General features: G+C 45.5%; 2 protein-coding genes, 1 non-coding gene and 1 pseudogene across 7 annotated transcripts; 2 read left to right on the top strand and 2 right to left on the bottom strand.

Moving 5' to 3' along the window:
• The first annotated feature begins 32533 nt into the window (after positions 1–32533).
• On the top strand, positions 32534–33588 carry CLDN23 (claudin 23). The gene has a single exon (XM_032329222.1). It carries the CDS (start codon positions 32619–32621, stop codon positions 33492–33494), a length of 876 nt encoding a protein of 291 aa, XP_032185113.1. The 5' UTR covers positions 32534–32618; the 3' UTR covers positions 33495–33588.
• Positions 33589–38038: 4450 nt separating this feature from the next.
• LOC116581867 (prolow-density lipoprotein receptor-related protein 1-like) lies at positions 38039–80738 on the bottom strand. 5 transcript variants are annotated; one of them, XR_004282275.1, is made up of 34 exons: positions 80644–80738; positions 77860–77973; positions 76334–76453; positions 75692–75931; positions 74540–74653; positions 73181–73300; positions 72121–72246; positions 71221–71424; positions 70352–70520; positions 69875–70043; positions 68731–68956; positions 68109–68234; positions 65934–66158; positions 60850–61161; positions 59945–60157; positions 58565–58759; positions 57809–58024; positions 56016–56254; positions 54525–54654; positions 54135–54319; positions 53174–53360; positions 52399–52617; positions 51851–52034; positions 50548–50749; positions 50297–50461; positions 49709–49909; positions 48168–48717; positions 47640–47765; positions 46403–46513; positions 45234–45470; positions 43177–43654; positions 41797–41905; positions 39315–41062; positions 38039–38231 (listed from the first exon to the last, which is right to left on the bottom strand). XR_004282275.1 is itself a non-coding variant. In XM_032329156.1 (33 exons), exons 1-33 carry the CDS (start codon positions 80717–80719, stop codon positions 41036–41038), a joined length of 6315 nt encoding a protein of 2104 aa, XP_032185047.1. In that variant the 5' UTR covers positions 80720–80738; the 3' UTR covers positions 38605–41035. The 5 variants fall into 5 exon arrangements, 4 of the variants coding, with proteins under 4 accessions (XP_032185047.1, XP_032185046.1, XP_032185048.1 ...); XM_032329156.1 differs by lacking the exon at positions 38039–38231 and having other exon boundaries at positions 38605–41062; XM_032329155.1 differs by lacking the exons at positions 38039–38231; positions 39315–41062 and having other exon boundaries at positions 41334–41905.
• Positions 80739–84421: 3683 nt separating this feature from the next.
• Positions 84422–84835, top strand: LOC116582048 (annotated as a pseudogene).
• A 33513-nt stretch (positions 84836–118348) lies between these two features.
• On the bottom strand, positions 118349–118455 carry LOC116582066. The gene has a single exon (XR_004282365.1). It is a non-coding gene; the product is annotated as a U6 spliceosomal RNA (small nuclear RNA).
• Positions 118456–122915: the final 4460 nt, after the last annotated feature.

Consider the following 122915-nt stretch of genomic DNA (forward strand, 5'->3'; position numbering starts at 1 on the left):
CTGTGACATAGGAAGAGGGGCCCAGGCAGAGCCTGGTGGACTCCCCAAGGTGAGGAGATGCAGGTGGGAGGCCAGGGAGACCAGGCGACTGGAGTGCACAGATAGAGCACCAGATCAGAGATCGTGACACCAAGAGAGCATGCTGGTGATCTGGAGGGGGTCCTCTTGAGCTTTCAGCAGAGTTCTCATCCTTACACCCATGTGAACCTATTACCTAATGCCCAAGGAAGAAACAATTTGATAGGATCAGGTAAAAGCACCCAGCACTCTCACAGGGCCAAGAACATAGCCCATTCTTACAGTCAGCCTGGAAAAAATTCAGATTTAGCAGGACACTGGACAGAATACTCATGAAGGTTGTGCCTCAGCAGTGGCAAATATTTATACCCAAACCAAACACTGACCCAGATCCACCTCATAAATCAGAAAATAGATCTGAAGAGCTCAAACTATTTCCAAGTAATTTAATGGCATCCCAAAGCAAAGCTTTTCTATAGCCATAAGAATGGCTATAGAAAAACAAAATCTCTTATATCCAACAAGGTAATAACACAATGACTGGCATCCAATCAAGGATTGCCAGACATTCAAAGTATAAGGAATATGTAACCCATAGCGAGGAGAACAATCGGTCAATCAAAACTGACTCAGAACTGAAATAGATATTAGGATATTAGCTATTAGACAAGAATATTAAACTGTTGTTATAACCGTATTTCAGATACTAAGAAGGTTAAGTATAAACATAAGAAGGTTTCCAGATAAGCATACCCAAATTGAACTTCTAAAGATGAGGACTGAAACATCTGAAATGAAAAAGAAACAGAAGGGATTAATAGTGGATTAGACTTCGCATAAGAAGACATTCATAAATTTGAGGGGCACCTGAGTGGCTCAGTCAGGTAAACATCCAACTCTGGATCTCAACTCAGGTCTTGATCACATGGTTGTGAATTCAAGCCCTGCACTGAAAAAAGAAAGAAGGAAGAAGAGAAGGAAGGAGGGAAGGGACAGAAGGAAGGAAAGAGGCAAGGGATGGATGGAGGGAGGGAGGAAGGAAAGAAAGAAAGAGAGGAAGAAAGAATGGGGATGTCAGTAAACTTGAAAATGTGACAATAGAAACTATGCAAAATGAAACCCAAAGAGAAAAAAAAAAATCTGGAAAAAATGGAGGGTATCACGTGGCCTAATGTATGAGTAAGTGGAGTTGCCAAAAGAGAGATGATGAAACAAATATTTGAAGAAAAATAAGTCCAAAAATATTCCTAATTTAATTAAAATTATAAACTCACAGATCCCACTTCAACCAATCCCCAAGCAAAATAAGCATGAAGAAAATTACATCAAGATCTGCCATAATCAAATTGCTGAAGAAACCAATGATAAATGGAAAATTTAAAGGCATCTAGAGAAAGGGATAAGATTATTACACAAAGAGACACAAAGATAAGGGTGGGAGCCGAGTTTTATCAGAAACAATGTAGACGAGAAGATATCTTTAAAATATTGAAAGACAAAACTGCCAAAAAAAAGTTTATGCCCAGGGACACCTGGGTGGCTCAGTCAGTTAAGCGTCTGCCTTTGGCCCAGGTCATGATCCTGGGGTCCTGGGATTGAATCCCACATTGGGCTCCCTGCTTGGTGAGGGGCCTGCTTCTCCCTCTACCTGCTGTTCCCTTTGCTTGTGCTCTCTCGCTCTCATTCTCTCTCTCTGACAAATAAATAAATAAAATATATATTTTTTAAAGTTTATGCCCAGCAAGAGCATCTCTCAAAAATGAAGGTAAAATAAAGATGTTTTTAGACAGACAAAAACTGAAAGAATTTACCAGCAAACCCACACTACAGGAAATTGTAAAGAAAAGTCTTTTGGGCAGAAGCAAAAGAAGACCAGATGAAATCAGTACAGATCTACATAAATGAACAAAAAGCTCCAGAGATGATTAATATTTTTTTCTGATTAAATCTTTTTATATGATTATTATTTGTTTAAACAAAAATTCAAACAATGTATTATGGGGTTTATAATATATGTATAGGTAAAATATGTGAGAGCAATAGCATAATAACCAGGAGAGGGAGGTGGAAATTTTCTATTCTAAGGTTTTTACATGCATGAAGTGGTAGATAATCATTTAAAGAAAGACAGTGATAAGTCAGAGCTGTGTACTATCTTATACACTGTATACACCATATTTTAGCAGCCATTAAAATAACAAAGCAAATACTTATAGTTAAGAAGCCAACAAAGGAGGGTAGATGGAAGCACAAAGAAATCAGTTAATCCAAAAGATGGCCAAAAATAGGACAAAGTGGATGAAGAAGACATGGAACATATAAAAACAAATAAGATAATAAACTAAACCTAACTATATCAATAATCACATTAAATGTAAATTATCTAAACAACTCTAATTAAAAGACAGAGATTGATACATTGAATGAAAAAAACCAAGTTGCAAATGAATGTTATCCATAAGAAATGTGCTTTAAGTATGAAGTATTAAGTGTGAAGACACAGGTCAAAAGTGAAAAGATATGAGATGATACGCTATGCTAATACAAGTCAAATGAGATCTGGAGTGGTGCTATAAATGACAGAAGCACATAATAATAGAACTACAACTACACGAAACATAAACTGACAGAAGTACAAAGAGAAATAAACCCAAAATTATAGTCATAAATTTCAATAATTATCTCTCAATAATTGATAGCACAAGTAAAAAGAAAACCAGTAAGCATATAGAAGACTTAAAAGTCCTTCTTAACTAATTTGATATTATTGACATTTATAAAACACTCCACCTAAGAATAGCAAGATCCACATTATTTTTAATTACCAGATCATTTACCAAAATAGACCATATTCTGGACTATAAAACAAATTACAGTAAATTTTTAAATGTTCAAGTTATATAAAATATATAAATGTTCCAGTTATATAAAGAATATAAAGTATTCTCCAGTCACAGTGGAATTAAATTAAAAATAACCTGTGGAAATAATCTCTGGAAAATCACAAATTTTTGCCAAATGGAAATGAAATAGTACACTGATAAATACTAAGTGAATTAAAGAAGAAATAAAAAAGATATTAGAAAATATTTTCAGTGAAATGAAATAAAAAATTTGTGAAATGCTCTTAAAGCAGTTCTTGAGGGAAATTGATGGTACTAAATGCTATATAGTTAAATCAATTACCTCAACTGCTACCTTAAAAAAACTAGAAAAAAGAAGACCAAATTAAATGCAAATTTATATGAGTCTTTTGAGTTTGCTTAACACTTAAGGATTTTTTATGATAGCTTCTTTAAAGTCCTTATCAGAAAATTCCAATATTATATCATCTTATCATTGGTGTCTGTTGATTGTCTTTTCCCATGAGTGGAGGTTTCTGTAGTTCTTTATATGACAAGTAATTTGGGTTCATGTCCTGGACATTTTGACTATTATGCTATAAGACTATCTTATTTATATCTGCTAGTTTCATAGTACTTAGAATTCTGGGTTCCTCCCCAATCTGCCTGCTGATTCATTTTTCAGAGCTCTCAAAGCGCTGTTCTTGCATTCTGTCCAAGTTTTATAATTGAGCTCAATAGGAAATAGATGTGTGTTAATTTCACATGATCCACAGACTTCTAAGATTAGTCCCAAGATCCTTGCCCCTCGTGTAGATGCCCTTCATAATGCCTCCCATCCCCTTCAGTGTGAGCAGAATTCATAAATATGATGCAATATCACTCCCATGGTTATGTGACTTTATTTTTTTTTTAATTTTTTTGGCATAGTCCTATAGTTCTTTGTATTTTTTTAAGTAAGCTCTAGGCCCAGCTTGGGGCTTGACCTCACAACCCCAAGATCAAGAGTTTCATGCTCTACCAACTGAGCTAGGCAAGCTCCCAGATTATGTTATTTTATATAGCACTAGGGATCTTACAAATGTAATTAAGGTCCCTAATCAGTTGACTTTGAATTAATCAAAAGAGGTGATTAGATCAAGATGTTCCTGATCTAATTCGATGAGCCCTTAAAAGCTGTCGAAGAGGTTCAAAGCCAGAAAGGCTCTCTGGCTAACCTTGAAGATGCAGCTAGAATGCAGCTGAATTCGGCAAAGCTGCAAGGAAATGAATCCTGCCGGCAGCATCTGAGCTGAAAAGAAGCTCTCAAGCCTCAGATGAGACCACAACCCCCACTGTCACTTTTTTTTTTTTTTTTTAAGATTTTTAGTTATTTATTTGATAGACAGAGATCACAAGTAGGCAGAGAGGCAGGCTTGGCTCGGGGGGTGGGGGGTGGAATGCTCCCCACTAAGCAGAGAGCCTGATGCGGGGCTCGATCCCAGGACCCTGAGATCATGACCTGAGCAGAGGCTTAACCCACCGAGCTACCCAGGCACCCCCAGGTGTCATTTTAATTACAGACTTGTAAGATCCTGTGAGCAGAGGGCTCAGGTGAGCCCTGCCTGGGCTTCTGACTTAGAAGAAACTGGGAAATTAACCCAGTCAGCAGTGTTGCTTTGAGTCTCTGTGTCGGTGATAATCTGTTCCACTACAAAAATCTAACGTACTTTTTCCTACCTGCAGCAGTGTTGGAAACAACGTGCCTGTTCTCTATGAGCAAATGTTATTCCAAAAGCGTTGATTATTTCTCAATATGTTTTTAGCTAAGTTCTTTGTTGGGTTTTCTTCCTCTGAATTCCCAGGATAGTATTAGAGAACTATCTCAATATTTCAGATCTGCTCCTTATCAACTTTCTGGCAGAGTTCATTGTAGCAATTGATCTGTGTGTGACCGTAATCTGCTTTGTTCCTTTTCTTCCCTTTGCTCCTCTTGGCTCATCAAGCTCAATGAGTTTTAGGGAAGAAAAGCTAATCTTACTAGATTATTGTATTAATTATTATTACATGAATCACCCAACAAGGACGAATAGCAAGACTGTCATAATTAGTAAACTAGAAGTAGCCATTTCCAGTCACCCATCAGCCGAGTTATCATGCCAAGTTAAGATCACCATGAACTGACCAGTTTTTTTCCCCCTAAATTTAACAGTTGTCAAAAAAAAAAAAAAAGCATGATCTCCCGGTGATAGACGAGAGAGGAGTCATACCCACCTAATCCACATATGGGGGGACATGAGACACATAGAAACAAGACAGCGTTATCTTTTGGGACATTCCTTGAGAAAAAAATCTCTAATCAAATATTTGGGAAATACTAAATACAAACAGGCACCTCTTCTAGATCCACAACACTTAGTAGAGACAATCCAAGACCTGATTAACTTGGTCAATGCCAGCATTTCCCAAATTTATGAATAATGTACTCTGTCCAGGTTTTATAGTTGAGTTCAGTGGGAGGCAAACAGAGGTGTGCGTTTAATTCACATGCTAGGTAGGATCGTTTCTTTGGCGCACCGATTATTCCCTAGAAACTCAAATGTTTTTGCATGGAAAATATTTTGGGAAATGTGGACCTACAGATTTAAATTGATTGTGTTCTTTTATCCTGTCCCCTTTTTCTGATGATATTCCTCTCTAGGTCAAGTGTTGATAACATATGAATTGGCGGGAAAAATTCTTAGCGTAACTATTCTCAAATAGAAATAGCTCTCCCAACCTCACTTCAAGCTGCGGTAAAGTACTGATGCTCCAGAAATAAAATGCATCCTCACGGGATGCCTGGGTGGATCGGTTGTTAAGCATCTGCCTTCAGCTCAGGTCATGATCCCAGGGCCCTAGGTTGAGCCCCACTTTGGGCTCCCTGCTCAGAGGGGAGCCTGCTTCTCCCTCTGCCTTCCTCTCCCCCTGCTTGGGGTCATGATCTCTCTCTCTCTCTCTGACAAATAAATAAATAAAATCTCGAATTAAAAAAAAAAAAAGTCGGTTAAAATGCATTCTGTGAAACTCAAAACCGTCCCACCAAATCATTCACCAGACATTTGCTAGGAACAGACTTTGTGCTAGGCTCAGTGCATTCCTAGCACACCAGCAGGAGCCTGGTTTTGCAGGTTCTCAAAGGTGTGGCCCCAACTCCCAGAACCCCCAGAGGCTCAGGGTGGGGTAGATAATGAGCAGCCTAGCTGGAAAGTGACATTCAGCCCCAGTACGGAGACCCTCACAGGAGGTGGTGGGGGTGAGAGCTTCCCTGACTCTCAAGCAGGACCTTGGATGGGACTGGGTTGGGTAGAGAACCAACCCCCAAAAAAGCAAAGCCAATTTACAGCACACATGAGGTTAAATCAACCCCTGAAGGAAATTTCTTCAAATTAAAAGACACACACACACACACACACACACACAACTAGGAAAGAGAGGAATGTCAGGGGAAGAAGGAGTTCCTTTGCATTTTGCATTGATTCTAAGATGTGTGTGTTTGTTTCTTTGTTAACAACTCTAAACTCTGAAATCGGAATATGTCTTCTGACACAGAGCATCTTACAATCGCGTCCTCCAGGCGTCGTCAAGGCGACCCAGGTGTCCTTGCCCGCGTGTGCCAGGTCGTTCACCACTGATGTTGTTGTCATCACTTCAGCGGGATGCGGGGTCTTGTTGGTCCTACACGTGCAGGGTTTAACTGCCATGTCAATTGTCTTTAGAAAAACGGACTGAAAGGAGAACTTAGGTGTATTCAAAAAAGCAGGGAGATACACATCTGGTATTTGTGACGTGAACCTTCATTAGAGGAGACGGGCTTGCGATTCCATTGTTTCCTGCGAAACAAACCACGTGCTTTCCCTGAGCTGCTCAAGTTGTGGTCCCCAGCCTGGGGACCGGGGTGCTGCTGAGCGTGAGCCCTGCACGCTGCCATGGCTGTGGGTTCCAGGCTGTGGACCATCCTCCCACTAATCACAAAAATGGCATTTGACTCCTTATCTTTTCAAGTGATGTTTACATCCATTATTTTGTATTTTTTTTCTTTGACAACTCTTATTGTGTCTTATCATCTCCTTGAGTCTGACAGCCATCCCTGGCGCGTGGCAGCGTGAGCCGGGAGTGGGAACTTTGGGTGATATTTGTCCTTTCCAGGGTAGAGGTGAAGAAAATGGGTCCAAAATGGCCCTGTTGGTGAATAGCGGAATTGCGATTAGAGCCTCAGGCTTCTGAAAGTTGTAACTGGAAAGCAGGTGTTGTTGGCATTCTGTGCAAGACAGATCAGCTCGGGAAGTTCAAGTGAGTCGCCCACGCATGAAACTGTCACCGTTGGGGTATCGGGCAGTTTCTTCTATTCCCGACTCCTTGGCAAAATCTGCCTAGTTGTTCATGATTTGAAGAGCGTCCTGTTATGGCTATAAAGAGCTGAATGGTCATGTTAACTTCACCGAAGAGCATGGGTATTATTTGAAAATACTGAAGTTAGTCACCAGGGAGCTGTAGCCCTCACGTGTATCTTTGAGAGCACTTCAGGCAAGGAGTGTCACTGGGGCACAGCCCACACCCGCCACACCTTTGATCCACAGCTTTGATGCCAAAGCCCCCTCTCCTCCCGTCTGATCCCAGAGTACAGCCGAGCAAGGCAGGGTCCCTGAGCCAGGGCGTCCCTGCCCAATGTAAAAATCCTTCGATGATCAGGCTTTGTGCTGGGACTCCCCAACAGCCTGGCCAACACTTTCTCAGGGAGGCGATGTGGACTGAGGGTCCCTCCTTGTTTCAGAATAATTTTTGTTATCTACCAAAGTTTCACCTTACTAGGACTTTGTTAGAAATGGTGTTGAACTTGTAAATCAGTTTGGAGATAGTCACATCTTTCCCGTATTTGTTCTTCCAATCTATGAATCCGGTATATCTCTCCTTTTATTTATACCTTCTTTGCTTTTTTTTTTTTTTTTAAGTAGTTTGCACACCCAGTGTGGTGCCCAACATGGGGTTTGAACTCCTGACCATGAGATCAAGAGTTGCCTGCTCAACCAGTTGAACCATCCAGGCACCCCTACTTTCTTTGCTTTTTTATTAGCACTTGTTGTTTTTAGCATACAAGTCTTGTACACGTTTTGCTAGATTTCCACCTATTTTTCTGTCTCTTTTTTTAGCAAACGATAAATAACATTGTGTTCTTAATATCAGTGTTCACCTGTTCATGTTTAGTACACAGAAATACTTTTATATTGTGATCTTCTATCTTGCAACCTTGCCAAATGCACTCATTAGTTGTAGGAGTATTTTGTAGATATGGGGAGATATTCTGTGCTAGGCTTTCTAGCAGTCTTTGAATCAGGGTCATGAAAACCAACATTCTTGTTTTGTTGTCTGTTTCTTCCTGGTTTTCCAAATTTTATCATTTTACTATTTCTTTTATGTCTGGAGAACTTCTTTTAGCCATTCTTTGAGGGGAAGTCTGAATTTATTTTACAAAAATCAGAGCAGAGCCTTGGCCATTTCTTCATCGGTTGTCGGTAGCTCCCTCCCTCCTGGAACAGCAGGGCTGACTAGTTGGAGGCAATGTTCCAATCCATGAGTCTCCCCAAACTGCAGACGTTTTGAGGTCCTTGATGTAAGGCTTTCTAATTCTTCACAGAAATCTTCCCTACCCCTAACACTTCTGCCCTTCCTGCAACTGCCAAGCCAGAAAATTTCTTGCAACTCCCTGAACACCTATGGTGGAATGGAGGAGAGAAAGATTACTGCAGAATCTCAGCTCAGATTACCCCACTGCGGGCGTCCTGGGTGCCAAGCCCAGCGGCAAACGGCCCCTCTCGAATCCCCTCTGAAAGCTGGTTGTTGCCCAAAGACATCAGATCCTAATCTCTGGAGCCCACAGAATTCCCTTATATGGCAAGGCTTTGTAGATGCAGTTAAGGATCTTGAGATGGAGAGATGACCTCGGATTATCTGGGTAGGTCTTACATACAAACACACGTTTCCTTATTAGAGGCGGAGGCAGATTCCGCATGCAGAGGAGGAAAAGATAATGTGACCATGAGGCAGAGACTATAGCAGTGTGGCCAAAGGCCACAGAACACCTTAGAATGGAGGACAATCCTACCAGACTTCAGCGTCTGAACGCAAGAGAATCAGCCTCTGTGGGAGCTTGTTGGGGGAGCTACAGGGAACTAATAAACCCTTCCTTTACTTACTGTGCAGAGGCTAGACGTCAAGTTTTTGTTTTGTTTTGTTAAGAATTTTATCTATTTATTTGAGAGAGAGAGCAGGGGGAGGGGCAGAGAGGGAGAAGCAGACTCTGTGCCCTAGCCTAGATCCCCATGCAGGGCTTGATCCCTCAACCCTGAGATCAGGACCTGAGCTGAAATCAAGAGTCAGACACCAACTGAGCCACCCAGGTGCCCCTAGAAGTCAAGTTGTGAATATAAAGGGAGCTATTGTCAGCTGAAGAAGGAATGATGAGGGGAGGCATTTGGTGATGTCTCTCACCAAATTTCCCCCTAATACTCTACTTCTAAGGTGCACTATAGCAGTAGAGAAGAAGAGAAAGCTAAGGCATTCTGGGGCACCTTATCCTGAAAAGTAAGTAGGGTTTTGTTCTTATCTTAACAGAGGAGTTAGTGGTGGCTCAGAGAGTTTAAGTCGTGTAAGCACCAAGAGTGACAAAGCCGGTGAAAGATTGGTCCTGATATTTACATTCCGCGCTTCGCCCCCAGCCATTTCTCAAGGATGATACTCTGTCTCTTTTAAGGAAGCCACAGCAAACTGATAGGGACCCTACTGGTAAGTCTCTACCCATTTGCTTCAACCCTCTCTCCCTGCCCCTAATTTGGGGACAAAAGACTGCATCTCGAGCCGGTGTATTTTACTCCGTGATATTTGCTGCCACCTGCTGACCAAGAGAAGAATGGCACAGAGTAAAGAAGTTTTTGTGAAAAAGACCCCTGCGCAGCCCTGCCAAGGCACTCTGTGGCCCGGGGTGGTGGTCGGACGCCAAGTCTCAGAGTGTCTGGGCCCTGCGCAGCGTGTAATTAATACGTGCAAGGCAAGTACTGAACTCACGGAGTCACCGTGGACAGATCCCCGCAATTCCTTGCCTCTGCTTTCCTGCGACAACCATATGAGACACACTCGAGTTATCCTAACTAAACTCTTACTGACACAGGTATGTTCAGATAAATAACCACCATAAACACGAACACACAAAGCCATTCCATTTACAACTGGGTCTAGAGACGAAGACCAGGGCTGGGCTTTTGAGACAATAAAATACCACTAGGGGGAGCCAGAAGACCAGAAGAAGCTTTTCCTGGGCCTTGACAAGTATTTCCCCAAGCCTGGGCAGTTTTAATTCTGGTGGGATCTGTGAACAAGGTTCTAGGGAACCCATGTCCATCCTCATTTACATGTTCCCCGCATCAGCATCGTTTTATGCACAACTTACTCTTCCACCAAAACCACCCCACTGCGTGTGGATGGGACCTCCGAGTACCAGGCCTTGCCTCCCTCCTGGTTACCCTCACCTTGTACATCTCTCTCTAATTCAGCCCTAAAATCAGCAGATCATGCTATCAAAACACCAAAATGTTCTACCTCGCAGACGCAACTTGTTCCTCAACTCTACTGACCATAACAAACAGACAAACAAAAGCAAGGAAAGAAACTAATTTTTATTGAGGACCTGTTGTATTTCTGGTATTTCCACGTGCCATCCACAGACGAATGGATAAACTAAATGAGCTGTATACATATAAGAATACTATTCACAAAAAGGAATGAAATTTTAGGGGCACCTGGGTGGCTCAGTACTTGAAGCGTCGAACTTCAGCTCAGGTCATGATCTCAGGGTGCTGGGATCAAGTCCTGTGTCGGGCTCCCTGTTCACAGAGGGGCCTGCTTCTCCTCTGCCTCTGCCTGCTGTTCTGGCTACTTGTGCTCTCTCTCTCTCTTCCTGAGATAACAGACTGAGTCATTGGCATATGCGTGAGATGGCCTGATGGTCTAGGCAGGGAGGGGAGAAGAGAAGTTTGTCCCTGAGCAGGGTTCTGGAGCACCCTCACACTTAGAAACCCACAAAGAGAAGGAAACTACAGAGACATGAAAAAAGGACTGTGTCGTGAGAGGAATTCCAGACAGCTGGAAGTCTTGGCAGCCTGGAGAAACGTGTTGTCAGAAGGACAGAGGGCTCAGCTCTGAAATGCTGCTCTGAGGATAGAAGACTGAACTGGAGATAGCAGATGGAAGTCACTGGTGAACTTCACAGAAGCCATTCTTGTAGAATTCCAGGGACAGAGGACTGACTGGAGTGGGGTGGGGAGGACAGGGATGAGAGAGCAGGTGCAGCAGCAACTCCTTTGAGACTTACTCTGGTGGGTAGCCAAGTCCTGGGCCAGTCTCTGAAAGGAGATGTAGGAATCGGAGATGAAAGACAGCATGGTAATTGCACTACTGGGTATTTACCCCAAAGATACAGATGTAGTGAAAAGAAGGGCCATCTGTACTCCAGTGTTTATAGCAGCAATAACCACAGTCACCAAACTGTGGAAAGAACCAAGATGCCCTTCAATGGACGAATGGATAAGGAAGATACGGTCCATATACACTATGGAATATTATGCCTCCATCAGAAAGGATGAATACCCAACTTTTGTAGCAACATGGACGGGACTGGAAGAGATTATGCTGAGTGAAATAAGTCAAGCAGAGAGAGTCAATTATCATATGGTTTCGCTTACTTGTGGAGCATAAGGACTAGCATGGAGGACATTGGGAGATGAAGAGGAGAAGTGAAGTGGAGGAAATCAGAGGGGGAGATGAAGCATGAGAGACAAACTGAGGGTTTTGGAGGGTAGGGGATGGGGGGGACAGGTGAGCCTGATGGTGGGTATTGTGGAGGGCACGTAGTGCATGGAGCACTGGGTGTGGTGCATAAACAAGGAATTTTGAAACACTGAAAAGAAATTTTAAAAAATGAAAAAAAAAAGAAAAGAAAAGAAAAGAAAGACCGCGTGGTGCACTATACTATCTCCATTCTTCTCATCAAGTTATACTACAGATATACTGTCTTCATTTCAGGCATGAGAAAACTGAAAGAAAAGTTCATTTCCCACCCACCAAAATTTTAAAACTAACACTCAGCAAATGCCACTGTTATAAAAGACCCGAATTATTTCCACGAACCCCTGTCACATCCCATCAAAACAGAAATAAGCAAAGGTTAAGAACTTCTGTTTTCCTGCTCAACACAAGGACCCAGTTGAATACCAGGGAGCACAAATGGCTATATTTTTTTAATCTTCCTGTTATTTGTTGACTTGAAATCATTCATTAAATACAGAAAGGTTTTGTCACATTTTAATCACTCTCCGGTGTTTGCCTTGATCAAGCCTGAATTTGGTTTGCAAGCTGGCAGTTCCCCTCCTCACTTCACATTTCCAATCCGTTTCTGCCGAATACACGGAGGGTTCAGAAACGTCACAGTTAACGTCGTCTATAAAAGCGTAAAATGAGTTGGTGTGAGCTCAGGGTTTTGCCCCATGCACCGCAGGCTGCCAGAAAATGCAAGCCTCTCTTGTTTCGTCATGAAAGATACATGATCTCCATTTTATACTCAGCAGAAGAGTTGCTGAACTTGGCCAACGTCTTGAAGTGTACCCATAATGCAGAATTCCACTTCCAGAATTATAAAGCTTTCATGCATCCCACTGTTTCAAGGCTCAATGAATGGGAAAGGACATGCTAGCATTCTGAGCTTCCCGATGCTTCAAGGAGACATTCAGAGAAGGACAGAGTTCATTTCCTCTCTTCGCACCGCAACCCTGCAGAGCACAGAGAGACGACCCAGTGTCTATGACTTCCCTCTATATGGGAAGATGGGAAAAGAATATTGAGAAAGGGAACAGAATATTGAGAAAGTAGATAAGTACGAACTATGGGTATAAAGATAAAAACAGAATGTGGAAGATAAGAAAACTGACAGCTCTATACTCTTCAAAAAATATATATATATATATAGTGATGTTAGTAACTTTTATTTTCAAATGGGTTGACTTATGTTCTATTCAATTACATGCTAAATATTAGAACAGACCATTTCAGCCTTTAAAAATGCATAATTTTTATACAGAAAGCGACACTAAAAATCTAGGGGACTAGAAGTTGACAGCAAAAATCACCCAAACAGGGGAAAAGAGTCTGAAAATGTTGGCATACCCAAGGAGACATTGAGCTAGCTTAAGCAAAAAGCATCACATTTCCCCCATGGATCCCCCTGAACCCCATCAGATCTCTGAGTCATCTATGGAATCTTTTTTTTTAATTCCTTTTTATTCCTTTTTTACTTTTTAAATTTTAATTCTAATACAGTTAACATACAGTGTTATTAGTTTCAAGTGTACACAATAGTGATCCAACAATGCTCTACGTTACTCAGTGCTCGTCATGATAAGTGTGCTCTTAATCTCCTTCCCTTATTTAATCCATCCCCCTCACCCACCTCCTCTCTGGTAACTAGCAGTTTGCTTTCTATAGTTAAGAGTCTGTTTCTTGGTTTGTCTCTTTTTTTCTTCATTTGGTTTCTTAAATTCCACGTATGAGGGAGAGCGTATGGTATTTGTCTTTCTCTGACTGACTTATTTCCCTTAGTATTATACTCTCTGGATCCACCCATGTCCCTGCAAATGGCACAGTTTTATTCTTTTTTTATGGCTGAATAATATTCCATTGTGTATGTATCTCTTCTTCTGTAGGTGCTACATATTCACCTACCAATGGCCATGAGTTTGCATTTCCATCAAGAGTGCAAGAGGCTTTTTTTGTCTCCACATCCTCACCAACACTTGGGGTTTCTTGGTTTGGTGGAGGGGTGGGGTGGTTGGTTTTTTATTTTAGCCATTCTGACAAGCGTGAGGGGATAGCTCATTGTGGTTTTGGTTTGCATTTCCCTGAGATGAGAGATGTTAAGCATATAGAACCTATTTTTTTTTAATTCCAAAGTATCCAAAGGCAAATTCACCCACTCACATCCACAAGCCCTAGCCCTCTTCTTTCCCCAGCACCCAAGAGTTAGGAGCCCCCACCTTAACTCCTGGTTGTGGTTTTCACCATTCATCCAGACACCAGGCTAAACACCACCCCGACCCTTCCCTCCCCATGTTAATTTTGCCTTTCTCTTCTCCAGTAGGATCGCTTCTGTCCAAGTCTGCCATCTGACACCTGACAGTCTCCCTGACTCCTACTTTTCTCTGTTCTGCTGGAGAGGTGACCCCGCAGAACAGGGCACTGCCTTGCTTTACAACCGGGGCACTTCCTTCGTCTGCAGGTTGAGGGCGCTCCTGAGCACAGCAGGTTCTTTCAGAGCGCGCCTTAGCCGTCTCCTGGTGCTGCCGGGGCTGCTGCTGCCCATGACATCGCCCACGCACACATTTACACTAACACACACATTTGCGGATTCTCAAGAACCCCTCCTTGGTTTTGCTCCTACCGGTTCCCCTGCCTGATCCCGTTTCCCCTTTATCAGCCTGGTGAAGTCGCATCTTCAAAGCACCAGTTCACCCAGCGTCCTCTAGCTGGCTTTCCTCAAACCAGCCCTTGGCCCATCCCAGCCAGGCTGGCGGCTCGCCGCCCTGTCTGAGAGCCGGGCATTGTTCCTCCTGAGGACTCCGCAGAATCAATGTGGGCACCTAGGTTGGTGGGGGCGGGGCGGGGGTGAAGGTACTCAAGAAAATCAAAGCAACAAGGGGACATCAGTTCTAAATAACAAATATGCAGGCACACTAAACGAAAAGGAAAGGGTCGCTAAAATGAGAAGAATGAAGCAGGAGTGACAATGTATCCATACTTTTAACTCACAAAATGAGACAAGATGATTTCAGGTCCTTCTTTATTTTCAAGTGGCTCAATGTGACATTTTGTCCAAGGTGTACTTTAAGCACTGGAATAGTCCAATGCGGCCTCTTAAAAAAAAGGGGGGGGCATTTATTTCCCCATTCACCAGCAACAAGTAATTTGTCAGGTGCTCAGAAAAGAATCTGATTTCCTTAATAGTGTCAACAGTGCAACTTGTGAATGAGGATGTGAGTAAGGCAAGATAAAAACAATGCTTGAAATATTTTTTCCCTTTTATCTACAGGGATAAACAGATTAGCTAGACAACAGACTAGAATTTTAAAACTCCCAGGAAATGCATTTCCTTAGTTACATAACGAGACAATGAGAAACACTTGAGTCTGGGCCACATTCCAAAAAATGATCCTCCGATACACCGCATCAGGAAGTTCAAGGGCATGGTCTGATGACAGAGGGGAGTGTGCTGAAGCAGATCAGGGTGAATTCATAAGGTCTCCTCTTCCGTCTTCTGCCCAGAAGGAAACCAACCATTCTTGTCAGAAATGCAGATTATCTCCAAAAGCCAAGAGTCACGTTGGGGATTATGTTCACCTGTCCTTGGGAATTATGTTCACCTGTCCGTTAGGATAAAACTAAGCAGCAGTATCATATTGAAAAGAAAACAGCAGAAAGGAGAGAAAGTGTGAATCCTGAATCCCCTAGTAAAATATTACAAGAGTTGTCCTTTTAACCTAACAGACCTCAGCTGGAGCTTCTCGTCCAAAGGATGGTGAGGAGTTAGATTGGGGGAAAGTCAGTCCGAAATGGATTGGAAGATGGGGCGCCTGGGTGGCTCCGTCGGGTAAGTGTCTGAATCTTGATCTCAGCTCAGGTCTTGATCTCAAGGTTATAAGTTCAGGCCCTGGGTTGGGCTCCATGGGGAGCCTACTTAAAATAAATGAATCAAGTAAATAAAAACAAAACAAAATGGATCAGAAGAAAGGGGTCTACCATAGGCAAAAGTCAAACCAAATCTAGTCTTACTACCTGGCTGAAGAGTGTTCACCATTTCTGAAAACAGGCTTGCGCTTAGACATTTCTGGTCTTTGGTCCCTCTGTCTCTGCCTGGAATGTCCTTTTCCAGCCTTCTCTGACTCATCCGTCTTATTAACCCTTTATGACCCGGAGCAGAGACACTCCTATGACCCTTCCATGCTTTCTCCGTGTCCCCAGAAATGGCACTCTTTGCAGACCTTTCTTATAGTGTTTCTCTTTCTGTCTCCATAACTGTTTGTGGGTCTCTCTGTCCCTCTAAACTGAGCCATTGTGGTCCGTTACCAGGAATGAAGGCTCCGTAAGCTCAGTGTGAACTCACAAATGTGTGGTGGGAGAATAAATTAATGCACTAATAGAAACTAAATTTCTGGCCCCAAGCCTGCTGACGTCACCCCTCATTTGCCTCCCTAATCCTAGCTTCCAGGACCCCTCTGTCATAAGGAGATACAATGAAATGATTTCTAACGTGACTACCACTCTCGGATTCTATGCGCATGTCCTTTGATATCCGTGAATGATTGCTGCGTAATAAACCACCCCAAGCATGAATGATTTACCCTTTATTCTTTCTCTGCAGTTGCATTGGCTGCGCTCTTTCACACCAAAGCATTCAGCAGGCTGGATGGAAGCATGAAGCGGGACTCACATGTCCAGGGTCTTGGTGCAAGCTGGGGGCGTTGGTTCCCTCCCAAGCCTCTCAGCCGCCATCCACTTACTTGAACCCGCTCCTCTGAACACGCGCTGATCAAGCCTCTCTTATGCCCTCCATGAGGGTGTCCATGGGCCTGGGCAAGTCACATGACCAAGCAAGTCACATGACCAAACAAGTCACATGACATGAACGGGCACTTGCTCTTCCCCGTTTGTGGACAAAGTGGCAAAACTTTGTAGTCACCTTTTTTGGTTGTTTTTTTTTAGAGTCTTTATTTTTAAGTAATCTCTACACCCAATGTGGGGCTCGAATTTACAACCTGGAGATCAAGAGTCACAGGCTCCACCCACTGAGCCAGCCAGGCACCCCTGTATATTATTTTTAACCCACTACAACATCGCAGAAATACTCATAAGTTAATTTTGTTGTCCCCACTGTTGCAAATGGAGAATAGGACCTTTTTACTTTGCTTTCCTTTCTTTTCTTTTTTTGCGGGGGGAGGTGGGTTGGGACAGCAAAGCAAGTTTTATTGAGCGATAGCAAAGTGATAGTACAAAGCTCCCAAGGACAGAGGGGACCCAAGAGGTTTGCCCCCGCAGTTTCTAAGTGTAAGGGTTTTATGGGTTTGTTGGTGGGCTGTCTTCATCTGATCACCCTCCTCCCTGTGCCTGTCATCTAGTCAGGTTTTTGTCACCAACCTATTCTGTGGGATAGGGTGGATGGCTCCTTCCAGGGTGGTGTAAAATCCTTTTCAGGGTAGTTTCCTCTTCAGAGGATATATAGCGGGTTAGGGCATTTAGGAGACAAGACCCAAAACACAGTGCAAGATTGAGGATAGCCAGGGGTCCTGCAAGAGTTAGAGGCCATTTTAGTGAACTCCCCACCTACTGCGGGGAGGAGAGGGCTGGCCCAAAGGAATGCAATAAGGATTATGATTTTGATGGATATAGGGAAAGTTACATTTAAGAAGACTTCTCTGTATCTTGTCACTTGAAGACTAGTTTGAAGTCCTCTTTAGGTTCAGAGGCATTTTGGTTCCTTGTCGTTAGGCGCCATTGGGGATCAGGGTTTGACTCTGGAATGGTGGGTCCAGGCTTCAAATGTAGGCACTTTGACACTGTTGGACTGACTAAAATCCCCTTTGCTGGCTTTCCCAGACCAGCTTACACAAGTGTTTGCTGATTATCCCACTTGCTGTTGCGCTGGCCCCCAGGCCAAGGCCATTCCCTTTAAAGCTGGGACACTGAGCAAGGCCCTCTTGAGATTTTTAAAAGCTTTTTGTGACTCTGGATCCCACATTACTAGATAGGTACTGGCTGTCAGGGTGTCCTTGATCAACCGATAGAGGGTCCTTGCTCTTTCTCCAAATCCCAGGATCCACGAGCGATGGTGTCCTGTTAAACCCAAAAAAACCTTTCCGACAAGGGGAAGTTGTGGGGTCCTTAAGGAGTATGGGAACAAGCACTGACCCACTTCGGCCTGATCTGCCCAGACCTGGGATTGAGTATCAGCCTCTACTAAGGGGAAGCCCTTGCTAGTCTGCCCAGGGACTACCAATAAGAGAGTGAAGAGCTCTACCCCAGAGAGGGGTGGGGTTCTCAGCATTAGGAAAGGTTAAGAGATAATTAGATCTCCCCAGATGCATCCCAAAAGACGAGAAGAAAAATGTGACTATTGGGTCCCACAGTGACACCCTTAAAGACAACGCTGCAGATGGACAGCTGGCCCGGGGTAGAGCAGAACAGAAAAGGTGGTTCTAGTATCAAGAAGGAAATGGACCGGTTTTCCTTCTATGTCCAGAATTACCTGCCACCCCCAGTTCCCTGGGGTGAGCTGTTTCAAAGAGGCCATCACATAGAGCCCCGGACCCCATCAGTCCCAATCGGGGGCGCTGGCCACCTGAACCTTCACAGCTTGAGGTCCCCGAGGGCATTCAGATTTCCAGTGTCCCCCTCCTCAAGCGGGGCAAGGGTTACCGGGCCTTGGCTTTTGCCGTTGGGGGCATTCTCATTTCGGGTGTCCTGGGTGGCCACAGAGATGCATTTAGTGGCCGAGCCTGGGGAGGCGGAGCTGATGACGGTTTGCAAGACCACAAGTAAGCCTCAGCTTCTGGTCCTCACTCTCCTCTTGGTCCCAACTGCAGAAAACCCGCTGGCAGCTCGTTAGAGCTCTTCTAGGGTCCCCTTGGGGCAAAACAGCCAACTTTTGCAGTTTTCTTCCAAATACCTGGGGCCCATTGGGTGTTAGAGAATGATCTTGACCTTGGAAGAACCGGGGAGGTAGCTGTGGGTTAATGAGAGCCTCTCTCAATCTTTCTAAGAAAACTGTTGACTTGTCTTCCTGAATTTGTGTGGACAGTTAGCATCTTTACCAACAGACCCAATATCCTTTAACAGCACAAACCAGGGGCGCCTGGGTGGCTCAGTGGGTTAAAGCCTCTGCCTTCGGCTTAGGTCATGGTCCAGGGTCCCGGGATTGAGTCCCACATCGGGCTCTCTGCTCAGTGGGGAGCATGCTTCCTCCTCTCTCTCTCTCTCTTCCTGCCCCTCCCCCTACTTGAGATCTCTGTCTGTCAAAAAAATAAATAAGATCTTTTTAAAAATAATAAATAAATAAATAAATAAAAGCACAAACCTCTGTCTTGTTATCAGTGCTTTTCCCACTTACTCCTATTTGGAAAAGACCTGAATGTAATCCCATTGACAACCAAGCAAAACTTTCTTAACAACTACCCAAGAAAACATGGAGCTAGCCAAGATTAACTGCCATTTTTTAAAAAGATTTTATTTATTTGACACAGAGAGAGCACAAGCAGGGGGCAGCGGCAGAGGGAGAGAGAGAAGCAGGCTCTCCGTTGAGCAAGGAGCCCGATGCAGGGCTGGACGCCATGACCCCAGGATCATGACCTGAGCTGAAGGCCGAGGATTAACGACTGAGCCACCCAGGCGCCCCACTTAACTGCCATTTTAGCTCGAGTTTATTTGACCTTCAGCTAACCTAGGTAGAATCATTCCTGGTTCGAACCCTAATCAGCTTGGACAGATGAACGGACACTTCGGTTTTTTCCACCAAAGTGGAACTATGCAGTCCGTGTTGGGCTGGAGAAGACAGGGAACTTCCCCAAAACAAAGGGAGTTTCAGGAGTTTTGTGGGGTTTTTTGTTTTTGTTTTTGTTCTTTTCTGTTTGTTTGTTTTTGCTTCCTTCTTCCAACACATCTACGCTCAGATTTAGGTTCTTATCTCATTTCATGGCTTAACCAACATGGAAAATCAACTCTGAATTTATTGGGAATTTACCACTTTTCTGTTGGCTCCTGACTTAAGTACATACTCTTTACCACTGAGGGAAACCTCTCTTTTTTATTTCACTAAGGGTGTTTGTTGGTATTTGTTTTAGTTATAGTAATACATACTGAATGTGAACAACAAGAGTGTCTTTTAGGATGATTATTTCTTTGGGTTCATTAATACGATGGATTGTATTAGTAGATTTCTTGCTGTTGAGCGCTCATTCCTTTTTTTTTTTTTGAAGGCCAAGCAAAGCTTTATTTCGCGCCAAGCATCAAGAATCAGACGGACCATCATTCCTTTTCTTATATGGGGCCTCCGTCCGGGCCCCTCGCCCTTGGCCTCCAGGGATGTGGGCAGGGCTGGGAGGGGCGACTGTTCTGCCTCTGGAGGGACTGTGGGGTAAACTCAGCCTTCCTCAGCTGTTAACGGCCACATCTGTGCTGCCCCAAAGCACAGGGTACGTTCTGAGCTGCCTCGAGCCTTAACTGTAAAGCACATTAGATTTTGAATGCTTAGCACAAAACAAAGTAGACCCTCATTAATAATGTTATATTGGTAACATTATAATGTTATCATATGATCTCCCTAATATGAAGAAGTTGAAAGGCAAAGTGGGGTGTTTGGGGGTAGGGAAGGAAAAAATGAAACAAGATGGGATAGGGAGGGAGACAAACCATAAGAGACTCTTAGTCTCACAAAACAAACGGAGGGTTTGGAGGGTGAGGGGGGAGGTGTATGGAGAGGGTAGTTGGGTTATGGACATTGGGAAAGGTATGTGATATGTTGAGTGCTGTGAAGTGTGTAAACCTGGTGATTCACAGACCTGTACTCCTGGGGCTAATAATACATTATATGCTAATAAAAAATTAAAAATTAAAAAAATAATGTTATATTGAGTACATGTTGAAATGATACTATTTTGAATATATTGGGTTAAATAAAACATGGTATTAAGATTAATTTCACTTGTTTCTGTTTACTTGTTTTTAATGTGGCTGCTAGAACATTTAAAATTACTTTAACATGTTTAGATACCTTTATACATATATAGTCACATATACCTCTCTTATACCACACCAATCCAGATGAAGGCTACTCTTCGGTTACAAATATTTCTAAAAGATTTCGATAGTCTTATTCAAAGATAATTGGACATACCTGTGATAAATGGTTGCAGGAGTGGTCCCAATTTGTTCTCCTCTCCACGCCCTCGATAATCTCTTCCCACGCTCACTCTGGCCTTGGCAGTGTGACTTGGCAAGAGTGAGTAGAGCTTTGCCGAGAGCTGGTGCATTAAGGGCCACCCTCTCTTGCTGCTGGAACCCTGGAGCCGGACATGGCGTATCTCTGGGAGCCTCCCAGGGACCCAAAGACCCTAAGAAGAGGCCATGCTGTGTGGGCATCCCAGCTGTGACCGCAGAGCCTAGACCCCAGCCCCAACGTTTGCAGCAAGATGGGCAAAAGGACCACCCAGCCAAGCCACAGAATCAAAAGAAATAATAAACTGTTGTTTCACGCACTAGAATTTTGGATATAATTTTTATGCAGCAAAGGCCAACCGATTCAATACTTTCAGTCTTGAAGATGGAACTCATGCTGTAGGTATCAGTGTAATTATATGTAAGTGGAAACCACATTATCAGATTCTCAGAAGTATCTTATGATGGGTTTTAAAGTAGCCAAATCGGTCACCATGATGTCATCTCTTACCAGTGTCCTCCCTTACTTTTACCTGCCTTATCATGTGGTTCAAAATTCACGTACTTTATGATCTCTCTCTCAAGAAACTTCCTCTTCTTCTAACCATTTATAGATAAGCACCCTTGCCTCCAGGAGGTGACTTTTATTGCCCCTGCAATAAGCGACTTTTTACAGATGATGTGACTAACAAGTAGCCCAGCCAGGATTTCTGAATTCTAGGTCATTCCTTCTCTTGGGAGACTTCCCGCTGACTCACCCTCAGAAGCCAGACTCCTCCCACCAGGATCAGCCGGTGTTCCCCCAGCAAAAGAGAGAGTGCATTTCCCTTTAATTAAATCTGTTATTTACGGCAGAGCCAGCGCCCAAGCAACCTCAGGACTAGAATTGTTTGTGAATGGCGCTCTAGTAAAATCAACTGCCCAAGAAATTTAAAACATATTTATTAGATTTTTAAAAGTACTTTACTTATTTAATTATTTATGAGAGAGACAACACAAGCCGGGGGAAGGGGCAAAGGGAAAGGGAGAAGCTCGTTCCGTACGGAACAGGGAGCCCGACATGGGGCTGGATCCCAGGACCCTAGGATGATACCTGAGCTGAAGGCAGATGCTAAACCGACTGAGCCAACAGGCTCAGCCCCTGAAAATATATTTAAATCAAAACCACGAATAGCATGTGGCTGGGGTCTGATAATAGCATAGGGTACCCGCTGGCTATCCTTCTAGGTGTCAAGCAGAAAGTTTCCAGTTCTGATGTGGTCTCTTTCTTTTGCTCCACCTTCCTCGTTATACCGATGATATTTTGTATATCCTCAGCAAAGTGTTACTCCAATCTAGAACTTACATTTGTAGAGAAAAAAAAAAAGAATTTACATTTGTATTGTCCAATTATACATAAGCATTCTACTTTCAGACATGTTCTGCTACATTTTCAGTGACTGAGAGAAAATATTTTTAATCCGCTTTAGAGTTTTGTATCAACACTGGCCCGAGCCAACTTCTAAGATTTTTATGCTTCTCCTTCTGCGAAACGAACTGAACTTTTAAAGTCTGTGGGTTTTCGACACTTGAATTTGCTTTACAGAATGACTGACTAAAAAACTAAAGATCAATGAAGCAGGAGATAAGGGTGGTCGCTAATGGTGCCTGGGTTTGGAGATCAGATGCACTGGTTTAATGGCCTTGGTCACGTGCTGGCTCTTGATTTTACGGAACCCTGGATCTACCTAAACGTTCCCTTTTATTTCAAGTCCCACCAAAAAGTCAACCTGAGCACCTGCTCTCTGCTATGCCCTTGACACTTATAGCTTCCCATCTTTATTATATTTTGGAAACCCTGCAAAGGCTAATTCGTTCATCTCTACATCTGGTTGAGTAGAAACTAACTGCTCCGCTTTGTAAGTTAAGATTCTGGGAACTGAACCCGCCCAGAGGCAAACAAAGCAGCAGGGCTAGTCTTACGCTCACATCAATCAGTCAAAGCAGGACCCAAGTACCTTCCCTCCACAGGTCAGAAAGTCTCTTCCCTCTACACCTCTGAATCCACGTGAGGACGATGAGGAGGCTGGAGCACCTTCTCACGGTCCTGCCTGCCCCCCCGCGTGTGTTTCCGTGCACACACCCTGCGGGGCTCGCCTGTTTCTCTGTGGCTGGTTTTCGTCTGGGTCTTTCTGGTGTGGAGCAGGGTCAGGAGCTGGAGGGCGCCTGGCCAGTCGTCAACATCATGTGCGGATATTGATCCAGTGGAACCGAAAACCTGATAAAATGCCTGACGGATGGCATCAAGCTTCGCAAACAACTGACGAGTTCTACGAGTTGAACAGGTTCCTCCTGGAATTGCTTCTACATCACGGAGGTGGAGAAGAAGGCTGGGCTGGGGAGAAAGGGGTCTTTCTCGAAAGCTTCTGCTGAGAAACGGTGCTATGGTAGGGCATTCGTCTGCTAGCTAGCAGACTAACCAAATCCCGCACCAGCCGGGCCGGAGAAATAAGACCTGTCTGCAGGTTTCCCGGTGATGTGCTTGAGAAATCACTCTCCGGTGGCAGGAGAATAAAACCCCTCTGTCTCTCATCCTCAGGTTGTTTCCGTAAAACTCCCCCCAACCTCCATCTGTTGATGGGAAACAGAACTGTGAACAGAACAAGACAGGGCAGAGAACTTTCCAGCACAGTCTACACTGCTTTCTCCTCTTAGCGATGAGGGGCAAGGGTGGAAAATCTACAACCATCCAGACAAGGGGGGTTATCCTTGCTCTGGAAATAAGGAGGACAGTGTGTTTTCTTATACTCCTTTTCCATTACCAAGTCCAAAGGATCCATGAGACAAAACAACTGCTTGCTACATTTATTACCCTTTACTTTGCCCTGATAAATCCTATGGATTTAGTTCCCTTTAGTTCCCTTTAGAGGCACAATACTTTTTATCTTTAGACTAAAATTTCCCCTTTAATCTCACTTAAACTCCCTAATTGAAGCCTATGGACTTGCCCGTTACTGGGTTCAGTGCATTTCCCACACATATTCAGACGTAGCACAATATGGTAAACACAACATTGGGTCATTCAGAGAATTGTATTACGTGCTTAGCAACCGCAAGAAAGTGTATTCAGAGTTCCGGGAAGAAAAAGAGAAAAAAAAAGAGAAAATGTTTCTTAATATTCATGAGTTTAAGCATTCACCACAATTATGAACATGGTATGATTTTTTTTTAAAGATTGTATTTATTTATTTGACAGACAGAGATCACAAGTTGGCAGAGAGGCAGGCAGAGAGATAGGAGGAAGCAGGCTCCCTGCTGAGCAGAGAGCCCGATGTGGGGCTCGATCCCAGGACCCTGAGATCATGACCTGAGCCGAAGGCAGATGCTTAACCCATTGAGCCACCCAGGCACCCCAAGAATACTATTCTCAAACTGAAAACTATCTCAATGACCTAGAGAAACCCACCCATGGCTGGGCAGCAGTTTTTGCTCTGCGGTAGGCAGGAATAGACTGGGCTGGAGAGAAGTGGGCTATGATGGAAAGCAGCCGGAGACTCCTCTCCCCGCCCACACTGTGCAGCCCAATGATTGCACAGCAGCAGCCCGAGGCTAAGGCAAGAAGGGTTTAAGATTTTATTTATTTGAGAGAGAGAGAGAGAGAGAGAGAGAGAGAGAGAGAATGAGCCAGGGGGAGGGGCAGAAGCAGACTTCTCACTGAGCCTGACTCGGGACTCCATTTCAGGACCCTGGGATCATGACCTGAACTGAAGGCAAACGCTTAACGGACTGAGCCTCCCAGGTGCCCAGGTTTGAAGCCTCTAGAAGATAAAAGCTAAGCAAGTTTTTGGGTTTTTTTTGTTGTTGTTGTTGTCTTTGTTTGTTTGTTTATTTTAATGGCATGATCCCTTCTGATACGTCTGAGAGGGATGGCAAATAGGATCTTACTTTGGATAGGCAACCACCATACAGAACGAGATGGAATAAATTAGAAGCCATATGCCATCGTATGCACAAAAGCCAAAAGGTGGAAACAAACCAAGTGCCCCCCGACAGATGACCGGATAAGCAAAATGAGGTAACACATACGATGAAATCTTTTTCAGCTTTAAAAAAAGAAAGAAAATTCTGACAGGTGCTACCACAGGGACGAACCTGGAGGATATTACGGTAGGAGAAGTCAGCCATGAAAAGACAAATAGTGTATAATTCCACTTACATAAGTTGCACAGAGTAGTCAAATTCAGATTTTTTTTTTTTTTTTTTTTTAAGATGTATGGTGTGTGGTGCCTGGGTGGCTCAGTCAGTTAAGTGTCTCACACTTGATTTCGGCTGAGGTTATGAACTCTGGGTGGTGTCAGGCTCTTCACTCTGTGAGGAGTCTCTTTCTGTCCCTCTGTCCCTCCCCACCTATAAAATAAATAAACAAATCTTTTTTTTTTTTTTTAAGATTTTATGTATCTATTTGAGAGTGAGAGAGAGTAAGCACGTGCAGGGTGAGAGGGAGCAGCAGACCCCCCACTGAGGAGGGAGCCTGATGCAGGACTTGATCCTGCTTAACTGACTGAGCCACCCAGGTGCCACATAAATGAATCTTTTAAAAAATAAAGTGATGATTGGGGCGCCTGGGTGGCTCAGTGGGTTAAGCCGCTGGCTTCGGCTCGGGTCATGATCTCAGGGTCCTGGGATCGAGCCCCGCATCGGGCTCTCTGCTCGGTGGGAGGCCTGCTTCCTCCTCTCTCTCTGCCTGCCTCTCCGACTACTTGTGATCTCTCTCTGTCAAATAAATAGGTAAAATCTAAAATAAATAAATAAACAAACAAATAAATAAATAAATAAAGTGATGTATGCTATAACTTCATTATGTGTATTGTGTGGAAATTTTACAAAACTTCTTTAATCAACTTAGTACATATTTACATACTGCAATGATTGAGTAACTACTATGAGCTAGGAATAGTCTAGGTGCCAAAATACAGCCACAAACAGGACCAGCAAGGTCCCTAGTGCTTGGAATTTAACAATGCAGTGGGAGAAATGGACCATAAATAGGTCAATACATAATTAATAAAATAATTTTTGGTAGCAATAAGTTTCATAAAGGAAATAAATTAGGGGATGTGATACTGAGCTGACTGAGTGTTCCTTTAAATTAGATATCAAAAGTTTTTTTTATAATAATAAAAAAAGTTATTTTTTTAAATAATATAAAGGCTAGCAAAAGGGCTGTCAGGCTATTTGCCAACGAGGAAAGCTAATGCTATATTGAAGGGACTTAGTTCTAGCTTTAATGCTATTTTAAAATAGAGAAGGAGGGCTGCCTGGGTGGCTCAGTGGGTTAAGCCTCTGCCTTTGGCTCAGGTCATGATCCCAGGGTCCTGGGATTGAGCCCCTAATCGGGCTCTCTGCTCAGCGGGGAGCCTGCCCCCCCCAACCCCCAACTGCCTGCCTCTCTGCTTACTTGTGATCTCTGTCAAATAAATAAATAAGATCTTTAAAAATAAAATAGAGAAGGAAACAAAGAATGGTCGTAGTTTAATTTTTTATAATTTATTTTTTATTCCATAACCTACTGAATTTGCCATTGAAAGCCTAGCGACAGTGTTTAGGGCCTTCTCTGTGGGGAGTAAAATGTGAGGACCTTGAGGAAGGACACGGAGGTCACCTCACAAGAGCGCACTGATGGGGTGGGTCCCTCTGCCCCCCCCCCCCGAGTTTGTCACGTGACTTCCAGGATGACCTCACTGCAGAAGATTGGAACTATGTGCTCAGTGTTATCCGTGACCAGCCTGTGAGGGCTAACAGTGGACCCAGACTTCGTCCCTTTAGAATTAGTGGCTGGGAGCTCACGCTTCATCTGGAAACCCAGGGCACAGTGAATAGATTCTTGTCTTACCATAGGGCCTGTCTTCAGAAAAGAAAGCTAGTCTAGGGCCCTGGGATCAGCTTTCACGGACAGGTACGATCTCAGCAACAATTCCTTCCTGCTGCACTGGGATTTGTGCTGTTTCTCACTGAGCCTTACAATGAACTTGGAAGTCCGTGGAACAGGGACAGGGTGATGCAGGTCTGCGGTCAGACGCTACAGAGTGCAATCTTCTCTTTCTCTCACCACTGAGAAAGTGACATCCCTCCTCCCCAGGGCTACCCTGCTCCGTCAGAAACACCCGGAGCTGGCCTGTATTTCACTGGTTTCCATGCCGAGAAAAGCAAGCGCTCATATAACCACCAAACAAACCCGTTCACGGAGATGCGGTAACCACCGGGTTTGGCCAGGCGGTCATCTGGGAGACAAGCCTGTGGGTACCGTGTGCAAGAATGCGGGGCAGAAGGAGACAGTCGGGTTGCTAAGTGGCTACTGTGGTCAGGCCCTAAGATGGATTTCGGGCCAGAGCAGAACAAGACAAACATCACCCCTGCCCTCGAAGGCTTTACAACCTCCCCGGACAACCAGGTGGTTCAAGTAATGAGGAACTGCGGCCGGTGCTGCCGTGGAAGAGAGTGTGCGGCAGGACCCAGGGGGAACCGTGAGCTCAGTCCCGGAGACGGAGAAGCCTCCCAGAGTAAAGAGTATTTAAAGCAAAGATCTGAAGGGTGCCTTGGGGACCAGAAAAGGAAGGCAGGATTCCAGAAAAAGAGACAGCATATCAAAGATCTAGGGATGAAAGGGGGGGAAAATGAGAAAAAAATCCAGGTTTTTGGGGTAATGGTGTGAAAAAGAGGCGGTGGAGGGGAGGTGGGCAGGAGTGGGTCGCTGGGGCCGGGCTGTAGGCAGCCTGAAAAGAGATGAGTCTAAGAGCGCCTGGGTGGCTTGGTTCAGTGTCTGACTCTTGATTTCAGCTCAGGTCATGATCTCAGGGTCTTGAGATGGAGTCCCAAGTCAGGAGGCTCACTGGGCGTGGAGCCCGTCTCATCTCTCTCCACCCTGCCCCCTGCACGTGCTCTCTTTCTCAAATAAAGAAAGAAATAAATAAATAATTTATTATTATTTTTTTTCAATTTTAAGGCAGAGGTTAATGTAAGCCCAAGAGTCAGTTTCAGTTTTACAACGTCAGTTCTGAGGGCCTGGGTGGCTAAGAGAAAGGGACAGAGAAAGTGTGGGTGTAGGAAGTCACTTCGAAACCAGTCCAGGGGGAAGATGAGAGGATGTCTTGGGCTGAGGGAGAGGCGAAAGGGAAGAAGGAGACAGTGCAGCGGCAGGAGACAGATTGAGGAGACAGAACAGAGAGGGTTCCTGTCCTCCGTCCAGGTCACACGGCCTGGGCTTCCTTCATTCCACGCAGGAATCCACGTGGGGAGAGGACTCAGATCCTGTAAAGTCTTCCCCAAGTCTCTCTGGGTTCTAAACCACAGTAAATTAGAGATAATCTGTGAAACGCTGTCCCTGAAAGCAAAAATGTCCTCTTAGAGCTGAGGGGGGTTTCAATTGTTTTTGGCTACGCTGGCTTTGTGTTCCAGACTTCCCTAAACCTAAGAATCCCCCGAGGGCTTGCAAACCCACAGATTCCATCTCACTACCCTGGGGAATCCCATTCAGTGGGAATCTGTGTTTTCCCTAAGTGTTGGTCCCAGGTGATCTTGAGTTCAGACAAATGAGGGGGCTGCTGGCCCCGGGGAAAGCATGCTGATGGTCTCTTGGTGATTTATATTGTGTGATTGATTGTACTCCTACAAAGTTCTAGAAAATGCAAACCAATCTATACTGACAGAAAGCAGATCAGTGATTGCCTGGGGATGGGGGGACGGTGGCAGGGGGAGAAGAGAGTGAGCATTACCCAGGGTAGAAAGAAACTTCTGTAGGTGATGGGTGTGGTTACCATCCTGACTGTGGTGATCACTTCGCAGGTGTTATGTATATATCAAAACTTAGAATACGTGATGTGTGCACTGCGTTGTATGTCATTTATACCTCATTAAAAATATAAAGGTCAGTAACTTCCAATATGCAGTCTTAGAGTGTCTTAGATCAAATTTCAGAACACATTCATCAACAACATATTAGCAAGCAGGGGCAAAAACAGTCTTTTGATCGGTTTCGTTAGTTTGATGAAGTCTCTGTTCTCTCTGTCCATTGAGGGGCTCCAAGAGCATCTGTCAGGAAAGTTCCCTGAAGGCAATATTCTAGAGCAGGATTAGCTAACCCTCTGGCTGGGGTCAAGAGAGATGGGCTTCTCTGAGGCTGCCGCTACACATAGGGTCATTTATAAATCACGGCTGGGGCTGTATTCTTGTGGGTATTGGGTATCTAGATTCTAACACTCTGTTCCTGGAGGGCCCAGAATGCCTTGCTCCTATTTCTAGCCAATTCACAAATCTCAGACAGGAATGAGTGCACCAGTGAAAGAGCATTAGTAACCAGTACTTGCTATGCCCGAGTTTTTGCGACCAAGAGATCACCAAGGAGCCAAGCACCGATGCAATCACACAAGGGTTTATTTGACAAGCTTAAGCCTGGGCCCAAGTATACCCGACACAGTGGAGTAGGGACTTGGACCCCAAGCCAGATTATAGTCAGAGTTTTTATTTTATTTTTTTTAAAGATTTTATTTATTTATTTGACAGGCAGAGATTACAAGTAGGCTGAGAGGCAGGCAGAGAAAGAGAAGGAGGAAGCAGGCTTCCTGCTGAGCAGAGAGCCCGATGCGGGGCTCGATGCGGGGCTCGATGCGGGGCTCGATGCGGGGCTCGATCCCAGGACCCTGGGATCATGACCTGAGCTGAAGGCAGAGGCTTTAACCCACTGAGCCACCCAGGCGCCCAGGCGCCCCTATAGTCAGAGTTTTTAAAGGCAGAGTAGGGGTGGACTCGGTGGTGGGTGAGGATGAAGGGGGTGTTCAGAAGGGCTGTCAGGGTAAAGAAGACTGTTAGGATATTGAAGTCCTGTTTACTATCAAGTTAAGGCCGTTTTTCCCTTCAGTGAGCCTTCAGTGAGGCACTAGCATGAAGACAATTGGGAGTTTCCTGGTAGAATGGCACATTCTTGTGATCAAGCTTCCTTGTTAGTGAGAAGAAATTTAACTTTATTTAGGGCTTGAGGAACTGAGTTATTTGCCTCTGGAAATTGTGCTATTGTTAGATAGCTTCTTTGTTTGTAGATCTTTAGGTCATTTGTAAACCAAGGGAGACTCCTGCTTTGCAGGATTGTGATCTCTGCAAGTTAACTATTTGTTTTCCTTTTAGGGCAGTTAGAGGTGGCTGAGGAATGTCACACATACTGCCGAGGGGAGGGGAGCGGGTGGAGAGGGGGTGCCAGGTGCCAGCTTTTGCTTTGCCAAGATGGCTGTACTTATGTCAGGGCTAGACTCGAGGTGGGTACAGCTCTGTTTTTCTTGGCCTCCACATACTGTGTTCATTATCAAAGTCACTGGTACTGATTGAAGACAAAGATGGCTGAAATTTGTAGATTCTGCTGAGGGAGTGAGACTTTTTTTTTTTTTTTTAAGATTTTATTTATTTATTTGACACAGAGAGAGAGAGATCACAAGCAGGCAGAGAGAGGGAGAAGCAGGCTCCCCACTGAGCAGAGAACCCGACTCGGGGCTCGATCCCAAGACCTGAGACCATGACCTGAGCCGCAGGCAGGGGCTTAACCCACTGAGCCATCCAGGTGCCCCAAGGAGCATGACTTTTTGACTCAGGCTCTGACATGTCATCTACTTAAACATACAGTAACTCAAAAGGGGGAGCAATCAAAGCGTGCATCAAAGGATGAATGGATAAACAAAGCAAGGACATTCTGATACATAGTAGAACACAGAGGAACCTTGGTAATATTATCTAAGTGAAATAAGCCTCATAAATACTATATGATTTCACTTAGATGAAGTATCTCAAGGACCCAAATTCACAGAGACAGAAAGGGGGATGGTGGTCGCCAGGGGCTGGAAGCATGAGGAGTGGTGGCAGAATGGGGAGTTATTGGTCAATGGGTTGAGTGTCAGTTTACGAAGATACAAAACTTTGAGAGCTGGACATCGGTGATGGTAGCACAACAGCAGGAATGTGCTTAATGCCAATGGGCTGTATACTTAAAAGTGGCTGAGATGGTAAATTCCATGCCATGTGTATTTTACAATAATTTAAGAAAAAAGTTTTTAATGACAAAGGTATTCCTTTGATTCCTAGACCTAGTTATTATTCACTCTAGAATGTTTAAAATTATTTCAAATCAACACTTAACTTTGGTTTTAGAAATATTTTTTCATTTTAACCAATTATAAAGATAATACACCTCCACTGTAAGAACTATGGAAAATGAGAAAAATATCTTTAAGAATGATTTTTAGAAAAATGTAAAATCATGACTCTCACACAAGTATAAAATGAACACATGCCAAAGATTTTATTTAACTCGTTATTAACAAGGGAAGGAATATGATGTTAGGACCAGTTCAAAGAAGAATGCACATTTACAGATATACAGCTGAGAAATTTACAAATCAATGTCGAATTGGTCAGTATCCATTGGGCAATCATCATTTCGGTTCTACTGACACAAGCTCATTTGCATTTCTTTTTTTCTTTTTAAGATTTATTTATTTCTTTTAGAGAGAAAGGGAGGAGAATGTAAGGGGAAAGGGCAGAGGGGGAGAGAGAGAAAGAGAGAGACAGACCCAAGCAGACACCCCGCAGAGCGCAGAGCCCCGGGCTGGGCTTGATCCCGCAACAGGACATCAGACCCCAGCGGGACTCGTGAGTCAGAGGTCCAACCCACTAAGCCACCCAGGCGCCCCCTCATCTGTATCTTTATGAACAAAAGTCACCGGCAGTACCATAGGCTTTCAACAACTGACAGAGGTATAAAGCAGCTCAAGGACGAGAAACGGACACAGGACCCTGTATGGTTAGACACAACTGAAAAGTGTGCCGCACAGGACGCCCAGTAACACTCCTCCTTTTTTTGGCCTCTTCAAACTTTTCCATGGGAATAATAATAATAATAATAATAATTAGAATCCTCTGAAACCCTTCATCCCAGAAAAATACTCCCTTTGATTCTTTTGAGCGGGACTGAAACTGCAGGGTGGGGCTTTTACTCAGCACGCTGAACACGGTTTCTTAGGCCACCGAAGCGCCGCATCCCGGGACGCGCCGCCGGACGGGGACCCTCGGCGCACACCTGCCCGACGCATCCCCGGCGGCCCACGGAGGGGCGCTGGCGCCGCCCGCTCGGCCGCGGGTGGCCGAAAGTCAACAGCCCAGAACTGCGAGCGGACGTCCGACCCGCCGGGAGTGGAGCGGGGAGAGGCGGGCTCCGCCGGGCGGACGGGCGGGGGCCGCAGCGACCGCGGCGAACCCGGGTCCGCGGCGCGGGAGGGCGGTGGCGCGGCCCCCGAGCCAGGTGCGGCCGTGCGGGCGGCGCCGCCCCCTCCCTCCTCCCTCCTCCCCCCGCCCAGGGCCGGCCGGGCCGCGGGGCCGCGCGACGAGCAGGGGCGGGGCGACCTTTGCTCGGTCCCGGAGAGCCCGGCGGCGCGGCGGGGTGTGGACGCGACCCGGAGCCCGCCGCGCGCGAGCTGCCCCCTCCGCCTTCGGCTCGCACCCCCCTCCCCTCCCACCCGGGCGGGCTGAGCCCCGCCGGCCGCCCCCGGGCGCCCGCACCTCCGGCCGCAGTCTCGGCCAGACGCGCCAGCCAACGGGTTTCGATTGGGGCCGGCGGCCTCGTGGGACGCGCGGAGGGAGCGGCCGAGAGGGGACGGTTCGGTCGACTCGGGCGCGGGCGGCAGGTGCGCGGCCGCCGGGATGCGGACGCCGGCGGTGATGACGCTGGGCATGGTGCTGGCGCCCTGCGGGCTGCTGCTCAACCTGACGGCCACGCTGGCGCCCGGCTGGCGGCTGGTGAAGGGCTTCCTCAACCAGCCGGTGGACGTGGAGCTGTACCAGGGCCTGTGGGACATGTGCCGCGAGCAGAGCAGCCGCGAGCGCCAGTGCGGCCAGCCGGACCCGTGGGGCTACTTCGACGCCGAGCCGGTGCGCGTGGCGCGGGCCCTCATGGTCACGTCGCTGGCCACCACGGCCCTGGGCCTGCTGCTGGCGTCGCTGGGCGTGCGCTGCTGGCAGGAGGAGCCGCGCTTCGCGCTGGCCGGCCTCTCGGGCGCGGTGCTCTTCGCCGCCGGCCTGCTCAGCCTCATCCCGGTCTCCTGGTACAACCACTTCTTGGCGGACCGCAGCGTCCTGCCCGCCGACCCCAGCCCGGTCACGCTGCACGTCAGCTACAGCCTGGTGCTGGGCTACCTGGGCAGCTGCTTGCTGCTGCTGGGCGGCTTCTCGCTGGCGCTCAGCTTCGCGCCCTGGTGCGAGGAGCGCTGCCGCCGCCGCCGCAAGGAGCCCGCGGGCGGCCCGCGCCGGCCCAGCATCAGCACGGTGCACGTCGACTGGCCCGAGCCCGCGCTGCCGCCCGCCATCAAGTACTACAGCGACGGCCAGCACCGGCCGCGGCCGGCCAACCCCGGCGCCGCCCGCCAGCCCAAGGCCGGCTTCCCCATGCCGCGGCCGCAGCCCGGCGCCTACACCAACCAGATAGACGTGCTCCGCGGGGAGGACGCCCGCTCCCCCCGCGACTCCTCGGGCAGCACCGGGTCCTGCCACGCCTCGCTGCCCTGCGACTCCGACCTGTAGACGGCGCCCCCCTCCTCTCCCAGGCCTGCTCTGGGCCGGTGCTGCGGGGACGAAGGACTCGCCCCCACCACGTCCAGCCTTGAACTTGCCCGGTACCTTGCGGCTGGAAACACCTGACTCGGCGTCCGAAACCCCGGACAGGTTCCTGGAACTGGTTTGGAAGGTGATCTTCCTTTCTTGTGACTCAAGCGATTAGGTCAGCTTGGCTTTGCTTTTCTTTCTGTAAAATTTAGTTTTCCTCTCCAGAGGGATGAGGATCTTCTTACGGAGTGACGGGATTTTCATACTTGAAGCTGAAGGAGATCTGGAAAGGGCGCCTTTGCATCGTGTTGACACAGGACCATGACAAAAAGCCAAAATCAGCAAAGAGAGGCTCAAAAGCCATGTTAACACCTTGAAACAGTATCCGGAAATGCCAGTGAACCTTACATCAATATAATTTTTTTTTCCCCGTTGTATAACTTATTCTCCTGCAGACTCTCAAGAGACCAATATACTGGCTATGTTTGATTGAAGCTCTTAAAATAAACTTGGAGCCATGCAAGCACCAGGGGCTCTTGTGGCTTTTATGGAATAACTTGATTAACTCTTATTTACATTTCTTCAGGTGTACATAGCATTTGTCTTTATTACTTATTTTTGGTGTGAAAGTTGAGGTCACTGCAGTTTCTCTCCTAGAAGCCAGGTGGGATTGAACGGACTTACTGCTCCATTCCTGGGCTACCTCACACTGGACATAGGGGACCATAAATTACATACAGAATGGAACCTGTTTTAATCATAGTAGGTAAAGAACATGGGCATATATCTCTTATTTATAAATAAAAGCTGAACACAAGCATTTCAGTAGACACACAAAAGCTTTTTTGTCTCCAATACAAACTTGTGGAGTTTGCTCATCATTACTAACGATTTCCTGGCTGCTTGGGCACTGTTTCTGAAATCTAGCACTCAGATCTTTGCCCCTCTTGGCATAAGATTACTAAACGGAGCCAACGGGCCCCACTTAAATCCCTGATCGCTTTATTTTCAAGTTGGTGCTGTTTTCTGAGCAAAGACACTTCTATTGTTTGAAAAAACTAGAAGCACCAGTTTCCAACATGAAGGGAGACTAGAAATCCTTTCCTCTTGTAAACAGTGGTGCCTAAAATCACAGGTAGGCAGCTCTGCATTCCACGAAAGGGACTAAATCTCAGGCAGGGCCCACTCTAATTTCAAGTAGTTGATTTTAAGGGCGCCTTTCACTGAGTTGAATTTCATCTTTAAAACCAGCCGGTGGGGGGAACCTGGGTGGCTCAGTTGGTTAAGCCTCTGTCTTCAGCTCTGGATCATGATCCCAGGGTCCTTCCTGGGATCGAGCCCCACATCAGGCTCTCTGCTCAGCGGGGAGCCTGCTTCCCCCCCCCCGCCCCCCCCCGCCTGCCTCTCTGCCTACTTGTGCTCTCTCTCTGTCAAAATAAACAAATTTTAAAAATCTTAAAAAAAAAAAAAAAAAAAGGCCGGTGGCAGCCCATTCAGTTGTAGGAACGTTCAGTTCAGCAAGCACTGATAACAGCGAGCTAAAGCAGAACGAAACAGCACATTCTACTCATTAGCAGTGGAAGGGATAGTACAGATACACTTATATTTTGCATCTTTTGGGGACCAAACCTTAAAGTGCAGGCTATCTCTTTCAAATGCAAATTCTCATTGAGTAGGTGGAGCAGAGGTCAGAAAGGGACTTTTCCTACCAGCTCCCAGGAGGAAGCCACACCTGGGATGCCTGCGGTCCCCCCACTTGGGGCTGCGAGGCTTTCCTGCGAGGGTGCTTCACCCAAATTGCAACCCCAACTGGCGGCAGAGAATCAGACCTCTGAGAGCTCGCTGCTCCAGGGAACAGAGCCCGAGGGAGAAGAAGCAAGCTGCTTTCTCAGGGAACACCTCCAAAGGCAGGCATGAGGGCTCTGGGAAGTCAGGACCTAGGCGGTTAAGAACAAAGATACAGAGTTCCTACCAAGTGCCGAATCTACTCATCTTGCCTGCATAATAATTCCAGATATTTCTCAGGGAGGCCTGCGTAAAAACAAAACTAGGGCTTTGTACGTTTTCACTTTTCCTCCCCGCCCAGCTATTCTGCAGCTTATATCCAGGACACACCCCCTCTGCTGATTAAGGATTTGTTGTCAGCAATGAGGGCTCTGTTTTGGCCCTAGCAACAGAAATGAAACCGAAACTCCCTTTAAAAAAAAAAAAATGCAAACTGCTTTTTGCTGTGAAAAAAGTCAAGACAGCATGGAAAGGCACTCCTGAGTCAGGCTGGGATCTGTTGTGGGCACACGGGTCATTCTGTGCCACAGCAGCACCCAGAGACAATGGCTCTGACACTCAAGACCCTGGACCAGGCAGGAGCTGCTGCTGTGGGCGTGAACTTGGCCTAAACTGAAAACCCATGAGCCAGGCAACCTCCCCACAGGGAAGACACTGCTGGGGAACAGCACTGCCCCCTTGCCTCATACCCACCCCCACCACCCTCCTTGCGCCATCACGACCTGTTCTTCATGAACCTGATCACATACGAAGTAAGTGTCCCCAATTAATGGGCGAAGTCTTCTCGAGATTACTCAGCTTGTGCCTGCCTGCAGGGACCGAGGAATGTGTGAACGTAGAGCAGACACTGTTCACAGGGCTCCTGCTCTGCCTGTTGGCCAGGCTGGCTCTGACCTAGCAGCATGCCTTCTGTGAGGAGGGGTGAAGATCTCAGCACAGCAGCTGTTCAACATTTGCAGATGCTGTAGGAGGCGCTATCAAGATGCTTCTAGACCATGCTCTTCTTCATTGCATAGACCATCCAACCCGTAGGTGCGGGGGCACCTGTCGTTTCGTCGGCACATCTGTGGGCACCTTGGAAGACCACTCCAGGCTTTGCCTTTGGGGAACTTACACAATCTAGCAAAGCCTGAGAGACACGCACTAGGAAAATGAGGAGAAACAGACCAGCGACAAGGGCTTGAGGAGAGGGTGGTATTTTAGGGAAGGTGGTCAGGAAGGAGGTGATGCTTGAGCAGAGAATGGAAAGAAGAGAGAAGGGCACATTCCAGGCCGAGAACAGTGAGGGCACAGTGGGCGTGGCACCAGTGTGTTTTGCTTCCATTTGGCTCTAGAACTGGCTGCTAAGGACAGGAAGAAGCTGGCGGTGTCTTTGAGGGAGGCTGGGAAAATCTTGCCCTCTGCCCTTTGTCAGGCTAAGAGCTTGAGGAGGGAATACAGTCTGGTCTGGCACAAACTCAGTCAATCATGTCTTTAAAAGCCCTGGGATCTTCCTTAGGTGTTATCCTTTCTCGGCTTCAACTCCATTCATGGCTTGGCCAGGGCCTATGTTATCACCATCCCCCCCCACACCCTAAATGGCTACTTTCCCACAACAGCTTCGAGGGGTCCTGTTGGACATATCACTCACATGTTCAAGCATGTCATTTTCTTGATGTACTTTCCTGTTTTACCTCTAAATTGAAAGTAAGGGTATGATGGTTTCTATGTATATTTGTAGTCCCAGAACTGGTGTTAACACTTGTTTGGGAACTGTTAGAAATTTAATAAGTTACCTCTAAAATCTGTTTCTGTACCCTAAGTGCCTCTTTGCCTTATACACAACTTGTCTTGTACAGAGTCATTTGTGACCCGAGGCCACAGGCCCACAGGGTGTGGAGGGGCATGGACGCTGGCGGGGAATGGGTCACGGGACCAACTTTGCGAACTGGGTTACCATTGGCTTGCAAGGACCAGGCCAACACAACCGGTGCCTCCTCTGGTCCCAACATGTCATGGATGAGATTTTCTCAATGTGAGGGGAACAAAATAAGGGACAACATCACAACTTCAAATACAAACTTGTGTGAGGGGCCAGGGAGGGGAAAAAAACACAAACTTGTGTGCAATTCTCATCCAATCTTCCCCGCGACCCCCGCGTACATTCCGCTCTCTCCTCACTGCACGCAGTTCAATGACCCCCTCCAGCAAATCTCCATTACAGAGGACCGAACACTGGAAAACAAGGGCCTTTGTTGGAATCAAGGAAAACACAAGACAAGGCTTTTGGGGTGGAGGGCGTGGGGGAGACAATGCTGACGAGAGGGCTTGCTTCTCCCGGGTTCACATGTGGAGAGGAGGGCTTGAAACAAACAGTCCAGACAGCTCGACCACCTTCCCTCAGGTCCCACTGGGCTGACGAGCACCTCCTCCCTCTGACAGGCAGGTGGGCGGAGCCGTGCTCACAAACCAGCCTGAGGTCCTCACAGCCTTTCCAAATGCGCTGTCTTGAGAGTGAAGCTTAAGAATTAGGTGAGGTTGGCGCGCCTGGGTGGCTCAGTGGGTTAAGCCGCTGCCTTCGGCTCAGGTCATGATCTCAGGGTCCTGGGATCGAGTCCCGCATCCGGCTCTCTGCTCAGCAGGGAGCCTGCTTCCCTCTCTCTTTCTCTGCCTGCCTCTCCATCTACCTGTGATTTCGCTCTGTCAAATAAATAAATAAATAAAATCTTTAAAAAAAAAAAAAAAAGAATTAGGTGAGGCTGAGAGGAGAGAAGTAAATGTGAATGGTGAAGGCCGAGGAAGCAGATTGATCTATAAATCTGGTAAATGATGGCAACAAACTCCATGTTCTAGTTCCTGGTTTCTCTGGATTTCAAAAGCCTTCCAGCGGTTAAAATAGTAGGAACCTGCTGCATCGCTTCCAACATCAATGATCTCTCCCCCATTGGTTTCCTAAAACAAGTAAGTAGCAAGAGTTTAACTGAATTGCTAGCTAGAGACCTAAAAGGTCAAGTTTTCCACAGGGCTCTCTGAACCTATCGCAAGAAACTATGAGCTTTTCTAAAGCTCCTTGTCCCTCTCCAGAAGGAAACCCAAAGCTACCACCAGGTTACAGATGTTGAGTTTCTACAAAGAAATTTAAATTTGGGGGCACCTGGGTGTCTCAGTGGGTTAAGCCTCTGCCTTCAGCTCAAGTCATGGTCCCAGGGTCCTGGGATCGAGCCCTGTATCAGGCTCTCTGCTCGGCGGGGAGCCTGCTTCCTCCTCTCTCTCTGCCTGCCTCTCTGCCTACTTGTGATCTTTGTCAAATAAATGAAATCTTAAAAAAAAAAAAAAGGAAATTTAAATTTCACATCTGCTATGGAGTTTACTACTTCATCTATTTAGGTGGAGAGAAATTAAGAAATTAACACCTAATACTGAGATCATCACAAAAGAAGGTTCTTACAGTTAATATGCCTTTGCTCCAAACAGCTAAGTTTAGGTAACTGACATATGAAAGCCAGTGTTGGGCATAGCAGTGGTTAGGGATTGTTAATCCTATGAATAGGTACTTAACATTTATACTTAGTCTGTCAGTGAAGGAGTTCAGAGTGTCCTGTAAATTCTTGAACTGAGGATGCATAACGATGCACTAAACTGCATTCAAGCGGGATACTACTTAGGCACGGTTCATAGGAGACCAGACAGGAGAAGACATGACTAAGCCCGGGCAGGAGGTAGAGGTAAGGGTTACCTGCGTGACACACAGACTGGGCTGCTGTCAGCCACCCTTTCACCTGGAAAAGGAAATGGTGGAGCGGTTGGGGTCTAGACAGGAGGCGGAGCTTGTGGAATAGAAGGCGGGGCCTGTGGAGTTGAAGGCACAGCCTGTGGAAGTCCAAGGTCAAGGGAGCTGGCTAGAACTCTAGTCTTGGAAGTCTGCTGGACGCTTAGGGTCTGCAGGAGGTGAGGGCGACAGCTAAAGTGTGTCCAGACAAAGTGATAATGCCGCTGCATGTCATTCATGCACGTTTTCCAGCGTTTTTTACTCACTTTTCCACAGATGGAGGCAGAGCCTTGCCAAGGGCCAACTTGGCAGGGAGACGGTTCTTGGAAGCGGTGGCAAGAGAAACCGAAGAATCACTCTGTGGCAAGGGGGTCTCGTGCGCTTCAGTGCGGAAATGGTTTCTCTCAAGTACAGCTAAGCGCCCCCAGGAAACTGAATGCTGCTGCGGGTGTCTCCCAGCCTCGGGAAGGATGGAACCCCCAGCTTTTGTTTTTCCTGTCAAGTTGATCTGTACTTGGAAATTTTTATACTTGACTGCAAAGCACAGTCAATTTTATATTCCATACCCACAGCTATAAGCTTAGGACCGCTCTTACGCCCTGAAGCCTACACAAACGCATGCTACAAGAAACGAACTTTATAAATAGCCTAGACAAACAGCCAAGCAAGGAAAGACTTCCAAGACAAGTCATGACTATCATTTGGACTTGGGTTCTCAGCCTCTGGTACTACGCACTAAGCAGTGCACATATTTTTATATCTTCATGTGATGATTCATTGGCTGATGTAGGTTCTCTTAACCCTCTTGTTATCATTGGAGAAACAGTTTCATGATTAAGTGATCAGCCCAAGGTTGCCACTGAATGTTGACAATGCTCCTGTTACCCATCTCCCATCACAGATTCAGTGCCCTTGATTCCTTACGTAAGAGTGCAAAGGAAGATACCATCTGGAAGGCCAAAGGGAGTCCGGGATCTAAGTAGCATCTGTGAGTTTCCCAGCAGGCTAAGCTCATCAAGATGAGTCCCAGTCCACACCGGTAACGCTATGTTGAGGCCCCCAGTGTCTACCTACTTTACTTCAAGCCTTAGACAAATCACTGTCTGAATTTCTACATCAGTAGAGTAAATCCACCTGCACAGCTGATCCTGGAGCAGACAGGGGTTGGGACACCCACCCACTGCAGTACAAAATCCACACACGCCTTGACTCCCCCAAAACTACTGTTGACGAGAAGCCTTACCCATAACAGTCGGTTAACACATATTTTGTATATTATATGTATTATATGCTGTATTCTGACAATAAAGCTAGAGAAAAGAAAATATTACTAAGAAAATCATGAGAAAATGCATTCACGGTATACGTACTGATGGAAACCACCTGCACGTAAGTGGGTCGGTGCAGTTCAAACCTGTGTTGCTCAAGGGTCCACTGTACTTAGTTTTAGAATCAAATGAGAGCATTAAACAACATCTTTTATAAATTTTCAACAAAAGCGCGTACTAACTTTGTAGTAAAACATCTGAGAGGGACTGATAAAGAACTAATACTTGAACACTTGCTACACTGCAGAAACTTGACCTTTACCTGGGAGGTAAAGATTTAAGAGATCCTTCCCTTCTGTAAGATGAAAAAGCCAGTTCGGAGCAATTAAGTACCCATCAAAGTTAGTGATGGGACTAAGATTCAAATCCAGAACCTCTGACCAGCACTGGGCCAGTCCCGCTGGGGATCAGACAGTCTCTGCAGACGAGCCCTCACCTAAACCACATGGAGCTTGTGCAGAAATCCGACCTGGCCTGTGACTCTGCAGTCCCCCAACCTCCGCCAACAAAACCAATCCTCCAATTTAAAAAGCAGTTATGTTAATAAGTTACCATTTTCGCACATAGTTACAGTTCGTTACTTATAGATGTTAAAACAGTACACAAGTGCAGTGTCTAAACAATTTTTAGGGAGATGTTTCAGCTCCTTTTTCAGCAGGTTAGTCACTTTGTAAAGTTAACAGTTCCTGTAGGAAAAGAGACCTGAAGTTAGAGAATACACACTATGATAGTTTTTTCTTGGTTTGTTTTGTTTTTAAAGATTTTATTTTTAAGTAATCTCTACACCCAACTTGAGGCTCAAACTCACAAACTCTAGATCAAAGTCCCATGCTCCACTGACTGAGCCAGCCAGGCGACCCTTAATATATATACACATATGTATTTATTTTTTAAATTTTTATTTATTTATTTATTTATTTTTCTTTAAAGTAAGCTCTATGCCCAATGTGGGCCTTGAACTTATGACTCCGAGATCAGGAGTTGCACACTTCACTGACTGATGTAGGCACCCATGAATACACACTACGTTAAAACAAAGCAAAACACAGAGATGGCTGAGTGACTGAGAGGTTAGGAGAGATCGCAGAGGGACATAATTTTAGGGGTAACTCCAACTAGCACTCATAACATCCCACCCCACCATAGGACTGAGCCCCTGGTGGAAGTTCACCTAAAACTGAATGTCTTGATTACTATTTCATGCACATTTCACTTTGGTCTGAACTAGAGATTGAACAGAGACTACAGATAAACAAGTTGCTGAACACTCGTTGGAGACACATAATAGCATCATTCACAAACCATGAAAAGCGCTGTAAGTTAACACTGCCTACTCTCACCCAGCTCGGACTTTTCAGAAGGGGCATTCTTCAGCTGTATCTCACAATCTGTTCTCCGCAAAGACACTTCCCAGGCATACCTGCTCATCGTAGGCCTCGTTGACAAAAGTCTCACTGTTCATTAGATTCTCCTCTTCTTGGGCATTGTCTTTATGGCGGGTTGAATTTCTTGATGCTGCTGCACTATTTCTAAGAATCAAAAAAAACAGAGTCAAGAGAGTTGTTCCTTGAGGTTGAAGCTGGGATGGGTCAATAGTTGGAAAGGGCTGGCTCATCCCCTATCAAAGGCTATCGTTATGGGGACTATGTTCTGTTTTGTCTTTAGAACCAATCAAATGACCCAGAATGGGTGATACTTGAGTCAGTTATGATTTGTTAATAGGCATTCACTTAACTTCCAAAAGAATACAGCTTCTCAATTGGGGGACTCTACTAATTGGGGTCAAGCAGAACAGAATCCAAGGACAAGTTAGTGGCTAGTGGATATTGGAGGCAGGTGCGCTAAGAAAGCAGATTAATGTGGTTAAAAAGACCTGTGGTGACCATCAAAACCCCACGGGTAGCATTTCAGTCAGTCTTAACCTTAGTAATCTGTTAACCAGGGTTCCCTTGGGCAAAGATACACCATTTCTCTCTCCTGGCCTTTTCTTTAGTCTGTGAATGCTGGACAGAGACATAACTTTTCAAACTTCCTTATCTCTGTATTTCTTGATAGATAGGCTGCTTAATGTCCCTTCCCAGCATATAAGTGGACCCTAACCAGCACATGTGACCTAATCAGTGTCTTCAGTCCGTGGTATTCGTTATAGCAGCCCCGGCGAACTAACCCATCCCTGCTTTTTTTTTTTTTTTTAAAGTGAACCAAATGGGAACCATGTTGAAATTTGAATTCCTGACTCATTCAGTAGGTCTGGGTTTTCTTCTTCTTCTTCTTTTTTTTTTTTAAGATTTTATTTATTTATCTGATAGATCACAAGTAGGCAGAGAGGCACACAGACAGAGAGAGAGGAAGGGAAGCAGGCTCCCCTCCAAGCAGAGAGCCTGATCCGGGGCTCGATCCCAGGACCCTGGGATCCTGACCTCAGCTGAAGGCAGAAGCTTTAACCCGCTGAGCCACCCAGGTGCCCCCATCCCTGCCTTTTTTCTCCAGCCATTGGCATGAACTCGGCCTTGTTGGCAAAGAACCTCATCACTTCATCCCTGAGATTGTGCCTCTGGGGCTGAGGCAGATTCTAGCTGCATGAATGCCTCCCCCCCTTACAATATCATTTGCCTCAGGTCCCAAAGAGGTGACCTCTGTTGTCTCTCCAGGTCATCTAACAAGTGAGGGCTGCCTGATCCCCCGAGATCCTTCCTCAGAGGATAAATTCTTAGGGAAGGAGGCATACCTCTAACCCCATGAGTCCTATAAGCCTTCTTTGGAATGAACTCTCCCATGAGGATATTTGAGAGCTGCTCACCTTTTAAATTTGTGTTCTCTTCTGAGACAGACAAGTGCTCCCAGAGCGACTAGTGCAACTGCTAAGACAATGGTTAAGCTGAGGGTGACGTAGCCAGGGGCAGGTCCACGTGCTGGCTCTTCACAGAACTCTCCGCCATATTCCACCGGACAGCGGCACTTTCTCAGCGGGCCTACCATTGTACAGATTCCCCTTCCGCTACAGAAATCTGTGCTACAGGGCCAATGTTTTGCTCTCTGAAAGTTCTTGGGCTGGACAAGTTTGCCTTTTTCCTTGGTTTCTGAGTTCTTGCTTTCTCTAGCAGAAACTGGAGGGATTAGTGTTTTTCTGACAGGATAACTCATCCTCTCTGGACCTGGATATCTAGCCTTGGTGGACTTGGGAGCTTGGAAAGGTAGGGAAGCTTCTGGAGTCAACCTTTTTCCAGCCTCTGCATTTTTAGATGTTGGTGTTGAATGGGTTTTATCTGGATACGTACCTACAAAAACAGGTGTGAGTGTGGGTATATACACATATTTGTCAGAAAGGATTTCAGAAGAAGAATTCTAGAACACTTAACCCGATAAGTTTGAATCTGTGAAGTCATCAAATCATTACCATTACCTTTTGGCCAACCAAAAAACAATTAAAAACATATAAAAAACTGCATATCCTAAGGCACTTAAACTGTTTGGTTCCAGGACCAGTATATTATACCAATCTATTTTTAAAGGATGGTATGCCCAGTTTTAGTTAAGGCAGATTTCCTCAATTACAAAAAGGTTTTATTCTATAAAGAATAGTATGGTAGATCTAAGTGGTAAATATCTAGAAAGATTTTTAAGATATATGTTTATCTGTAAATACGATTTTTTTTTTTTTGGTCCAAGTGAACTGTTGGTTTTGCAAGATCTGCAAGCTGCAAAACTTGGACCAGATTTGGTGGCAGTAGTGGGCAGGAGGGAGTAGGCAACAGGGTATTTCTAACACCAATCTGAAAGTCAGGTTTGCCTGTAAGGCATTTCACCTTATCCTCCATCATTGTTGGCACAAACATCGTTCCGTGTACAAATCAGCATGAGATACTTGTTGAGGAGTGGAGCCAATTCCTGGTCGTCAGGTTGAGAGTAAGTGAAGGTACGTTAGGCTTCTGGTATAGTTCTCAAACCAGATGGGGAAGACAATCCATTTCTTGCTCACTGACCTGCCTCCTAGAGTCGCTGTAACGTGAGGTTTTTGAGAAAACCGCCCTCATTCGTGAGACCATAGAATCAACTCTGGGAATCAAAATCTATTAACTTTTCTATTTAAGATTGAAATTGCAAGGTCAGTAAGAACTCTTCACTCTAAGATTCCTTTTCCAGTTTGTTCTCATACTAGTTAGGACAAGTTTCAGTGCTGAGCCCACTGTTGCTTCAGCTCTACAGCTGCCATGACTTGGCTACCACTGGAGTGCTGTAGAATTTGAGCATAGCGGCCACCACAGAATTAGCTACCATAGTTGCTCAGCCGACTGGACATGACAACACCTTTCCATGAAGGCCATATTTGGCAGTAAGATTTCTGTAACAACCATCTACTAGCTAGAGTTTAAGAAGTAACCTGACAATGGTATGTACTCACATGGTAGCTTTAGTCACACACTCTTGTATTCCGTAACACTTTGAGGCAGAAAGTGCTACTTCCACATTAAAAGGGGATACCCAAACTAAGGTTAAATCATTTACCCCACCTCCTCCTGGACCATGCTCACAATGTGATCCATTTAAACGGACAGAATCAGATGTAGTTAAATAGTGTTCTTTCAGACAGCATACAAACTGTTGAGCCCTATGGAGCCCATCGCCCATACTAAAACTTTCCAGAAGGCGTCCAACTGCCCATAGTTAGAAGTTTTACGTTGTTCAGTTTAAAAGCGCCAGTGATAAAAGGCAGTGATTGAGAAGATAAAACCTTCAGGGATACTATAGAATTAGATATTAAGAATTAGGTTGAGATATTAAGGATTATTTTATTAAATATCCAAAGTATGTCACATATGGTGATGAACAGTGGGGTCCTAGATAGGAATTACTCACAGCGCATCTCATCAGATCCATCCAGACAGTCAGCACGACCATCACAAACTTGCTCCGGGGAAATGCACTCCTGACCATCCTCACAGGCCTGGGACGGCTCAGAGCACGGGACAGCTTCAACACATTTGCTTTCGTTAGCCAAGAAGTGCCCACTGGGGCATTTACAAGTCGCTCCTTCAGGGTTTGGTAGACACATATGGCTGCACCCTCCGTTGTCTTTGGAGCAGCTGTTACTACCTGTGGACCCCCCCCCCCAATAAACCACTTTGATTTAGATGGTTTCATAAGGGTCTTCTGCCAACATTCTACAAATACACTATCAGATGTTATAGGACCCAGATGTTTTTTCCAGAGTGGACAGCTTTTCAGTTTAACTCTGCTTGGCCAACCAGGTGCCAAGTGATCAGTGATTCTTCACCATGAATCACACTGGAGAATTCTAAGACTTCAGAAAGTTTAAGCTTGACTAACATTCATTAGTTTAGTTATGTCTCTAGTTTAGTTTTAGTCTCTGCAAAGCCAAGACTTCAGAAGTTTAAGCTTGACTAACATTCATTAGTTTATAGAGTTTAGCTTTCCAGAACAAAGCAATGGAGTAGCGTTCGCTTAAGACCAATGTAGTCAACATCCCTGGTAGTGGTAGGTGTGGTAAACCATTTGAGCTCACATTGTTGGTGTTCCTCTCGCCTAGGAAAAGACTGTATCTATGACTACTTTAACTAAGCCCTTCATCGCTCCACTCAAACACTGGAGAAAATCAACTGAGCACCCCCAAGCTGGACTTTCAAGGATGAGTCAACATCACAAACAGATACACATGACAATAAGTAGAACAAAGATGAGTTCTAGTGCAGAGTTAAAGATAATTTCAATTATACCACAGTTGTAATTCCACCTACAAGAGAACATAAAATCATACTAAACTTGAGCCCAATATATATACTACTATTTTGTCTCCTAGAAAAGTAACGGGACTAGTTTTATACCAGAACTATACTATATATAACCGCATGAAGACAAGAGAGCTATGCAGATCTATGAGAACTTGCCAGAGAAGTAACTTAGTGGGAAAAACAAAGCCATTTCAAGGAGATACTGCAGGGCAGAGGATCCCCTTCAAAGGGAAATTCAACAGGCTTCTGTGTTCTCATTGTTGCAAAGTTGCTTACCCTGTTGACTAAGTTTACTGTAAACTTTTAAATCCACAATCTTCTGGTCTATTTGGAACCACTGGTCTTCTGAAAGTTCTGCCTTGCCGTACCAAACTTTAGTGATTTGTGCTGAAACAAAAGCCAGTGAACAATCACTAAGAAAAGCAAATTTTAAATTCTTGCGAGAGAAGCAAATTTTAATTTTAAGACAACTTCTTGTGCAAAGATAATTGCTCACTGTGAAAACCGTCACCCATCTGCATAAACTCTAGTTGAATAACAAGAGTTTTACAGAAGAGACATGTGTTTTTCTAAATTTTTTTTTTTTCTGGAAAGAAATTTCAAGACAGATAAAAATAGTTCTATGCTTTCCTCCAGAATAAACTCAAGTGTAAGTTATGTTGAGCATTCATATACGTCCAGAAATACAAAGATAGATAATTAGGATATGAGACACTTAAATGTAGTCCATGCAAATGATGGGTAATGATTTTAAACATTGTTCTAGAACATATCTGAAAATGGCTTTCTGCAATAAGTGTCACCAGTGGATCTCAAAGGAGATCCTTTGAGATCAAGAGAGCAAAGGTTTCATCATATAGCTAATAAATTAGCACCTTTGGAGGGTAAGATCTACCCAACCTGTTTTTGCGATTGTAACATGACCAGCCCAACTGGTTAATGGACCAGCATTTGGAAACACTAAAGAGATAGATTTTAAATAGAGTTTTCCAGTTTAACCAAATCTAGACTCTAGCCAGAAACAACATACTAGAACACTGTTGTTTAGGAAATACTGCTTTAAATACCAGTAATACCCTGCAAGGACAGAATATTCTGTAGTTCACCTCGTACTTTCCTGTGTATGAGTCAAGTGAGAAACATACTCATTTTATAGGCAAGGTATTCTAGCTACTAACTGACTGAGCAGTTACCTGGTTCCAATTCCTGGCCCAGTTCTCTCTGTACTATATCAGAAAGCCCTCAAAAGTGGAGAGCCTCAGATCAAAGCCAGCCATATCAGGCAGAACAGAATTAAGCATCTTCACATATAAAGAATGACCGAATAAGTCAAAGCTTCCCCAAGTCATAGAATCCCTGTTACACATACATGTTCAATTAGGGAAGTTGCTAAATTAGTCCTTCCAGAAGAAAGACTTTGCCAAAGATCAGTGTGAGACATTGGCAGATTTGCTTTCGAGACCCAGGAATAGATTCAGATCACAAAGACAACCAGACATTGAATAAGACATACCATCATCAGTTGTCACCCAGAACATCACGCCTTGGCCAATGGTAAAGAGGGTGAGGCCCTCAATGCCTCTGCGGTCTACTCTGTACCCAGAGCCATCTTGTTGAATACTCTCTATGAGGCCTCGCCCTGCAGAGAAAGACGCGGTTAATCTCACGTAGCCCGCCCAGCTCCACTCCATCCTGCAGCTCTTTGCGTCTTGTCTTGCCTCCCACCAGGAGGGCACTGTCCACCCTGCATTTTCGGAAGGACAGTTCTTCAATTACTCTACTCTAACAGTGATACACCAAAGATTGGCTCACGCACATTGGTTAAGTTCTCGATTTTATGCCTTCACAAAGGGACAACTGCGTGACTCTGTGGGCTTACGTCCTACTTAGAATGGGTTTGTCTGGAGGATGGTGCAGAATATGTAAACTCAGGCCTAAAACTGTTTGGAGTCATGGCTGAAGAGCAGAAAGCAGAACATCACTCTTTCTCTCTGGCTGAAGTCCTTCAGGCAGGGTGTTAGGGTGTGTTATAATTGCTTACCAGTATCAGCCCAGTAAACTCGGGTTCCCGAATCCGAGAAGGTCAGGCCCGCAGGGACCTGGGATTTCTGCCACAGCACCTTCCTCCTGCGGCCGTCCATGGAGGCACATTCAATGCTGGACCCGCGCCTGCCGTTGTCCTGGGCACCCAGGTCCGCAAAGCACATGACTGCAGAGGGCGGCTGGAGCACAACCGAGACGGGCCGGTAGAGATTTCCACGGACCAGCGCGGTGGCGTACTGGCCTTCTGAGGAAGCCACGTTGATGTGAGGATTCTCACTGTCGATCCAGTATATGTTTCCACTCAACCAGTCCACAGCAAGGTCAGTCACTGTTCCCTCCACAGTTAGGATTTTCCTCCAAGAGAGTTTTCCAGATTCTTTGAGCCTCAGTAGCCTGATATCACCATTATCCAACTCTGAAAGGTAGAGAGCCTTTTCCTGGACTATGTAATCCACGGATGCAAGCTGGTTCGCATTGGTAAAGGGAAGTATCCTATGTTCTGGTAAAGTTGGTTGTCCTAGTAAAGCTTCTAGATTTTTCAGATAAATCTATGGGAAAAAAATTAGGTGGATGGCACCAGCTGAATCTAGTGTAATTCTCCGTCTTGATTTGCAATAATGTCACAATATTGAGAATCTAGGGAAATCTGAACTTATCATCTAAAAACAGATAGTCATTATTTCTCTCCCTTCCTGGAGCTTTAAGCATTTAAACGTCCTTGAATCCACGTGTTTCAAAAAGCGACCATTTTGTTAAATGTCCTCCCCTTTATTTGGTAAATGTTTGAGCTATAATTGACATACAACATTTGTCTAAGTTTACCAGGTTTGTCTAGTTTACTAAGTTTTTCGAAGGTGTACAATGTGTTGCTTGGATACATTTGTATATGAAAGGCCCTCCCCTTTAAATGAGTCTCTGCTATTGATATCTTACTGAAACTGAAGTCAACCCTCCGTCCCAACATTTGTCATTTTAAAGTGCCCAAGTTGTAAATGTGTTAGAAGTTATTAGAAATAACTTATTTGTTGGTGTCTCCTAGGACTTAAGAAAAGTTCCCCCGTAACTTGTACTTCCCCCTCACCAGGCTAAAGCCCAGCTGAGCTGCTGGGACTAGAATTACTCTATATCATCAGCAAGATGCCTGGACAACTACACCAGACGCACCACACTCTCAGATCCCTACCCCATGTGCTGGTGTACTAGTTCTCAAGGAGTGTCCGCATTTCATAGCCACTTCGTTTTTGGTCGTGATAGCTCCCAGGACACAGTGAATACTAAAATTTAAGTTGTATGTGCAGAATATTCCAAGGGAAAGTGGGGCTGGCTGGTTTGGTCAGTAGAACATAAAACTCGTGATCGTGAGTTTGAACCCCACATTGGTTGTAGAGATTACTTAAAAAATAAAAATAATTTACAAAAGAGTATTCCAAGGACCAGGACCTCTACTATTACAACTGTTGCCTGGAGAATTCGAATTAGTCAGTCTGAAACAGACCACGGCCCAGGCACAGACATGTGAGTGAGGCTGTGGACCAGTACCTGCATGATAGCTGTGGGCAACGCGAGGAACAGAAATGCAGAATCCTCGAGTGGAACGCAGCTGGTGCCGTCGTCCGCAAGCAGGAGGCCAACTGGACAACGACAGCTTGCCTTGGATCGCGGGCTCAGAAGGCACAAGTGAGAACAGCGGGCGTCCAGACAGGGATTAGGAGCCTTGGGCTGGAGTACTTCGTGCATTATCTGCAAGAGAGTAGCTGGATGTCACCGGGCCTTGTTGAATCCTCACAAACAGCAAGTGAATAACCCTTGCTTTTTAATCACGATAGAAGGAGGTCACTACAGTCTGTACTTGGGAAGGTCATATAGGTAGCCTTTTCGGGGAGAATTGGGGGATTTTTTTTTTTAAGATTTTATTTATGTATTTGACAGAGAAAGACACAGCAAGAGGGGGAACACAAGCAGGGGGAGTGGGAGAGGGAGAAGCAGGCTTCCCGCTGAGCAGGGAGCCCAATGTGGGGGGTTCGATCCCAACACCCTGGGATCATGACCTGAGCCGAAGGCAGATGCTTAAGGGCTGACACTTAAGGGTGCCCCTAGGGGAATATATCTGAAGAGTACACTGGACACCTTGAGTCCATGAGGCTGCTGGGAACGTTTGATGAGAACAGCCCTGCTCTTGCCTGTTGTCTTCTTCACGCGCTGTACTGTTCTCGTCTTCATGTCAGACCAGAAGACTTCATCTTCAAACACAGCGACCGAAAAGGGGCTCCTGATTTGTGTTAGCTGCAACATCTAAAATGGGGGTGATGAGGTTTCTGGGAGGAGTTTTATACAAAGCATGAGACATCTCATACAGCCTGATACCAAGGAATACTTACACTAACACCGGTACCATCCAGATTAGCAGAGCCAATACAGTGAAATTGGTCATCAGACCAGAATATCTTCCAGCTCAACCGGTCGAGAGCTATGCTGGTTGGCCAGCCGAGACCTTGACTGATGAGGACTTTCCTGCCGCTACCGTCCATCCCTGCTTGTTCTATTTGAGGTTCTCCTCCGATTTCAGACCAGTACATTAACCTGTGTGGACAGAAGTCAGATGTAAAGTATTACTTCACAGACAATATCAATTCATTCCTTGAAACACTGATTTCTAGCCCAATTATTTTTTCCTCAAAATTGGTCTATGCCGTAAGTGAAACTGTGAAGTAAAAGAGAGTTTCCCTGGAAATCTTAGGGCGCACATTCGTCATCATGTGGGGATAAAATATCATGATGGTTATAAGCAGCCAAGGAACATAGTAGCTCCTGGACCTGGAAAATAGGGAACCTGCCTTTTTCTCCTGGGCTGGAGAGCAGGCTGACTCTATGGGAAAGGTGTACCTCAGACTTCACTGGTCACAGTCAAGGCCAATAGACGCCTCAGTAACTATTGCCAGTCCTAAGTTTTGCTCCATCTTGCTCTTACATTTAGGACATGCATGGCCACCGCAATGACGGCTGGGCTCTGACAGGTAGGAAATGTTGTTTCCAAGTTTCTGGACTTCTCCAGAAAGGACTCTGGATGGAAGAACCTTGATTCACCCTCACACGCAATTATTTTCCCCACTACTACCAAGCCCATTAATGTAAATTAAACACTTCTCTTGGGTGCCTGGGTGGCTCATTCAGTTAGGCATCTGACTTTTGATTTAAGCTCAGGTCATGATCCCCAGGTCCCGGGATTGAGCCCCATGTCGGGCTCTGCACTCTGTGGGGAGCCTGCTTGAGGATTCTCTCTCTGCCCTTCCCCCGCTTGCCCTTTCTCTCTCTCTCCCTCTCGCAAATAAATAAATAAATCTTAAAAAAAAAAAAAACATCTCCCTAATTCCATTCTTTTTCCTCCTGCCATTTAAAGCCATAAAAAATATATACCTCTGAAGGGAGAATTATGTTCACAGAAGAAAGATTAGGTGAGCCACCAAGTGCGAACACCTATACCAAACTTCAGTGAAATAAAGAACTTTTATCAGAAGCTTTTAAGATTATTATATGTATGGTTGACCCACATCACCATAAGATTTAAAGTCAAGTCAGATATGTTTTTTAGTCCTTCTGTGTTGAGTGAACAGCTCCAAAGTAGAACTAAAGAGGAATAATGCACTTGAGCAACTTGACTGGCGTTCTGAACCCTGGACTCACCCACTTAGCGGATCTAAAGCCAAAGACCGTGGCTGAGCCAAGTCATCGCCCAGGACAATCGTGTGCTCGCATCTTCCTCTCCACACAGCCGTCAGCTGAATGGCCGAAATCTGGCCTGCCGCGCCGTCCACCCAGTAGAGGTTCCTCCCGATCCAGTCGACCGCTACACATTCTGACTTCATCCCTGAAGAGAGAGCGGAAACCATGCTGCACATGAATCCAGGCTGAGTCACGGCTCTTGCTAGGTTTCAGATCGTAGGCATCAGACTCGAAAACCATGTTAAGTCATCCTACAACTGGTGCACGCATCTCCATCAGAGCAATTTCTATTTGCAGAGGAGGATGACCATTAGAAATAGAGGCCGCTGGCTGACTCGCATGGTCTACTGAGGTGACAAAGCAGCTTTCCATCTCTAGCCCACTAGCAGGCCTCGGTCCCTTTTAGTGGAGAAGGTTTCACTGAATCAACGTTTAGACTGTTAATGGCCATTTATTCTGCGTGCTATATGTAGTTCGTAAGGGCAGGGTGAAGCCCGCATGGGACATACCCTTCACCACGGTTCCTTTCCTCTTTGTGTCCATACTAATCCACTTAATGCTTTCTGCACCGGGATCCATCCAGAAGACCTTCTGCCCCACTAAGTCATAGTCAATGGAGAAGATCATCACATTCTTGTCCACAGTCGTCAGAATGTCCTCCTTCAAGCTCCTCAAGCCGTAGAGGAGAAGGTTGAACTGAATCGCCACCAGCAGGATGGGTTCGGTACCTGCCAGATAAGAACTGCATTCAGCGTGTGGCCTTACGGAGCCTGAATGCTGAGCTCAGCGCTGTCTAAGGAACCAGAAAGCAAAGTAGCCTTTGCCTTCTCGCTGCCAGGGCTGGGGGTAGCCCGGTAGTTCACCCCTCGATGTGCTGCTTCTGCTAACACCCACCGTTTAAAGATACTTAGAATAAAGTCATGATTAGCATAAACTAGGAAAAAAGACATTTCTAACGAAGTATTTAGGCTCAGGTGGGCAGGAAAGAAAGGCTTGTCAAGACTTTTGACGCTTATTCTAACTTGAGGTAAGGCTGACCTGTGGCTAGAGGGACCCGGGCCGTCATCACGACAGCTTATCTGTAGACACCCTCCTAGATCTAATTCTATCTGAAATACTGCATTTAAAAAGGGGATCTGGAGAATGTTCTAGGCTTACTCGTCAGGCACAAGCAGGCAGGAGCGTTTAAGACTTGAGAAAGAAGGTCTGCCTTTGTATTCCTGGAGAGTCAGGACTTGGAAGTTCCTGACCCAGGGCTCAGGAGACATCAGGGTTCCGGCTTACCTGCTGCCTTACAGGTGTGGCCATCGGGCTCCAGTGAGTAGCCAGGGTGACAGGTGCAGCGGTAGGAGCCCTGGGTGTTGACACAGGTCTGACTGCAAGGCTGACCACCTGGCTTCTGGCACTCGTCCACATCTTTGCAGACCTGGCCACTGCTGCCCAGCTCAAAGCCTTGCTCACAAGCACATACCTGAAGGGATTTCAAGAACATTGAGACTTCCTGAAGACACTGACACATAACCCTAATGAAAACACCTGACTTTGCTATTAAAAGCACATGGTGATGTACTTGATTTCAGCAGCTCGAAATGAAAAGTTCTGAAAACCAACTTTGCTTTAAATTGTCATTCTTTCAGTCTTATCAATGCCACTGCACACCTCACACCCTTGCTACCACGGTGGGTCCTGAGTTAACGTAGGGGTCCAAGTTCAGCCCAGGACACCGAGAATCCCAGCAGAACCAGTAAGAGGCATGGAGACTGAACTGAACGGGCTGCCTGCCAAGGGAGAGGTTACCATGATCAGACATCAGAACACTATATTCTTCTACTTGCCCATCAGAGTCAAGGTCACGATGTTCAGCCAGCTGATAATGTTAGACCAGAACATGGGCAGTCCTCGATTTAAGGGCAGATCACATTCTAAATACACATATGGAAGACAAGTCCATAAAAACATCAGGCTTAGTCCCAAATGTCACCCCAAGCTCAGAGCTACAGAGTTACACCCACAGCAGAGTTTCTGGAGGCTGGGTGGTCAAGTTCTAGGAGACACGACCCAGGGGAGGAACCTGACAGGACTCCACAGGAGCCAGGAGGGACTCAGCGGACACGAGAGGACAGGTCAGGACAGCTCAGCCACGTAAGACGGAGGGTTTCATGAGCAGTCAGGACCGACCGACGAGTTCCCCCCGTCACTAGACTCAGTTTACGGCCGCCGGCGAGCAGTAGCGGCGTGAACTCACAGGCCCGTGCGGGGACCGGTAGCAGGCGTGGGAACACCGCGCCCCGCTGCATGCTGACGACAGGCACATTCCACCTTCATCGGAGCCGTCCGCACAGTCCTCCTTCCCGTCACACAGCAGGCGGAGGTCGAGGCAGCCGAGGGAGCGGCACTGGAACTCAGAGCTCGGGCACTTCTCGGGGCGGCCTCGAGAGGATGATTTTCTACTGTTATAGCATCTGCTCCCTGCCGCCCCGAACACCCCTTCCACAGCAAGGATGTGCAATCAAGACACCCCCGTCCTGTCAGGGCCAATGGCACCCGCCGGCTGAGCTGGCTTCTCGTGCCAAGAGGAAGCAAGCAGTCGGTGCCCCTGGGAGCCCCCTCCTTCAGGGGGAGCCCGCACACTTACACCCAGCCTCGTCGCTGCCGTCCTCACAATCTCTCTGCCCGTCACAGCGCCACACGTCAGGCACGCATTGGTCTCCGCCGGCACAGGACCACTGCCTGGAGCCACAGCGAAGCTTCTCGGGTTCACAGTCCTGAGCGGACAGTAACTCAGTCAGCGACACCGGCACTCAGAGCCCAGGATGGGGTTCTTGGAGGGAGAAAGAGCCTGGTTTACAAGACAATGCTCGAGTCCCTTTTGCAAGGGGGCCAGAGAAGCCCCAAGACTCAGAAAAACATTTTCAGCAGGTATTTAAGGGAAGAGGTCTAGGTAAAGCGAACCTGGCCATGAAGAGAAAAGAAAGGTCTTATTTTGTCCAATCGGGGCATCTTCATATAAGAAATCTAAGTATAAGGACGCCTGGGTGGCTCAGTGGGTTAAGCCTCTACCTTCAGCTCAGGTCATGATCTCAGGGTCCTGGGATCGAGCCCCGAATTGGGCTCTCTGCTCAGCAGGGAGCCTGCTTCCCCCTCTCCCTCTGCCTGCCTCTCTGCCTACTTGTGATCTCTCTTGCTCTCTGCCAAATAAATAAACAAAATCTTTAAAAAAAAAAAAGAAGAAGAAGAAGAAAGAAAGAAAGAAAGAAAGAAAAGAAATCTAGGAATAAGAATGATAAGAATGTGCTCTAGAAACTTTTCTTTAGAAGTCCTTTGCCATTTGGGGTCACCTGGGTGGCTCAGCTGGTGAAGCGTCTCCCTTCAGCTCAGATCCTGATCTCAGGGTCCTGGGACCAAGTCCCCCTTAACGCTCCCTGCTCAGTGGCGAGTCTGCTTCTCCCTCTGCCTCTCCCTTTTCCCCTGCTCTCGCTTTCAAATAAATAAATAAAATCTTAAAGAAAAAAAAAAAAGAAGAATTATTCCTTTGCCATTTCCAAAACCACCCCTAGCCCATTGACATTCTGGCCTGCCTTGCACCTCCCCTGGTGTGGACACTGTGCTTGGGGGCAGCACATGCTAGAGAAGGGGAGGGGACACCTGTGTCCCTGCTAACAGCCCTGAACCTTTACAGGCATTCTCACCCCCTCAGGTGCCATGAGGCCTATCTCCTACCCATTTGACATACGAGGAAGTAGAACATGAGGGAGTAAGTGTTTTCTTCTGGTCAAACACAAGCAGCAGGATTCAAGCCAGACTGCACCTCCCACAATGTGGCAGGGTCGTGGCTGCTCAGTGAGGGGGAGACAGAGCTTTGGAGCAGGTCTCTGGGGGGACATTTATACCAGAGCCATGAAGACCCAACACTTGCAAACCTACAATAAAAAGTCACTTAAACATTTGCCTTTTGACAAGAGATCTCACTCCAGACACCCTGATGTCGTGATGAGTGGCTCTCTGGGCTGGAGCGATGAGAAGCCTTCCTTCTCTGTTCTTGGGTTTTCTCACACTTTCTACGGGAAGACACATGATCCGGCTGTGAGGGGAAATCAGTTTTTCTGGAGAAGGGTGCCCTCCCTACCTTCTCATCCATCCCGTCTTCACAGTCAAAGTCACGGTCACAGAGCCACGCCACGGGCACACACTCTCCACTGCCCCGGCACTTCACCTCCCCCGACGGACACCGCAGCGGCCAGGCCACAGAGCAGCCGTCCTCATCCGAGTGGTCCAGGCAGTCTCGGTTCCCGTCGCAGTGCAGAAAGTGCGAGATGCATTGGCCGTTCTCGCACTGAAATTCAAAGGCGCTGCACTTTACCTGAACTAGAAAACAAAGCTTTGGGTAAGAAGTCAGCCAGATGTGGAAGCCATTTGAGGGCACGTGGAGCGGTTTGAAGACTCCCCAGTTTTCTGCTGTCACCTGGGGAACTAAACCTCAGCCCTCAAGGTGGTTAAATAGTCTTAGGCTAGAGAAGTCCTACTAAATAGCCCAGAAGAACCCTGTCTCGGAGAATGAGGGCTGGGGGACAGGCAGGGGGCACACATGGAAGGACACTGGGAGAGGCTGAGGAGTAGGACTCCTCTCTGGGACCTTACTGTCATCCATGAGGAGAGAAAGTCTCTCATGACATCCAACATACCCTACATGTTATGTTCTTGGGCTCAGTTCCTACAGATAGAAGTTGCTTGACTTGGCTCAAGAAAAAAGCTTAGGTCCTATGCAAAACCATAAATATGCACTGAAAAGGAAATTATACCCAGTGTTCCTTCCTGCCTCTCCTGATGTTCTTCTCGTAAACCCAAGTGCACGGATACTGTCCAGCTACTCCATGGCCTCTGCATTCAAATCTGTCATGATACCTCACCCAGCTTCCTCTTCTTCCCATTTCAATTCTCCAAATTCTCTCTCCTACCCTATTCCCACAATGTGATTAAGGGCCTTGAAACAGGCCACCGGGAAGACTAAAAAGAAAGATGGCATATCCTAACGAAAAGAGAGGAAAGCAATCACACCTAAAGATAAGGATGGCCGACCACACGAGAAGACCTAGGATCAAAATTAAAACCTTCAAGATGGTCGATTCTTGCTCAAGAAACATTGCGTCAAGTAGACTAGTTCTCCACTAATGGGAATCTTGTCACAAAGAGGGAAGTGTTGTACCACGATCTCCAACATCCAACTCAGATCCTTTCATCCAGTCTGCTAACTTTGTGGTAAGTACTGTCCCTCTTCGCTATTTGCAGATTCTTTATTTACACATTCACCTACTTGCCAAAATTCATACCCCCACCCTCAAATCCATGCTCCCACGCTTTCACGGTCATCTGAAGATACGCCTACACAAAGCAGAAAAACACTCGTGTCCCCTAGCGCGCGTTTCCCGCTGAGATGGAATGAGTTGACGCTCTGCCTTCTAGTTTCCGTCCTCACACTGGAAACAAGTGTCCTTTCCAAAGTCTCTTTAGAGCCATAGTTCCCACATGTTTGTACTCTGGGGGAATTCTGCTGTTGAAAAGCTCCCCCCAAGGGCAGAGCGGAAATGTGGTCTGGCGTTCCTAGTGCGAGACGTTGAGAGCCGTCGAGAGCCGCCTCACGGAGCAAACGCTGTGTCAAGCTTTGTTGGGGCAGGTGTTACAGTGCTGGGGTCGCGGCTTCAGTGTCAATGAGCTGACAATGTGCATATCAAGTAGTCTCTAAACAGCCTGCACTAAAGTAAGGTTTTATGTTGGTCAGTCGACAAAAGTACTGTCACGAGAGAGTCTCAGAAATGTTGCCCTGTGTCTCTTCTATGGGCAGCGATGTGGGGTCTGTGCATTCGGGGTCGGTGGCAACCTCGTAGAAGACAACGTCCCCGACGTGAGCCGCACGGCACTTACCGCATCCTTGTTCATCGCTCCTGTCAGAACAGTCGGGGTGGCCGTCACACAGCCAGCTCTTGGGGACACAGCGAGTCTCGTTGTCACAACGCAGAGAACAATCTTCAGCGGGCTTCCAGCAGCCCAGCTCGTCAGACCCATCGGAGCACTGCTGAGCCCCATCACAGCGGAAGGTCTCCTCAATGCACTGGTTTCCGTTCAGACACCGGAAGAGCCCTACGACGGGAAGGACCGGGGGTTTGCACCGTCTGCTCAGTCCTACTGAAGGCTGAAAGTTAGATGAACGCCCCCTCACTCTGGGGCTTAAGGGGTAGACTACATCCTATCTGATCAAGCTCTATAGCTTATCTAATCCCTAAGCAAGCTTTAATAAAGTGCTCAGGTCAGTTAAATTAACCAGCTGAACGAGGCTGTTTCAGTAATAAGGACTCCTATTGGTTTGGGTACTTGAACAACTTACAGAAAATCACTGCCAAATCTGTTCTTAGTGGTCCATTCTGGTCGGCTTATGGCTCAGCCTTTATAAAGGCAAACCCTGGAACACTTAAGCAAATTTAAGGAGGCAAGGAAGCAATAGTTAAAAATTACACCCGGTAAAACGTCCGACTTAACGTGATAAAACGGACACTGGCAGCGTCCATATTCCGACAGACTAGGACCTTTAGCTACGACATTTTACCGAGGGGAGGCAAGGGTACTTGTGATCAACGCTGGTCACTCCTACCACGTGGCATTCCTCCTGACACAGAGACAGACCTGGTCTGCTGCAGAATCGGGCACAGTCCCCTTCGTCCGAGCCGTCCTGACAGTCCGGCTTGCCATCGCAGAGGTACTCCCGAGAAACGCATTCCTCCCCGTTCCGACAGGGGACAGAAGACGGGGTACAGAGCAGTGGGGGTGCAAGAGGAAGCGCGGAAGGACCATCTGCGGCCACCCCTTCAAGCTCAGGATCTGCAATAAACAGTGGCGTCGGCAAGGCTGGCCCTGGGCTCCGGGCACCGGAGACTTGCTTCTGCGGCCCCTCCTCCCAGAGCCAGGTTGGGGCCCGGCAGCTACGTGTGCCTCCCTCGTAAGAAGAAAAAAGTGAAATGGCCTCAAAGCCTAGATCCTTTGGTCAGACGTGATCCATTGGCCCATCATCATCTAATGGCTTCACATTTGGGCAAATCGTTTTCTCCTTCACGCCTAATAACTTCTTCTCCTGCCTGATACTAGCTGCTAGGAATGAAAAATAAAGTTTTGGGCGCCTGGGGGGCTCAGTTTTTAAGCCTCAGTCTGCTTTTGGCTCAGGTCATGATCCCGGGATCCTAGGATTGGGGCCCCCATAGGGCTCGCTGCTCGGTAAGAAGCCTGCTTCTCCATCTCCCACTCCCCCTATTTGTGTTCCCTCTCTCGCTGTGTCTCTCTCTGTCAAATAAATAAAATCTTAAAAAAAAAAAAAAAATCAAGTTTCTGTAGACAGGGCCTGGTTCTGGTTCACTCCCTGCTACAGCCCTATAACCAAGCCGCAGCCGACCCCCCCCCCCCCCCCCCCGCCCCACTCCTGTGATAAAGTTTCGGCTTTGTCTGCCTCAAGGTCCAGAAACTAACTTTTTGGCTCTGGGCCAAAGGCTTATGTGAAGAGGGAAAAAGCAGTCATCCGCAGGGTAATCTGAACTACCAGGGCAGCTCCAACAGCCAGGAGAACCTGCCCCCATGTCCACAGCCCCTGGATGGTTCCTCAAAGGGTCCTCTGCAAGATGCTGCTGCTGGGGGAAGGGGGTAACTTGGTAAAATCTGTTCGGGAAAGTGCTTCTGAACAAATTAAATGGATCTCTTTACCTCCAGATGAAGAGGTTTAAGATGCTAACATATGAGAGGACTCCCCAAAGGGGTTATGGTGGGCAAACTTCTGGAAGTTTTGCTGGGGGTCATGTCAATGTAGCAACTTTGAGAAACGTGTGTGTGTGTGTGTGTGACTCTTAATCCTCCAGGATAAGGCCGAGTGAGGGGGAAGGCCTGTGGCGCTGTGAGTACCGACAACAGCCAATACAAAGACTCCCCCACCCCACCCCCCAGGATTTTACCCTCCGCAAACACACAGACCAGAGGCAAAGAAAGTGATTTCAAAGAAGAACCCCACAGAGGAAGACTTGCCTGGGACCTGCTGGTTCTCAGCCAGGATGATCAGGGTCCTCACATATGGCTCTTTGGACAAGGTGAAGGGCTCCAGGGTCCTCCTGTCCCACAGCAGGAGGGCTCCCCTGTGCACGGTCACCAGGTAGGGCTCGTGAGCTGCAAGAATGCCGTCACTCCAGGTCTTGTTCAAAGCGTATGTTCTGTTTTTTAGGAGACTCAGACTTTGCAAACCTAAGGAAGAGTCAAGTGCTCACAGGCTGGCAGAGAGTAACCTGTGTCGGGGTGGGGGGTGGGCAGTGGGGGGTAGGGACAGACGCATGGGTAGCCCTTGACTGAGAGTCAATGAGCCCCACTGAAAAGCCCAGACTCTTTCTATTGAGTTTTGTAGGTTTTAGTTTTGCAGTTAAAGATAGTCCCGGAAAGTGTTTAAAGCTCCAGGAACTGGAGATCTGCCACCTGTGAGCGTCAGGCAAGCCCTATCCTATCTTCAGGCAGCATGCAAACACACTCAGTTGCCCACACGAAGCCACCAGCCCTTGGGGGCAGCTCCTGGTGGAGAAGACGGTCGGAGCCGGCAGCCAGGCAGAAGTTGTCTCTGGTACCCAGTGGACCGAGCACCTCTGCTTCATTTGCAAGGCAGGTTTGGGTTTGTTACGTTTGCTCATGGAGGCAGAGACCCATTCCAAACCAAAAGCGACTAAGCATGTTAGCTCTGCAGTTTTCTGCCTTTCAAGTCAAAAATCTAGACTTACCAAGGAAACTGAGTCTGAGCTGAGGGACGCGTGCCCAAGCCGTAACTATGAGAACCTAATTCAAGCCCAGGTCTAGCTAGTTCTCGGAATGAGCGCATTCCTCACGCAGTAACAAGCCTTACCACCACCGCTTCCCGGCTTCTACCAACCACTGCTCTGCGTGGCGCTTACCTAACCCTTTGGCCGTCCAGAGGATGCTAGACGCGCCGAGGTCCAAGGTCATGTGGGTGTCTGCCGTCCAGGTGCCTGTCCAGACTTGCCGTCTGGTTTTGCCATCGAGGGTCATACTTTGCAAGTGCTTCCCACTCTCCACCCAGTAGAGCACTCTCTCTGGCCAGTCGAGAAAAAGATGCAGTATAATGCGGCCTGTTGTGTAGAGGGTCCGGGTGTCTGGGCCAGGGAGTCCAGTCTTCTGGATAGCACGTCGGTCACACGGCAGCCAGTACAAGTTCCCCGTGGATATGTCCACCTTTGCTGAGCAGACTGTGAGGGCGGGAAAGGAACTCCCATTAGGACATTCAAATACATTCGTGCACGCCCTTAACGTTTTGGAAGGGAGACACTCAGAGGGATGTGAAGCCGGGTCCCTAACGAGCCCACATACCTTGTTCACATGAGGAGTCCCATCAGACCTACTCTGGTTCTAGGCCCTTATCTGTCATATGAGCTCATGTGATCCTCACAACCTGCTGGTAAGAGAGACAGCCACTGCCTTTTAGGAGTTGTGTATCTAAGCTGCAACACTTATGTTTGAACGCAGACTTGCAACTCTGCTTTCACCTCCCTCTTCACCGGTTACGTACGACAATCAATCAATTACATGCCAAGTGCCTGGAACTGAAATGGCTACAGGAAAGCAGAGACTGGGGGAAGTGTCACCACAGCAGTGGTATGCAAGGTCACCCGTAGAGTGGGCGGGGAGTGAGGAGACCTAGAGCTTGAGGACAGAGATAGGACAGGGACCAAGTATATAAAAGCCACAAAGTGGTAGCTTTTAAGCATAACAGACGTGGGCACTAGCCCACCAAGCACTCCCTACCCCCATTCTGCCAACTAGACCCACGTAAGTGGATCTCAGCTAGGCAGTACCTACCCTAGGGTGAGTACAGCTTTAAAGTTAAGAGCAGTATTGGGCTGGAAGTCAGACTGCCATTTTTGAAGCACATTCCAAGATAAGGTGTCAGCTAATTACTGTGGCTCAGTTCCGGCAAATGCGTGATAGGGACAGGGCTTCTCCCAGTTTTGAGGATTCGAGTAGGTACCTATGAAAAGCATAGGAGAGCATCTGTTCTTTGCACAAGTTCGGAGCGGCCAGTTGTTGAATTCAGGAACACTGCAAGCTTGCTGTCCAATATAGTCATTTTTAAAATTAAATCACATCAACTTAACTGCACTTGAAACAAAAATACTCCGGTCCTTGCTTTCCTGCACTTTGCTACTCCATGCTCCTTCTAAACTCTGTGATAAGTCACCTTACATTGTGAGCCTAAAACCTGCCACTGTGGGAGTATTTTCCACCAGAGGCATTGGCAAACCCTCCAAATCAGGGCTTGATTTGTTTTCAGTTTCATTTTCTAGACCAGGAACTGACAAAGAATGGCCCTGGGGCCAATTCCAACCTTTGGCGTGTTTTTGTAAATTCCAGGGGAACACACCATGGTCCCTAACGCACATATGGTGGTCGGCTCCTTTGCAGACAGAACAGCACAGTGCCCGACCAGCCTGAAATAGTTGCTGTCTGGCCTTTTATAGAAGGAGGCTGACAACCCTGGTCTGGACTTACGTGGCAGAGGAAAGTGTTCATATTGCCAATTAAACTTACATGTGTCACACCTATGCCCACGACATTTTAGAGACCACAGAAGTTGGGAAAACATTTTCCTAGATTTTGAAAACTATTTTCCAAATCCACAAATCAGTCCCTTTGGTCAATAAAGTAATTTCAATTAGTCTTCACTGCTACACTTCCCACTAGTTTACAGAAGCAACTGTCAAATTACGTTAGAGTAGGACTGTATTTGCTCTGATGGCAGCGACTCTGTGCCAAATTGGATAGCAGTCGAGCATTTATTCATAGTTGGATTTTGTTAAATTCTGATTGAACTGCAGCTATAAACTGCTTTTTTTATTCTGAATTCTTGGATCTGTAACCAATCTGAAAATCATGTACCTACATGAAAATTACAACAAAGAATGTTGTATAGTTTGTTATTTGTAAATTGTGCTACAACATTTATATAGGCAAGCTTTATTGCAAACCTATATAATGCATCTATGTGCACATTCCCCACGCTCCCACCACCTCACAGAGCTGGGTCTTAGTAGAACACTCTGTGGTGTGCCGGAATGTTTCAGAACTCCAAGGTTGGTGCGCCTGGGTGGCTCAGTCCTGAAGTGTCTGCCTTTGGCTCAGGTCATGATCCCAGAGTCCTGGGAATGAGCCCCGCACTGGGCTCCCTGCTCAGCGGGAAGCCTGCTTTTCTCTCTCCCACTCTCCCTGCTTGTGTTCCTCCTCTCACTATCTCTCTCTCTGTCAAATAAATAAATAAAAGCTTTAAAAAAAAAGAAGAACTCAAATGTTAACTACGAGGGAGACTGACAAACAGATGAGGCACGAAGCTGGGGCGTGGGTAGAAGGGAGAAGCCTGTACACACAGGGTTCCTGAGTTCTAGTTCTTCCCACTTCCTGGCTGTGAGGGTGGGAGGTTTTACTATTCCCCGTGTTTTCACGTGGAGGAACTTGCACAGAGTTGTCCCCCACATTCCTTAAGTCACCCCAGGAAAGAAGGGACTTAAGGCTGGCCAGTTAGTAAGAAGAGACTAGCCACACCCAGATCAACTTCTCTCTTCTATGGGCTCTGCCTTCTGCACAGAAGACACGTTCTGTCTGGGATTAGCTTTAACTGGTGCTGTCTGCACGGTTGCCAGGGCCACAGAAGGTTCTTTGAGCGATTCTGTACAGGTTTCTTTAGGCACTCTTGCCTAAAACAGAATTCTGGAACCCTCCCTTTTTTTTTTTTTTTTTTCCTAAAGCAATCTCCTCTGTATTTCCTAGCCTACATTTTTCAATGAGGACAAGATTCACTCATTCAAGAGAAAACACTGGGGCACCTGGATGACAGAGTTGGTTAAGCATCTGACTCATGATTTTGGCTCGGGCCGTGATCTCAGGGTCAACAGATCAAGCCCCACATTGGGCTCGACACTCAGTATGAGTGTGTTTAAGCATCTTTCTCCCTCTGGCCCTCCCCACCATGTGCTCTCTTTCCCATTCTCAAATAAATCTTCTAAAAAAAAAAGAGAGAGAGAGAGAGACAACACTGGTATTAGCACCCTCTGATGCAAGGGGAAGCTGAAAGCTGCATGCTCACCGGGGTCGTAAGGAGACCCTGGGCTCTGCAAACAGGTCCCCGTAGGTAGTAACCAGCCTGATCCCCGCTCTGAAGGGTCTGCCTGGCTTTGTCATGCTTTCACTCACTTTGTAGGAAGAAACGCACCTGTGTGGCGTTTACAGAGCCCACAGGTTAAGGGCTCTGTGCCAAGACTGCCCCTGCTTCTGAAGCCAGTCACAAGTCTAGGGTACCACCAGCACTCTGAGCCACTGGCTCTAAATCAGGGTTCCCACAACCTCCTTGGGTTTGGTAATCTGCTGCTCACAGAACTGAGGGAAACAAATTTATTGGTTTATTTCATAAGAGATACAGATGAACGGCTGGACAAAGAGAGCCACAGGGCCACATCCAAAGGGCCCAGAAATAGGAGCTTCTGTTCCCATGGAGATGGGCTGCACCACCCTCCCGGCACACAGATGTGTTCACCAACCCGGAAGCTCTACTGAAGCCCCCGCTTTGGGGATTTCATGGCAGCATCATTACATAGGTGTGATGGGTCCCCGATTCCATTTCCAGCCCCTAGCCCCTCTCCCCTCTCCAGAGAACAGGAAGTGGAGCTGAAAGTTCTAAGCTTCCAGTTACGGCTTGATCTTTCTGGTAAACAGCCTCCCAGAGTCGGTGGTAAGGTTTTTAAATTTTTCTGACCTTAAGTCTGGGTAATGTAGAAATGGACCTTAAATTCAATGCTACATTGCACTGCAGACCCCACCAAACTTGGCTCATTCTAACTAAGCTCTTCCTATGACCTAGAAAATTCCAAACAGCTTTGGGGAGGGAGCTCTGTGTCTGGTGCTTTCCCTCAGGAAGTTACGAAGGTCTTAAGAACTCTGTGCTAGTAAGCAGGGGACAGAGACGTACATATTTTCTTTTATTTCAGAGCCACGTACCACAGGGACTCAACATTCCACACTAGAAGCCAGCTCAAATGAAACTGCCAGTCCCTTACAAACCCTCAATGTGATCATTGTAACACAGAACCCTACTAGCTAAGATTAGCCAGTGGCGTGAAGGTGGCATTTTAATTGGTGGGGAGAAATAGGAAGAAATTCAAGATCACGACTTTCCTCAGACAGCCACCAGATGTGTTTCAAGAATGCGGTCCATTCCACTCTTTCCTGAAAGTTCTCTGGGGCAGGTACCGGAAGTTCCTAGGTGCCAGGCGTTGTACTTGCCCACAGGACTCAGCAGAACCTACTGCTCAGAAGCGTGTTGGAGGAACATGCATTTCAATATGGCGCTTCCTGTAGTAAAGCCTATCATTGGTGCTTAGAGTAACAGGGGCCCAGACATTCAGAAATCAAATTGCTCACCCTAGAGCTCTAGCCCCAGATCTCTTTTACAAGGTAGATGTTTGCCTTTAGGTAGAGTACACAGCGCTAAAGATGGGCCGTGCCATTCAGCAGTGTGAGAGAGGAGAGAAAGGATCTATTGCCACATTAAGAAAATATCTCTCTAGTTGTCTCAGAAATCTGCATTGCAAACCACTTCTAAATTAGTGCAAGAAAAATCTGCAATGCAAAACTGAAATATTTAAGGTCTATTTCTATCCTACCCAAACTTAAGGCCAGAAAAATAGAATTTCAAAAAACTTACTACTGACCCTAGGATTTCCCAAATCACAGTAGTCTTTTAACAGCCTGTATTCCTCTTAAAAATATAAAGTTAAGTCAGACAGTCCATGTTTAAATTACCTTAAAACCATCCTTTGGCATTAAGGTTGATTCAGATCAGGTAAGGTTTTTTTGTTGTTTTTTGGGTTTGGGTTTTGTTTTTGTTTTGTTTTGTTTTTGTTTTGTTTTGTTTTAGTTAATTTTAAAGCCAGGAAATAAAAGGGGAAAAATCCAAAATAGCCATCCAGCTTACCTGTGTGCTCTGTCCAAATCTCTTGCTTTTCTCCTGAATAGCCAGCTGAGCAGAACAGCTGTCCCCCGGCATTTGTCCAGTAGACGAGGTTTCTTTTCCAGTCAATATCCAGTAAATAGATGTTTCTCGAATGCTCTTGAACTAGGGTTCTCTCTATAGCAGTTCCCATAAAACCAACTTTCAACAAGTAGAGACGTTTGCCAGACGAAAATACTATCTTTAACTCTACCAAGAGAAAGGAGAGATTTACCATTTGGCCATTTGTCAGATAAGCCCCCTGCTCCCTTCTTGAGTAAACTCTCCAGCTGAGGAACACGTAGAAAGGGGTCTTAGCAAGTTCGCTTCTGAGGCATGAATACAGCATGAAAGCCTGAGCTTCCTTGGAGAAGGGAGTCATTTGGGCAAATGAAGTATTGCTCTGCTTTCCCAAATCACTAAAGCTTTCAAATTTCTGCTGGAAGGTTAACAGAGAGCCACAAGGATTAGGGCTGGGCGGTGCCCCATCTGTTTCAGTCATGCCCTCAAACCCTTGCTCATGGTGCACAAGTCTCAGTAGAAAGAATTTTAAATTCGATTGCCTATTTAAAGCAAAGTTACTCGGGTATTTAGCTGTATATGTAATGTTCAAGATACAATTTTTAAAACTTTTTAAAAGATTTATTAATTTATTTGAGAGAGGAAGAGCGCATGAGCAGGGGGAGGGGTAGAGGGAGAAGCAAACCCCCGGCTGAGCAGGGAGCCTGACACAGGGCTGGATCCCAGGACCCCAGGATCATGACCTGAGCCGAAGGCAGATGCTGAACTGACTGAGCCACCCAGGTGCCCCTCAAGATACAAGTCAAAGTGAAGTCCTGAGTTCGGCACAACAGCGTATTTATTACGTGCACCGTGATCGCATCCGGCATCTACCCCTGAGAATTATGTTTTTTAAAGGTGGTTAGAGCATGAAGATATTTATATCTTTATCCTTCTTAAAACCTGAGTGTTCTTTAGCAAAAAAGTAATGTGGGAGGCACCTGGGTGGCTCAGTTGGTTAAGCGTTAAACTCTCAGTTTCAGTTCAGGTTATAATCTCAGGATTGTAAGATCAAGCCCTGCACTGGGTTCCGCACTCAGAGGGCTCTGCTTGCGATTCTCTCTCTCTCTCCTTTTACCCCTCCTCTCACTTCTGTACCTCTGTGCACGCTCTCTCTCTAAAATAAATAAAATCTTTCCCCAAAAAAGTAATTTGGATAGAGATGTTCAAAGGAGCTTGTAGGCCTTAATATTTCAAAGCAAAACAACAAGAATTTATGTTAACCATACTGCAATAGACCCTGCTTACAAACCTAGGTCAGAGTACACAAGCATAAGACTACGGAGCATTTCTTTCTTGTACCAACTTAATTTTGGGGTAAAACTGACTGGTGTAACCTATTATTCCTACTTTAAAATCAAACAAACCCTAGTACTCATTAACAGATGAATGGAGAAACCAAAATATAAATTAAATGATTATTCAAGGAAGGGAATTCTGACACATATTACAACATGAACCTTAAAGATAGTAAAGGAAAATAAGCCAGCAGCCAAAGGACAAATACTGTAGGATTCCACTTCTATGACGTTCGTAGAGTTGTCACGTTCATATAGAAAGTAGAATGGTGGTCTAGGGCTGGGGCTGGGGGAGAGGAATGGGAGTTATTGTTTAGTGGGTACAAAATTTCAGTTTAGGAAGATGAAAACGTTCTGGAGAGGGAAGCCTGAGTGACTCAGTCAGTTAGAAGGCCAACTCTTGATCTCGGCTCAGGGTGTGATCTCAGCATCATGAGACCAAGCTCCGAGTCAGGCTCTGCGCTCAGTGTGGAACCTGCTTGGGACTCTCTCCCTCTCCCTCTTCCTCCGTCCTACTCTTGCTCTCACTCTAAACAAAGATCTTTCTTTAAAAAAAGAAAAAGTTCTGGAGATGGATGGTAACGATAGTTGCATAAAAACGTAGATGCACTCAATGCTACTACATGCTTGAAAGTGGTTAAAATACTAAGCTTTATGTTCTATACTTTCAACACAATAATAAAAGAACTTAATATTTTTGGATAATAAAACTTAACAAGGTAAGGTTGTCAGTATACAAGTGATTGATCCCAAAATGGAATGAGTCTCCCTGAGCCAAGTCCATTTGCCTCAGCATACTCACCGCTACATGTACCGGAAGGCAAAAGGAACATTCCCTCCGGGCAAACACACTTATAGCCCTTGGGATGGACAGGGGACAGGAGACAGAGGTGGCTGCATGAGCCTGGAGCACATGCTGGGGGTCTGCCTGTTTTCAAATAGAAATAGGTTAGGTACGATTTCAGAATTCTCCATATCAGTTCCAAACTTAATACTCAAGGGAGTTCAGTTGGTTTTGCCTTAAGAGGAATCCCAGGATCCTCTTTACCTTCTAGGTTAAACTCTCATGACCCCCTTTCAGATAGTAGCAATTACTTATCCATATTAAGCTCAGGCCAGTAAGTCTTCAACCAACAGCATCTTCGGCCCTAGAGTTAAGGCAAAAAGACTCCCTGGCTTGCTGACAAGAAGACTCCTTTAGAAGTAAGTAGTGGTCACAGCTCTCTACTTTGGGGAGTTTCTCCAACCCACTTAAGCTGAGTTGAATCTGACATATAGTTTCTGGTTAACAAAAGCCTTTAATTCCTAGTCAATGAATATTTGGCTTCCTCCCATAAACAGGATGTTAGGCTTTCTTCAGTTTTCTGTGAAGAGCAGAAAAATTACATCAACCGCAATTAACAATGAACATGTCAGGGACATACCCTTGGGCTGCTGGGATTTGTGGAGGATGGAGAAAGCAGACATGGAAGCATTGAGCAACACCGCTCTCTCCTTGGGGGTGTGGGGTGAAGTATGATACAGATGTATTTTATTTGCCCAGAAGAAGGAGTTCTCGAATATAGCTAGTCCTATTGGGTTGTCGTCTTCCAAGAAGATCTCAGGAAATGTGTGCCTCCCACTGCCATCCACGTTGACCGTCTCTATGGACTGAAGGGTAGAGTCATGAGAGTTGGTCGCCATTAGCACGAGACTCTGGCATCAGGACACCTCTTGCGTGGACACCAATTAAACATCTTCACGTGCTATCAACTTGATAAAGAGGAGAGTGCCTTAGAATTCATGGATGCTAATGCCAAAGCCAGTGGTTGGACTGCTTCTTGCACAAACTGGGGTCAGAGGTACATTGTACAAGTAGCTACCCTAACTTACTGTCTGCTTCCAGATGTGGTACCAAGTCTTTCCCTACATTCTCCAGCTGCTTTCTGAGGTGAATGATCCATCTCTCTTCAGAGAGTGCGATGGGAGTTCAAAGAGGGGCTATAAATTGTCAAAGTCACAGCTGAAGTAACAGACTTAAAAATACGACTCCCAGGGCCCCTGGCTGGCCCAGCTGGTAGAGCAGGCAATGCCCGATCTCAGGGCTGTGAGTTTGAGCCTCACATTGGGTGTGCAAAGATGACTTTAAAAAAAGTGCCTGGCTGGCTCAGTCGGTTAAGCATCTGCCTTCAGCTCAAGTCATGATCCTAGGACCCTGGGATGGAGTAGGGCTCCCTGCGCAGCGGGGAGTCTGTATCTCCCTCTCCCCCTCCTCCCATGCATGCTCACACGTGGTTTTATGGTTTTATATCTTAGGTACAACATACAGTATGACCCATACTACCAGAAAATTCCAGGGCTAGATGTGACCGCGGTGCTGGAGAAAGTCACACACGAAGCCTCTCAGCCTGTGTTGATCTGGTCGGGCTCTCCTCAAGACCCTGGCCCAGCCCAGCTCACTCTCCTTGGTCCTCGTGGCCAGAAGACCACGTGCGGGGTTGATGCGAGATTTAGGGAGGTGTCTGCAGTTACCCATGGGCCTACCAAGCCCCCACTAAAACGCTTTCCTTCCTGACCTCTCTCCAGTACCTCTTTATACTCGCTGATCCAGTAGAGGCGGCCGGCCACAGGGTCAAGCGTCAGTCCCACAGGCTCCTCCATGTGGACGGCTGCGAGCACCTTCCGATCTGAGCCATCCATCCCTGCAGCCTCGAGAGTTCTCCTGCCTTTCTTACCACGATTTACCCAATACAATGATCTGAAGGAAGCAAAAGCACAGAGTGTTAACCATCCCCCCCCAACCACCGCCCTGAACACACGCTCTTCTGAACAGCCAGACCCCTGGAGCATTCTTGTTCAGGCCCCCGGTCATTGCGCAGCTAAGAATGCAGATCTCTGCCCTCAGACTCCGTGGACTGAAAAGGGGCTCTTCCTAGGATTCAATTTAGAAGATATTTTTGGAGCAAATGAAGACCTATGTTGAAAATGTGGAAAGGTCCTCTTATCAACTTAAATGTCTAAGATAACCAGTGATTTGGGATATATTCTCAAAGAAATGCTACTTACTTTTTCGGAGGAAACACGATGAGCTGCTCTGGCACCAGATCCTTCTCCAAGATTTTGACGTAGCCTCTGCCATCACTCAAGCCAGCACCGATGACCCTTGCGAAGCTGCTAGCCCAATACAGCAGCCCCGTGAGCCAGTCCAAAGAGATACTGTCCACGGCCCGAAGTTCTGGGGATAAATGAGACAGTATTACTATGCTCCTGTATTCTCCTACCTTCTTCTTACCTTGAAAAAGAGATCTGGACTAAACTTTTCTACATCTTCTGATTTCAAGCTGTACAAGGCAGCCAGTGGGACACAGGGACGGAGGGCCAGAGAGGAGCTCTGTGCAATATACTGTGGGCGGCAGGACAAGAGAAGGACCTTAGCAGAAGCAGAACCAAGAAATCTAAGAGAATGCAGCCTCGTCTGGGGCAGCATCTGTTACAGAAGTCTCAGGGGAGTGGCTAACAGAGGGTTTCCACGTGCCCAGGACAACTAAGCACTTCCTCCCATGGACCGTTCTTCTTGAATCCCCCCCACCCCGCTTACCCAGTGAGACAAGGGCTATCCCTTCTGTCTTACTGAGCGCAGTTCAAAGGAGTTAACGACTTGATCTAAGTCACAAACCCAGGGATGAAGCGGAGATCAGCCCTGGCCTGAGCCCACATGCCCAACTTTCTGTACCTCTTTAGAGCAACCTCGTTCGCCGGTTATGCTCCTGCAAAGCTCCTGTTGAGCCAAATTACATGGCCTTATCTCAAATCAGGGTTGCACTGGGGAGTCACAACAAGAGAGTCCCAGATGACGTCCAGATGAATACACAGGCCGCTTATACTCTGCTGAAGGCGCCTTAAGAAGCCAGGGCTCTGGACGTCAAGCAATATACCTGGATAGAGAGGAACCGGGTTTGGCTTCCCAAGGACAAACACGTGCAAGGCTTCATCCGCCCAAAAGTACATGCTTCTGTCGAGATCATAGGCGACAGAAGTCGGCCTCGAGTTTACAGGAACCAGAGGCTCATAGATGCCTGTTCTCCGATCCAGGACCCCAAGTTCTCTCTCTGCCGCTATAAGAATTTTAACAGCATCATCTGCAATAAAGGGGGAAAAGGAACAGTGACACACTCCTTGGACACTTTCTTTCATACCATTCTCTTTCACCAAAGATGCTGTCCCATCTCCCGTGCTGAAATCCGCCGATGGCTCAGGTCTGGACTGAGGCGTGTCCAGAGGCAATCTAGCCTACCACCCTAAGCCCCAGTTCCTCCTCTGAACTCCAGCACATTCCAACTCATTTTTGGAACTCTGGGCCTGTTTGATTTCAGATTCTGCCCTTCCCCTCACCTCGATAGAGCTCCTCTCCCTGCCTCATACCCAGCAGCCGAATGGAATTCACCGTTCCCTTGTTAAAGCAGCACAGGCCAAGGTAACACTACGTCAGTGTGGTCTCCGGAGCAGCCAGGTGTACAGCCTGCAGGACAGCTAACTCATTTTACTTAATAGGCTGGCTCAGTCAGGAAAGCATGCAACTCTTGACCTTAGGGTCATAAGATCTAAGACCATGTTGGGTGTAGATTTAACAGATAAACTTAAAGAAACATAAAGACACCTAATAGCAACTGATACTTGATTTGGCCAAGGAATGTTGTTAATAGCAGCTTCTTTAAGGAAAGAATAATGTCACTCTCATACCAGACCCTAAAGTGAACCATGGACAACACTTCTATCTATAATGACCACTAAGGACAGAGCAAGGGCTAGGCTTTGCTCAGGGTCGTGAATCTCACCTATAACTCGACAACTGGTCCCATTGTAGAGCTGGTGACCTTGAACACACGCACAAGAGTAGGAGCCCGGGACGTTACGGCACAGCTGGCCACAGGGACTGTAGGCCTGGGAACACTCATCTATATCTGATGACAGAGAGCCGGAAATCAGAGACGACCACAGAGCCATCTCCTGAGTATTTCTGGGTCATTGGGCCCCCCTTTCATGCTCGCTGAACACGTACTATGTGGAAATCCCTGTGCTGGTGCTGGCACAAACAGTCCCTGCCTCTGTGGAGTTGCCCTACGAGCAATTCAGCGGGAACGTCAGTGTGGAGGCCCCAGACATGCGGCTGGCACGGAATCCAGGTGGAGGTTACCCCAGCAACACTCGGGGGCATTGCTGATTTGGAATGAATGGTAAGACGTGGAGAACCGGAACCACTTGTGCCCTGCTGGGGGAATGTCAAGTGGGGCAGCCGCCGTGGAAAACAGCTTGAAGTTTTCTCAAGTTAAACGTAGAAGCTGCTGCAGGATACGACAATCCCACGTCTGGTGTACACCCCAGAGTGCGGAAAGCTGGGATTCGGGCATGTGTACACCAGTTGCTCATAGCATCGCCCATGAGAGCCAAAACGTGGAAAAGACCCAAATGCCCATCCACGGATAAATAAAATGGGGCATATGTATGCAATGAGGTATTTGGCCGTAGAAAGGGAGGGAGAGTCTGACCTTGCTATGACATGGATGAAACTTAATGACAGGCTAAGTGAAAAAGCCTGGCCCAGAGGGACAGATCCCACAGGACTGCACTTAGAGGCAAGACCAGAACAGGCAAATTCAGAGAGGAAGTGGATGGAGTTTCTGGGGACTGGGGACAGGGTTCTTGTTTAATGGGACAGAGTTTCTGTCGGGGAGGATAAGAGAGTTCTGGAGATGGATCGTGGTGATGTTCACACGCGTCGTGAATGTGGTGGAGGCCACTGAATTACATCCTTAACGTGATTAACATGGTAAGCTATGTGGCAGGTCTATCCCACTGCTATGAAAACTTCGGAAGATGCGCCCGATGAACTCTGACCTGCACAGCTCTGGCCGTCCTGCTGTAACTGCCACCCAGCTCCACACGAACACTGGACTCCCCAGGCGGTGTCACTGCACTGTCCCTCACAGCCCCCGTTGGCCACGGAGCAGTTCCTCCCTGGTAAAGACAGGGCAGCGGTCAGGAGTTGAACAAGGTACAGATCAAACGTTTTCTAAGCCAGGTGTGACAAGCCCCTGCTTGCTGTGAGGGCTATAGAGGCTTCTGAAGAATAACCTTTGACCCTGTCCTCTGACCTAGGAATGTGGACGCTTCAGGGAAAGACCACAGAACAGGGAAAGTGAAGAATCATGGAGCAGGAGAAAGGACTTTTCTAGGCAGACAGTCTGGACAATTTCAAATGCTGGTGTATTGCTCACCCACAGAAGGCCCAGCAACCTCTTCCCTATTCCCTCTGGAAAATTTGAGGGGCCAGGACCCTTGCCCCAGGAAGGGATATAGTAATTTCTTAATCCCAGTGAATTACCTCTACAGCACCAGAAACCTGTGTGTTGTCCTACTGTTCATGCTTCCTGTGTCTTATGTGTTCCCTCAGTAGAAAGTGGCCTTCAGGGGTGCCTGGGTGGCTCAGTGGGTTAAAGCTTCTGCCTTCGGCTCGGGTCATGATCTCAGGGTCCTGGGATCGAGCCCCGCATCAGGCTCTCTGCTCAGCAGGGAGCCTGCTTCCCCCTCTCCCTCTGCGCTGCCTCTCTGCCTACTTGTGATCTCTGTCAAATAAATAAATAAAAGAAAGTGGCCTGTACAGCCCTTAGCACTAACAAAAGTCTCGTCATACACATCTAAGCCCAGATTTAAAGAGGAATCGAGACAGATGACAAAGTGACCTGGGGAGACCTGCCCCGTCCCCATCCTCCGCAACCAGAACCAACAGTGATTTTTAGAGTGAGAAACACAAGGTTTTAAATTTTCAGACCCTTGCTCAGGAGCTCCCTCCTCACCAGGAAATAGTCTTCCTCAGTCCTTCCTCAGTTAAATCCTTAGAGAATTCACCATACGGTCTTGAACACAGGATTCGCTTCTCAGTGCCATAGTCTGTTCTTTATTCCAGAATTTTCGGAGCAGTGTGGTTTGAGGCATTTAGTCTATTTTCTTAGAGCCATAGCGTGAGGCGAGCTCACCAAGTTTTCCAGCTCAGGTAAGCTCTGCGCACACTCGGGAGACCAGAGCCAAGGCTCGGAACTTGTAAGACGTGGGGGACCCACCACGGAAGGATGATTGCTGACAGAGGGGTCTGGTCTGAGCATTCTCTGAGAGTGTAGACCCCCATGATAACTGAGGCCTTGGCTAATGTAACGGATTCTGCCCACCCCACGTGACGCCTGGCAGTTGGGTCCTCACCACACGTAGCTGGTTCATCAGCACCATCGACGCAGTCAAGTTCCCCGTCACACATCAGGGATTCCAGGATGCATTTCCCTTCATTACATTTCACCGTGCCTTCTGGACAGGAGGCTGCGTAGGAAGGAGAGCTTTCTTTTCCAACAGCACATGGGGGAAGGGGGAGTCAAAGCAGACCCTTATTAATTACAATAAGGTGGCAGGGTTTCCAGAACCCAAGGCAAGTTGAGGTAGGAAAGAAAGTTTTATCATTTTAAGCAGAGTTTTCAGGGAATTGGGAGTTAAGACTTGATAATGATGAAGTCAAGTAAGCCATGTGGGCACTCGGTTGAAATAATATTGATCAAATTGAATTAGTATTAAGTAGTTCTAACTGAGCTGGTGTTAAAGTCAGTGAACATGAGCCCTAAAAGAAGACCCTCTTAAGAAACCGGTTTATAGGGGCACCTAGGTGGCTCAGTGGGTTAAAGCCTCTGCCTTCAGCTCAGGTCATGATCCCAGGGTTCTGGGATCGAACCCCGCATCGGGCTCTCTTCTGAGAGCCTGCTTCCTCTCTTTCTCTCTCTGCCTGCCTCTCTGCCTGCTTGTGATCTCCGTCTGTCAGATAAATAAATAAAATCTTTAAAAAAAAAAAAAAGAAAAGAAACCAGTTTATACATGATAATAATGTTAGAATCTGAATAGTGGAGATTTAATTCTACAAAGATCGAGTGGAATTGTGGTTTACTGACAAGCTGGAGGTTCCACTGCACTGTGTATGTGGGGTCAAGAAAAGGAACACTTTACTCAATGAGTTTGTTGCAGGGCTTGGGGGAGCGGAGCAGGGGATCCTCTTTTAATAAGGAATTTCCCCGTCATGGACCCCACAGGGACATGAGGCACCGTTAGGAGGCTCCTTCAGATACGGACACTCCAGTGTTCTGTGCCGTGGCCACATTGCCTTGAGTGTCCAGCACAGAGTTACTATTCGAGCACTGCTAGATGTTTCCATGGGTAACTACATCTTGGTTACTGCTAGGAGACATCCTGTTTTTAGATATAGGATGGCGTCTCAGTCCTAGGAATTAAAATGCAACCTGCAGAAAGCAGCCCACATGGTACAACCTTCCTCTTTCCAAGCCAGGCCAGGAGGGGTGGGGGAGGGGCACTCACCACAGGCGGCCTCGTCTGAGGAGTCCCCGCAGTCGTTGACCCCATTGCACCTCCAGCTCTCCGGGACACACAGCTTGTTCCTGCACAGCCACTGGCCCGCCAGGCAGTGGTTCGGGGAGCAGCGTGCTTCATCGAGCCCATCTTCACAGTCCCGGGGGACGTCACAGAGTTCCCAAGGCTCGCGACACTGAGACTGTCCCGGACACTGGATTTTCTGGCCAGGGCACACCACAGAAGTCTCTGTAAAAGGCAGGCGTTGGCCCAGTGAGGTGGAAGGCCTGACCTGCCGGCTTGTGCCCTTGGGTATTCACGGTTTGCTCACGGCTTTGGTCTCCAGAATACCAAGAACTGAGCAGGAGGCCAGCCACTGGAGATGTGGCCCCAATTTGGCACCCCAAAGTGTCAGCCCAAAGGAGTATAAAAAGCCAACAGAAGCGAGAATCTTTTAGGTGATTTTGCAAAATGCAGTGGTGGATAAAAGGTCACCTGTCATCCCAGCGACAACTGAACACGGGCATTTAGCCCCCGTCCAGCAGAAGGCTACCTAGGGACTTGCTGGTGTCACTTAATACCGTGGAGGTTCATTCATCAAGGCAGCTAACTTGACATGTCATGTCCGAAGAGAAAGTAGGTTGTACCTACCACAGTTAACCTCATCGGAGCCGTCCAGGCAGTCCCCGGTACCGTCACAAAGCCGGCTACTGGAAATACACTTCCCGTCGTCACACTGCCAGGCCTGTGGATGTCCGCGACACGCTTCCTCTGCGGGCCAAGGGGAATGTTCGAGAGGCAGAGAGGAAGAGCGGTTTGCCAGGGCACTGATAACTTTTCAGCTGGGGTTTTGTATGAATTATTTTCATTAGCAGAACAACAATGAACTCCCCGTCTGCCACAGGGTCCAACCCTTCCGTGCCACCGTAACCACACACCATACCCTGCCTTAGGGCCAATCACCTAGCAGCCCAACATCGCTTACACTCCCAGTCACGCTGCTAGAATGATGAAGTTGTCCAATAAAATCTTCTGTAACAATGGAGGCATTGTCCAAAGGGGCTGTCACTAGTCACGTGGGGCTACTGAGCTTTAAAGCGTGGTTAGCAGGGTAAAAGAGCTATATTTATTATTTAAATACATGTAAATCTTCACATGTGGCTAAAGGCTACTGTATGGGCCAGTACAGCCTTATAGTGTCACTTCTTGGAACTCCTTTGGCATTTGAGACCATACTGAGAGCGAAGACAGTCTGGGTGCTGTCAGTCTGGGGTCTAATGGGACCTTCGAATATTTCCACCTAAGTGCGCCTCCTGGCAGATGCAAGTAAACCTGGACAGCTGGGAGGAGGTATGGGGGGAGCAGAGCGCAAGGCACTTCTGCAAGTATAAAATGTAATTTGAACCTGTAATAGTACAGGTTTTAATATCAAAGTTTTCATATTAAATTAGTTACAGTAAATGGCCAGCCCAGGAGTGTGCAATCAGGGTAGAGAAAAGGAATGGGGCACTCCTCAAGTTTTTCGGGGGGGGGGTTCCTCTTTTACTCGGGAATTTTCTCCTTCCATATTCACCGCTCAAGGATGTGAAACATGTGTTCAAAGACTTTCCTCATCTCCTGGGGTCAGGTGTCCCTTCTGGGGCTGGGAGCACTCTTAGCATGGAGGTGTTTGAGCTGGATTTCAGGAAGACATTCACCAAATGGCTAACTTGGCTTCTATTGGTCTTATAGTTTTCTTTGGTCCTCCATTTGAAAAATTGTCTTCTCATTGTACAAAAGCTCGAAGTAAAGCTAAAGTAGTTGAGTGTATCTATTTATAAGTGTGTGCTGCAGTCAGTGAGGGCTGCCCATGGAGCAATCTTGTGTTAGGCCCCGTGTTGAAGCTAGACTTGAAGGCGAGAAGCCAGACTCGTCCTGGATTTTCTGTCCTAACTAGCCCACCACAACTTGTCTTGAAAACATCTGGATTTTCTATCCCAACTAGCCCTCCACACTTGTGTTGACAACAGTGCTACCAACACCCACATCCCTAGACTTACGAGCTGAAAGCCTGCCACCAGCCAGAACACCTCCTATTTCTGAATACCCGCTATGAGTGAAAACCACAGGACTTGACGCTGTCAGCCGGGCACACAGCTGTTCGTGGATGAGGACACGAAACGGCAAGGAGTGCTCACCACACTGCTCGTCGGTCCCATCAGGGCACTCTTGCTGTCCATCGCAGAGCCAGGCCACGGGAATGCACCTGTCCCCACACGCAGCTTGCCTTGTCATGTTACACCTTGCTTCATCTGCATTGGATGAACAAAAAGCAAATCCATGGGAGCACCTTTTCAGGAGAAGCTGTACTGAAAAGATTATTCAGAGGGAGGTCCTTCAACCAATACCCAGGAGAACATTAGGGGGATTCAGGACCATAAAAATCCATTGGACTTCTGCAGTAATGATCCTTGGATACTGTTCTTTCTGGTGGTGTGGGGTTGGGAAATCACCATTCGCCACCGTTTTCCCATTGGAATGGGACCATCGTGCACTGCGCTCCAAGAGACCCAGCGACTTCTTCTGGTTTGATTTTAAAGACTCCGAACAGTTGCACGTTTAGAAGTCTAAGCTCAAAGTCTGGACTCTAGTTTACTTTTAAGCATGTGCAGACACATCTAAAAATTAGATTCAGATTTTAGATCCTACACACGATCTTCATAAGAATGCCTCTAATAGGTTGGTTATAAATATTTAAGTGCTCAGTGATTTGCCTAAGATTGATTTACTGTGTCTTATTCAAGTCATGAACTTCTATTTATCAACCTTGAATGATTAACAGTCAAAATTAAGCCTGTTTAGGAATGTGCTCCTCAGAAGGAAGCACCAGGAAGGCCTGACTATAGCAAATTTACTATACTGTCCTAACTTTCAAAGAGAAAAAGCCAATCTTTAGTTCCTAGAAAAGATAAATCACATGGCCTGTACTGGAGTCTCTGCAAGATCCAGTAAAGACTTCCCCCCACCCCATAGTCCTACTCCCAGGAACAATCTGTACATGGAATGGAAAGCGCGATGCAAAGTTGTGTAATGGAAGTTGATAATGGAAGGCCATTGTGTAAACCACACCTTCTTTGCTAAGAGACCATTTCTTAGTCTTACCTGTATCCTTCTAAGATAATATTTTAGCTTAGCTACTCAAGGTTTGATTTTTTTTTTTTTTTTGAGGCTGGTGTATAAAAAACATTTTAAATATGCAAAAAGTATTGGTGACTAATGGGTACCTAACGACTCTCCATCTACTCACATGCCATCCAAGCAGTCTCACTTAGCTTGACCAAAACCACGGAGAGCAGGTGATGTTACCAGCCACTAATACGGAAGCACAGACTTAACTGTCAGGCTGCGTAGATTGCCATTTTAGTGAGACCCCTTACTAACAATGTGACCTTGGGAGAGTTACTTCCTCTCTCGGGATCTCAGTTTTCTGTCTATAAAATGAGACTAATAAATAAGTGATCAGAAGAGAAAGATTCAAAGAATAAATGGGCACAAAGCCACCTGGTGCCCTATACCCACCATATAAATCTTCGTAAAGCATTAACTCTTTTGCTACCACTTCCAGCAGATCCTCCCAGAAGGATCCCAATTAGGGGTCCAGTCGGCCCCCAAAGACTCACACTTCCAGGTGAGTCACACCTTGAATAATATTTTGCCCTGCTGATTCTTGGTCTGGAGACCAAGTGTGCATAAAGATTCTACACGTCTGCAGGTGGATCTCAAACCATTATTTTTCACTTATGTAGATGCTTGCTGTGAATAAATAAGAAATGTATTAACATATTTACTTAAATGTTAAGTATAAGGTAGCTTTCTCAGAGTCTGTTAATATGCAAAGTAGGGTGATCACATGCTATTCTAGAAAGGGCATCCGAAAGAGGGCTACATGCCAGAAAGCTTTGGTAACCACTGCTTAATAAAAAATGCAAGCAACTGTAAAGATGCTTCAGGAGTGATGCAAAAAGACCACACAGAGCAAGGACTTCTCATCACAGCAGAGATGCCCCACCGCCTGTGGCAAAAATCCTGTGGGTTAGAATTCCCCCTGGAAGACAAACAACTCAATTAAGCGGCACATCCTCCGACCTAGTTAACACCCCCTTGACCAAGAGTCTGCTAAGTGAAAATGATTTAAAACCAGATTTCAATCTATGAGGGCCACTGACAACACCTGTGGGGACAGACTGCAGGCCAGCTTGACCAATGCTAGGCACCTCCTAGACATGGCTACGCCGCCAACCAGCCACCCACCACTTGGGAAATGTGGATGTCTTGGTCACTCTGGGGCATCAACTCAGCTCTCCTCTGCCCTGGAGTCTGCCTAAACCTGAGTGGTATCAACAAGTGCCACAGAGAGTTGCTTCCCAACTGCACCTCTGACCCAAGCCCCATTTCCCCATGCTGTTTCCGGAGTGAGGGCATGTCTTCCGGAGGCCCCCAGCCTCCACCCAGGGTAAATCTGCTCTCTAGGGAACCCTGAGCTGGAGGTCCCCTCGGAGACCAGGGCTAGAAAGCGAATCCCACTAGGCCAGGCCGTTGGGGGAACAAAGAGAGTGCACCTGCCCTCAGGGGTGCAGAGAGCTCCCTCCCACACGCTAGGGGAAGGATGAAGGAAAGACCCCAAGGGTGTCCGCTGAGCCCACCTACCTTTCCACCCACTGAGCAGGACGGGGAGTCAAGCGCAAGGAAGCAGGGGACCACCACGCGATTCATCTGGCGGCCCCCCAGAAGGCCCGATGTCACCCGCCTCTATGGAAAGTCACTCCAGAAGGCGGGGTGGGGGGCGTCGCGCTCGCCAGCCAGGATGCCCCAAGCTCCCTTCCCGCCCTGTGCAGCGCCCCCCAACCCCAGCCCGCCATCCCTGCGCCTCGCAAGGCGGGCTGCGGTCCCTTCCCGGGCGCCCCGCCCGCGGCCCCACTCACCGGTCCCGGAGCCCGCGAGGCCGCCCAGCGCTGCCAGCACCCGCGGCAAGAGCAGAAGGAGCGCCCGGCGCCCCATGGCTGGGAACCGACTGTGCGCCCGCGGCCGGCGTCGCGCTGGCGGGAGGAGCGCGGGCGCTGCCGGGGGCGGGCTTTCCTCCGCTCGCGCCGCTCATTGGGTCTGGCTGGGGCCGTGGGCGGAGCGTGGGAGCACCTGCGCCTCCCGCTCCCGGGGCCGCGCTGCCCGAAACTCAGCCAGGCTGCTGGGAGCACCGCGCCCGCCCCTCCGCTGGTCTCCCCACAAGCGGTGGGACAGAACACCCTCGCCTAACTCGGGGCCTGGCCGTTGCCACGCTGAGGGGCAAAGCGGGAGCGCTCAGCCATGCTTAACCAAAGGATTCCCAAACTTAATCGAGCACAGGAATCGCCTGGAACTCTCCTTAATACGCAGACTCTGATCCTGGAAGTCTGAGGCAGGGCCTGAGGGTCTCTAACAAAATCATCATCGGTTAATGCCTTTGTTGCTGGCCCTCAGACCTCACACGGAAACGCAAGGGCTTAATAGCTTCCAAACTGGGGCCGCACTGGGACGCCAGGTGCCCCTCTCTGCCTCTTCCCAGCGACCTTGGCAGCAGCTGGCCTTCCTGATCTGGGTCTGGGCGGATGACTCTGAGGCCTCAGTGCTCTTTGTCCGGGCCCCCATACTGTAAATACAAACAGTATGAAAAGCCCTGAGAAACACCATTCCTCTTTCAGTCTGGGTCGCAGGAATGGGATGCTCTCATAAACAAGGACGCGGAGCCCATTTGGAGGGTCTAAACCAGAGTCAAACCTAATCCCCGGAGGGTCTCAGACTTCGGGGACTGAAAGAATTTGAAGGTCATTTTATGCAAAAACTGACATTCTGGGATGAGATGATGGATAAAAATGAGAGTTGGTGACACATTACCAAGGACATAGACTACCCTCCCCTACCCTTATTTAGCTAAGCTGTGGCATTCCTTCTTTCCAGTACACTGGGAGACGTGAGTGTCAGATTCTTGGAGAGAACGCGACTGAGTTAGAGTTTTAGAATGTAAAACTGGCAAGGAACATTTATAGTGTTTGGGAGTGCAAGGCAGCAATAAAACACTAGGAAAAAAAATAGAAACAGAAAACTGAATTGCAAAGTGCCTTCTTAGAATTTATTTGCAACACAGTACTCCAACAGCTTTCTTTAAATCATACCTCCTCTTCATGTTCACTGCTGGTCCCATCAAACCACACTTTGAAGATATCAGAATGCCGTATGTTCTGAAGTTTTCTTTAAATTCGTTGTATGCTCTGATTGCATAAGCCACTTAAAAGGACCCCTCCGCTTTTAACAAAAATCTCCTGGTGTATCATATTGATTTCTGCTGAAAGGTTGTTGCTTTAGAACCAGATTATTTCAGATGCTTAATGGTCTTGAGTGACATAAGAGAGCACTCAGTGTTTTAAGAATATAGACTAGTTTTCCTCCCAGAAAGGCTCTGAGGCTAGGGCTGAGTTCCTGGAATTGAAGTGTGGGAGACCTGGGTTCAGTCTCAGCTAAATGAAGTGACATGTGGACACAAATGGCAGCTATATTGTTATGAACAGCCCATGTCAGCTCTTAATAACCTACACCAACTGAAAAAAGCCACAGATATGCGTGTTATAAGTAAGAATTTCAGTAACATTTGTATTTGCTAAATACAATCCTTTGTATTCTGACTTATATCCTTATAAATCCTTAAATCCTTATATTCTGACTCATTCTTAGTGATGTGTTGTCCTCTCCTGGGTCTGTCCCCCCATTTTGCCTTTTTAATAGCCTTGTCAGCCCGTGGTGAGCAGAATAATGTCCTACCACTACTGCCACCTGAAAAAGGTAACGTTCTAATCCCCAGAGCCTGTAAAAAAATGTGATTTATTGTTGTTCTGGTTGCAGGACATGAAGAAAATCTGGCCTCACCCAGGTGAGTGTTGGCTATAGAAAAAGGAACAGCCTTTCCAGTTAAGCTGTAGATATTCTTTGATGCTGTTATTGGTTTGATTTTCTGCCTCCCAAAAATTATGTCGATGTCCTAACTCCCAGTACCTCAGAACGTGACCTTATTTGGACAAGGGTCTATGCAGATTTACTCAAGTTCAGGAGAGAGCATTAGAGTGGGACCATATCCAATGTGACTGGTGTCCTTAAAATATGGATGCAGATATATACAGAAGGAAGACAGTGTGAAGAGACACAGAGAGAAGGCCATGTGAAGATGGAGGCAGAGATAGGAATTATGCTTCTACAAGCCGAGGAGCATCTGAAGCTCCCAGAAGATAGAAGAGGCCAGGAGGATCTTTCTGCTAGAGCTTCCAGAGAGAATATGGACACCTTGATTCCAGACGTCTGGCCTCCGGAAATGTGGGCAGTACATTTCTGTTTTAAGTCACCCGGTTGCTAGTAGTTTGTTATGTCATTCCTATGAAATTAGCATAGATACAAAGACCAAAACTGAAGAAGTGCTCATTTCTTAAAAGTTAACTGCAGTGCGGAATCCAGAGCCACATCAATGAGCATTTCATACTGTTCTTATTAAAATCCATCACTTTAAGGGCACATGGGTGGCTCAGTCAGTTAAACGGTCTGCCTTCAGCTTAGGTCATGAACCCCAGGGTCCAAGGATCAAGCCTCACATCAGGCTCCCTGCTTGGGAGGGAATCTTCTCCCTCTCCTTCTGCCCCTCCCCTGGCCCATGCAGGTGCACACACTCTCTCTCTCTCTCAAATAAATAAATAAAATACTTAAAATAAAATAAAACCCATCAACTTATTTTGTACTTTGAGTGGATCTTTCACCCACACATGACTTTGTAACATCATGCCTTGATCATTTCCAAAATAAGGGTTCACTAAGTTATGCTGATATTCCAAATGTTGACGTCTCTATCCTACAATATTTTGTAGGTCAGCTTTGTGACAATCCTTACTGATATCATCAGATAAGGTTTGACTGTTGGAAAGCTGGTAAGCTCATGAGGGTGGCCTCCAGTTTCCAAAAACTATAATTTTCCCTCGAAAGCTTGAATTGTATCATTGGCAACCAATACTGCCAGTTGTTTTCCTTGAAGTGATGCATATGCACCACTCATTTTTGAGGATAGAGTCTGCCAAGTACCCGAGTCTGAATAACCAGATGTCTATCAGTCATTCTTTCCTGTAAAAATGGTATTTGGTGAGAAGTGGGGCTCATTATGCTTGCAAGTCAGACGGTGGTACAGGTGGTTTCCTCCACCAACGCTGGTATGCCATGGAAGGGCTTAATGCAAATGTTCCAGTTAGTAACAGAGAACATTAAAAAGCTATATACTATCAGGCTAAAATTTAATAAAATTAACCATTTGTACTGCATGAAGTATATTCTTACTTTTTTTTTTTTTAAGGCATATTTTAAAGCTACAAGGATATGGTAGTATAGAATATACTGATGGCTAGGACAGTTTGGTGCCACCATCTTGAGTCATGGTAAGGGGGCAACAGTTTTACCCACCATTAGTGTGTGTTTGTTTATCATCAGGGCAAATGTCAATGTAATGAAAAAGGCAAATATTATTTTGAAAATAGTTTAGGCTTTACAGACCCGCAGGTTTACATAGACCATCTCAGAAAGGCCTCATATCCACCATATAAAAAGAACTTTTACAACTCAATAATAAGAAGCCAGCTGACCCCTTTCTTGCTCCCATCCACCTTGGCAGCTGCTCCAGGTTGGGGCTGTTAACACAGGAAGATGGTGGTTGCAAATAAAACCAAAGTCTCTGGGTTCAATCAACTCTAGGCTCCACCTTACTATGAGACATGGAAAGTATGTGCTGGGGTACGAGCAGACTCCAAAAATGACCAAGCATGACAAAGCAAAACTAGTCATCCTTGCCAACAACTGCCCATCCAACCTTGAGGAAATCTGAGGTAGAATACTATACCATGTTGGCCAGAACTGGTGTCCACCATTAACAGTGGCAATAATATTGAATTGGGCCCAGCGTGTGGGAAATAATACATGGTACGTGCATTGTCTCTCATTGATCCGGGTGATTCTGGTATCATTGGGGGCATGCCAGAACAGCCGGATAAAAAGCAAATCATGCAAAAGTTTTCTTTAATAAAACTGGCCGGAGCTTTTTGTTTTCAAAAAAAGAGCTAAATGACCAAAATTTTTAGCTGGTTAAAGATTAATAATAATTCATAACAGACACATATGAAAATGGAGGCAAAAAGTCTAAACACAATAAAGTAAATTGTATCAAGTAGTTTAAAATATATAATACTGAATAACAAGCATGGTTTATTTTGGTAAGGCAAAGTTCATTTATCATTAGGAAATCTTTAATATAATTAATTATCTTAAAAATTAAAGGATTAGTGTTCTATTATCCATATGTTTTATAAATATATGCTCAAACCCTTTGATGAAATTCAGCAGCTATTCCTATAAGACAGGGAAACAAAATAGGCAGTACGATCAAATGTATTATAAAAGAAAGAAATATTTTATTTACCAATAGTGCTATATACAGAAAACTTAACAAACCCTTAGTTAAACTAAAATTCGTAAGAGAATTTGCTAACATGGGTGGAAACAATATAACCTTCTCTGAAGCAACAAAGCAGTGGAAATGGAAATGCAAAAAAATAATAATAATAAAAATAAAATCTATAAAATACTTGAAATATAAAAGGTACAAGACATAGATTGAAACTATAAAAACTTACCAGATTTTATTAATATTATATATAATATATGATAAATATAACATAATAATACTTCTATTAATATTAAAATAGTATATTAGAATATTTCTTATTAATATGAATACAAAGATATATATGTTTCTAGATATAAAGACCTTAATTTCTTTTTTAAGACTTTATTTATTTGACAGAGAGAGATCACAAGTAGGCAGGGTGGCAGGCAGAGAAAGAGCGAGAAACAGGCTCCCCTCTGAGCAGAAAGCCAGATGTGGGGCTCGATCCCAGGACCCTGGGATCATGACCTGAGCTGAATGCAGATGCTTAGCCAACTGAGCGGCCCAGGTGCCCTTCTTCATCATCTTTAAGCTCCACCAACCAGCCATAGCACATTTTTGGTATAAGAGAAGAATCTGTGATTGGTGCATGGGTGAATGACGTTTAAAGGAGAGGACCCGGCCGTTCTGTTCCCTGCTGAGGACATGTCCTTCCATAACCATGCTCCAGAACTTGGTAGTCAAATGCTTAACTACCTTTTGATGTGACCCTACAAGACACATCCTGCAGTCATCTACAGGGGCGATCTGAACCGGTCATGATTGTTAATTCCACGTGTTAACTTGAGATGCTAAGCGATGCCCAGGTCGCCGGTAAACATTATTTCTGGGCATGTCTGTGTGGTTGTTTCTGGAAGAGATTAGCATTTGAATCAGTACATGGAGTAAAGAAGAGTCACCCTCCCCTATGCGGGCTGGCATCATCCAATTCACTGAGGACCCCGATAAGAACAAAAATATGGAGGAAGTTGAGAATTCTCTAATTCGTCTTGAGCTGGGACATCCATCTTCTCCTGCGCTCCCACAGCAGAACTCCTGGTTCTCCAGCCTTTGGACTCCAGGACTTACACCAGCAGTCCCCATGGCTTCCCAATCCCCCGCTTTCAGATGGCATATCGTGGTATATATAAACCCCTATAACCATGTGAGCCAATTCCCACAATAAATCTCCTCTTATCTATTTATCTTCATCAATGTCTTTATTTATATATCCTATTGGTTCTGTTGCTTTGGAGAACCCTGATGAATCCATCAATGTCATGAAATTTGAATCAATATCACCCTAAATTTGAACCATATATATAACCAAAATCTAGACTTCAACCCCTGGGCCTCTAGAGTTCTATTAGGTAATTTTTTGGCATGTTCAAGATTCTGTCTAGAAGAATCTTATATTGGTTCTATTTTTATACATATCTTAACAGGAAATTTGCATATATGGGTATGCCCCAAAATTTCAACCCATATAAGGAAAACAAGACAGAAGAATTATGCAATATAATCTGCAATGCTGAACTCTCACAACTGGAATCTAGCACACAGGTATTCTGAAACTTCATATTTTTACTTTTTTTCCAAAGTTCCACATCTAGTAAAAATGAACCGATATCCTAGTAACTAACCTGTGTCTTGCCTGCAGGATATACATGACAAATGTTAAGCTGAACTGCTCTTAATGATTGTTCTTCTGTTAAGGTTTTTTTTTCTTATTTTTCACTTTTTATTTTAATGCCTCAGCCTTCTGATCCAATCTAGAAAATACGGGTTGTTTTATGAAAATTAAAGTGCTTCATGGATTTAGTTGATTGTTATTAATAAAATTGCCCTCCCTCTCAGCGCTGGTTGATTTAAAGAAAAAAAAAAAAAATGCCAGGAAGTGAAACTCTGCGCTCCAGGCAATAGACACTTACAGAATTTTACAGAGCACCGAGAAGTGAAGATTCAAAATAATTTAGGATGTGTGTCGTACAACTTACAGCAATGGTAACACACCAGCCTACCAGCCTACCAAGGACTATAGTATAAATATATATAAATATAATATAATATAATACAAATATAGTATAAATATAACAGCGGGAACACACAGGTATGTCATGGATGCAGAGAGGACACAGGGGTTGACCTGGGAGACACACCATCAGGGCAGCTTCAGAGAGGTCATGATGCTGAGCTAATTTTTAAAAGACATGTTATCTGTATAAAGAATATTCCAGGCTGACAGAGTAGAATATATGAAGGCGCCAAGATGTGTTCTAAGAAATTCCCATTAATCCAGAATTGCTGGAGTGAAGGGTTCTCATGAGGTGGTAGCAGGCAAGGAAGCTGGATCCCAGAGCACGAGATGGCTGATGAGCTAACCTGTAGAAAGTTCTGGACATCCACATAGGAGAACAGAGAGTCAAACTAGACCCAGGTTGAGGCTGCCAGAGGTAAAGAGGAGATCCAGTGGGGAGGAGACGTGTTGGTAAAGGGATTGCAGGTACAGCCATTCTAGAAGTTCTAACTGGAGGATGCCTGGTCCAGCAACTAGAAGTAAGAAACCAGACACATACTGCTGGATTCCCTCCCCCTGGCGCCAGGAGAAGGGTAGAGTCACCAGACATGGAATCTGCCAGGGAAGGAATGGTCTGGAGGCAAGGATGGACAACAACCTTTATTTCAAAATCCATTGGCCATAGATTCTTTTTTTTTTTTTAAAGATTTTATTTTATTTATTTATTTGACAGACAGAGATCACAAGTAGGCAGAGGCAGGCAGAGAGAGAGGGGGAAGCAGGCTCCCTGCAGAGCAGAAAGCCGGATGCGGGGCTCAATCCCAGGACCCTGGGATCATGACCTGAGCCAAAGGCAGAGGCTTCAACCTACTGAGCCACCCAGGTGCCCCTTTAGATTCTTTAATAACATTGAAGTTCATAATTAAGATCTCAAAAAAATCTTTTGAACTATCAAAGATATACTTAAATGTGGTGACATAGCAAAGAACTTGGAGTGAGGAGACCTGAATATTACCAAACAGCCACACTTTCCACAAAGCCAGTGGAATTTGTGGAATTCCCTCCTCCCTGCTGTGAGGGCATCTCCGTGGGAGCCTAGTCCCTGCCTCCCACTAATAGCCAGAGTCAGATTCTTTCTCTGTCCTCCGCAGTAGGCTAAGGGAGCAGGTAGGTGACCCAGACGTGGCTGATTCGTCTCCCCTGGGACTGAATTTTGAGCCAGCAACATTCCCAGTCTCAAGGGAAAGCATTCAGGCTTTCTCCATTATATAAGATGTTCACTATGGGTTTTTTTTTATAGATGCCCTTTAACAGGTTGAGAAAGTTCCTTCTATTCCCAGTTTGTTCAGTATTTTTATCATGAAAGGAGTTAAATTTTGTCAAGTGCTTTTTTTTAGTCTATTGAGGTGGTCACGTGGTTTTTTTAAACTTCTATTTCCTACTAGTATGATAGATTATATTGATCTATTTGCAGATGTTAAACCAATATTTTGGGCTGGCCTCAGCCTGTCAAGTAGAAATGCCTGAGGGGTCCCTCTCTCCCTACAGCCCCCACGGACATTGCTCAGCCAATGCTGTGGCCAGATTGGCCCTTGTGATTCTTATTATAATAATTACTGTTCTTATTTTATTAATAACAAAATGATGGGATAAGCTGCTTCAAAGCTTTATACCAATGATTGACACTAAAGTTATTAATTTAGTGTCGTACGTATTTTATCTCCTAACTGTGGGATTTGCTAATTTGTGTACGTTTAAGCATCTTGAATCTGCGTCAGTGAGCTGATTTCCCCTGCAAAGCTGGGTAGCAGAGAGTCGTGTGGGTGTCCACGTTAAGTCAAGCAGCCAAAAGGAATAAATGTTAAAGGATGACATGCCAAGAGATATTAGCCTGGAGAGATTTCATGAAAGAGGTAAAATTCAAGCAGCCCTTTGAAAGAAGAAAATACATGCTACAGAGGATCATTTATACAGGAAGTCAGATCTGTGTTCATCTCCTTGGCTGTTAATTTGGCAGCAGCGGGAAGCTGAAGCACGTTGGACGCACCCATCTGTTAGAGTATAAATATCAGAGAATCACCTTTTCCCAGCCTCCCTTGTGGGTGTCCATCTGGGCCATCCGATAAACAGATTGCTAATATAATCTGGTGTGACAAGAGACGTTTCCAAAACGATGACCTGCTTTCCCACCAATGACTTTAACCGCGTTCCTGGGTGAGGGCTCTCCATTCTAAAGATCCTTTGATTTCACTCCTTGCCCAAACGTGTGTCATGGATTATTTCCATTTATAACGTCACACTTCCCATTTCTAAAGAGTCCTTCAAATGCTGTTGTCCCTGGTAAAAATGAGTCTTCTTAACTCCTTTTGCTGTGTTTCTCCAAAGAGTACGTCCGGGGGGCACTCATCCTGAAACACAGAGAGTAAAAGACCTTGAAGTTATCGAGCAGAAAAAAATAGTAAGTCCCGTACTGGCATTTCATTTATTTATTTTTTTAAATAGCATTATGAGTCTTTCTCTTAAAAACAGTGGCAACTGTCAGAATGGAATCATCGCAAGCAGGGACCACAAAAGGTACAGATACAGCAAGACTTCCGAGGTGTCTGTGCCAGCGTGTTCTGTTTACATATTAGGTTTCTAACAAGAAAAGCATTCGTGGGTGCCTGGGTGGCTCAGTCCACTAAGTGTCTGCCTTAGGCTGCGATCACATTCCTGGGGTCCTAGAATCGAGCCCTGCATCGGGCTCCTGCTCAGTGGGGATCCTGCTCCTCCCTCTCCCTTTACCCCTACACCCCACTTGTGCTCTCTCATGCTCTATCTCTCAAATAAATAAAATCTTAAAAAAGAAGAAGAAAAGCATTTGTTAGTGAGTTTCATCTATACCCTACTAACAGTTGACTTGCTGGTTCAATCAAGTATTCATGAAGTCAAATAATTCTACCTATTTTACCGGCTTCTCTCTGCCCCGCCCCCCGCCCCTGCAATGTCCCCTGGCCCCACCCCAGCTCTGGCCCCTGTGGTGTCCCTCATGTGTCCTCAGAGGCTTGTGCTCAGTGTCTGTGCTGGACACCAGTGTACTTGTGAGCCGCCCCTGTCCCTGCCGCAGGCTGCTCTCCAACCCGGCCATAAGCGTTTTTCCATGCAATTAAAAACAGACCCTGCTGTCTCAGAAATTTTCTTTCTCTGTTTCTTTTTTACCAAATACTGCAAGATCGTGACTAAGAGAAAGATACAGCTATCCGATTTTATTAGACTTTTGGAAGTGTGGCTTGTTTTTTAACTAACTGGATTTTTTTTTTTTCTTTTCCCTCCCCCTTCTTTTTTTCTTTTCTTTTTTATCTTTTCTGGTGGTGGTGTTTTGGGCTTTTTTTTTTTTAAGACTTTATTTATTTATTTGAGATAGAACAAGAGCAAGTAAGAGAGACAGCACGGAGAGCACAAGCAGGGAGAGCAGCAGAGGCAGAGGGAGAAGCAGGCTCCGTGCTGAGCAGGGAGCCCGACTCAGGGCTCTACCCCAGGACCCTGGGATCATGACCTGAGCTGAAGGCAGACACTTAACCTACTGAGCCACCCAGGCACCCCAAGTGGTGGTGGTTTTTGTTGTCTTGATTTGCTTCTAGTTTAGGTTTGTCCTAGTAATATTTGAAGATCGGACTCATCTGTTGATAGAACATCGGTAAAAATTACCGCCCAGGACGATCTCGGTGGTGAAGTGAAGGAAGACAGCTATGGTCTAGAAATGAAGAAACCTGAATTCTTCCCCTTGCTCTGCTGCTGATTTGCTCTATGACAGTTATTAAACATTGGGGCCTCTTTGGACTTCATGTAGAAAATCAGATGATGGAAAACCGATTCTCTTCCGGATCTTTCTAAACTTCATTATTCTACGAATTGAAAACCAAATTGTTACACACATCTAAAAACACTCTTGCAAACCTGTAAGGATGGAATTCTGAGAAAATGTCAGGGGAAGTGTGCATTTCTGGACCCTCCAGCCTCCCACCTCCTTTCCAAGGCCACCCAACAACCAAGATGACTTTGACGTACCAGCAGGTGTCCATGGCTGGGGGCCATGGCCCAGGGCACGGTTTTTTAATGCTTTAAAATAGAGACAGATGATCTAGGGGTCTTGTTATTTCGTACATTCCTTTTCAGTAGATCTGAGGCGAGGCATGAGAATCTGCATTTCTAACTCCCAGGTAAGGCAGCTGCTGCTGGGCATGCGTAGGACGCTTGAGGGATTCTTGAGCACGTCTGAGGGTTAAATTCTCCAGGAGCTGGATAGGTGCAGAGACTGACTTTGGACATGCTTGGTGGGAGGCAGAAAACTTTGTGTCTCCCATAGAGAAGCTTCAGGATCCAGACTGCAGAAGCTGAGGTGCTCTGAGAAAGCCCAACTGAGAGATCCCGATGGATCTTTCTGGCACTCTGCGTGTTTGTTGCATGTGGTCCCAGGGAAGACTTCAGAACTGAGCTGAGCCGCATAAGGAGTGAACTGCTCTCCACCTGACTCCAGAAGAGACTTTCCCTCTCCCCGGAACTCTTCCACACAACATGCATGGCTTCCCTTCTCCCCAAACCACAAGCTCCCCCATCCACCATCAAACTAATCTGCCATGTCATTCAAAATGTCCTGCTGGTTCACCCCTTGCTGTGATTTTCCACAGCCTGACTTCGGTGGGGGCCGAGAGATGCCCCCCGAGCCCATGAGCAGGCGGTGAGTGTGGAAGAGTGGGCAGACTGGTCGAGAACAGGGGGCTTCTGCTGAGGTAGAATCAGCACACGAGACAGAAGGACATTTCAATAAATACATACAAATAGCCCTTTGGAGATAAAATTGGAGTAAATAGAAGACTTTCAGAAGTTCAAAATACGATTTATGAATTTAGAAAGTCAGCAGACATGAGAAATACAATGGTCCCTGTCAAGAATCGAACTCAGATTTTGGGAGAAGGAATTGGAGAAAAAGAGCTGAGCCCCCTGAACAAAACACAAAGAAATAGAAAAAAATGAAGGAAGAGATAAGAATGGGCCTCGCCTGGAGATTTATTATGTGAATAATAGAGTTTCTGAAGGAGAAAAAGCACTAGAAGGGGAGAAATTAATGCTTGTATAAATATAGAAGAAAATTTCCCTAAGCTGAAGAGAAACTGCTTTCTGTCAGAAGGTGCTTGCCAATTCCCAGGCAAACTTAATGAGAACAGACTTCTATCTAGCTATACATCACTGAAGTTTCTGAACCCGGAGAATGGAGAAAATGCAGTGTTTCAGACAGAGAAAACACTGCTTGCATAATAAGAGAATCTAGGCTAAGAGCAAACGGTTCCCGTGCAGACTTCTGGTAGACCAGGCCTGGGCTCTGGGAGCCGAGGACCGGAAAGTGCCATTCGGATGCGAGCGGAAGAAGGAGATTTGCAGACCTTCAAGAATTCAGGAATGTATCACCTTTGTTTTGTTACCAAGGAAGTCACACAATACTCAAAAAAAAAAAAAAAATTAATTCGATTCCAAAACTTAATGACAAAAAAAGCGAGAATACAAAAAACCGTGACAAGCATATATATTCCTATAAAATGTATAAATTTAAAACGATAAGGCCAAATGCAAATGAGCACAAATGATACATAGTTGTGCCGTCTCTCCTTCCTCCCGTCCTTTTTCTCCAAGCTTTTTCTTGAGGGAAGGATTCTAGTCACAGTGTTATTAGTGAGGGCTATGAGGTCTGTTTCGTTTCCCATTTTGGTTCAAATCAAGCTCGTCCATCTACAGCATCTAAATAAAGTTAGACTTGGCTGGAGAGCATATTCGAAAAACTGGTTCGCTGCTTTAACCAATGCAATTAGATTACCATAAAAAGGGGGGAAAGGAGCCCAGAAAATTAAAATAAAACTACCTCTTCCCCTAAAAAAAAACAACAAGACACCCACACCCTGGCAACTAACCCTGACAGCTAACTACCTTCACTGAAGTGCTTTATGCTTGAACCAGGGTGGGGGACATGAATAAAGAGAGAAGGGTCACTGCCTTTAAACAGCTCACCACAATCCAGATGGTACTTCTGGCCTCTGCTCCTGCTTTCCAGCAGTGACTCAGGACAAGACAGAGATTTGCTGATGGGCATTTAATCGCCAAAGGGCTGAGGATGTCCAGGCTTTTATTCTGTAATGTTTCTAAGACTGTGTCCGTTAAAAGGAAGACGTCTTGGCAGAACAGGAGAAGTGATGCCCACTTGGGGATCAGATCGATTTTAAAAAATTATTGGGATGCCTGGGTGGCTCAGTTGGTTGGATGACTGCCTTCGGCTCAGGTCATGATCCTGGAGTCCTGGGATTAAGTCTCACATCGGGCTCCCAGCTCCATAGGGAGTCTGCTTCTCTCTCTGACCTTCTCCTCACTCATGCTCTCTCACTGTCTCTCTCTCAAATAAATAAATAAATAAATCTTAAAAAAAAAAATTATTCACGGCAGACAACCTAGTCCATGCTCCAGCTCTCCGGTGGGGGCTTCGGTGGTCTCCCGCTGCTGCGCTCCAACATTTGCTAATGCATGGTATGGATTGGGAGCGTTGAACCAAGCCTGGCTGGCCAGCAGAACTGGGCAGATCTGCAGGGCTGGGGAGCACTTATCTTCCAACATAGCTAAGCATATTCTTCCCAACGTGTCTGGATGATAAGTTTTGGCCATGAAACATACTTTAGGGGCTGCTATTGGGTAATTTTCTGGTAGGAATAGTTCAAGCTTAAAGGTCCCTCTTTCAAAGGGGGAACCCCGGGGGCCCAACAAGGACTCTATGAAAATAACAGACATGGTTCTCATCGGGTTCTGCTTTTATGCCAGGAACTGGTTCTGCCGGCAAACGCTGTTTCCCCGATAATCCCTTGGGGGCAACCCTGCTGTCTTGTCAGATCCTGAGTTCCGCCTCTCGTCTTGATTCTCCCAATACTACTTTTTAAACATCTCTTTGCTCAAATTGTTATTATGTATGTATGAATCAGGAGAGAGGGAAGAAAGGAAGAGAGGAATCCAAGTACCTTGTGAACACGGTTATTTGCCTACATTGCCTCATTCCAGGCCATTGAGGTGAAGGCAGAATTGAAGATGAATCTTGAACTCTTTTTAGTGATTTGCTTATTTTAGCGGCATGGACAAAGTAATTCTGAAACTACTGTAGCTGGATTCAAAAATGGAGCAGACTAAACGCGCTGGTTATTGGGAGCCAAGTTCTCACTGCGGAAGAAGGGACACACAGATATGACTCCCACTGCCAAATCTGACACAATTTGAGTGCCAAAATAATGAAGCACAGTACTGAATTACACTCCATTGAAAACAGAGGGATTCATCAGTCCATGCTAATAGATTAGACTGATTAGACTGATAGGTAAACAGAGAGACGAAATAAGGGCTCTAGTTTGCAGCAGAATGCCAGGAGCTGATTGGTCAGTGTGCAGGGGGTGACGGAGCTGGAAAAATCACTATTTTGCAAGCATCAGAAGTAATGACTGAATCAGGCAAGAGTCATCAGTGAATGATCAATCTGGGGGGGATTTTGATAAGGAGCAGGACAGTTGCATAGCAATGAGGTATAGCACTCCTGACTGATGATTAGTGGTGAGGGAGAGAAAGAAAACCATAACCACAGAACAGAAAATAAGACAGTGGTCTGCACTGGCGATCAAACTTCACATCAGCTCCGGAGGCCAGGTCTGTATTGTGTGAGGGCACATGGGAGGAGCTAAGGGAGACCCAAGCTCCCTTGAGGAGAGCAAGGTGAGGAGGTGTAATCTGAATTAATCATGACGGAAGACTCAGACAGGCACAAAATAAGCAACCTTCTATTTTTTAAAATGTCAAGGGAAACTCTGATCCTATAAAATGTGAACGTTTTCCAAGAAGACATCCAGATAGCCAGCAGACACCTACAAAAATGCTCGACATCACTCATCAGGGGAAATGCAAATCAAAACCACAGTGAGAGATCAACTCACGCGGGTTAGGATGGCTGAAACCAACAACAGAAGAAACACCAGGTGTTGGTGAGGATGTGGATAAAAAGGACCCCTTGTGCCCTGTCGGTGGGAATGCCAACGGGTGCAGCTGCCGTGGAAGACAGTATGGACGTTCCTCAAAAAATTAAAAATAAAATTACCATATGATCCAGTAATTCCACTACTGGGTATTCATCCAAATACAATGAAGACACGAATTCCTAAAGATACAGGCCCCCCTATGTTTATTGTAGCATTATTCATAATACCCAGATTGGAAGCAACCAAAATGTCCATTTATATGTAAGTGGATAAGAAGAGGTGGTAAATACACACACACACACACACACACACACACACACACACGCACATGCACACAAGGGTACTACTTAGACATAAAAAGAATGAAATCTTGCCAGATATATCTAGAGGATGCAATGTTAAGTAAAATAAATCAGAGAAAGATAAATACCATTAAATCTCACACGTATGTGGAATTTAAGAACCAAGACAAATGAACAAAGGAAAAAGAGCAAACAGAAACAAAAAAACAGACTTAAATACAGAGACTAATCTCATGGTTGCGGGGGTGGGAGGGGGCACCGAGAAATAGGTGAGGGGATTCAGAGAACACTTACACTGACGAGCACTGAGTAATGTATAGAATTGTTGAATCACTATATTGTTCACCTGAAACCTGCTGTAACCTTGTGTGTTAATTACCCTTCAATTTAAAAAATGTGAATGTCATAAAATACCAAGAAAGACCATAGAAATTTCCAGACTAAAGGAGGCTAAAGAGGCACAATCAAATGTGATACTTAACCCTGCACTGGTGGGGGTGGGGAATGCCCTAGAAAACATTACTGCCGGAAGTCAACTGGCAAAACATGAATATTAACTATACATTAAATTAAAATATTTTAACAAAATGTACAAAACGGATAAGTATTGCCATGGAAATTGTAAGAGACTGTCATTCTTAGTAAGTACACAAAAAGAGTAGATAGAAGGGTATATATGTAACTTACCCTCAAAAAATAATTATATCCCTTTGTGTGTGTGTGTACAGGAAAGTAAATGATAGAGGAGATTGGGGTAAAAATGTTAATAAGAAGTCTGACAAAGGGCATTGCAGATGCTTTTTGTACTAGTTTTCTTCTTCTTCTCCTTTTTTTTTTTTTTAAGATTTTATTTTTCAGTAATCTCTATTCCCAATGTGGGGCTTGAACTCACAACCCTGAGATCAAGAGTCACATGGGCCACCAACCAAGGCAGCCAGGCACCCCTGGCTTTCCTAATTTTCCAATTTTTCAAATCGTAAAATTGTTTTAAAAAAAAAAATTAGAAGATGGGCGCCTGGGTGGCTCAGTGGGTTAAAGCCTGTGCCTTCACCTCAGATCATGATCTCAGGGTCCTGGGATCGAGCCCCGCCTCCTCTCTCTCTCTGCCTGCCTCTCTGCCTGCTTGTGATCTCTCTCTGTCAAATAAATAAATAAAAATCTTAAAAAAAAAAAATTAGAAGAAAGGATCCACAACTATGAATTCTAATTTTACAAACAAAATGTAGATGTCAGGCATGATTGGCAGAGAAGACAAGGATGATGTTAAATCTTTAGAGCGTCAAGGGGACACCGTGGTTCCAGCACACCGGTAGGGACTTCCAACTTGAAAGATGACTTAAAACGTAAGAGCTATAGAGTAACAGGTGTGTTGCCTGAGATGAAGGAGGATGGGGAAAAGAATTTGAAAAATGAATGTTCCATTAATGTCCCATTAATCTGGAAGAAATCTGAAAAGGGGAGAAGCATGAACAACAATAAATATAGTAAATGGCAAAGATACAGTAAAAAGGAAGGAATCAAACTACCACAAGAGATGAGAATGGAGGCAAGTGCAGGATCAGACAACAGGGTCTCTCAGGCTGCGTAAAGATACAATATGGCACTCTTACGCTCTCTAGGAAACACATACTGTACATGTTTTCACAGAAAATTTGAAAATTAAGGGAAAGGTAAATATTAATCAGACACATGCAAACCAGAGAATATCGGATGAAAGGAAATTCCAGGGCAATTGTTTTGAGATTACCTGTAGGAGAGCCACATGGGTTTATAGGCGATGAGAAATCATTGTAGACCTCCCCATCTTCTGTCTACCCCTCAGAGGGTCTCTGTTATTTCCACAAGTGAAAGCTTGTGAGGTGCCTGGCCGGGTGGGGGGGTGGGTGGCGCTCAGTTGGTTAAGTGACCAGCTCTTGGTTTCTGCTCAGATCTGACCTCAGGTTCGTGTGATCGAGCCCTGCATCAGTCTCCATGCTCAGCACGGAGTCTGCCTGAGTTCCTCTCTCTCCCTCTGCCCTTCCCCCACTAAAATAAATAAATAAATATTTTTTTTGAAAAGGGAGAACTTGTCTCACCATGAATAACATGAATGATGGCTGTCACAGGCCATAATTTGGAAGCGATCCCTCATTAAATGTTGAACCTAACCTAATAATGCTCTATTGCTGAAGGCATTCTGATTTTTTAAATTTATTTATTTATTTTATAAACATATAATGTATTATTAGCCCCAGGGGTACAGGTCTGTGAATTGCCAGGTTTACACACTTCACAGCACTCACCATAGCACATACCCTCCCCAATGTCCATAACCCCACCACCCTCTTCATACCCCCCTCCCCCCGGCCACCCTCAGTTTGTTTTGTGACATTAAGAGTCTCTTATGGTTTGTCTTCCTCCCGATCCCATCTTGTTTCATTTATTCTTTTCCTACCCCCCAAATCCCCCATGTTGTATCTCCACTTCCTCATATCAGGGAGATCATATGATAGTTGTCTTTCTCTGATTGGCTTATTTCGCTAAGCATAATACCATCTAGTTCCATCTACGTCGATGTTAATGGCAAGATTTCATTTCTTTTGATGGCTGCATAGTATTCCAATATATATATATATATATATATATATATATATATATATATATATATATATGTATCACCTCTTCTTTATCCATTCATCTGTGGTTGGACATCTAGGTTCTTTCCATAGTTTGGCTATTGTGGACATTGCTGCTACAAACATTTAGATGCACGTGGCCCTTTGGATCACTACATTTGTATCTTTAGGATAAATACCCAGTAGTGCAATAGCTGGTTCGTAGGGTAGCTCTATTTTCAACTTTTTGAGGAACCTCCATGCTGTTTTCCAGAGTGGCTGCACCAGCTTGCATTCCCACCTACAGTATAGGAGGGTCCCCCTTTCTCCGCATCCTCGCCAGCATCTGTCATTTCCTGACTTGTTAATTTTAGCCATTCTGACTGGTATGAGGGGGTATCTCATTGTGGTTTTGATTTGTATTTCCCTGATGCTGAGTGATGTGGAGCACTTTTTCATGTGTCTGTTGGCCATCTGGATGTCTTTTTTGCAGAAATGTCTGTTCATGTCCTCCTGATTTTCTTTTTAACATAAAGAACCGCAAATGCATGATTTGGAGGAGTTGTACTACTGATCTCAGATATCTTCATTCATGCTGAAGAAAAGATAAGATAGCTTCAAATGGTGTGTCAGATCTACTAAAGTTATGGCTGTTACAAACTTCCGGGTCTTTTTTATAAATTACTAAAAGCAAGTAGAGAACCCCCTACAGGGCAGTTCCCAGGAAGGCTTTAGGGACTGGCTCCTTTTTCCATGTCTGAGTTTCTGCTGCCACCTACAGTCTAGTCTGGGCACAGCACTTTGCCTTCTGGTGCTGTTTCACAGTTGCCCAATGGTCCCTTAAACACCCGTATGGGCTGCATCTTGCACAGTGAATATGGTGTGTATCCAGGACTTACAGACATACATCTATGTGTCAGGGAGAAAATGGAACAATTAATTCATACCGGGAACATCTTCCCAGGCCCTGAGATGACCCCTGTGTAGACTCCCAGGGCCACACACTCTCAGCCTGGAAATTCCACGTAGTCCACACTACCCCTCCTGAGTTAGCCAGAGGTTGAGATGAGGCCACACCCCACCCACCCCAACCCCCCCCCCCAATGGAAATAAGAATGACAAAATTCACAGGAAACACCAGCATCTATTTCCCGCTTCCTCTGAGCCAGACCTCTCGTCCATTCATCATCCCATCTGCTCCTCACAATCAGATGGCTACTCTTACCCCTTCTTTACAAACAAGGAAACAAACCAAGGTTCAGAAAAATCAAGTTCCCTGTCCAAAAAAAATAATACAACTAGTAAATGATAAGCCCCAGGTTCAAACTCAAATCTTGGGTTTCAGAGTCAACAGCTCTTGAAAGTATGACATGTTTGATTCGCTCATGTACCTGGGAAGATCACCCCATGGCTGAGCAACCAGGATGACCCCCCCCCCACGAATGGTAAAATGTCCTTTCACCATGAGGCTTTTCTATATTTTATTTTCCTGATGGTATCTATAGAGAAATGTCCCATTCAAAAAACCTAGGGTGGGGCGCCAGGGTGGCTCAGTGGGTTAAGTGTCTGACTCTTGGTTTCAGCTCAGGTCATGATCTCCTGAGTCCAGAGATCAATCCCCCCAGGGCATCCTCATTCAGTGCAGAGTCTGTTTGAAAATTCTCTCCCTCTACCCCTCCCCTCCCCATATAAATAAATAAATCTTAAAAAGAAACTGGAGCAACTGGGTGCATGACATTGCTAAGTTCACTCATCGGAGGAGTCAGATGAGTAAAATGGCCATATGAGGTGACTGCCCTAGCCTCAGGGAGCTGCCCCTCCGGTAAACGACATTGCCATTTCCCTCTCCCTCCCTTTTTTCTTTCCTTCCTTCTTTCCTTTTTCCTTCATTTCTTCCTTCTTCCCTCCCTGCCCTTCCTTCCTTCTGTCCCCCGTTCATTCATGTCAGCAGGTTCCTGGAGCTGTGTTGGCCACAGAAAGCAAACCAGGATACAATGCGGTGGTTGCACCAACAGGGGCGTGTGGGGTCCGGGGGCGGGGCGGGGCGCAGCGTGGTACACTATCATCCATCACCATCTGTCTCCAGTCCATTACCGCATTTCCTTCTTCAGATGCCTTCTTCATGAAAACGGTCTGATAGCTTCCCCAAACTACAAAGGTAATACAAACCTTTCTTTTTATTGGTATGGGTTTCAGAGTTTATATTTTCTTACTTTTTTCCACTTTCACCCAGTTTTCCGCCTTTTGCTTGGCTTGGCTTCACTCTATCTTCTCCCTGCCCCACGTGCCTCAGGATAGCCCCCACTTAGCAGGATGATGCATAGTGCAAATATTACATTTATTCCTCCACGTTTCTATATTCACACGTGGACATATAAATCCTTACACCTTTGGGAGGAGAAAAGTCAAGAGAACCCTTCTTTCTGCGTGTACCTCTAAAGTGTGCAAAGCCATTGCTTGGCTGTTGTCTTGCACCTGCTCAGCATCTGTGCACTCCTGCAGCTGGAAGTTTCCAGAAGCCACCTGCTTCAACCCCTGCCTGTGGCAAGTGACAGGCAAAGCCCCCACCTTGGGTTATTTTCCTCTTAAATATCTTTCTGATCATGGGGCACCTGGGTGACTCAGAGGGTTAAGCCTCTGCCTTTGGCTCGGGTCATGATCTCAGGGTCCTTGGATCGAGCCCCACATCGGGCTCTCTGCTCAGTAGGGAGTCTGCTTCCCCCTCTCTGCCTGCTTGTGATCTCTTGCTCTCTTTGTGTCAAATAAATAAATAAAATCTTTAAAAAACAACAAAAAAAGATCTTCCTGATCAAAGTCTTAGTGTTGGCCCCAGGCAGGTGAACCCAGACACGTCTGTGTTTTGCCTTTTAAGGCAGATACTATGTTTTCTTACATCTAAGTAACAACTCTCCAGCTTCATTTAAATCCCTTTTACAGAGTAAATATTTATTGGATCCTGTGTTTCTAAAATCCTTAAAAGTTATTTGAGAAAGCAAAGCCTATCCTCAAGGAGAAAGTACTGATGATTCCAGGGGAAATTCAAGGAACGGAAAGAGCCCAGGCTCTGAAGTCTCAAACCCAGCCCCACACCTGTAGGCTGTGTGGCCTTGGTCAAGGCAGTTCACCTCTCTGAGCCTCTGTGTAGACATTATAAACTCCTTATTAGCTCACAATTGAGATAATATATGCAAAGTGCTTCGCAAAAGCCAAGACACGGGCATTAGTGATAGATTTTAGAAGAATACTGCTGACCCAGTTTTCTACCCCAGAAGAGATGCTCCCGTTGGCTTGGCAGAGAGAAGCAGAGGGGACGCAAACAGGAAAATGCAACAGGGTGACCAGGAGAAGGAGGTTCTAAGTCCACATCCCTTGTCCCCACATTAACCGTAGGGCTTGAAATAACAAATGCCCCCAGAGGAGCTGAAGATCTGAAGACAGGAAGTAGCCCCTATCTTACCTCCTGCGTGAATCCGGGGAGACAGCAGGACCAGGCATCCCTTCCCCCAAATGGAGAAGATGCCAGATGAGGCACCAGATGCCCCCACACGCCCCTTGACTCTGAACCCCCGTGGAACTTAGATGCAATGCTGTGGGGGTGAGGGGTAGCAGTGAGAACCCTGGAATTCACAGCAGAAAACCTGACTTGGCTAACATGGCGTTTCGACTCTCCATGGCGTGTGGGCCCAAGTATGAATTCATATAGAAAAAATAACTGATAAACTTCACGGGAAGGGCTTGTGTCTGAGACCCGAGCAATCTGTTTCTCTTTTGCAAATAAAGCACTAGCTGGCTGTCATAGATGCCCCATCAAGGTTAACGATGATGGTCGCTAATGACTGTACAGGCTAAAAGAACAATGCAGTGAGGCAAGATGAGAAAGTTCTTTCAATTGGTTGTTTTTTTTTTTTAAAAAAAGATTTTATTTGTTTACTTGACAGGTAGAGATCACAAGTAGGCAGAGAGAAGAGAGAGAGAGGAGGAAGCAGGCTCCCCGCTGAGCAGAGAGACCGATGCAGGTCCCAATCCCAGGACACTGGGACCCAAACCAAAGGCAGAGGCTTTAACCTACTGAGCCACCCAGGCGCCTGGTGGATGAGAAAGTTCTGAATGACAAAGGTCCCCAAGTGTGAGGGCCCTGGAGGTGCACAGCCCAGACCTCCTCCTGCAAGGAGCCAGCTGACTGGCCGCCCTGCGTCTCCTCTCCAGACTACTCCAGGCCAAGGCCAAGGACTGGGGCTCTTCTGACCCTGCTTCAGCTCTGGAACACCACTCTGCTCCAGCCTCGCCAAGGACCACACTCACCCAGCGGCAGAAAGGACCGAGGTGGCTTCATGAAGAGGGCAGCCTGCGGGACTGATAGGAAATAGACATGGCCTGGCTTAAATTCAGGGACTGAGCACTCAGATCCCTGGGACCTTTGGAGCAAGTGTGGGGCTGGGCTCTGGACCATCTGCTCAAGGTCTGTCCACCTGCAGACCTGGTTGAGGAGGCTGGGCTTGACGGTGCATCCTTCCAGGGAGGTATTGTCACCCAGCCAAGCAGTAAAGCATCGAGGCCCCTTCCCAGCCATGCTACCACAAAGCCCACCAGACACTGTGCTCAGAAGACACGCAACTGACAATCAGCTCAGGAAAAAGTCCCTCCCATACACAGCCGGACACAACTTTCCGAGTATTTCAGGAGAAGATCTAACATAAAAGCAAAAATGAAGTAAAAGAGACAAAAATAAACAAGTAGAAGCCAGAAATTCAGAAGAAACAGAGAGAGAATGCAGGGAGTGAAAGAAAATTCCATGGAAATGTTGAATATGGTCAGAGACATAAGCCAGCGCGGCATCTGACGAAACAAGATGAGGATAAACCTTTAAAACAAACGAAGAACAAGGAAAGCCTTGGAAATTAAAAATCTGATGGCCTATATATTTTTAAAAATCAGGACTAGTGTTGACAATAGATCTCTCAGGGCACCTGGGTGGCTCAGTAGGTTAAGCATCTGCCTTTGGCTCAGGTCATGGTCTCAGGGTCCTGGGATCGCGTCCCCTGTCAGGCTGCCTGCTCAGTGGGGAGTCTGCTTCTCCCTCTCCCTCTGCTCATGCTCTGTCTCAAATAAATAAATACAATATTTTTTTTAAAAGAAGAAAATAGACCCCTCAGATAGTTTTTTTAGAAGACAAGAGGAGGTGAAAGCTAAATGAATCAGGGAATCATGGCAGGAAGCAGGGCAGGAACGTGCACATTCGGTGGCCAGAAGTGTCAGAAGCTCAGAAGCGAAGGGCTGTGTGGGCGTAGTGAGAGAGGCACCCAGAGAGAGAGAAACAGAGGTTTTCCTCATAGTCAGCTTCTAGTACCAGACAGTTCATATCATTTTCCAAAATCCAAAATTAAAATCCAAAGTGCCTCACATCTTTTCAGCTCATGGTGAGGCATAATTCTGCGAATTAAGGGGTGGAGGGGGCGGCAGGATATCCCCTCTGCCAGCAGGCACTGCCCTCTTGGGTACAAAAGAATTCAGAAATTGAAAAAATAAGGACATGGTCTTCAAAAAACAAAGAAAGGAGAGAGTGTGAAAAAAAATCAAAATCCCAACAACCTACTTAAGATCAGACTTTTTTTTTTAAGATCAGACTTTTAAATGAATTTCCATTTTCTATTGGCGCAGGGAAGCCCGAAGCCCAGACGAATGATTTGGAGAACCTAAGACGGCCCATGACACCGGCGATCACCTTCCTGTGGACGAGTGTGCAATCTCCAGCCACAATTCCTTAAACTCCAACCACACAGTTCCAATACGGGGCGGAATTCTCGGTAACCAATCAGTATCCGTCAGATGACCGCAGGCAGCGGTAACTTGCTGTGGGGAGGCCCCTCCTGTAGCTCCTTCCTCCTGCTCCGAATCAGGGGGTCTACCAAGCGTTACTGAGGTCATCCCAGGAGGTGAGTGAGGGGCAGAGACGCGTGAGAAATGTTCCAGCAAAAACTATGTCTCTTACATTATAGTGAGAAGGCCACGAGCCCCAACAAGCATATGTTCATTTGTTGGAATGAATCAATAGAAACCTCGTGAGAAAAACTCCCATAGAGCCTCTAATTCTACAATGAAATTATTAATGCTGTCCTTAGGATATGGACAACTGATGCTTTTTTGGTGATCTGTACTATGCGACATAAAAACAAAATTCTTATGCAAATACATGCAGATTTCCACCATACCCACCTCCTTACCCACCAGGCTCAGGCTGTAGCCAAGCCCTCCCAGGAAGAGACCTACTCTAGGGTTGCGCATGATTCGAAGAATGACCTCCAACTTTTTCACTTCTCAAACAGAATCTGGTAAAAACTAGGCACTTCCTTGCACCTGGTTAAGCTGATACAGATATCTCCTCATCCCAGTTCAGGTGCTACTAAAGATGTCATTTCTGATGTATTTGTAAATGCTGACATTTAGAGATAAAATTCTCAGTCTTCTAATATATTCAATAGAATCCAAGCACTCTAGCTATTTAATAATCACCACGACTCATTTTAAATATGCATGAGCTCCTCTCATAGTAAGACATTTGACATTACTTCTTTTTCTCCTCCACGCCATTTCATTTCTTGCAGAATTGTATCCTTTGGCAACACTTTTTAAAGCTCACACGTCTTTTTTCCAACCATGCTTCATGTTTCTTGGCCATCAAAATACATGTATCTAAATATAAAATTGCATTTTTTTTTTTTTTGGTTGCCTGTCATCATAGAACCCTAAGCGCTACGCTTCTTTTCCTTTGGATTGATTATCTTTACAAGTAGTAGTACAATAATTTTAAACAAAGCAACATCAGTATCTTTCAAATTGTGATAGTCAACATAAGAAGTGAAGAGGCATTGGAAAGACATCATTTACTTAATTGAATGTGGCTCTTTTATCGCTAACTTTGTGTATCCATAGATCAAAATTAGTTCGAACAAAATTAAGGTTCAGCATCCAATCTCTTCTTATTTTTCCTTATTAAAGACTTCATCGAGGGGCGCCTGGATGGCTCAGTGGGTTAAGCCGCTGCTTTCGGCTCAGGTCATGATCTCAGGGTCCTGGGATCGAGTCCCGCATTGGGCTCTCTGCTCAGTGGGGAGCCTGCTTCCCTCTCTCTCTCTCTGCCTGCCTCTCCGACTACTTGTGATTTCTTTCTATCAAATAAATAAATAAAATCTTTAAAAAAAAAAAAAAAGACTTCATCGAGGGATGCCTGGCTGGCTCAGTCCATAGAGGGATAGACTCTTAATCTCTGAGTGGTGAGTCAGAGCCCACGTTGGGTATAAGATTACTCAAAAATAAAATATTTAAAAACAGAAAAAGACTTAAGCAAAGAGGTCATTCACATAAATAAGTGGAAATGCCAGGTGTGTTGTTACCAAAGTGTTATCCACGTGTTTGAATTCCTCTGTAATGATACACGGAGAACTTCACCATGGTCTATCCTATCATCATTGCCAATCATCTGTCAGCGGACAAATCTCTCCTTTCATTTTGCTCCTGATTTGCAAAAGCATCTGTTACCCGGACATTGGAGTCCATCATTCACCCACACAAACCTGTTCTTCTGCCCGTTACCGCAGAGAGTTTCGCTCTCCAGGGCAATGAACAGGCTTGGGGGCCCTGGCAGGGAGTGGGGATTGAGAGGGTGGGGAGTGAGGAAAAGGGCATTTGGGGAAGAGACGCCCCCTGGTGGCCTCGCACCTTCAATGCAGAAGGATTTTAGATAAGAGGACAAAGGGAAAGTGATTTACCTGTAAGCAAATGTCTGAAAACCACCTTGCGAGAAGCGCTTCTAAAGTTTCCGTGCAAGGTCAGGGCTATGCATATCTCCGTTCGAAGACTACTGATTCGGAACTCCAGGACTACAAGATCTTGCTAAGAGTACAGCATGCTAAGAGAAGCGCTTAGTTAGGCGAGATGTGAAGGGACTTGGCAATGATGCACTTCTGTAGGGTCTATGTTTCTCCAAATGGACTTCCGGGGTCACCTGCATCCAATATGACCCGGGTGTTTATTTAATATGTTTAAAATAAGCATTTCTAGACTTCACCCCGGGCAACTGACCTGGAATCTAGGAAGAGAGACCTGTTTTTCCTTAACGAGCAAGCCTTGTGTTTCCTAGGCACAGTAAAGTTGGAGAATATTCTCTTGACCATCTAGTTTCTATTTTTTTATCTAGCTGAAGCACCAGAGGGCATGTACTTAGCTGTATCTTTAGCCCACCGCTGCCTTTACTGAATTTCATCTCATGTCTGAAGACTTTGTAAAAGTTATGAACACATGTATATATGATGCCCTCACATCAGTTTATTACATTGTTATAGAGCACACTGATGTCTCTGTCACTCTGTCTCCTGCACCGTAAGCCTTTTTAAGGAATTTAATTTAGAAAGCTGTGCTTAGAAATATAGTATTTCCCTTGCTGGTCTGGCATGAGATGCAACACACTGTAACAAAAATGTGTTGACCCTGTTTTTTTCTTTTTTTTGCCCTAACTGCTGGAAGCTCATTAAGTTAACTTAAAGTTTAATCACATCAACTATGCTGAACTTTGTAATTGAAAAAGGGATATTTTTTCTTACTGATCTTGAATTTGTACATCAGTTTTATAAAGCCATTGTGTTTTTGTAATAAATGGTATTCAAATATAAATTTTTAAAAAGTTTTATTGATTTAAGCCATTTCTACACCCTGCATGTGTCTCGAACTCACAACCCCAAGATCAGGAGTTGCTGAGTCTGCCAGGTGCCCCTCAAATCTAAGTATTTCACAAGACTTTCTGCATGTAACTTAGGCCAGAAGTTTTAGTTATTTCTTTTTTGTATTTTGTTAGTTATTATTTTTTGTTTTTTAGAATAACATAGATTAATTATACACAATTTTAGAAAGCCTGATAAAAGTATAAAGAAGAATCGATCTGCAATCTTATTGTTCAGAGACAGTCACAGTATTTTCTTGCTTTTCTTTCCTTCCTTTTTTGTATATATGGAGAGTTTTCAGGGTTTGGGGGGTTGTTATTATTGTTTTTACAGAATTGGAACCATACTATGTGCTGTGAATCCTGACTTATTTGAAAATTTAACGTGATTCTATCTACAGAAGCTTTTAACCCTGTCATTAAATATTCTTGAGAAACCTAACCTATGTATCCCTTCTTCTGGATATATCAAAATATATAGATCTCTTCTGGTTGCTTCTAGTTATCTTCTGCTATACCAATACTGTGATAAGCATATGATACTCATGTTTTATGTTCACTTGTGATCATCTTGAGATAGACTTCTAGAAGTAAAATCACTAGATCAGTGGGTAGGAACATGTAAGTCTTTTGTGATGTTGTGCCATTACACTTTCTAGAAACGCTCTCTGAAGCTTGTTTAATTCTCTAGCTCCCCAAACTCCATAAAAATAAAACCCTCAGTTCTCCCTCTGCAAGTTTCTTTTATCCATTCCCGCGGCCCTAGTTCAAGTCCTGCCACCTCTTACATGGGCTGTCGGAAGCCCCCCCTCCGTACGGGTGGTCTCTGATTCTTCTCTTCCTGTTCCTCCTCCCCTCTCCCCCTGCCCCCTTCCTCTGCCCTCTCACCTCCTCCTTCTTTTTAACTGGGATGCTTTCTTTTTAGTATTTTGTTTTCCCTATACTCAAATTAGCTTTTCTTCCTCTTTTAATGAGGGAATAGTTGTCCATTCCATAGCACAGAGCCTTCCAGAAGTGGCTAGAGTAGTGAGCAATGTTCTTTATCTTTTGGTTAAAAATGTCCAAGTCCTTATCTTTATTAGGGGAGGAGCTTGAATGCCCTATGTGCCCAAGAGGAAAAGAAGCCCACATTTGGCAGATGTGTCCAACAAAGCTTGGACAGATAGCTTCTCTAATCATGGATCTGGCTCTCTTTTTTCTTCACTTAAAAACGTTGAAAGGTTAATGTTTTATTACGCCTGGATGAAGTCCATGTTTCCTGCACCGTAATCAAGAGCATCAAGACCTGTTCCCGGCGTGGTTTCTGACGTTATCGCTGGTGAACACGCCGTTCTTCCTGCAGCCTAAGGGCCCCAGTGGTTCTGCTGAAAATGCTCCCAGTCTGGCATCTCATCTTTGATGTACTTGACCCTAGAGTCTCCCTCAGTCCAAATTCTACACAGACGTCAGCATCAGTTTGCATGCTCCCCCGAGAAGCCCGCCCTTCTGCTTGGACTCAGTTGCTCGTGTCGCTGGCCGCCACAGAATCCCGCTTTGCCTAATGCTTCCAAATGGCTTCCTTTGCCTCCGTCACAACCCTGGGGAGCCCTTAGGGCGGGATCTATGCCTTCTTCTTTATTTCCGCATCTCCTAGCCCAGAGGCCAACACATGTTTATGCTCAAGAGATATTTGTTGTGTGAATAAATTAATACTAAGTGGGAAATACAAAAACGAAAAGATGGAAAGACTAGAGAGGACCCTCCCCCCACTGCCACCATATAAGGTTAGTACTTCATTGCATACACTGAAGAGATCCATGATGGGATTTTCACAACCAAAAGGTAGCCTCGGGATCATCTCTATCGGATGACATTTGTTTTCCAGTATCTTAAAATTAGGTACTGAGACAGGGTCTGTGGTGGAAAGGGCAGGATAATGGAATGGAGGTCAGGGTCATGCCTTCAACTTTTGGAACCATGGGCCACCAAAGTGGAATATGTGAACACCTATTTGCTGAGGACCCTGTAATCCACTTAGAAAATAGTGACAAGAACTTCGGGGTACTTCTCAGAACGTTCACTATTCTGATGAATATTGATAAGCCAAGCCTGGAGATGGTCTCTAGTCCTCTGAAGTGGGGGGTGGGGTAATCCCAGAGAAGGACCAAAAAACCCTGCTTATTTGTTAGTCAAGTGCTTTTCGACCCCACGTCTACGAATTTATCTTGGGGCCCTTCATATAGGAGATTGTAAACTAAAAGAGTCAAGTTACCCGCCGGAAGCCTGGTGAATTAATGGCTGGGAAGGCGGTGGGTGAGGAAGGTCAGGAGAAGGTCCTGAAGGAAGAGTGCAGGACAGCAGCAGAGAATCTAGCAATTGCTCGTTGTAACCACCAGGTGGCGCAGCAGAACCTGAACGCTCAGCAGTCCCGGGCAAACCCCTCCTTCGGCTGTTGTCCGCAAAGAAAAGAAGGTTGGGAAACGGAAATTTGCCTGAAGGAGGGCTCAGAGTCAGACACCCCTGAGACTGTAACCCAACACCTTAATTTCATCCTTCTCCCAATTTTACACTCTGATAGACCGGACTCATGAGAGCCAATCGCTAAATTTTTTAAAATTAGAATCAGATTACATAAATTTACAATGAACTAGATTATATTTAGAACAAAGGCAAGGAACACTCAAAATGTCTTGGGTCCTAATTCTTTTATTACGTGTTCCCACGTTCTGTGCGCTTGAGGTTATACCCATCTCTCGTAGCGAAAGGATACTATAAAATGGTATAAATACTAGATGTTGGGGAGTGCCTTTTGTCACGTGAAATTGGCCACTTGGTAATTGGCCCCGGAAACTGGCAAATGCTCCAGATCGGCTCTTCAGAGAGCTGGTTGCGAACATTCACCCGACAGCGGTGCGCGAGGAAGAGGGGAGGCTACACAGGAAGAGGGGAGGGGCGTTACCAGGTGCGTCTGATAATAGCTCAGACACAGCAAAATGCAGCAGCTAAAAACTCGTGCTCTGCAGCCAGGATTGGGCTCTGCCCCCTGCTAGCTCTGTACCTTCAGCTACTGACTCTGGTGCCTATTAATCTATAAAAAGGAGGTTATGGTCCCCTACCCCACCGTAAGGCCATTGTAACGACTCAATGAATTCCTGCACGTGTAAGGCACCTGACAGAGCTCCATGTGTTGGAGATTAAGGGCAGGGCTGCAGCGAAAGTCATAATGATGCAAAGAGCAGAAATACCCTCGAATTTTACAACCCTAGGAATATCTATCAATCTTGTTACATTTTTGCATTTTTATTCAAAGATTTTATTTATTTATTTGAGAGAGAGAGAGAGAGAATGCACACAAGCCGGGTGGAAAGCAGAGGGAGGGGCAGGCTCCCTACTGAGCAAAAGCTTGATGCTGGGCTTGATTCCAGGACCCTGGGATCCTGACCTGAGCTGAAGGCAGATGCTTAATGACTGAGCCACCCAGGCATCCCACATTTTTGCGTTTAATTTTACATAGTGATTTAAATTTATTTTCTGGAAAGAGACTAAACACAATGTCAAATTTCAGTCCAGAATAATACATGTTTACTGACATACATTCCGTTCTTAATATTTGGGAAGTAAGTTTAAAGGTACAGGGCTTAGTACTAAAGGCTTGTATCCAGATTTCTTAAATATTTCATAAACTTCAGAATATCGGTTGGGTTTTCCCAAAAGCATGCCATTTAACCCAACAGTGTATTTTAAATTGTCAGAGTCAAACAGAGAGGTTGCTCAAAAATTGGGGTCATAGAAACTCCATGTCAGAAGCCTCTAATGAGGGATTAAGGATTCTTCTTTATATCTGAATGGCAGCAGCCTTCGAGAATAAATTTAGGGAATGATCTCTCATAGTGACAGAAAGGAATGACAAGAATTAAGAATGATCAGATATGTGATTCTCCTCCAAAATCAGAAATTAAATGAAAGACCCAGCTTGGTGAAGTGAGGAGCTTGATCCATTAGGACTGAATTTTGCATGATAAGAAATTGAGGATGTCCGCTTGCACCTAGTTGTGAAAAGCCCTTTCTGGAAGTTCTGGAGAATGTCAGAGTACTGCCTACCCTCTGAGATCCCGAGGTCTTAATGCTTTGCTGCTTGGAGACAGAGGAAAACTCAGTGAATCACCAGAGTCACCTCCAACCAGCAGACACTGGAAAGCTGTTAACTACATGGGTCAGAGACGGTCAAACCCACTGCATTCATCCAGACTTTCAAGTTCAGACTGCCCAGTGTTCTACTCTACTCACGCCCAGTCCCTCACCCTTTTTTTGATTCAGTATCCAAACTCTTCTTTCATGGCTCTTTACGATTTTTGCCCCATATTGTGAGAAATGCTGTTTTAAAATTTATATTTAAAACTATCACTAAAGGAAAAAGAATGCTTTTCCAAGATATGCAAAGATTAAGCAGGCAGGTTCTATAAATCTGTAATAAATAACAATTTGCTTTAAACAACAACAACAACAATGACTCTTTAACAGCGCAGACAAGTCCAAGTTCATCGCTCTGGTACTCTCATACCCCCAGAAAATGACAGGGTGTTTCTGCACCAGAGTATGCACATTCTTAGGATTCCTTCTGTTATATGATATGTGCATGGCCTCGGGGGACAAACATGGGACACTCGAAGACATTTGAGACTACAGCTGTCTTATTGTCACCATCCCGTTCAGAACTATTTTGGCCCTGCCACAGCTGCTGGGAGGGCCCAGATGGGTGTAACCAGGCAAGAGGAGAGTAGTGATAAGGACAAGACAGCTGAACTGACAAGGTGCCATCGTCACATCAAGGGGGACAGCCCTTGATGGCACTTTTGAAAAACTTAAATAAGTGTATGTAAGAAAAACAGACACATGCCTGTGGTTGCCTAGGTATAAAATATAAAAGCATAAAGAAGATGAATTTTCTTTTCTTTTCCCCCAGCTTTATGGAGGTACAGTTGACAGACAGCATAGTGTAAGTGTAAGGTGTATTAACAGGACAGCTTACTTGATCTGATGCAAGTACAGGTTGTAAAATGTTTACCACAGTTAGGGTCGCTAGCTCATCCTTCATCCCATGTAATTACCAGAACATACAAGATCTACTCTCTTAGCAACTTCTGAGTATACATTAGAGTGTTGCTACCTGTAGGTACCATGCTGTACCATAGATTGCAGAACTGACCTTTATAACCAGAAGTTTGTGCCCTTTGACCAACATGGCCCCATTTCCCCGATTCTGGGGAAACGAACCTTCTGTTTCTGGAAGTTTCGTTGTTTTTCAGATTCCACATCTAAGTGAGAACATACAGTATTTGTCTTTCTCGATGCCCTCAAAGGTCCATCCGTGTTGTCACGAAGGGCAGGATTTCCTTCCTCTTTAAGGCACAATAATATTCTTTTGTGTCCATAAGCTACATTTTTTTTCTTTTTTTTTTTTAAGATTTTATTTATTTATTTGACAGACAGAGATCACAAGTAGGCAGAGAGGCAGGCAGAGAGAGAGGAGGAAGCAGGCTCCCTGCTGAGCAGAGAGCCCGATGCAGGGCTCCATCCCAGGACCCTAGGGTCATGACCTGAGCCAAAGGCAGAGGCTTTAACCCACTGAGACACCCAGGCGTCCCATAAGCCACATTTTCTTTATCCATTCATCTATCAGTGGACACTTCGATGGCTTCTGTGTCTTGGCTATTGCAAAAATACTGCAATGAACATGGGCAGATCTCATTTTGAGTTGGTGTTTTCATTCCCTTTGGATAAATACCCAGAAGTGGAATTACGGGAACGTATGGCAGTTCTCTTTTTTAAAGTTTTGAGGAGCCTCCCTACGGCTTTTTCATAGTGACTGCTTTCATTCATTCCCACCAACAGTGCACAAGATGGCCTTCTCTCCAGTCCTTGCCAACACTTGTTATTTCTTGCCTTTTTTGGGTCCTAACCATTCTAACAGGTGAGGTCATCTCTCTTTGTGGTTTGGATTTGCATTTCCCTGATGACAAATGACGTTGGTTATCTTTTCAGGTATCTGTTGGCCCTCTGTCTTCTGGAAAAATGCCTGTTCAGATCCTCTGCCCATTTTTAGCCAGACTGCTGTTTTTTTTTTGTTTGTTTTTTTTTTTTCACTATTAAATTGCATGAGTTCTTCATTATTTGGGATACTAACCCCTCATCAGATGTATAATTTGCCAATATTTTCTCTCACCCGTAGGTTGCCTTTTCATTTTGTTGATGGTTTTTTGTTCTGTGCGGAAGCTTTTTAGATCACTATAGTCCCATTAGTTTATTTTCACCTTTGCCTCCTTTGCAAGAAAATTTATTTTGAATGTAATGTCCCACCATCTAGATATAAACACGATTTGCACTTTGGCAACATTTTTTTCAGACGTGTTCCTGTGTGTTTGTGTGGAGAGAGAGGGGGATGGGGGAGAGAGACGGAAAAAGAGAAGAAGGGAGGGAGACAGGAAGGGAGGGAAAGAGAAAGACATTTTTTCTTTTTCCCCCTCACTAGCTCTCCCACTTATTTTGAAACAGTTTCAGGCTTACAGAAAATTTTCAAAAGTAGTACCAAGAATTCCAGTTTACTCTTCACCCAGATTCCCTAAATATTAACGTCTTATCATATTTGCCTTCTATCTCCGTCCTCACATATGTGTTATATTTTTCTGAGTCGTCGGATGGAAAATTACAAACTGTTCCTTGGCTTCTGAATACTCCCGCATGTATTTCCTAAAAACAAGACCAGTCTTATGTATCGGGGGGGGGGGCATATGTATCCCCCCACCAGACTCCACAAAATTGGAAAATGAACGGCAATACCACAATATTATATACTCTACCGAATTTCACCAGTTGTCTCATTGCTCTTTTGGCAGAAGAAAAAAAAAATCCCACCCAGGATCCAGTCCCACATCAGTTGAAAGAATTTAGTCTCTTGGGGGGTCTAACGTGGGCTGTTCTTTAGCCTTTCTTGCTGGCTCTTGAAGTTTTTCTTGCTGGACATTTTTTTTGAAGATTTTATTTATTTATTTGACAGACAGAGATCACAAGCAGGCAGAGAGGCAGGCAGATAGAGGGGACAGGAAGCAGGCTCCCTGCTGAGCAGAGAGCCTGATGTGGGGCTCGATCCCAGCACCCTAGGATCATGACCTGAGCCGAAGATAGAGGCTTTAACCCAGTGAGTCGCCAGGTGCCACTTTTTTTTTTTTAAAAAATAAAGATTTTATTTATTTATTTGACACACAGAGAGAGAGATCACAAGTAGGCAGAGAGTCAGGCAGAGAGAGAGAGGAGGAAGCAGGCTCTCCACCGAGCGGAGAGCCCGATACGGGGCTCGATCCCAGGATCCTGGGATCATGACCTGAGCCAAAGGCAGAGACTTTAACCCACTGAGCCACCCAGGTGCCCCCTTGCTGGACATTTTTGAAGGTATGAGCCAGTTATCCTGTAAGACAGTTTGAAGTTTATTGCTGTTTCCTCGTAATTAGATCCACGTGTCTCTGTCTTCAGCAGGAACCGCACAGCATCGAGGCGGTGCTGTCCTCGGGCCATCGGATGCCAGGGTGTGGCACATTACTGGTGGCTGGTCGGTTGAGGTGGGGCTCTGCCAGCATGTTCTACTGTAAATGATACTATTTTACCCTTTGTAATTAAAAACTATCTTGTGGGGTTAGAACTTTAATACTGTGTAAATATCCCATGGTTCTTGTGTTACTTTTACCTACTATTTTTACCATCTTGGCTGATTTTGGCTTGAATCGATCATCATTGTGGTGGCTATAAATACTGATAATTCTCTAATTCCATTGTTCCTTATTTACTAGCTTACATTCTCCTGTGAGGAAATGCTTTCCCTCTTCCCCATTTGTTTACTTATTCACTTATTTATTCAATATCAGTGCTCTTGGATTCTCATTTTAGTGTCTATTCTGATGCTCACGTTGGTTGCCTTGGTCTGTGGGCGCCCCTTCCATCTGGCTCCAATGTCTTTCTGGGATGTGGCCAACATTGCTCGCAGACGTCCTTACTTATCTGCATAGTAAGAAGCTCTCGCCCTGGAATCAGCCAGTCCTCCAAGTACTCTAGGTCCTTTCCGTGGAGAATGACATTTAAAAACCAGCCACTTAAAAACCATGGGCCCTAAAGGTGTTCATTGTTCCTGGGGTGCCATTGTTACAGACATTCTCAGCAAACAGAACCAGGTCTATGTGTCCTGAGAGTCGTGTTCATTTCTGAATCTGTGTATTTATATCCGTATTTACACTAACACCTCCAATTCCAATACAACCCCACAGCGTACATTCTAGGCTTCTCCTTTCGTGTATTTGTAATTTTATTCTCTGATGGTGAAAAACCTGAATCCCATTATTTGTTCAATCTAAGAGTCTCCATAACGTAGTCTCAGAATTGCTAACATATACCACTGTGGGGTGGGGGGGGACCCAAACCCCCACTAACTACAATAATTTCAATAGTTTTTGTCTTCAGCCTGAGGGTATAAAATCAAATTACTATGTTCAAAAATTACTTAATTGATTCCCTATGCTCCCTTTCTGTAGGGTTGTCGTTTGTCTTAAATACCATTAGGATTATTTGTTTCTGCTCATGGCCTATTTGCAGTTTTTATCCCACATTCCAGTGAATTCTATTCACTAATGTGTTCGTCTAGTTATTTATTTCTTCTTTCAGTGTGTGAAGCTTCTTCAGAAAAGTGCGACCCCCTTCGTCCCTTCTACTCCGTTCCCCCCACCTCCCTACAGGTGACCAATCTCATTTATTTCTGGGCTAACCTTCCTATGATTCTTCTGACACAAATGAACAGATATATGAATATGTTCTCCTTTCCCATTTCTTTGTTACACAAAAAGTAGTAAAAAATAGAGACTCCTTGGCACCCAGCTTTGTCACGCAACAGTATATCTTGAAAATTATTCCGGATCAGTCCATCGTGAGATTTTCATTCTTCTTTTATAGTAGCACGGTACCCCATTGTGTGGATATATCTCACGGTTTATTCAAACCCTCTTGTATACAGACCCTTGGGCTGTTTACGATATTTTACGCAACGCTGCGGTGCATAACCTCGCGTATCCGTACTTTCATTTTGCTGGAGTTTATCTGCAGGATAAATTCTTAGAAGTGCAATTGCTGGGTCAAATTATAGCTTTTTGTTGTTGTTGTTGTTGTTGTTGTTTGGTTGCTAGTTTTTTCAAAAGATTTATGTATTTGAGAGAGAGCGTGCGCACGCACAAGCAGGGGGAGAAGCAGAGGGAGAGAAACTCAAGAGGACTCCCAGCTGAATGGAGAACCCACCCCCGGGCTTGATCACAAGTGGGAGATCATGACCTGAGGTGGGGCCAAGAGTCAGATGCTTAACTGACTGAGCCCCGCAGGCACCCCAAAAGGTAATTTAAATTAGATAATGTGGTTAGTAGATATTGCCAGAATCCCCTCCTAGGCACTCTACTGGTTTCCATTCCCACCAGCAATGCATCAGCCTGCCTATTTCCCACAATTTCCCGAATTGAGTATATTGTCATACTTTTAATTTTCACCAATCTGGTAGGTGAGAATTGGCATTTCAGTGAAGTTATAACTTGTATTTCCCTAATTGTGGGTGGGGTTGAATTTTTTCTTTTAAGGGAGCAAATATTTTTCATGTGTTCAAGCTATTTTGGGATCTTTTTTGTATGTAAACAATCTTTTATTTATTTATTTATTTTATCTAATTTTGGTCTTCTCTCCCTCAATTTTAAACAGTTCTTAATATATTGGGGACATTACCCCTTAATCTGTGATAAATGTTGCAAATATCTCCTTGCAGTTTATCAGGTATATTTGATTTTGTTCATTTTTTTCAAGCAAAAGATTTTATTTTAATCAAAAGATTTTTACCATCTTTTTACATTGCATGTCAGAGAAGTTATTGCTTATGCTCACTTCTAGGATTTTGATGATTTTGGGTCTCACATTTAGGTCTTTCTTCCATTTTCAATTTATTTTGATATATTTTTGCATATGGAATAAGAAAATGGTCCGGTTTCATTTTTTGCATGTGGCTGTCCAGTTTTTCCAACACCATTTGTTGAAGAGACTATCTTTTTCCCCACTGGATATTCTTTCCTGCTTTGTCAAAGATTAATCGACCATATAATTGTGGATTTTTCTATTATGTTCTACTGCTCCATGTGTCTATTTTTGTGCCAGAGCCATACTGTGTTGATCACTACAGCTTTGTGATATAACTTGACGTCTGGAGCTATGATGCTTCCAGCTTTGCTTTCTTTTTCAAGATTGCTTTGGCTATTTGGGGGTCTTTCATGGTTCCACACAAATTTTAAGATTGTTTGTTCTGGCTCTGTGAAAACTGCTCTTGGTATTTTGATAGGGATTGTGTTAAATCTGTAGATTGCTTTGGATAATATAGACATTTTTAAAAAAATATTTTATTTATTTATTTGACAGAGAGCACAAGTAGGCAGAGAGGCAGGCAGAGGGAGAGGGGGAAACAGGTTCCCTGCTGAGCAGAGAGCCCGATGCGGAGCTCCATTCCAGGACCCTATGATCATGACTTGAGGGGAAGGCAGAGGCTTTAACCCACTGAGCCACCCAGGCACCCCTAATCTAGACACTTTAACAACAGATTTTCTTCCAATCCATGAACGTGGAATGTCTTTCCATTCCATTGTGTCATCTTCAATTTCTTCCACCAGTATTTGATAGTTTTCACAGTACAGGGTCTTTCATCTCTTTGGTTAGATTTATTCTTAGATGTCTTATTACTCTGGTTGCAATCGTAAATGGGACCATTTTCTCAATTTCTCTTTTTGCTGCTTCATTATTGGTGTATAGAAATGCAACAGATTTCTGTAGATTGATTTTGTATCCTGCGATTTTGCTGAATTTAATTACCAGTTCTAGAAGTTTTTGGGTGGAGTCTTGGGTTTTCTGGATATAATATCATGTCATCTGCAAATAGTGAACCTTTTAGTTTTTCTTTACCAATTTTTTTTGCTCAATATTCTTACATATATAGCTTTGGCCGTATTTCTGCAAAGCTAGGGTAGATCTTCAGGATGGGATAAAATTTGGATACACTGATGGCTTTGATAGATATTCCTAATTGCTTTCCAGAATGGTCCAACTTCCACCACCACCATGGCCTCAGTGTATGAGTGCAAAAGAATCAAGCATGAAAGGTGCACTGTTCCAGAATGTTCACAGCACTAGATGGTACAAGATGTCAAAACTCGGGTGGGTTTACTGACATGGTCCCTCTTAGCATCTACATTCTACAATCCAAACAAAGCAACACAAATCTCTTTTAGATTCCATTTGGGGAGTTTAGCCTCAGAAATGGCTCACATTATAGTCTGTTTCAGCCCATGTTTCAAAAACACAGGTTTCAAGCACAGCATTCTACAGATGTCCCCGGGTGTAAATATTACTGATGAAGCCAGATTTGCTGCTTTCCTTTTTTTTTTTTTTTTTTTTTTTTTTTTTAATATGGAACGCTTCACGAATTTGCGTGTCATCCTTGCGCAGGGGCCATGCTAATCTTCTCTGTATCGTTCCAATTTTAGTATATGTGCTGCCGAAGCGAGCACTGCTTTCCTTTAACTACGTTGAATTTTTACAAGACATCACCCTCGCACAGAAAATGTATCACTCCTCCAACCCGTCCACTTAAGAACTTGAACATTTAGTTCTTTTCGCTTGAGTTTAAAAATAACACTAGGTTAAAATCCTTGAAGGCCAGTGACCACGTGCGTTGGTTCATTAGCTGTTAGACTCTGCTGCTGAGGAGACATGAGTCAGAGAGGCTGGTTCCTTCAGACCATGTATGGGTAAGAGGAAAAGTGTCACGGCCCCACCAAATCCCATTTCCTTAGGCCCCTGTGTGACCGAGGCAGTTAGTCACAAGGAGAACCAGGCCAGAACCTGTGTGCGGTTCAGGGCAATTAGAAAAATGACCCTGAAGTTGAGGAGTCACCTCCAGTAATTTTGTAGTGGTGGGACAACGGTCTCATGTACTCCCATAGATGTGACTTAAACCATGGAAGGGACCTTGAAGAATTATTGAGTATGCAGATAAGCAATCTTAAGAAGTCAGAGACATGTCCAAGATCCCATGGCTACTTGGTGGCTCTCTAGGTCTTTAACTAGGTCTTCTGATTGTAAGCTTCTGGTTGTCCTTCCAGTACAACCTTGGCTGCCTCTCTGGCTCACATCCACAAAGTCTTGTCCGTGTCAGAGGAGCTTGGCAGAATGGGTTGAGAGGGAAGCCTGGACTCGTGAGAAGACCTCCCTTATTATTTATGTTGCTGTCACCTGGAATTTTCTGGTGCAGCCCCGAAGCTAACAGTCATCCACTTATCCTCATGTGCGTCTCTCAGGAAGAAATAAAACGCACTTGAGAATTCAGTTCTCTGGCCCCTTATTAATAGCAAACCCCCTCTACGTGAGGGGATAGCTTGAAATCAAGATTCTTTTCTGATGAGATGCAAACCGATCTGCAGTGAAACATGTAGTCAGGGGACTGTAATTTCCTGCCCTCAACATCATTAAACCTCAGCAAGGCCATCCCATTAGCTTGTTGTCATGTAATTGTATAAACACAGGTTTGCCAGTTCAAAGCACTTGGAAGTATTTCATTATGCCTTCTTCATAGCTAGGCAATACTGACCACATGCCCAGGCTAAAAAAAAATAAAATAAAATGAAATAAAATAACTAGCTCGTCCCAGTTAGTGATGATTTGGATTTGTAGGAAGGCAGCTGCACAAGCCTTCAGATACTCACCACCATTCTGCAGCCATCTGCTTGGGTGTGGAAGCTGGGAATAAGGGAAAAGTGTGAATGCCCTCCTTGCTTTCCCCGCTCCCTTGTTCCTCTAGGTTGAATTTAATTCAGTTGAACCAATTTGCATTGAAGGAATCCTGGGTGGAAGGTTCAATGGTAGGTGGGGGCAGGAGGAGGAATCAGGCCCACTTCCCGTTCTCAAGGAGTTCAAGTTCCTGTAGACGAGGGAGGCATATAAACAACTCTAACTTGGGGTGCCTGGGTGGCTCAGTGGTTAAAGCCTCTGCCTTCAGCTCGGGTCATGATCTCAGGGTCCTGGGATCGAGCCCCGCATCGGGCTCTCTGCTCAGCAGGGAGCCTGCTTCTCCCCTCTCTCTGCCTGTCTCTCTGCCTACTTGTGATCTCTGTCTGTCAAATAAATAAATAAAATCTTTAAAACAAAACGAAACAAAACAACTCTACCTCAAGGCAGAATGGCCGGAGTGTCATGATGGCTATGGAAACGCTACATAGCACAACAAAGAGGGAAATTAATTTTGCTTGAGAGATTCTGGAAGGCTACATGGAAAGGGGTAGCATTTAGCAGGGGAAGGGAATTCTATGAAGAGGAACCACTGTGAACAGTAGGAGGAGTCAAAGGCACAGGGCCCAGGGAGTGCAAGGGCAGGGCACGGGGCTGGGGCTGAAGAATTCAGTGTGAGCATGAATATTATCATCTCTGACCACAAGATCAGGTCTATGCCGAGGTCCGATGTGCCTCATCTAGTGCTGGATCTCCAGCGGGCCAAACAGCACTTAGCGTGTCACAAGGGCCCAGAAACAAAGTGGGGGAATTCCTGGGAAAGAGGTCCTGCTCCTGCCAGGTATTTTTGGTGCATATACAGAGATCCATTCAAGTTACTTCTAGCAATGGGTGGCTCATTTTAATAACATATTTGGACTGGAACAATGGAGACAACTCTAGGGACCCCAGACTGTCTCCAGACCCACTCACAGCAAGTGCGGTCCTTGGAATGCTTTTCGGATTGGTCGGCTCTCCTCTCCTCCAGCCAGTGTCCTCCGTTTCAGCCCAGTCTCAGTGTGGAAGTGGTTCCAGTCACCGATCTGACCCCTCTCTCCGTGTCATAGCATCCCCTCTGCTCCTACTGTTGGTTGGCTTGGTCTCCTCCATGTAAAGTGCTAAGAGCGGGACACTTGCTGGCCTGGACGATTTTTGCACACCAGCATGCCAGACACCCCTGCCTACTTCAATCAGCAATGCTGGGCTGGCAGAGGGCCAGCAAGAGCTGCAGGCAAATGTGCCTCCCTTAGAATTAGGGCATGGTTGCGCTGAGAGTCTTAAGAACACGGGCAGAGGAAATAGAATTGAGTTAGGTTTACCCCAATTGTCCAAGGAATGTGAACTGTGTTTAGTAGGCACACTGTTGTTGAAGGCTTTTATCAGCACAGCCTGCTGACTCCATATCCTTTTGAATCCTCAGACTCTATCATGCTGTGGGCCAGCAGTTTAACAACTCTTTGCTGTATAATATATTCCTTTATTTCAGTACTGTCTTCACTTGAAAACCTTATCACTCCATCCTCAATTTGGCTCCGTCACTCCCTTTGTTCTCTGAGTCTTTCTCATATAAGTCTGTACCCTCAGCAGATTGCCCCCCATGAGTGGGCCTTGTCTAATCAGTTGAAGGCCAGAACAGATCAAAAGCCTGACGCTCCCCTGAGTAAGAGAGAATTCTCCCTCCAGATGGCCTTCAGACTGAGACATTGGCATATTTGGTGCTTGCCAGCCTCCGTAATTGTGTGAGCCAATTCTTTATCACGAGTCCCTTTCTAATATATATTATTGTTTCTAATTCTCTGGTGTACCCTGACTACCACACTGCCCTAAAAGAAACCCATTACCCCGGTAGTCATCATCACTTACCTCTCCTCTCACAACCTGAGCTAAAATTGAGAGTGGGATGCTCAACCGACTGAGCCATCCGGGTGCCTCTAGGTTATCAGTTATTGATTTGAGCATTTCCTTTTACAGGCCTGCCTATATGCAGATTCCCTTAGCTATGGCCTACAAGTTTTGGTGTGTTGTGTTTTCATTTTCTTCATTTTCTTCTTTAACCCATTGGTTATCAACCCCTGTGTCATTATATTTTTGTTCATGTCCCAAATTTCCTTTCCTTCCTGACAGATTGACTTTTGCACCAGGAAATGTTCCTTTTGTCTCTAGTAGTGTCTTGAAATGTGGGTGAGCTTCAATGTCTATTTTGCTGATATTGGCAGAGCCAGCTCTTCCTGGCTGTTTTTTGCCTGGTGTATTTTTTTCCATCCTGTTACTTTCTACCTATTTGTATCTTCACATTAAAATCTGCCTCCTGTGCAGAACATAAATTTTTAATCCACATAGGCAGTCTTTGTCTTTTAATTAAGTTGTTTAATCTCATTAGGGTGCCTGGGGGGCTCCGTTTGTGAAGCGGCTGACTCGGGGTCATGGGATGAAGCCCTGCATCAGGCTCTGTGCTCGGCAGGGAGTCTGCTCGAGGATTCTCTGCCTCACCCTCTGCCTCTCCACCCTCCTCACTCAATCTCTTTCTCTCTCTGTAGTAAATAGATCTTAAAAAGAAATAATTTCCTGATATTAATGATAGGGTTAGATTCACATCTGTCATATTGATTTTTATGCTCTCTAGATCTCACTTTCTTATTCCTCTATTCATCCTTTAGTGCCTACCTTTGCATTAAGTGGGTATTTTCTAGTGTAACATTTTAATTCCATTAACTTCTTGAATATATTTTTTAAGTTACTTTCTTAAGGGGTGTTCTTAATCTTCCAACATATGTCTTCACTTACCAGAATCTACTTCAGATTCCTATTAGCTTAGTTCCAAGGAAACACAGAAACTTTATTTCTACATAACTCCATTTCTCCCATGCATTTTTGTGCTGTCATTGTTAATTTATGTGCTCGGCAAGTTTAAAGAACTCCGAGTTTCTTGGTTTAGAAGAAAACCAAAAATATACAACGAGGTTCCCAAATGAGGAGTTATTTCCCTGTACTACTCTCTTCAGCAGAAGGGGCAGCAGTAGGACAGAGGATTCGCTGCCCCCCCTCCCCGACCTCCACCCCCACCCCGCCCAAGGGCTTTGAGGGCCCAGGGCCAGCTTCCCCAGCCTTTGGAAAATTCTGATCGCCACACCTGGGCATCAGCTTTCCAGCGGGGAGAAGGTGCGTCCCCGGCCCCCAGAGGCTCCACCTGCCTTCTCAGGTGGAG

This window comes from Mustela erminea, chromosome 21 (assembly GCF_009829155.1).
Source record: "Mustela erminea isolate mMusErm1 chromosome 21, mMusErm1.Pri, whole genome shotgun sequence".
Taxonomy (NCBI): Eukaryota; Metazoa; Chordata; class Mammalia; order Carnivora; family Mustelidae; genus Mustela; species Mustela erminea.

What these genes read in the sequence shown, in the direction of transcription:
- CLDN23 (XM_032329222.1), top strand. Translation starts at nt 32,619, where the DNA reads ATGCGGACGCCGGCGGTGATGACGCTGGGCATGGTGCTGGCGCCCTGC.
- LOC116581867 (XM_032329155.1), bottom strand. Translation starts at nt 80,719, where the DNA reads ATGGGGCGCCGGGCGCTCCTTCTGCTCTTGCCGCGGGTGCTGGCAGCG. An exon ending in CTCAGACGAGGCCGCCTGTG is followed by an intron (nt 74,654 to 75,691) that starts GTGAGTGCCCCT and finishes CTTCCTACGCAG; the next exon opens with CCTCCTGTCCAGAAGGCACG. An exon ending in CGGCAGCGACGAGGCTGGGT is followed by an intron (nt 54,320 to 54,524) that starts GTAAGTGTGCGG and finishes CATCCTCTCGAG; the next exon opens with GCCGCCCCGAGAAGTGCCCG.